This window comes from Notamacropus eugenii, chromosome 1 (assembly GCF_028372415.1).
Source record: "Notamacropus eugenii isolate mMacEug1 chromosome 1, mMacEug1.pri_v2, whole genome shotgun sequence".
Lineage (NCBI taxonomy): Eukaryota > Metazoa > Chordata > Mammalia > Diprotodontia > Macropodidae > Notamacropus > Notamacropus eugenii.
The window spans coordinates 187371643-187493538 of NC_092872.1; the positions used below are offsets into that span (position 1 = coordinate 187371643).

The 121896-nt window shown below is 39.9% G+C and overlaps 1 protein-coding gene and 1 long non-coding RNA gene across 9 annotated transcripts; one reads left to right on the forward strand and one right to left on the reverse strand.

The window, feature by feature from the left end:
- Positions 1-29972: 29972 nt before the first annotated feature.
- Positions 29973-93043, reverse strand: XPNPEP1 (X-prolyl aminopeptidase 1). 8 transcript variants are annotated; one of them, XM_072621837.1, is made up of 22 exons: positions 92922-93043; positions 90807-91004; positions 89396-89446; positions 84961-85085; positions 65336-65399; positions 63927-64031; positions 61660-61752; positions 60622-60765; positions 56590-56685; positions 54433-54514; positions 53758-53968; positions 45729-45818; positions 45209-45259; positions 43271-43329; positions 43010-43087; positions 40584-40655; positions 39259-39319; positions 37310-37379; positions 35069-35242; positions 34639-34715; positions 33662-33760; positions 29973-30521 (listed from the first exon to the last, which is right to left on the reverse strand). In XM_072621837.1, exons 4-22 carry the CDS (start codon positions 85075-85077, stop codon positions 30393-30395), a joined length of 1872 nt encoding a protein of 623 aa, XP_072477938.1. In that variant the 5' UTR covers positions 85078-85085; positions 89396-89446; positions 90807-91004; positions 92922-93043; the 3' UTR covers positions 29973-30392. The 8 variants fall into 8 exon arrangements, with proteins under 8 accessions (XP_072477938.1, XP_072477901.1, XP_072477909.1 ...); XM_072621800.1 differs by having other exon boundaries at positions 90779-91087; positions 92922-93040; XM_072621808.1 differs by having other exon boundaries at positions 90779-91004; positions 92922-93018.
- A 240-nt stretch (positions 93044-93283) lies between these two features.
- On the forward strand, positions 93284-101515 carry LOC140512627 (uncharacterized). Its single transcript, XR_011969858.1, has 3 exons — positions 93284-93778; positions 100647-100710; positions 101013-101515. It is a non-coding gene; the product is annotated as an uncharacterized lncRNA (long non-coding RNA).
- Positions 101516-121896: the final 20381 nt, after the last annotated feature.

Below are 121896 nucleotides of genomic sequence, written 5' to 3' on the forward strand. Positions count from 1 at the left end.
CAGATTGAATCCTGCCTCTGACACACACTGGATTTGTGTGTTCTTTGGGCAAGTCCCTATACCTCTCAGGGTCCACCAACAACCATCAGACTATAAATTGCAGAATATGTGTGTGTCAGTCTGCCCTGGTAGAAGAAATTTCATCATGGAAAGTTTCTCAGTAAAATACAAGTCTGTCCAAAAACAAAAACAGTTCCTACCCTCAAGAAGCTCTTTGGGGTGCATACCACAGGTTCACAAGTAATAGAACGTGCAGGCATAATGAATGAAAAAAGTCATTTGGGGAAAGAAGCACTAACAATGAGAGGATTCAGAAAAGGCATAGCCCACTTCAGCATCCTCCATTTAGCAGTCAAAGCAATCTTCCTAAAGGACAAGTCAGACCATGTGGCCCCACTATTCAATCAAATACAGTGACTCTCTGTGATTTCCAGGATCAAATGGGGTTTTACCTTGTTCAGCCTTTCAAAACCTGGACCCTTTGGATCTCTACAATCTTTTCACGCTTTACTCCCCTCCACACCACAACAGTGATGGTACTATTTATGTAGCACTTCAAGGTTTGCAAAGAGCTTTACAAATATCTCATTTGATCATCATATTGCTATCCCCATTTTACAGATGACAAAGCTGAGACAGGTAGAGATTAACTGACTTGCCCAGGATCACCCACCTGGTAAATGTCTGAGGCTGGTTTTGAGTTCACATCTTCCCAGCCCTTAGTCCACCACTCTGGTCATTATTTCTGCATGGCCTCGCTGGGATACAGTAATTTTGGCTTCCTTGATACTCCTAGAACAGGACTTTTCATCTCCTGACTCTGAGCATTTTCACTGACTGTCCCTCATGTCTGCAACTCTCCCCACACACACACACCCCCATCTCTACCACTTGGCTTCTTCCCTGGCTTCCTTTAAAGCTCAGATGAAGTCCCACCTTTTTTCAAGAAGCTTGTGTAAATCTTCATGCCTTCCATCTGAGATCATCTCCCATTGATCCTGTCTGTATCTATACTTAGCACCATGCCCAGCACACAATAGGTGCTTAATAAATGTTTGAATAGACTTGCTGGGGATGGCACCAGAGCTAAGCACTGAAGGGAGGTCAGGATTCCAAGAAAGAAAGAAATAGAATGAGGCCAGTTTGAAAGGAGTATAGAGTGTGTGGGGAAGGGTGGGGGGGAGGGAGGATTTAAGCGTGATGACTCTATTAAAAAGATACTCTAAAACAAATTATCTTCATCTTTTCTGTGTCATCAATCCCTTTGGCAGGTGAGTGAAATCTATGCCCATTTCTCAGAATAATGTATTAAAATGCACAAAATAAAAACATAGGATTATAAAGACAATTAATTGTATTGAAAAATAATTATCAAATATATTTATTTATACATGTCATATATAAAAAATATGTATATGTATTTGATATTTCACATATATTTTATACATTTATATACATTTCACACATTGTGTCTTGAATGTGTAAACACATAAGTATGTGTGTATATATATTTTATATATATTGGACACGTGTCATATAAGCACATAAATACATGTGTAAGTACATACACATATGTTTATCTGTTATATATACATGTATATATGTGTATGTGTCCCTCTCTCTACATATATATTTATATATAATAGATAGAGAGTGTATGTATGTGTCTCTGTGTGTGTGTGTGTATATATATATGTATATGTATATGTATATGTATATGTATATATATAAAACAAGGTCACAGCCCCTAGCTTAAGAATCCGTGGTTTAAAGCGATATTATGAAGAGTTTTAAATACAAAACAAGGGAGTTTATATTTTTTCTTAAAGGAAATAGAGAACAAATGAAACTTGAGGAACAGGGGTTGGCATGGCTAGACCTGTCTGCGGTTTGGCAGCTGTATGGATGATGGATTAGAGGGGGAGAGTGGGAAAACAGGGGCTTCAATTAGAAGGCTCATGTAATAACAGTTCCAGTGAGAGGTAATAAGGGCCTAAATCCAGATGGTAACCATAGGAAAGAAGGGAACAGATTAAGATATGTTGTGGAGGTGCTGATGTCAAGTCTTGACAACAAATTGGATGTAGAAGTTAAGGGAAAAGGAAGTGGTGAGAATGACCCCAGGCTTGCAAAGCTGGGTGACTAGAAAGGTAATTGAGTCCTCAACAAGAAACGGGAAGAAAAAAATAGGAGGAGGAATGAGTTCAGATTTGAACAATTTTGGTTTGAAATGCCATTGAGACATCTAGTGGATGCAGGCTTGGACTTTGCTCATAATAATCTTGAGAGCTAAGCAATTCAAAGTAGCATTGTGCCTATGATACAGATGAGGTGACAAAGACTCAGTGCTTAAGTGGCCAGGCTCATACAGTTGGCAAGGACCAAAGAAAGGATTCAAATCCAGGTCTTTTGATTCTATATCCAGTGCCTTTCCCATGACACCCTGCCAGCAAGCTCAAGCAAAGAAAATCAATGGTCTCCCAGTCTGCAAACACTACCCAACTCATCAATCAATCAACATTTATTGAGTGCCTACTTTGTGGTAGGCACAAAGTAAGAGATATAAAAAGAGGTAAAAGACAGCCCTTGCCTTCAAGGAACTTAACAGTATAATGGGAGAGGCAACATGCTAACAAATATATACAAAGCAAACTATGTTCAGGATAAATAAGACATAATTAACAGAAGGAAGGTGCTAGAATTAAGACGGGTTTGGGAATTACAGTATTAGTGATCCTAAAACACAAATTTCATCATGTGTAGTTGTTTTCCTGTTTAAATTTTTCCAGCTTTTTCCCCCTCCTACCATGGGTTCCCCAATGCCTATAGGATAAAATCCAAATTCAGCCTAGCATTAGATGCCTTCCATCATCAGACCCAGCTATATACTATCTAGCACTGCTTCCCAATGTTCTGTTCACTCTCTGCTCCAGTCAAATTACTCTCCTTACTATCATGCCACACCACATACATCATGCTCTTTCCCACCACTAAGCCTTTGTTCATGCTGATTCCCACCCTTTCTCTTTATCTATCCAATTCCAAACAATCCTTCAAGAGCTAGTTTAAGATCTGTGCATTCATCCTTTGTTGCTGAAGAAGACCATGACATCAGAGAAATAATGACATGACATACACTTGACTTTATTTGGAGTGAAGGAGGGCTGTGCAGGTCACCAGCCTCACTTCTTCTCCAGAGCCATCTGAATCCAGTGACCAGATATTCTTCAGGATGACTGGAGATGACCCAGGAGGAGGCAATTGGGGTAAGTGACTTGCCCAAGGTCACAAAGCTAGTGAGTGTCAAGTCTCTGAGATGAGATTTGAACTCAGGTCCTTCTGACTCCTGCACTGGTGTTCTATCCACTGCCCCCAAGGTTTAAGATCTACCTGTTCCATGAAGAACTTTCCCTGATTAATCTTGACCCAGAATACTTTTATTCTCTAAATTCTCACAAGTCTGTCTTGTATTCCCTCTCATTATCTCACCAATCTATATCTTATCTTCCCAAGAAACCAGGCTCTTAGCAAAAGTGACAACAAACCCCACTAGTACCTTCCTTTTTCTTCCCTATTTACTCTCCCTCAGCTTCCAGTCTCCTTGGCCCCCAATATTTGGCTATGATGGAAGGAAGAAAGCATTTGATATATTCTCAAAATCATGAGAGCCTCCAGAACTCTATCTTAGAGATCTCTGTCCCCTCTCCAACATAAGTCTTTTCACATTGTACTTTTGTACATTGATAATAATAATGACAACAGAATTCACTTGAAGATCTTAACCGGCTTATTTTGTTTCCCTGCCCTGGAATAATTGCATTTTTAAAGAGAATGATTTTCCTCTTTCTTTGATCTCTTTGGGGTATAGGCTCAGTATTGTATATTAAAATCATTTATAGCTTTCCCAAGCTGGAAAATATTATTCTAGTGGCAACAAACTGAAAATGAAGGGAGTACCCATGAACAAAGTGATATACAAAGGTAATAAAATACTGTCATCTCCTAAGAAATGACAAGAGGGAGGGCTTCAGAGAAACTGGAAAAAACTTGTATGAACTGATACAAATAAGGCAAACAGAACCAGGAGAACAATTTATATAATTAAACAACGTTCTAAGGACAAAGAACTTTGAAAGACTTAAGAACTCTGATAAATATAATGACCAACCATGATTCCAGATGATCCAGATCATGATACCACCTCCCGAAAGATGTGATGGACCCAAGATGAAGAATGAAACAGACATTTTAGGATATAGCCAACATGGAAATTTATTTTGCTTTCCTTTGAATATTTGCTATGAGCATTTTGATTTTCCCCCACCCCCACCCCCTAGGAGGTAAAGGGAGAGAAAATGGACCCTTCCTAATAGTTTTTCTTATATTTTTCTTTTAAAAACAAAATAAAGAGAATGCTTTAAAAGATAGGACAATGCTAAACCCAAAGGGATTAAGTTCAAATGAGTAAAAAAAATACTGTTATGAAGCACAGAGGCAAAGCTCTAAGTCTCTATGTTGCACAGAAGTTGCCAAACTTCGTTGGGAGAGGTAATTTCCTCATTCAATAATTCCCTATATTAAAGAAATCATAGGGCTGGTCCCTATCCCTAAAACCCAGCCTCTGTCCTCAAGGAATTCACATTTTGTTTACTCTAAAACTGAAATTGACGTAATGCTTTAAAGCCTGCTAACTGTTTGACTTTTATCTTGTATGATGATCCCAAGTACTCTGGCAGATGGATATCACAGGTATTATTATACATATTTTACAGAGAAGGAAAATGAGGCACAGGAAGGCTTAGTGATTTTCCCCACATTTACACTGTAAGAATCAGAAGTGGGATTTGAACTCAGATCTTCCTGACTCCAGGCTGCTATCATTCAGTCATTAGAACAAAGTCCTAATGGTAGAATTCCAGGCACCGTAATATCTAGAAAAGATATATTTGCATTTCCTCATGTCTCCTAAATCAGAATTGTCTTAGCAAAGACCTAAAAGGTCAGCCTTGATGTTTAACCAAATTATAATCTCCCCAAGGGACAGGAGTCATGTTTTCTCCTTCTTTAAATTCCCATATCACAACCAGGGATGGGAAAACCTTCAGCCTCAAGACCACATGTGGCCCTCTAGGTCCTCAAGTGTGGCCCCACCCCTGTAACCCCTGTCTGGGCCCATAGCAGATAATAAAAACTTCTTAACTGGAATGGGAATGGTACTGAACCTACATTTTCATTGATACAGGAGACTCTTTGGAGAAAACTCCTTTTGCCAAGGTAGATGACATCTACTTTGCAAATTAAAACCTTACAAGTCACTTGGGGTTTTTAGAAGTTAAGTAAAACTTGCCTAGTCACACAGCCATCACATGTCAGAGGTAATACTTGAACTCAAGTATTCCAGCCTCCAAGACTGCCTCTCCTTTTGGCTATGCTGCCTTTCTTGACTGGAAGACAATAATGAAGTTAAGCCCAAGAGAAATAGAGAATATGAGAAATCTGGAAAGACCTTTGTGGGGGAAAAAATGAAAAATCCAAGGAGTAGAACTCAAAGAAAGAAGAACATAGTTATCATCATATAGACAATAAACAGTGATTAAGTACCTACTGTGTGCCAGAGACTGTGCTAAGCCCTTAGGAATACAAATACCAAAAAAAAAAGTCAATTCTTGCCTTTGGCGCTTATACAAAGTAGTTCCAAGGTATTGCTGCCAGGTGAGAAATGAGAAATCTGAGCTAAGATCTCTCCTTAAATGGAGGTTTAGAGTTCATGGCCCCAGGAAAGCAGATGAGAATGAAGAGTGGTGAATTAGAGAGAATTTCTGAAATATTATGATATTTATTATAATTATATATATGTTATATATAATTATAATACTTAGTTCACTGAAATGAATTAATTTCAATGTAAATAATTGCTTAAGCCATTTGACAAGCTTGCACTGATGTTCAATTTTTTAATAAAATATTTTTAAAAGAAAAAAAGAAAATGAAAACTATACAAAAAGCCTGGAGGAGATACACTGCATATGCAGTTCTTAGCTCTGCCACAACTAGTCTTGTGACCTTTGGACAAGTCACTCCACTTTCCTGGACCTCATTTTCCTCACCTGTAAAATGAAGAGGTCACACAGCATGACCTCTGAGGTCTCTTCCAACTCTGAACCTGTAATCCTATTTTCATGCCAGTCCATCCATGAACAAAGTCACTGCCAAGCAGAAGGGCATGTTGTGCATTGATGTACTTAGAAAAATTGCACCAGATCTTTCAAATTGCTGGTAAACAGAGACCATCAAAGGGGAGGAGGAAACCAAGTCTGTGGCCCAGGGTAAAACACTTCTACCTTACCTAGCCCTCTGAGATAATACCAAAATCAGCATTTTCTTCTGCTGAAATCAAGCAACTTAAAGATCTCAGCTCTCATCCACATTTCTCAGTTAGGCCTCCAGAACAAGTTTGTCTCGCCTCCCCATTTTCTTTCCTCTCTCTCTCTCCCTCATAGACCTCACCCTGGGGATAAGCCTCTCCTCCCAGGATATAATTAGGTTTGCCATTAATTAGGCTAATTGACAGCAGGCATACCACTGCCTGATGCTAACAGCCCTTTCTTAAAATCAAGGTGTTTCTTTTTTATGAGTCTTTTTAACTTGCACAGAAGGAAATAAGACTCATGGGAAAAAATTAGAGGAATGGATGGGACAAGGATAGAGACTTGGGGGAGGGGGTAGCGGGTGAAGTTGGTATAAATAATATGTGAAAACAAAGAAAAAACATGTAAAGCAAAAACTAAGGAAGTTAGAAACTAATGAGCACTGAGCTAGAAGTCAGCAAACCAAGGTTCTAGTTCTCTGCCCTTAACTTAACTTGGTGACCTTGAGTAAGTCTCAACAGCGAGAACTATCCACTGCTGGACTTCCAGGTCACATGAGCGACAAAGTAAAAGATTAGACATTTCCTCTGATTCCTACAACCTCTCAAACCTCTCCAAAACAGAAATTATCTGCTAAGCATAGAGCAGTTTTAGCTGTCTTCATAATCTAGGATATAGCCAACATGGAAATTTATTTTGCTTTCCTTTGAATATTTGCTATGAGCATTTTGATTGTCCCCCACCCCCACCCCCTAGGAAGTAAAGGGAGAGAAAAATGAACTCTTCCTAATAGTTTTTCTTATATTTTTCTTTTAAAAAAAAATAAAGAGAATGCTTTAAAAGATGGGACAATGCTAAACCCAAAGGAATTAAGTTCAAATGAGTAAAAAAAATACTTTTATGAAGCACAGAGGCAAAGCTCTAAGTCTCTATGTTGCACAGAAGTTGCCAAACTTCATTGGGAGAGGTAATTTCCTCATCCAATAATTCCCTGTATTAAAGAAATCATAGGGCTCTAAGCTGTGGAAGTTTACTTGGACAGCATGACAGGCAGAAGCCTTTCTGAAATAAAAGCCTCCTAGAAGTCATAATCCTGTAGTACCAGTGCTGCAAAGCTTCGAATTGTTGGTGCCAGGACAGACAACCTCATAGCATCAGCACAATAGCTTCCTTTACTGAGTGACAAACCAGAGAACTGAGGAACAAAGTGAACAGGACAGACACCAGAGATGGACATGCTGAAGGAAAGAGCACAAAATCTAGCTGAGGTCAATTCTAATCACCCCAAAGGCACTTAGGGCAGAGACTAAAGCTGATGAATTGTGAATTGTCCAGCATGGGAAAAGGCTGAGACACTTTGAGACTCAGTCCCCCAGGCAATCAACATCAGAGGAAACAGAATTAGAAAATAAATATGAGAAATCAGGAGTCAAGGGGAGGAGACTAAAATTAACAAAATCTCAGGAAGAAGAAAACTCAAGATCTTGAACATAAACAGATAAATAAACAGAGAAAATATTAACAAAAGAAGGAAATATGACCTCCAGATCTAGTAAACAAGCTTAGGCATCTGTGAATAAACACTACAAAACAAAAGAAAGTAATCCAACACTAAACAAGACAAAGAACCCCGTGGAATGTGAGGAAGACATGGAATCACAACATGCTGTTTCTGAACAGTTTGAAAGAGAGGAAAATAATGAGAGTAGAACTTATGGCCTACAAAGTAAAAATAATGGGCAGAATAGAGAAACCTACAATGGCAAATCTCAGCAAAGAAATAAAAAAGAGAACGATAAGACTGTAAATATACAGAAGTGAAAGACAATCTAGAAGAAGAGAGGCAAAAAATAACATTAAAAAAAATACGCTTGCTGTATAAGCAAAACATATTTATCTGGAAGACAAATTATGGAGAGACAACAGTAGGATCATAAGTCTCTGAGAAGAACACAACAGGACAAAAAAAAAAACCCTTAACATCACAATGCAGGAAATACTAGAAGAAAATTTCTGTTCTCTTTTATTCTGTGCCTATAACTTCTGAACATAGAAAATGAAATACCAATTAAAAGAATTCAGAGATCACCTCCAGAAAAAAAGACTGCAAACTCCAAAACACATAAATGATTAAATTTAAGCATTCAGTTCAGAAGTGGATGGAACTCTGGACCTGGAGTCAGGAAGACCTGAGTTGAAACCTGGCCTCATACACTTGACTTACTAACTGTGTGACCTTGGGCAACTCACTTAACTCTGATTGCTCCCCCCAAAAAAATTTCAATTCAGAAACAACAAGATGTGCAAGCAATGAGGAGAAAGACCTTTAAAGACAAAAGAAATTTAATTTTTGCAAGACTATTTTGCAACAACTGAAAACATGGGAGGAAGGGACCTCAGGAAGTAGCATAGCATCCTGCAATTCTGAAGGCAAATCAAATCTTAATCATAAATGTAAAACTATGAATCTTCAATAATAAAAATGCATTTGAAACATTTTTAGAAAAAAAATCAAAACTGAAAAGACGATTTGCTTCTTGAATACCTCAAACCACAGAAATGAGGGAGGAGTTAATACTGCACTCCAGCAGCCAAGGACAGTGAGGGCAACGCAGTGACAGAAGACAGCCTAGTAAGAAACTTCTTTCTAAGACTACATGAAGTGAAGAGGCAGACCTAGGGCATTATGGGAAATCCTGGTGACACTGCCTGCAAGTGAATAAATGGATTTGTTTGCTTGTTTCTTTTATGAGACTACATGACAACATAGTAGGGTACACGAAAAGGGGATAAGGTAGAAAGGACCATGTGATGGGCTGAGGTCAAATCTAGGCTAGCAATGAAGGAAGACCCCTGTGGTCTCTGAAAGAGAAGAGCCTACAGGGAAGCAGGTGAGGGAGGGGGGAAAGATTAAAATAGGGAGAAAAGGGGGGAGACCTTGCTTTAGTGATAGGAGGGAATTGGACTGATAAATGTTCTTATGGGTGGAGAGAGATGGGGTGTGACCTGGGGGACTTGGTGCTTGAAAAGTTTACTTTTCCTACCTTGTTGTGGGTTGGAGGTAGTCGGAACTTCTGGAGGCAATTGGCACCTGGGAGAGAGGGAGAGATGGATTCAAGGAAAAGATTTTGAGTCAAATGGGGGAGAGAAAATAAGGAAAGGTATAGATCTACTGCATAATCAGGGACATTGTGAGAGAAGGGTCTTATCTTGCAACAGTGTCCTCTTTGAGACCAGCAGTAATGGACATTGTTCTGTGAGATACAAAGAAAAATGGAAATCCAGGGAGCAAATTCTATAAGGCAGTGGTCTAAATTACCTAGAATGGTCACCTCGGAAGTTTTGATTGCATGAGGAATACAGAAAAAAGAGAGAAGCCAGAAAATTATAGGAGTCATGAATCAAAGAATGAGAGTCTAGCCTAAGTAGAAAGAGAAAATGGATAATGAAGAAAATGAGAAAAATCCTTTATGGAAAGAGGCACAAAAAATGAAATTTAAAAAAACTAACAAGATTATTTGAAGGAGAGGTGAGGAAGGGGTAATCTATCTAAGAGAGAGAGAATTATGTAAACAGATAAAAGCAGAAGATAAAAACCTCTAGTAAACAAAACCCAAAAGGGAAAACGATAAGAAATGAAAGGACAGAATTAAGGAGAAGGGGAAGAAAGCCGAGAGGAAGGTGCCACGTTAAAAAAGATTAATGTAAAGTAACTGAATGAATGAAGTACTGTGTTTACACCAGAGAGGGGGAAATTCATAACTTGAAAAATATATTAGAATTGGAAGAAAATATGAAGCTAACTCATACTTTTAAATATGAATGTATTAAACAATAAAATAAAATGCAAAAGAACAACAGATTGGATAAGAAATCAAAACCCTACAAACTGTTGCTTGTAAGAAACACATTTAAAAGAACAGACATATACAAAATAAAGCTGAAAGGATGGGGGAAAGAAATTTACTATACATCAAGTGAATCCAAAACAGCAGAATTTGCTATCATACTCTCTAACAAAGTAAATACATTCAAAAAATGAAAAGGGATAAATAAGAAAACTATACATGCTGAAAGAAACCATGGGCAACAAACAAATATGAGTAATAAATGTATATGCTTCAAATACCTTGGAAACCAAATTCATAAAGGAATTATCTTGGCTACAAGAAGACAAAGACAGTAATATAATAGTGACAGGAGAGTTCAATGTCACTGTCGACTTTGGGTAAGTCTAACAAAAATAAACAAAAGGGAAAATAAGGAATTGAGCAAATTCCTAGAGAAACTAGAGTTAAAAGATTTATGGTATCTTCTAAGTGGAACAGCAAAAGAACATACATATCTCTCAACACTACATAGAACCTTTACAAAGACTGACTATATAGTGGAACACAGAGATATTTCAAACAAATATAAAAAATTAGAATTATACGTTCTTTACAGACTATAATACAATAGAGATAATCATTGGTTCAAGGACAGTGAACAAAAGATACAGACCCTAAACAATGAAATGCTAAATAACGAATGGGTCAAAGAACATATTATAGATACAATTAATTGCTGCATAAAGGAAAATTACAATGATGAAACAACATATAAAACTCCTAGGATGCAATCAAAACAGTCAGGGGAAAATCACATCCTTACAAACATACATTAACAGAATAGGAAAAGAGAGGATCAATGAACTCAATGTGCATTTAAAACAATTAGAAAACTAACAAACAAACTTAAAATAATCACAAAAGAGATGTTAAAAATTAGAGGGGAAATAGATAAATTGGAAACAAAAGCCCATAGAAATAATACATAAAATAAAACCTGGTTCTTTGAAAAGATTGTGATAAACCCTTAGCTAATCTGATTAAAAAGAAAAAAGTATAAAATCAAATCAATAAAATAGCAAATAATCAAAGTGAAATTACAGTAAAACCAGAAGAAATAAAGAACATTCAGAACCTACTGTGCACAGATATATGCTAACAAAACTGAGAACACAAAAGAAATAGAGAAATACCTTAAAAATATATGAAATACCCACATTATCAGAAGAACAAAGGAAGAGCTTAAATGAACCAATCTCAGAAAAGGAAATAAATTCAGCTGTAAAGGAACTACCAAAGGAAAAAAACTCTTGGCCCTGATGGATACACAAGAGAACTTTTAAAGAATAATTCATGCTTATGCTTTGCATATTATTCTCAAAAATTGCAAGGAAAAGCACCTCACCAGAATTTTTTCATGAGATAAATATAGTCCTAATAACTAAACCAAGGGAAGATAAAACACAGAAGAAAATTATAGGCAATATCATAATAAACATTGACTCAAAAATTTTAAACAAAATCCTACCAAACAAACTACGGCAATTTATCTAAGCAATTATTCATTATGAACAAGTGGGATTTATGCCAGGGATGCAAGGATGGTTCAACGTGAGGAAAACAATTAACATAATTCTATTAAACACTAAAATATCCAGAATTGTTATCGTCTGCAGAAAAAGCCTTTGGTAAAGTACAATATTCTTTAGGCTACACACACACACACACACACACACACACACACACACACACACACACACATGCACACGCACACGCACACGCACACTGCAAAGTGTAGGCATAGAGGGAACTTTTTTAAATATCATAAAAACCAAAGATCTAAAACCAAAGACAAGCATCATATGCAACGGGGTATGTTAGAATCTTTTTCAATAAATATAAAAGTAAAGAAAGAATGTCTACTCTCCCCACTATTATTTGATATGATTCTGGAAATGCTAGCAACAGTAACAAGATAAGAGAAAGAAATTAAAAGAATAAAGATAGGTAAAGAGGAAATAAAACTATTTCTATTTGCTGCTGTTATGATGATTTACTTGGAAAACCCTAGAGAATCAACAAAGGTATTCGAGAACCAATTTAGCTTCAGCAAAATTGCAGGCTACAAAACAACTCCTCAAAAATCAACATTTCTATATAATAACAACAAAATGCAAGAAGCAAAAATATAAAAGGAAATTTCATTCCAAATAACTACGAAGTATACAAAATATCTGGGACTGACCTATACCAAGTCTTGAGTAGATTCAATTACATTTGGATTAATTAAAAACAGGGACACTGGGAGAAATAAAGAAAAATAACCAGAAGAATATTCAATGTTTATAGCTGGGTCGTGCCAACATAATGAAAATTGACAATATTATCAAATTAATTTACACTTTAAATACTATGCCAATCAAATTACCAAGGAGATACTTTATAGAGCTTAATAAAACAATAACAAAATTCATTGGAAAAACAAAAGATGTAAAATAACAAAAGAAATGATGAAAAGAAGTAAGGATAAAGGGGGAATAGCACTTTCAGACCTCAAACTGTGTTATAAAGGAGCAATCATTAAAACCATCTGGTATTGGTTAAAGAATGGAATGGTACATCTATGAAACAGATGAGACAAGGGAGAACTAGAAACAGTAGAACTCAATACCCCAGTGTTTAATAAAATGGAAAACATAAATTACCTAGGAAAAACTCCTTATTTGATAAAAAATTGCTGGGGAAACTGAAAAGTAATATGGTAGTAATTAAGCTTAAACCAATACCTTTTACCATATTCCACATTACATTCTGAATGGATATCTGACCTTAATATTAAAGATTATACTTTAAAAAAAATTGAATAGAAATAGATCTTATACCTCTCATAGCTAAGCTAAACAAACAAGAGATAAAATCAATTACAAAAAATAAAATAAATAACTGATTACTTGAAACTGAAAAACTTCTATATGATAAATTTGATGCACCTAGGATAAGAAGGAAACGTTGCAGAAAGGGAAAAATCTTTATATCAAATTTCTCTGATAACGGCTTGATATCCAAGACAGATTACACAGATAGATAAACAGACAGACAGACAGGCAGATAGATAAATACACACACAAAAATATATATGATTACTAGTCATTCCCCAATAAAGAAGTGGTCAAAGGATGTGAAAATTTTCGAAAGAAAATTACAAAGTATTCACAAAGACATGAAAAAATGTTCCAAGTCATTAATAATAAGGGAAATACAAATCAAAACAACCCTGAGATTTTATCTCACACCCTATAAACTTGCAAAAATGACACAAAAAATAATTCTCAACAATAAAATTTGGAGGGGTTGTGGAAGGATAGGCACACAAATACATTGTTAGTGGAAATGTGAAATGGTACAGCCATTTTGGAAAGCAGTTTGGAATTATGTGAATAAAGTGTCCAAAATTTCCATATCCTTTGAGCCAGAGACTTTGTTACTGGGTTTATACTCCAAGAAGTCATCAAGAAGAAGAAGGTCCCCATGTACACCAAAATTTTTGTAGCAGCACTTTTGTTATAGCTAAGAATTGGAAAGAGTTAGAAACAATCAGTTAGGGAATGGCTAAACATTGTGGTACATGAACATAATGGAATATTACTGAGCTGCAAGAAATTACATGTGTGACAAATACAGAGAATCATGGAAAGATGTAAATGAGCTGATGCAGAGTGAAGTAAGCAGAACAAGGAAAATATTATGCATAGTAGCTACAGCAATGTAAGTGGAAAGAACAACTACACACCAACTACATATATATATAATATGTAAAGAGTAAGTATAACAAAAGTATAAAGATTAAGCAAGACTTAAATGAAGAGATATTCAAGGACACTGACTGCCCCCACCCTTCACTGACCCTTTCATGGAGTTGAGAAGTCCAGATGTGTCACACATGGTACCTGTTTTTCAGACTTTTTCAATACTGATCAGTTGTGGTGATTTTTTTCCTCACTAAAAACAATGCCATATATTACATGGAATAGTTCTCTGGGAGGGATAGGGGAGGAATATTTGAAATAACTGCAATGCTATAAGAAATAGAAGATAACAATAAAAATTTAAGAAAAAAAGAACTATCCCCTGGTGAAATGGATGTCTTGAAGGTTTGTGAGTTAGTTCTTACCCAATAGACTCTTAAAAGAAAAGAGGATAAACACTTGTTAGGGATTCTGGGCCAGGTAAAGAATTTGGAAAGCTTAAAAGAATCAGAATGTAATGGAAATACCATTGGATGTCAAGAGACTAGTGTTCTAGTACTAGCTACATTCCTAACTGGCTGTGTGACCTTGTGCAAATCCCCTTAAGGCTACACAATAATGGGACTGAACTTTATGCCTTCTGACTGATCCAATATTGCATGAATCTATAATAATAAAAATAATACTTTACAAAGTCATCCTTTCTTTATTGTTAAAGGTTCGTTGAAATAAAGATTTAAACACATTTTTAGTAACAAAATTATTCTAAGAAGCAAGGTACAACTGTAGATAAAGAGAGCTGGTTGAATATAACAATAATAACTTATGTGTATGTAAATCAAGGGTTCTTATCTGGGGTTCATGAACTTTTAAAAATATATATTTCAATATTATTGCTTTCCTTTGAAGTCATGTGCATTTTGTTTTATACATTTAAAAAACAATACTCTGAGAAGGGCTTTCTTGACTTCACCAACCTGCCAGAGAGGTCCATAATCCAGTAAAAGGTTAGATACCCCTGATGAAAAAGCAGATACAGAAGTAGATATAACTTCATGGTTTACAAAGTACTGTCCTTACAACTACCCCACAAATTGGGTAGCACAAGTATTATTCTATCTTTTTAAGGATAAGAAAAGTAGTGACTTAACCACATTCATACAACAAGAAACGGTCAAAACTAGGACTTCAACAAACCATTTGATTCCAAATCCAATGCTCTTTCTACCACAGCACATTAATTGCATGTGCCCTGCCCACTCCTACTCAGCAGCTAGGTGGCACAATGAGAAGCACCTGGAGTCATGAAAACCTGAGTTTGAGTTTGGCCTCAGACACTTAGAAGATGTGTGATCCTGGGGAAGTCACTTAACCTCTTCCTGCCTCAGTTTCCTTGTCTGCAAAATGGGGGTAAAATAGCACCTACCTCCCAGGGAGGTTGTGAGAATCCAAAGAGATAATATTTGTAAAATGCTTAGTACAGTACCTAGCACATAGTAGGTATTTAATAAATGCTTCTTCCCACTCTCCACCCTCCCCACTAACCCCTAACCTATAAGCTTTTTGAAAGCAGATACTATGTCCTCTTCCTTTTCATTTTCTTGCACTTAAAAAGACACCAGATAGATGCTTATCTGATGTAGTTTTCACTGGTCTAGTTTGAAGGAAATAGGATGGACCAGAAAGCCTATTAGTCAAGGGTTAAATGCATAGGATCATAGAGGAACATATAGTTAGAGCTGAAAGGCACATTAAAGGTCACTGAGTCCAACCCTCTCATTTGACAGATGAGGAAACTGAGGTATCACCAGGTTAAGTGACTTTCCCAAGGTCATATACTAAGTAAATATCAGAAGCAGAATTTCAACTCAGGTCTTCCTAACAAAATCTTCCCCTGTATCCATTATTCTACTTAATTCGTTGAAAGAGAAAGAATTAGAAGCATCTTAAAATTCCCCAGTAGAAGATTTGATTTGACATCATAGGGATATGACATATTTAAGCATGTCTGCTTGTGAGAACCTCTGTCCTGGAATTTTAATTTTTAACTGACGTGGAGTATCACATTTTAATTAGCAAACCTTATCTTCACAAGGCAAACAAGGAACATTTCTCCCAATAGATATAAATTTTCTCTCTTATCCCTGTGTCTTCCAATTCATACCCTACAGGATGAAGGAGTTGGGGAGGAGGAGCTTACTCTCCTTAGTACATGCCACTTGCTTCATGTTCTAAGAGCTCACCCTGGGAATTGTCCTTCAGAAAAAAAAATAGCATGTAATGCTTTAGAGTTTATAAATAAGTTTCCTTACAACCATGTGAAGTGGGTGTTATTCTCCCTCATTTATAGATGAAGAAACTGAAACTCTGAGATATAAAGAAACTCTAACTGTTGTAAACAAGCCTATCTGTGTGTCTGAAAGCCTCAAGCCTCTGCCCACTCCAATCTCTCCTCCATTCAGTCACTAAAGTGATTTTCCTAAACCATAAGTCTGACCATGTCACTTCCCTACTCAATTAATTCCAGTGACTCCCTATCCACTGAGACCTGCAGGACTAACTTCCAAGACTGAACACAAAATCCTCTAAGCTAGCCTACTCCTACCTTTCCTGTTTTCTTTCCACCTTACTCCTTGCCATGTGCTTACTCTTCGATCCAGTGACACCAGCCTCCTTGCTGTTCCACAGACAAAACACTCCATCTCTCCGCCCCAGGCATTTTCTCTGGCTCTCCCTCATCCCTGGAAAGCTCTCCCTCCTACTGACTTCTCCGGCTTCCCTTAATTTCCAGCCAAAAACCTGTCTTCTACAGGAAGTCTTTCCCAAACTTTCTTAATTCTAGTACCTTTCCTCTTTTAATTATTTCCTATTTATCCTATGTATATATACAGCTTGTTTGTATATGTTTGTTTGTTGTCTCCCCACTGAGATTGTAAGCTCCTTACAGGCAGGGATTGTCTTTTGCCTCTTTTGTATCCTCAGTGCTTGGCATAGTACCTGACATATAGCAGGTGCTTATTAAATGCTATTGACTGACTGACCAGATGCCTGGGAACTTTTCTTGTTCCCTGTCCTTGAAGCAAAGCTAGAGGAATCTCTAAGTTTGATACATTATTGTCAATGTATTGTCATTATATCAGGGCCAACAAATGGTGCCATAGCTCATCTAACCAAGTCCACACCCTCCCAGGACTGCCTCCAAGTTGTATTAAGAAGTTACCTGATTGCAATTTTCATCCATTGTGCTTGGTTTGGCCTCTGGGATCAAGCAGAAAAAATTAATCCATCTCTCTTCCCTGTTAGCCCTTTAAATAAGGGGGAAATTGGCTCAAATTATTCAGGCTAAACATTCTCAGTTTCTTCAACTAATTCTCATAAGAATGATGTTGGGTCCCCTCTCAATATTCGTCATGCTCTTCTGGGCACACTTAAGCTTATCAATGAAAGTGGTGTCCAGAAGTGAGCTCATATACTAGATGAGGTCTGACCAAAACAAAACCATCTGACCATCCCCTCTCTTCACAGTTCTTTCACCAGCTCACTAAGTTAAACATAATTATCCCTTCTACATCACAAGGGTTAGGGGCATGGCACCCCACAATCTGGAAAATCTATGTAAAGCTTTTTTTGACCCTCCCTTCATACCAGAGAAGAAGTTGGAATATTTGTATTTTTTTCTTTTCTGGGGTATTCAGAGTACTTTACTATAAAATTTGGGTTGATATCATATAATACTATGCATTTCTGAATTTGTAAACTTTCTTTGCCATCTGCTAACCTTCACATGTTGTCTGACTTGTGCAAAATTCCCCCAAAAAATCCCATTTAATTTCTTATGCTGACCCACGATATCTCAAAAACACAATGGGGAAAGTTGCAATATAGAGGGAATAACTGTAGTCACTTCCCCTTCCTCGGACTCAGTTTCCTCATGTGTAAAATAGAACAACTGAGTTAGATAATCTCTAAGGCCCTTTGCAAGTTCTAAAATTCTCTGGGATGTTGTAGCATGGATATTCTCTGGAGATCTTCTTAGAATCTACACATATTACCCTTACTACATTCTACTCTCCATTGTAGCTGTATGAGCTCACTATGTGTCTTATCTTCCACACTAGGTCACGGAGATGTAGCAAAACCAGGAATTGGGTTTCAAATATTGGCTCTGCCAATTACTACTTGGATGACTTTGGGAAAGTCATTTGCCTTCATTTAATCTGTTTTTCTCCTCTGTAAAATGAGAGTGTTAGATTTCAGGGGTTTTTAATATTTTTTTGTGTGTTGTGGATCCCTGTGGCTATGTGATGAAATCTCTGGATTCATTCTCAGAATAATAGTTTTAATTATAAAATACATAGGATTACAAAGGAAACTGATTATGTTAAAATACAATGATCAAAATATTTTTAGAAATGAATTCTCAAACCCCTTGAAATCTCTCCTAAACTCATTGGTAGTTGGTGGACCCTTGAATAAGAATTCCTAGACTAAATGTTTCCTAAGGTCCTTCCCAGTTCTACCTATGTGGTCATGTGGTCAAGGGCCATGTCTTGAGGTAAAGAAAGAAGTAAAGACTCATAAGGGGCTAAACTAGATAAATTCTAGAATCCCATGTGACCTAGCAAGCTTTATAACCCCAAATACCTCCTTTTCAGTGAGTACTGCATCTTCTAATCATCCCTAAGCTATTCCAGGGACTGAAAGTTCTAAGCTCCTTTTTAACTTCCTTAAAAGTAATACAAGGCTATTGTCAACACAGGAACAAACATTGCCATCTACTGACAAAAATTACCCATGCAGCCACAGTCAGGCAAATTGCATGAAACAATCCAGAGTCTTACTAAAAATTCACCTCTTGATTTGTATGGCAATGTCCTGCCTGCTATTTCCATGCACTTGAGCTGTGGAACCCCCAGGGAATTGGAGGATTCCTGAGGATCTCCCCCACATTCATCCTTCTCTTCAAAAGGCTTTTTCTCTTAGCACATCTACTTCTTACTAAAGCCAATAAAAAATTATGAATGGGAAGGAAAAAGGAAGGGAATAAAAAACTCAATTTTTTTTACAAAATAAAAACTTAAAAAATTTTTGTTTACATGTAATTGAGGAAAAAATAAAAATTAAATATTAAAAAAAGAAAATTATGAGTGATTCAGTAAAGAGACTAAATACAAAATAAACAAGCATTTGTTATCACGTGAGGAGCTCTTCAAATGCCTGGGTTGTCAGGCCACTTGGATTGTCCTGAGTCCACTGAAAACAGCTGCCCTTTCAGCCACTGGACAATGCAAAGAGAATCACAGAGAGGTGTAGAGGAAAGAACACTGGCCTAGAAGTTAGCTGTAGTCCCAGCTCTGCCAGTAACTAGCTATGGGACCTTGGACAAGTCATTGACATATCTGTGCCTCCATTTTTGTATCTATAAAACAGGACTACATACCACCTGCCTATCTCACATGGTAAAATGCTCACAATGCATTTTTAAAGCATAGATATAATGACTGTATCTAAACGTAAAGAGGCATTACAACTACATGTTCTATTACCCTTTTATCTCGTCTCTCTTGCCTGATCATCTCACCCAGGTCGTGACCTAGCCATCAGTTCTCTCTTCGAAGCATGAGACAATTCCCATACATTTCTCTCTTGCTTTAATTTCTCCGAGGAGGGTTAGAGCTAAGAATAGCACCCTGTTTCCACACTGCCCTATTCACATTACCCAGCACATAATGATTCATAGGAAAATAGAATAAAATCAGCTTTCAGATGAAAAGTGTAACCAGCCCCACCAGGCTCAGAACAAGAGGTTCCATGAGAACATTTCAAAAGAAAAGGGAGACAACTAAGTGAGAGAATTTGAACAATAGATTGCAAAAGGTATGAATGATACTGTAATGATGCTGATTTTGTGGCAAAACTCCCCAACTGTATACATTCAGATAAGTGTTATCCCTTCAAAGTAGTCCCCCCAAGGGGCTGTACACTTATTCCAAAGAGGCTGCCATTGCTTGCCTTAGAACACATTTGGTACTCCTCTTTGGGAACAGCCTTCAGAGCTGGCAGCACATCCTTTTGAACCCCCTCAGTGATAACCAGTCTTCACCTTGGAGAACAAATTGATTTTGTGGAAAGTGCCAAGTCTTTTGGGGGCACATCTGGTGAATGAGGGAAGAACAAGCTAAGTGATGCCATTTGAGTTAAAAAGAGACATGACTATCAAGTAATACATTTCTTGTGTTGCTCATCGGAAATCTAAGAATAATGATGACTGGTACCAGTTATCTGACTCTTTACAATGATCATGTCATGGTTTTAAATGCATTCTCCCATCCTATCCTCAAACAACCTTATTGATTATTGCAAGTGTTACTACTCCTTTGAAGAAAAGAAGAACCCTCAACTAAGAGATTAAATGGTCTCCCTAAAGTCCCAACTACTAAGTGACAAGGGCATGGAACTAGAAGCTAGGTCTTCTGAAGATACCAAATTCATGTTTTCTGGCACTAGAACTCAGGTCCAAATTCCAAACATGATTTGCACAACAGCTTCCCTGAAATGAGTTACTAGGAGCCCAATTTACTGCTTCTAGAGGCAAATACTGGGATGGATAACTTCTGATCTCTCTGTTTAATCATGTTTTATTATGTTAATGACCTTCCCAGAAAAGCAGAAATTTAAAAGTATTTATACATTGATGGGATTGGAATAAATGACAACAACGGTATTTTACGATTCTATCAGAAGACATCAGCTCTGATACTTAATATTTACAGTCCTCTGAGGTTAATATGTTAGTATCCTCACAATAACCTGTAAGGTAGGTGCTCTTATATTCCCATTTTATAAATGAGGAAACTGAGGCAAACAGAGATTATGTGATTTGTTCAGGGTCACAGAACTAGTTAAAGGCCTGAATTGGGTTGGAGACAAGATGGCAGAGACAAAGCAGGAACTTGCTTGAACTCTCCCTCAAACTCCTCCAAATACCTGTAAAAAATGACTCTAAACAAATTCTAGAGCAGCAGAACCCAAAAAATGACAGTGAAACAAATTTCCAGCCCAAGACAACCTAAAAGGTCAACAGGAAAGGTCTGTTGTACCAGGCTAAGAGAGGGGCACAGTCCAGTGCAAAATGCACCAGCACAGACTGGGCACCAGTGAACCCGGAGCAGGCCTCAGGGGACTGAATCACTGACAGCTGGGGAAGTTTTCAGACTTCTCAACCCACAAACACCAAAGACAACTTAGAAAGAAAGTAGGTAAGGTCTGCCCAACTTGGGTAAGAGAGAAGTAAAATCTAGCCCCAGGCCTGGGACAGCTGTTTCCAGAGTTCTCAGCCCAGCACAGTGAGGTGATCAAGTAGCTGATCAGAGAGGGATTGCAGGGATCTCTTTGTTGGCACTGAAGCAGGACTCTCTTGATTTGCCCAGGGTTGGATCTGGGTCACAGTCCTGAGTGGTGGTTCTAGGGCAAGGAGCATCATGGTGTGGCAGAGCTTGTGGCAGCACTGGATAAGGCATCCTCCTCACAGTTCCAAGGCAGAAAAGACTAGTTGTGATCATTCCAAGACCAGAGCACAGGCCAGGAGAGGAGTAAACAGTTCTTATTTGATCATACCACCTTGGAAGAAGTGAAAATTTATAGGTCCTTAGAAGTATCTCTGAAAACAGCTGCATAAAACCCCCAAAGTCTGGGACAGTTCACCCTCCACACTGGAAGCAGAGGCCTACCTTAACAAAGAGCTAAAAGGTCCAGTAATTGGCTATGAAAATGAGCAAACAGCAGGGGGAGAAACTCAGACCATAAAATCTTTCTTTGGAGACAAAGAAGATCAAAACATACAACCAGAAGAAGATAATAAAGCCTCCAAGAAAAATATGAATTGGGCTCAGGCCATGAAAGAACTCAAAAAGGATTTTGGAAATCAATTAAGAGAAGTAGAGAAAAAATTGAGGACAAAAATATGAGTGATGCAAGAAAATCATGAAAAACGAATGAACAGCTTGCTAAAGGAAACCCAAAAAAATACTGATGAAAAAAATAGGCTAACCCAAATGGCAAAAAAGGCCCACAAAGCCAATGAGGAAAAGAATGCTCTAAATGAAAAATGAACAGAAAAGGAAGTCCAAAAGCTTACAAAGAAAATAATTCCTTAAAAATTAGGATGGAACAAATGGAAGCTAATGAAACCAAGATACAATAAAACAAGACCAAAAGAATGTAAAAATAGAAGACAATGTGAAATATCTCATTGGAAAAACAACTGACCTGGAAAATCTAGAAGAGATTGTTTTAAAATTATTGGTCTACTTGAAAACAATGATGAAACAAGGAGCCTAGACATCATCTTCCAAGAAATTATCAAGGAAAACTGCCCTGATATTCTAGAACCAGAGGGTAAAATAGAAAGAGAAAGAATTCACCAATCACCTCCTGAAAGAGATCCCAAAAAGAAAACTCCTAGGAATATTGTAGCCAAATTCCAGAGCTACCAAGTCAAGGAGAAAATATTATAAGCAGCCAGAAAGAAACAATTCGAGTATTGCAGAAATATAATCAGGATAACACAGGATTTAGCAGCTTCTACACTAAGGGATCAAAGGGCTTGGAATATATATTCCAGATGTCAAAGGAGATAGGATTAAAACCAAGAATCACCTACTCAGCAAAACTGAGTATAATACCTCAGGGGAAAAAATAGAATTTTAATGAAATAGAGGACTTCCAAGCATTCTTGTTGAAAAGACCAGAGATGAATAGAAAATTTGACTTTCAAATACAAGAATCAAGAGAAGCATGAAAAGGTAAACAGGAAAGAAAAATCATAATGGGCTTATTAAAGTTGAAATGTTTACACTCCTACATGAAAAGATGATATTTGTAGCTCATGAGACCTTTCTCATTCAGTATTAGGATAGTTGGAGGGAGTAAATATATATAGAGGGCGCAAGGTGAGTTGAATATGAAGGGATAATATCTAAAAAATAAAATTAAGGGGGGGAGGGGAATGTACTAGGAAAGGGAGAAAGGGAGAGGTACAACAGGGTAAATTATCTCACATAAAAGAGGCAAAAAAAGCTTTTACGGTAGAGGGGAAGAAAGGGGAGGTGAAAGGAAATGAGTGAACCTTATTGTCATTGAATTTGGCTTAAGAAGGGAATAACATACACACTCTATTGGGTATGGAAATCTATGTTATCCTATAGGAAAGTAGGGAGGAAGGGGAAGAGAAAGGGAATGACAGAAGGGAACACAAATTGGGGGAGGGTGTAATCAGAAGCAAACCCTTTTGAGGAGGAACATGGTCAAAGGAGAGAATAAACTAAATGGGGGGATGGAAAAGGATAGAGGGAAATATACTTAATCTTATACAACATGACTATTATGGAAGTGCACGACTACGTACATATAACCTATATTGAATTGCTTGCCTTCTCAATGAGGATGGGTGGTGAGGGAGGAAAGGAAAGAATGTGTAACTCAAAGTTTTAAAAATGAATGTTAAAAATTGTTTTTATATGCAAATGGGAAATGAGATATACAGGCAATGGAGTATAGAAATCTATCTTGCCTTACAGTAGACTAGAAGAGAAAAGAATAAGAGAAGGGGGACAGTGATAGAAAGGAGAGCAGTTTGGGGGAAGGTGTAAGCAGAATGCATGCCATCTTGGGGTGGGGGAGGAGAGAGGTGGGGAGAAAATTTGGAACTCAAAGTCTTGTGGAAGTGAATGTTAAAAACTAAAAATAAATCAATTTTTAAAATTAATTAATTAATTTTTAAGATGAAGGCCTGAATTCAAATTTGAATTCATGTTTTCCTGGCACCAGGTCAGCATCCTAATCATTGCACAGCCTCTAGCTGCTTTATTTATTAAATGGATGTTCCTGGTTCAATCATCTTCACATCTCTGAGTTTTGGTTTATCTGTAAAGCAGGGATGATAATACTCACCTCACAGAGTCACTGTGAGGAAAGTACTCAAAGCTTTATTTAAGAGTGAATTATTACTTTTATCATTGTTATTACAATATTATCAATTCTAACATTCAGTGATTCTGTAAATCTACCATCCAGTGACAAATTTCCTCCACTTCTCTGAGAGAAGACGTGAAGGGCAGATAAAAAATCCATTTTCTCCAGTTCTATCCACTTTATGCTTCAGCAGCACGATTCAGAGTGATCTAAGGGAGGCAGAGAAGACAGCAACACCCAAACCAAATGCAAACTTGACTCTAGCTTGAAAACCCCTATAGAAAATATAAGACAAAAATATAGCCAATGGTTTTAATTGCAACATTCAAGCTCTTTCCCAGACGCCCCAGAACAGTTTATAGGCAGTTTAATTAAACACTAACCCAGTTCTCTGTCAGGATCCCCTGGAGGGAACCAGTTACAATTTTCTTCTAGTATGGCATGCGGAAGCCCAGACCCTGCAGATTTTGTTCTTACAACAGAGAACACAGCCTGATTGTGCAGCAAGGTCTCACAATGTTCCTTAATCCACCTAAAGAGGGGGAGATCACAGAGATGCTGAGCTCTGAGTCATGGGGTTAGAATTGATGAACCTCTGGAAGGGCCTTCCCAGCTGCATCCTTAACCTTGACTTTCCATGAGTTAGGCTTTTCCTCTCTGGCCTTTCATGTCTTCATCTAAGCTAGCCAATGCCAATAAATCTGGCACTGGAAAAAAAGCATTATCGTAAGATACTGGAGCTGAAAAATTTTCGGGTCCAAATCTCTCATTGAAAGATTTGCCCTCGATGATACTGGAAATAGCCAACATGGGCCTAGAACTCTGTTCTCCTGGGTCTGAGTTAGTACTCTTTCCAGGGTCATTTCAACCACTACTTCTCTTTGTTAGTGGAGAATTGACTAGCCTGTATCTGGGAGGTTTCCTGGAGTAACTATGGCACAACTCATTTAGAGATGTATCTATTAGACTGAGCTAGCTAGGAGGTACAATGGATAGAGTGCCAGGCCTGGAGTCAGGAAGACTGAAAGTCAGGAAGCCCGGCGGTCACAAAGGGTCAGACATGACTGAAAATGACTGAACAACAAAATCTATCCAACTCAATGTATTGTTAGAATTTATATCTATTAGAATAGATGTATCTAAAATGATGACCCCTCATGTTTGTTGCTGCTAGAAAGGTAACCTGGTATATTGGTAGAGGGAAGGCCTTGAGTCAAGAAGACCTAGGTTCAATATATATTTAATAATAATAGCAATCATTTACATGGCACTTATTATCTAATTCTATCTTCAGAACCCTGGGAGATGGGTGTTATTATTATTATCCCCATTTTAGAGATGCAGAAACTGAAACAAATAGGCGTTAAATGACTTGCTCAAGGCCACATAGCTAATAAGCGTCTGAGGTCAAATTTGATGACCAGGAAGATGAACTCCAGGCCAAGTTCTGTGCACTGTGCCACCTAGCTGACCTAACTCTAAGCTCAGTGTTTTACCCATTGCACTACCCACCTAATGTCTACTGGGTGTGTGATCTTGGTAAGTAACTTAACATTTCAGTGCCCCCAGGCAACTCTTGAAAACATCTTGAAAGATGATTAGGCAATCTTCATTGGTTGATGGATTTTACTCATTGGTAGGTCCTTTCAGCACAGGCAGATGGTGGAACAGGGGATAGAGCACTGCACCTGGAATCAGGGAGTCCTGAGCTCAAATCCAGCTTCACATATTTATTAGCAGCTAGCTATGTAACTCTGGGCAAGTCATTTAACTTCTGTTTGTCTTAATCCACTGGAGAAAGAAATGACAAAACACTCCAGTACCTTTGCCAAGAAAAATCCTTGGTCCATGGGGTCATAAAGAGTCAGACACACTAAACAACTGAATAACAAGGTGTCTATAACCAATGAATCACAGATCCATCTCCTTACTACCCATTTCCTCCGCTCCCCCCAAAAAAATCAAGCTGGTGAAATGATTGCAAATTTGTGACTCTGCTCTCGTATGGCATGGAGAGTGCCCTCACTTTGTGCCCAATAGGGGAATACTTACCCAAGGTACCTAGAATGGACAAACCCATATAAAGAAGCAATTTTCTTTTACCTCCTTGGTTATTTCCTAAATTCCAGCCTTGTTTTCCAGTTTAAAGCAGTTATGATTTTGTTTGTAAAACTCATGCTTTGTTTAAAAATAAAGTCAACCATATCATTAGAATTGTCAGTGAAAAGTATTTACCCTGGAATGCCTTACCCTTGGATCATTTACTAAATAAGTAACAGTGGTGGACTCTGTGTATTGTGTTCAAGCATGTATGCATAGATGTTTGACCATGTCACTTCTTTTGTAAAAAAGGTTTCAATTTTTCCCTGTTGCCTCTAGGGAAAATCCTTCACAATCTGACTCCAGTCAGGGCCGTGGGGAACCTTTGGCCTCAGGCCCAACATATGGCCTTCTAAGATCTCAGATGTATCTTTTTGAATGAGTCCAAGTTTAACAGAACAAATATTTTATTAAGGGGATTTGTTCCAGGAAGTTTGGATTCAGTCAAAGGACCATACTTGAGGATCTAGGGGACCACGTGTGACCCTGAGGCTGCAGGTTCCCCACCCCTGCCCCAGTCTATCTTTTTAGGAGTACTGCAAATTACAACACTCCATTCCTCAAACTGTTCTATTTATCTTTTCCCTAAGTTAGAACTTCATCTAACTCAACACCTTTACATCAGCTGCCCCTAGACTGAAAGGCATTCCCTCTTCACTTCCACCTTTCAGAATCCCTCTCTTCCGCCCAAGCTCAGTTCATGTCATTTCTTACAAGAAGGCTTTCCTAATAATCTCCATTGTTAGTACTCTCTTCATTTCCTCAAAACACCATGTAGCTACTGCTTCGTTTCATCCCTCATGTAGAATGTAAGCTCCTTGCAGTCAGGCAACACTTTTCATTTTTGCTTTGTATACCACAGAACCTAGCACACAGTGCTTTGCATGTAGTAGCTACTTACTAAATGCTGACTGGATAGAATGGGATATGACTGGCAATTGGAGGAAAGAAAGGACAGACTTCAACATGAGATGGGCATCTCCTCTTTCCGGTTCCACGTTGGCTTTTCCCCCAACATTCTGATACAGAATTTCTGCCTTTCTAGTTCAGGGGATACATGAAAGGTTAACTAGAATAAGAGGGACAATAAGACAAATGATAAGGGAGTTCCTAGAAGGAACTAATCAGGTAAGGCTGAAGGAGTCAAGGGTAGAGGCCTCATGGAGGAGGTGGGGACTTCTGCTGGGCACTGAAGGATGGGTGGTAACTGGATAACTGGACAAGGATAAGGGCTGAAATCTGAGATTTCTTTGGTACAGGGATCTCCCAGGTAAGGAAACAACCTCTCCCAACACAGGGCAAGATCTTCTTTGCTACAGAGACTTTAATTCCTTAGAGCATTGAGGGATTAAGTGAATTATCACCCAGCCAAAATGTCAGTCGTTGCTAGAACGCGTCTTCCTGGCTTCAAAGCCAATTCTCTATCCATTTGCCTTGAGCCAACTCTCTAAGCCCTACACCAGTTAATCCAGGGAGTGAGAGGATTGTGTCAAAGTATCAGGTCAGAAATGAGCTTGATGAGTTTAGGGACAGAGTGGAGCATTCTTGCTGGTATAGAAGGAATTTGTGGGATCAGATGGACTCAACCATATCCATGAGGATACAAATTGTTTTGGTTTGAAAAACAAAGCACTGTGCCCTATAACTGAAAATAACCAGGCATAAGAAATCCTTTTTAAGGGAACTCTATTAACATTCCCTTCACCCCCTCAGTCTTTGCCTCTTAAAGGTTTGCCATCACTTCTCTTAGGGTTTGGCACAGAGGAAGCATAGTAACCCCTTGAAGTGATCTAGTCAAGAACCCAACATTGACTGAGGGCCTACAATGTATAAAGTTATGTGCTCAGCCCTGGGGGTGGGGGTGGGGGGGAAGGTAAAGGTATCAGTGGTAAAGGGTATGTCAAATACAGATACTGGTCTCATGAATCATAATCCTTAAGATTTTATCTAAGAAACCGTCCATTTCATCCTGAATTTTTAACCCTACCATTTTCTAGAAATACAAATTCTACCCTAGGCTAAGCTAAAAAGAGAGAAAGAGAAATGGAGGGAGGGTGAGAAGGAAGGAAGGAAGGAAGGAAGGAAGGAAGGAAGGAAGGAAGGAAGGAAGGAAGGAAGGAAGGAAGGAAGGAAGGAAGGAAGGAAGGAAGGAAGGAAGGAAGGAAGGAAGGAAAGAAAAGAGCAGTGGCCCTGCAAGTCCTTCTTTAGCTATGCAGTGGCTCCCCTTTGTGGGATCAGGAAACTTAAGCTTAAGGAACATGAGAACCAAGATGACTCTCTTGGCTAGGGATTACAACCTAATTTTTAAAAGATTTTCATCCAGTAAGTAAAGCATCCAAATGCCAAATTATTGGGCTGACAGTCCCACTTTTCAAATCAACACCTGCTACAAATTCCAAATGAATGGGGAAAGCTGAGATGTGGTGAGCTCCTACTGGTGATGCAGTAATTACTGAGTGCATCCCTTCCTGTGGCCGCAGTTGTATTGATGTTAGAGGGGTGGGGGAGATGTTTTCCTTCAAAGACACAAATCTCATTGACTTTGATCACTATTATCTGATACTGGGCCTGAATTATCTCAGATGAATTCCATCTTTGGGGCACTTAAGGTGAGCACTCTATGTTGATCTCGCTTCTCCTTGGAATCTCCCTGACTTGTCAATGTAATTTCTTTGGATAGATAAATTGAGGCTAAGAAGCGAGGTCTCCTCCCTTTGGGCCAGGACCATTTACATCCGATGCCTTTCCTCTGACCAAATATTTTTTATCATTTTTATAAAACTGAGAAAGAACACCTCACATCAGCTACGTTTTTATCACCCAATCTTCCCTCTGAGCTCCTGCACATTACAATTTTATTCTTGTCCTCAATCTTTATGGGGCCAACTTGCCCAGTTTATTTCTCTTAGCCTGAAATGCCAAGCTGACATGGGCCTCTGGCAGGAGGCTCCCGAAAGACAGCAACACCTGAACACTTTTTGTTTTCTTGGCTTGATCCAATTAAATCAAACTTCACTCTCAAGGCTTCCTTGTGAAGTGACAGGTTTAATAGCCTGGTGGACAAATATTGGAGTTACCGTTACACTTGAGTTAGTCTGTTTAACTCAAAATCGACTGCATCTCACTACTCCCGGATCCTGAGAGAGGAAAAGTTGAAAAGGATCACAGGCAATTGCTTGAGTCTCCAAGGAAAGGCTAAGGTCTTGGGTGAAGGAACTTGGGGGGAGAGGGGGTGGAGACAGAAGAATAAGAGAATGAATTTACTTCTAACCATTCAAGCAGAAAATGGCTATGGGTCTGCAAAACCTGGACTTGAGAGAGCAATTTGGAAACAAGGCCATCTCACATTTGATCTTTGATGGATCAACAATTATAATGCTGCTATAAGACCTATATCCTTTTCCTTCTTGGACTGGTTTCAAACATAACCTAGGCTTGAGATGGCTTATATTTCTTCCATGCAACACAGGATGTCAAAGGGATTTGGTGATCTTTGGAAAAACAAGCCAGGCTGACTGTAGTTTGGGGGGCACTTAATCCAACTTAGGACCACGCCATCACGTAATCAATCATAGATCTGCTTTGTTGCCACTTCTCCTGGTAGCTTGGACCCACACTACTCCTGCTCCGTAAACGGGGAATAATCAATTGTGTCTTTTAACAGAGATTCCCCTTCAAACTCTCCAGCTGCCCCAAGAGCTAAATTCTTCTACGATTGCTTCAGTGAATAGTCAAGACACTGTGTCATCTAGCAGGGACAACACACTGAACAAATAAATAAATGAATGATGTTGGCCTGGCCATAGCTTTTCTCTATGGTGGCTTCCTATCCAAGCCCTTGCCACAGAAGCCTTCTTTGAAAGGCCATACCAGAAAATAGTTTGTGTGAATTGGTAAGCAAATGATACCATGGCAGAGAGGAGGAAGGGGAGAAGAGAACAGAAGACTAACATTAGTCACAGTTTTGCTATTTTTTATTCATTGATCATAAATATATCTTCATGAGCATTGCAGTTATCATGAAAAACATGCTAGCACCTGGAACCTGGAATCGGATCCTGTCAGAGCAGTGATTGTTTCACGGTGACCAGCCAGCGTGCAGGGGCTTCCTGCAGGCAACCCTGACCATGGCTTTGGTTTGAGGCACCTGTACTCACGGTGCAGCAGTTTCACTCTCGGCTTATTCTCGACAATTTCTTTCAAAAAAAAAAACAAGTGTTTTTTCCAAGGGGCTATCAAAGAAGATTTTCTGCTCTTCTTGGAGTTGGAGAAAAGGAAGCAGGGGGAGGGAGGGGGAAATCAAAAGGTGTCAGGAATGTGCCATATTTACTTCATTCCCAAAAGCAAATCCAAAAAAAAAAAAAAATCAAGTGGCGCTAGTGCCGTAAGGAAATTGGGTTTGTTTCTCTGATGAGCCACTCCAGGGCTTCCTGACGCTCCTGCTTCTGCAGTTCCTTCCCAATCACTTCCCTGCAGGTTTTATGATAATTGTTGAGCCAGTCACACTGCAAAAAAAAAGGACAAACAGAGTTATTCACTCCTATATCCAATGGACGTAACTGAGCATCTACTAGGGGCAAAGGCCATACTTTGGGCACAAGGGGTCAGAAGGGAGTCCCTAAGGAAAGATAAGCCCATCACAAAAGGAAGAAGCAAAAAGGGTTAGCAAAGTGGAGAAGGTAATAGATTCGGGCACCTGAAAACAGAAAGCTGAGGGCAATAATTCAGAGGAGCATAACAGCCTCCCCACATGGGACCTGCCTTCACCAAGCACATAATAACAATAATTGCTAACATTGTGTAGTGCTTTAAGGTTTAAAAAGTACATGTGTAATCACATACGATCCTCACAACAATCCAGTGAGATGGTGCTATTATTATTGGCACTATAAGCGGCATGTAAGTGGCACAGTGGACATAGCACTAAACCTGGAACCAAAAAGACCCGAGTTCAGATTCATCCTCAGATACTTGTTGTGATGTCTTGATTTGTGCATGAATTGGATTTAAGTGAAGCAGAGTTGCACAGAGTCATCAGCCTCACTCTCTCTTTCTGAGTCATCCAAGTCCAGGGGCAAGACAAAAGTCAAGAGAACAGGTGAAGAGCCAGGATGCAGCACATGACTTCAGGTGCCTTCAATATCTGACCAAGCTCTAAGAGCTCCACAGCGTCTGCTCCTGCCACCTTCATGGCCAGGTTCTCATCTGCCCATTCCACCAGGGGAAGCCTTCACAAGCTTGAGTAAACATCCCCCTAACTCACCAAAGAGTTTGAGGCTTGCCAGTTATCCTCAACCTGGTTTAGCCATCTGCCAAAATGGTTTCACCAGAGTGTGGCCAAGTCGAATGTTCTACCTTCTTGGAGAGACTTCAGACACTTTCCAGTTGTACGACAATGGACAACTTCACACTTGTATGCCTCAGTCTTCCCATTTGTAAAATGGGGATAAAAATAGTTCCCAACTCTCAGGGTGGTTTTGAAGATAAAATGAGATATTCTGAAGTGTTTTGTAAATCTCAAATCAGTATATAAATGCCAGCAATTATTCTTTCAGTTTTACAGATGAGAAAACTGAGGTTGAGACTAGTTAAATAACTTGCCGTGGGTAAACACAGCGAGTAAGTCTCTGAGGCAGGATTTAAGGGCCAACCTGCCTCTCCACACATACAGACAAGGAGAAGCTGGGTTTCCCCATCTAATGTGTGGAAACTAGCCTTCATCACTCTGCCCTCACAGGGCCATGAAATACTTGGAGAGAGGAGAGAGAAAGGAAAATCTGGTCATACTTGAGCAGCTGTGAGGTCTAATCCGTTCTGGGCTATCTCCCTCCGGAGCCTAGTAGTGTCATTTCCTTGCTCTGTGAGGATCCTCATCTCACCCCCATCCCAAGACACACCACAGAGCTGTTCGATGACATAATGTCCATTACCACCCTGGGGATGAGGATGGCAAGTTTGTGGCACAGACAGGAAAGGCTAGGTCCCCAAGTCACACTTTCTAAGATCACTCCCTTTTGTCCCCCCATATCCCAACAGAGCAAACGTGAAAAGGGTTCAAAGTCAGATAGTCTGATGGGAAGGACAGACAGAAAGTTAACTGCTATCAACAAAGGCCCCAGCACTGTTTTCTATGTGAGACTATATTTCATTCACACAGGAAAGATATTGGAACTGCTTTCTTCATCCTTTATTCCCCTCTTCAGCTAAATATCTTTGTCTTTCTCTCCAGGCTACATTCGAGACTTTCTCTACCATGTCCCAGAAACTCCTTCATCCTGGACATTCACTCCAGCCCTGGAATTCTCCCACTGGAAGGACGCTCTGCCCCTCTGCCTCCTCCTAGAACTTCCACTAAAGAGAGTGCCCAGGCCAGAAACATCTTCATTCCTCTCCAGACTGCACTCTTTACCATGCCCCTGAAATGAGACCGTTCACCCATCTTATCAACTTCTTTACTTGTCATCTTCCTCATAGGGTGTAAACTCTTCAAAGACAAGGACTTTCCTTCTTTCTACTTCTATGTGTATCCCTAGTACTTAGGACAACTCCTGGCACATTTAGAAAGCACTTAATAAATGCTTGTTGACTGACTGATCTCTAACCACAAAGGCCTAGATTAACCACAGTATAGTAGACTGCATTAAAAGTATGCATATATAAGCTTCTAGGCAAAGGCTCACCCTGATTTTGTGCCCTAGAGAAATCTTCCAGATATTAACTATTTGCCAAGACTTTTGACCACCACCTCTGCTTTCCCCTCTGGTATCTAAGATCTCTAGATTCTTGTCTTATATGCTCAGTTTTTTACCTCGAGTTTGTCATAACCTGCATAGTTCTTCATGTCCTGACTCCAGCTGGTTCAGCCCTCTGACTTTGCTCTGACCTTTCATTCCTACTTAACTCTTTTCAAGCTTCACCTGAGGACACAGACTCTGGATCTGTTGACTACTGTGACATCTGAGCCATCTGATCCTTCGAGCGTTGCTCCAGGTACTGGCATCTTGCCTAGTACGCTCATCCTGCTTGCCAGTCCCATGCTATGATGACAAGGTATTTTGATACTTCTGGGCTTGACAAGTGAGAATCATGTCCCAGAACAGGAATGTCAAATTTGTCACCATGTGGGTATACGCTCTGTACAAATACGAACACAACTACTAACAGCTTGTCTCCTCTTAAGCAGGAAAGTCTACCAGAGAGTCAGAAACACAATAAAAGTCCTCAGTACTCCATTTTCTCTGTGTTTCACAAACCACAGGCAGCCAGTCCAACATATGGGGAAACTAATGAAGCCATAATATTCATTTGCCAGTGGGCCAGCAGACAAAAGGGAATCAGGGGTCCCCTGGGGACCACAGAGGTCATCTGGTCAGACCATCTCATTTTACAGGGGAAAACTAAGCCTAAAGAAAAAAAGAGAGAGATTTCCCAAGGCCACACCATAGGTCTGCAATACAACTAGCAGGTCTTCCAATTCCCAGACACAAGTTCTTTTTTTCTACAATATTCTTTAAATTCTTGCCCCTGAATAACCTAAAATATTCAGATGTGAAAAATGAAGATTGACCCCCCTCAATTAAAAAAACGGGAAAACAGGAGAATGACAAAGTATCCCTACTGCAATTCCCAGTGCCCTTGACCTTACCTCTTTTTGTGTCAGCAAATCCACATCTATCATTTTGGTCTGTATCGGAACCAATGTCAAAGGATCAAAGGTCAAGCTTCCCCGGTTATTGAAGTTATACTGTGGGAAAAAGGAAGGAAGGAAACAAGAACTTTTAGTCCTTTAGACCAGAGTACCACTATCACGATGTACTTTGTGGGAAACAACACCATGAGAATGCCTCAGCAGGCTCAGTTCAGATTAGAAGTGACTCAAAAGGAATGTGAGTGAGGATAATAACAATAGCTGATATTTATTTAAGTTTCCAGGTTTGCAAAGCACTTTTCTATGTTTAATTTCATTTGATCCTCACAATGACCCAGTATAATTATTTTCCCCTTTTTACAGGTGAGGAAACAGAGGCTGAGAGAAGAGTTCGGTGGCTTGCCCAGGGTCACCCAGTCACAGTTGGTGAAGGTCTAATTTAGGATTGGAGACAAGGTCTTCCTAATTACAAGCAAAGCTTTTGAAGATGCTTGTTGACTGATCTCCATCCACAAAGCCCTAGACTGACTATAGTAAATATACAAATCTCTAGGGAAAGGGTCACCCTGGTTTTGTGCCCTGGAGAAATCTCAACTAGACAATCTGGCCAATATCTCTGGAGGTAGAGCACCTAGGTTCAACATCCTGCACCTAATGCTTACTAACTACCACTGGGTCTTTAGGCCAGTCACTTTACTTCCCTAGACTCAGTTTCCTCAGCTGTAAAATGGGGACTAAGGGGGCTCTCCGGCATCACTGGGTTCTAGATCTAAGATCCTATGTTCTTCTTTGGAAATGGATGTTCCAAAAGATGGCAAATTTGGGGGAAAATAGGAAGCTCAATTACTAAGATACTCCCAGTCCAAAACACACAAGAAAGCATGCCTTCTCTTCAGAGTTCTGACAGCATGCAAAGTTTTAGACTCTCAAGGGACCCGATGGGATGGATTAGGAGAGTTTACAAGTAAACTCACCTTGGTCTTTGTTGAAACTACTAGTACAACATTCTCAATCCGGATTCCAAAAGATCCATCTTCATAATATCCGGGTTCTGCAGAGATACAAGATAATCAGCTGGTACTGATCTGCACAATCAACAGTCTCTTCCAGGACCCCCCCACGTACAGAGTCTGTTCTAAGAATTCTGAGGTCCATTTGAGAAAACAGAAATCATAGTGCCATGCCTATGGTTCAGTCATCTCTTCTAATAGCTGAGAAAATTACTAGAGTTCACCACTATCATACTCCTTCCCCCATCCGCAGTTTCTTGAGCCAAGTATCAAACCAGGTCACTTTTAAACTGACCTCTGGAAAAGAATGGGGAACTGCCCTTCTCCCTGCACTGGCTCTGGAGTCAACCCACACACACACCATTAACATGGAGGGAAACCATACATTACTTACCATCAGTAACGATCATGCCAGCCTCCAGGGGCTCATCAGAGAAAGTTTTATAACTGATGCCGCAAGGACCTTCATGAACATTCAAGAAGGAGCCCACCCCGTGGCCTGTCCCATGCAGGTAATCCAGGCCAGAATCCCATAGGGCAGAACGAGCAAAAGAGTCAAGGAGATGGCCTGAGGAATCAGAAGGAATCCCTTTACTATAATAAGAGCATATTGTATAATAGTGTCATAATAAGTATAACAGCATAAACGCATAATAGCACGTCACCACTGAGAGGCAATGTGAGAGCAGAAAGAACATTAGGCTTGTTGCACAGAAATCTGGGGTCTACTCCTGATCTACTCCCTTACTAGCCGTATGACAGTCATGGACCATTCACTTTAACCTCTCTGAACCTCAGTTTCTTTATCTATCAAACAGAGAGAATGTCGTTGGTATAAACATGTCACTGAGTTTAAGGAAAGTGTTCTGTAAAGCTAAAAGTGCTATGTAAACTAAGGTTATCTGCAAATTATTGTTACAACATGGCACACTTTATACTATGTATAAAACACAGGCAGCAATATGATTTTGGAATCTAATCTCCCACCCTCCAAAGCCCTAACGCTCAGGTAAGAAAATGGCATCTCCACCTATTGAAACCCTGGCTGTCATTCAAGGTCTATCTCAACCTGCCTCGAAGCCATGCACCCCCTCCTCCATAAAACTTTTCCTGATCCCCCTATTTCAAAATGATCAGAACTTCCATAGCATTTTGTAGTTTTCTTGTTCTCCTTTATATTAAGTTGTCTATGTCCTTATATTCCCTTATTAGATTAGAAGCCCCATGTGTGTAGGTATGGTATCTTATTGATCTCCAAGTACAACTTAGTAGGGGCTTAATGAATGATTTACTTGAGAAACTGTAAAGGCAATGATGGTCCCAGAACAGATACTGAAGCATATACTTCCCTCCTTATATCACAAGGGTCAGGGGCCTACTATAATAATGGTGTTACACATTGCCTGGTATGCTCCCTGCATCAGATGTTATGCTTCTTTTTTTCCAATAAAAATATTTTCAGACATTTTTCTCTGCCATAAGGTAACTAAGGTTTGGGATAGGGGGCCGGGAGACAAGATTGAAAAAGGGAGAGGCCAGAAATGAATGTGATACTAAGACAAAATATCTCAATATAAAATGAATTTTTAAAAAAATATTAGCTGCAATGCGGCTAATATGGAAATGGTTCGCATGACTACCCATGTATAACCTACATCAAATTGTTTGCCTTCTCAAGGATGGGGGAAGTCAAAATCTTAAAAAAGAAATGTTAGAAATTTTTGCTTATGTGTAATAGAGAAAAATTTTAAAAAATGAAATGAAAAAATATTTGCTGAATTGAATAGTACTTTAAGTTGGTTGCAAAACAACAATAACTCATCGTGACAGTACTTAGCACTTAAGTACTTGCAAGTGCTTTCCTCTTCCCAAACCAGTGAACAAGGACTTTCATCCCCTCTTCAGATGAGAAAACTGAGGCTACCAGAAATCACAGTCATGAACAGTTCTCATTAAGCAAGATCATTCCTTTTACAGAGCTCTTACCTAATCCTCCCAACAAGGCAAGAAGCAGGTAGCATCAGTCAGTTAAGGATTTATTGAGCCCTATGTACCAGACATTGTTTTAAGTGCTGGATAATGATGCAACCACTATCCTCTCCTCAGATGAAGGAAATGGGGCCCATAAAGATTAAGTGACTTGCTAAGTACCCACAGCTATTCAGTGACAGTTAAGACCTGACCCCTTTGGGAATTGAGACTCAAAATCCAGCACTCTTTGAATAAGACCACTCTGCCTCCATACATCACACAAAGTACAGGCAAACAACCATATAAAATAATCACAAGACCATTTTGTTTTCTGATTTCTTTTTGCCCAAAGCACTAATTAACTCAGCCTGGTACAGTGGAAAGAGTAAGGACTCAGGAAGGTTAAGTGACTTGCCCAAGGCAACATGCAATGTTAGGGCCAGACTTGAACTTGGGTCCTCCAATTCCATGTTTACTGTATCTTCCAATTAAGAGAACTCTTAAAATACGGTCCTGACCAGTAAAAAAAAGCATCCCTCTCCATGTGAACTTAGAGAATCCAGTACATACTGGTTGTGAAAGACTGTTCATTGATTTGTCCCACAATCCCACAAGAAGAAAAAGCCTTCAATGTCCATGGCCAACAGCAGGTGCAATCACTTACCTTTGGTTCCAGTTGGAAAAATGGCAGCACTCACAGCTATGTGGCCCTTGAGGACATAGGTGAAGCATTCCTACAAAGTAGAAAGTGTCATGAGCATTGGGAGCTGAGAGCATTGGCTGTAAGCACAGATGAGGAAAAAGAGCAAGCTCCTTCTGGGTTTGGACACTTATGACATCATGCAGAAAACCACAAGAAAAAGGAAAAGGGGAGACCTAGGTCATTAAACTAATATCCCGAAATTCCTTTAAAAAACGAACTTATAAAAGCAATACTCCAGAAAGACAAGAGCAACACTTAACAGGTATATTATACTTTAATATTTTCACTTTAGTCTCACAACACCTGGGATAGGGAGGATAGGTATGATAAATATCATTCTATTAGATCAGTTTCAGCCCCTTTTCCAGCTGAGGAGAAATGATTTGCAACAGTTACCAAGTGGTAAAATTGAGACAAGAAACCAGCCTGTCTTTTAAAAAAATTTTAGTCATAGCTTTTAATAATTACTTCGTTTCTGAATATATCCTACTCTCCTCCCCTGCCCTACACCATCAACAGGGGTGAGGAATCTGGTCTCAAGGCCACGTGTGACTCTCTAGGTCTTTGGGTACAGCCTTCTGAGTCCAAGTTTTATAGAACAAAACCTTTTATTAAAGGGATTTGTTCTGTGAAATTTGGATTCAGTCAAAGGGCCGCCCCCAAGGACCTAGAGAATCACATGTCACCTCGAGACCATAGGTTTCCCACCTCTGAGTCCTAGACTTTGTAATAAAACAATAAGAGGCAGGAAAAAGCGGCCCAAACTATCAACCAAGTCTGGCAAGCACATGCAATATCCCACACTCATCAAGCCCCATCCACCTCTGCAAAGATGGAGGTGCATTTTCTCATCTTTTCCCTGGGGCCAAACTTGACTCCAAGTCTCCTTTTTAGTTCAGTGACCTTTGCACGGCCTCCAATGACTACTCACTTTAGAAAGCCACGCCAAGAGCTCAGTGCTAAAAGTGAGTTCTTTCCAGAATGCCAATGTTCAAAATGAAACAGGGAAAGGGTCTGGAGACAAGAGGAATCCGCTTAGGAAGTCAGCTCAGATGAAATAATACCTCTAAAGCATTTAACACAGTGCCTGGCATATAAGTAATTAATAAATGTTTCCCTTACTACCACCCCTCACTCTGTATTTTGTGAATCCAGGTACTGGAAGAATCCCACCCTGCCCATTTACCTTGGTCTAGGAAAGTACTCGCTTTTGTAAAGAACTATATACACTCTATCAGAAATACAACAGTGCCTGCCTACAAATTGTGAGATATGACCCAACCAGGTAAGATATAAATGAATTCCGGACCAAAGGAGTTTTTGAAACCAAACCTACATGGCCAAAAAGAGATAAGATGTGTTCCCCTCCTTTCTTTGCAGATAGAGTACTATAAATGTGAAATAGCACATATTCTGTCTTCTCTTTTTCTTTTTTAATCTTTGTTATGAGGGAAGGCTGGATGAGTGGGGGAGAAACATATTCAGAAATATATGCAATGTAAAAGCAAAATGAATCATAAAAATAAGATAAAATTTTACAAAGAAAAGTCATAAAACTTTAAGATTCAATTAAAAAAAAAATCAACCCTCAGGAGACAAGAGTCCAGACCCATTGGTTCTCGGTGATTCAATATGTCAAGACTACCAAGCAGAAACAAAGTAGAGTTTTTGTCACCTTGACCTTAAGAAAGAACTTTTAAAATCTCTGCAAATGTTCTGGGCTTTAATAATCAATCAAATAGCCTCATAAAGCTGGTAATCCTGACTCCATGGTAACAAGCTATTTCACTGACCTACATATAATTTTACTGATTTCCAGAATCTCTTTCATAAAAGTGATGATCCTTGTTAAAAAAAAAATCAGAAGAAGCTTTTCAAATTCTTTGTCACTATATCCAGGAAGGCCTTACCTTTTCATATGCCGATGGGGTCCCAAAGTGCATAGTCCGTGTCACATCCGTTGTTCCATCCCTTTCCAAAAGGAAGGACAAAAACAAGTTGAAAATCAATCCAAGCCTTTGTTGGAAAGGAAAAGGAAACACAAGCTATCTACAAATGTCCCCAAAGTGGGAATGTGCTCACGCAGCATCCTGAAACAAACCTCCTGGCCTAGGATAAATCAACTATTTGGTAGGAGATGCCACTAATGAGAGAGAAGTCTGTATCCTGTAGCAGGCAGAATGCAAATATCTCAGCTGGGACTGGTCAAGGTGAACAGGGATGGGAGGTTCAATGCCTCAACCTAAAACATGGAGGTATACATGAAGGAGAGACCCAGGGTGCTTGAAAGCACTGTCATTCAGAGAATAAAAAATCAGGGACAAAAGGGACTTGGAAGATATCATTTGGTCCAGTTCCACTCACTTTATAAATGAGAATAATTGAGACTCTGAGAGAAGAAAAATCATTTGCCCAAAGCCACACATCCAGTTAGCAGCAGTCCTAAGTTAAGAACCAAGGCCTCTTGTCCCTCTCCCCCATTCCACACACAGCCCTCATATATTGTAATAGATAAAATACATGCTTTATGTGCTGAAAGAACCCATTACCTATGCCATTACCTGTGCCAGCCCCACACCTTCAATCATAGGATATTATTACTAATAGCTAGTCTATTAATTCAACTGGAAAATTGTATTTTCTAAGTTAACGGGATAAAGGGATGGTTTCTTAATTAAGTTTTCCATTATCATCAACCCCTATTTCATTTGGGAATAAGGCATTAAACTGCTCTAGGGTGTGTCTCAAATCACCAGCAATTAGTCACACATACATATGCTCCTTAATTTATACATATACTCTCCCTCTCTCTCTCACATCCTCCCACATGAAAGCTGACTCAAATCTCAGCAAATTCTCTTCTAGGAGTCCAACATGAAGGTCAACTGTGAATATAACAGGTCACAAGAATGAACCCTTCAGAGGTTCTTGAGGGCTCCAAGTCAGCTGTAGCCCATTGTTTATGGGTTGGGTCAAAGAAATTTCAAGTAGTTCCTAGAAGCGTGGTTGTTTATGAACATCAAATAGCTTCTTGCCGATGACTAATATTTCTACCAAACTGCCCTCTGTGGGAATGGAAACACAACTATGACATTTCAAGGGAAAGGGATAAGTCACGGAAAGACTCCCATTGGGAAGAAATACACAATAGAGAAAGAGCTTTCATTTGGAGTTAGGTAACTGGGTTATAAATTCCCCTGGTGTTGACAGACTCAAATTTTCCAAGTTGACTTACTTGTACTGGGCTCCTGAGTCTATAAGGTATACTTCGTTCAGGGATAATGTTCTATTCGTCTCTGGGACTGGCCTAAGAGAGTAAATAAAAGTTAATTATTCCAGCTATTCTTATCCTATCAACTGGAGAATCAACACTTCTCCCCAACTAGCCTACAGCCATCCCAATGTGAGAGACTGTATTTAAACATCTTTGGATCACCCTCAGGGCCAGGTAAATTTCTGGGCAACATTCTATGTGCTCAAATATTTAGTGTTTGGAACTGAAATGTGTTGCGAGAGGTCCCAAAGTCGTATTCCATAAGTTGTACTTGCTTTTTGCCTTCACCATCAAGAAAGACAAAATTCTAGGTTTCTTGGAAAAATTCCATCTAGAAGTCACCCAACAATGCCCCTCCACATTATCCATATCTGGGTAGATAAAGATGGTTTCTGTTGAGTCCATCAGTAGAGAGACCCATTGTTCTTAGAGATCTTTATCTTCTCCTTAGTTCAGCATTATCACACACACACCCATGCTTAGTCCTCAACACTTAAGACATTTTTCTTTACAAGATCACGAGGCAAGCACTATTCATTTTTCCAGGTTTAAAAAGTGTGTGTGTGTGTGTGTGTGTGTGTGTGTGTGTGTGTGTGTGTGCGCGTGTTTTGTGTGTTTCTGCTGGTAAACAGTGGGATCATAGAACACATTTATAAAGTAGAACTGAGATATGAAAAAAAGTTATCAACATTCATGTTATTTCAATGTTCTTAGAAACGATGCAGAATTCTAAAGTCACTGTAATTGTCCATTACAATCAAACACAATTTTCAGGTCATGTCTGCTAGAAAAATTAACAATCTGAGTAGAACTCAGAAAAGAAACTGAGACGGTTTTTAGAAGTTGTTGTTTGGTTTTGTCTTGGTTTGTTTTGTTTTTTTGGGGGGAAGGGGGATAATTTAGTTCTTATGGCTCATATCCCCTAACCAGCATCCCAAAAAATATACTGATGCCTAAGTATGTAGTATATACACTGAGGAAATACAACAGACCTGAAAATTTCATTCTCTCAGATAATGAACGAACAACTAATGTAATATTACACCCTTCCATTGGGAGTTGGGGAAAATACCCAGCATACCTACTTGCAATCTACTGATTGCACTGACCTAGAGGCAGCTAGGTGGCTCAGTGGATAGAGTGCTAGGCCTAGAGTCAGGAATTCCTGAGTTCAAATCCAACCTCACTTACTAGCTATGTGACTCCAGGCAAGTCATTTAACCTGTGTTTGCCTTAATCCGCCAGAGAAGGAAATGGCAAACCACTCCAGCATCTTTGCCAAGAAAACCCATGGATCGTGTTGGTGTGCTACGGTCCACGGGATCATGAACAGTTGGACATAAATACACTGTCAGAGAGTCACTGGGTGACTTGGCTTTGCTTAATTAATGGTTTTTCATTACACAGGAAGGATCATTTCTGCAGCTAAGGTGGGTGAGGAGCAAGAGGAAGGAATAAGCATTTATTAAGCACCTACTACGTACCAGAAACTTCCTAAGCTCTTTTACAAATATGACCTCCTAATAATGAGGAATGTTTATATAATCATTAATGAATGAAATTAATTAATGATTATATACTATGATAACATAATAATACTATCACAATTATGGGATGGCTATCCAGATGTGGCTTTGATATAAAACAAAAGACATAAAAACCAAAAAAAGAAAGAGAATGGCCTGGGACTGACTGGCCAATTAGAAGCCTGTAGCTGAGGCCCCTATTTCTAAGATGGCCTTTTCTTCCTCAGACCTTGGAACAGTTTATCCTAGTCTAATTTGTATTATCATTACTTGCATATGCATCTTATCAGCCTCAATTCAACAGTAAGTTCCTAAACAGAAGGAATTGTTTCTTACTCATTTCCACATCCCTCCCAGTGCCTAAGTGCTAGGACTTAGGTAGGTACTTAATAAATGACTGCTAAACTGAACTAATAAAAGTGTATTAAATTAAATCAAATTTGAACCCAGGAGATCCTTTGAAATTAGTGTGCTGACATATCATCCTTTCAGGGAAACAGAGGCTCAGGGAAATAAAGTGAATTACCCAAAGTCACAGAGGTAGGGTCAGAGATGGGTTTTGAATCCAAGTCCTCTCATCCCAGGGGACTCCAGAGCCCTTCCCATGCTACTATTTATACCCATGGACTACAAGACATAGACTAAAAGGTCACAGATTTACCAGCCATCACAAGAGCCTTCCCTCCCCCCTAAATGGGATGGGTGCAAGGAAGGAATAATGTATTTCCCCTAATCTAACATGCTGGATGGAAATCTAGCATGGGTGCTAACAGCCTCTCACAAAGTAACTTTTCTCCCCTGATCAGACTCCGCTATGGAAGCAGCACCAAGGCCACTGGCAGGCTCCTCCATATCCCTTACGAGTAGTGAATGATGGCGCCGTTAGGTCCGGTACTGGAAATCGTTGGGAAGCTGAGGTCCACAAAGTCAGCCTGCTGCCTGAAACAGAAGAATTCTGTCACTCTCAGCTGGGGCTACCCCGACACCTAAATGCCCCTCAGGGACTGACTGCTACTAGCCCACCTCATAGCTTCTGTCCCACACACAGCCTCACAGCCTCTCAGTCTGCCTACCCCAGAAGCCAACAGATCAGAAGATCCAAAAAACACTGGAATTTCTCACCTACGAAATTCCTCTGCCTTGTCTGCTGCTGAGATCTCTGTCACAGTGCCTTTGGGAACCTGACAAGGAAGCAGAAAGTAAATCATCTGGAAAATTAAAACTTAATTTAATTACCTTGCACATGTAGGAAGAGGGGCAAGCTAAAGGCTTAATTCATTCTAAAGTCTCAGACTGCAGACAGATACAGTTCTAAAAGATACAGCATATGCCCTCTTCAGTTCAATGTGTGCATGATTTTTAAAGCACCTAATTTCAGTAAATTGCTTGAACTGAAATATATCTACAGTATGATGGAAAAAAGCTCTGGACTGGGAGCCAGGACACCTGGACTCTAATTCTGATTCAGCGCAAACCAGCTAGAGATCACGAGTAAATCATTCCTCAAGCTCTGTTGGTCTGTTTCATCCATAAAATGTAGGGATTAGACTACCATTAAGTCCCAAGTGGGGAGAACAATGAATCCCCTGAAATGACTGCATGTTTCTGAATTTCCTTATTCAAAGTTATAATTATGTAAAATATGATAATTGGTTCCAGCCCAATGGAAATATGCAGCATAAATAATGCAGTCAGTTCAGAAGCCTAGCTGTAAATCAGGGGTTAACTAATTTTTGTGTCCTGGGCCCATTTGGGAGTCTGGTAAAGCCCCTAAGCCCCTTCTCAGAATAATGTGGTTAAATGTATTTTTAAAAAACACATAGGTTCACAAAGGAAATCAATTTATGTCAAAATACTTATCCAAGAAAACTTTTTAAACAAGTTCAAGAACCTCAGGTCAAGAACTCTTAGAATTAAATCACTAGGATTCTATCCACACCTGTTACAATTTTAATTTTCACGAAGGCATTTTTCTGAAGAATAAATAACACTAAACACTTCCAGTAAAGTCCTATCCTCGTCACGTAGGATGGTGACCCTGGGTTCTAAGTTACAGTCATTAGAACACAAGCTCTTATAGCCCTACCAACATGCAAAGGTTTCCAGCATGGACTCAATGACAAACTAGCATCTACAAATGAGCCCAGCTAAATATGGAAGTGTTCATCATGATGAAAGTTGATGATTCTGGTCATGATAACTCATGAAACAGTCCGCTAAGGAACAGAAAGCATATTCACACCAATAAAATCTCAGCTCCTGAAAGGATCCAAGCATATTCCTATGGGGCTTTATGGTTTTCAAAGCACTTCCATGTATACTGTTTCATTTAATTTTCTAAACAGTCTTGCATGAGGTAGGGCAGGGATTACAATGTACAGAACACAGTTGGAGAAAGAAGCTCAGAGGGTTCCTGGGGCTTGTCCAAAGTCCTAGAACTAGTGAATGGGCAGAGCCAGACAGTCAGTAAGCACTGAATAAGGGTTTACTTGGTGCCAGGCACTATGCTAAGTGCTGGAGTTACAAAGAAAGGCAAAAACACAGTCCCTGTTCTCGAGGCACTCCCAAGCTAACTTCCAGGACTCAAATTCAAGTTTTCTTGCTCCAGATTCAGGGCTCTTTCAACTAGCACCTGCAATCTTAACTACTAAAAGTACAGCCAGATTTTAAAGCAGACTGTAAACAAAAATGGTAACAAGTCAACCTCCTGGGCTTCATTTTGAAAAATACAAGGAAGGAAGGATTCTACAAGGGTGAACACAATGGAATTGTGAGCGCTCCAAGACAAGTCCTTCCCAAGGAAAAATAACTGGTGAAGATAATATTTTCACCCCTTACCTCTTCTCTGAAACCCCTTAATAAAATATTCAAAGTGGAAGCAACTTTTTTTTGTAAAATCCCCTCACCAGGACCAATCCTAGAAAGTACAACCAACCAGTAGGGTTCTGCCCTGAAATCAAACCCGTGGTTTAGAAAGCAGGAAGAGAATTACAGATTCACAGATATTAAATACAGATTCACCATGGGCTCAAGATATGTTACAAAAAAAAAAAAACTAACCTCTTTCTCCAGCCAGTTAAAGAGCTCACAGAGGGCAACAGCATCTTTGATCTATACAAGGAATGATAAAAACAGAGGCATAATCGATGCTGAGAATTTGAAACAGAAAGAGAAGAAAGGGGAAATGCCAACTTTCCGTAAGGCATCCTGGGCAACTAATGGACCACAAAGGAAGCACCCGCCTCTGAAAACGTCTCAGCAGCACCACAAAACTTGTTCCTGAAGAGGAGGGAAGCAACAATAGTTTTATAGGAATGATATAATCAGTAAAGAACTCCTAAGACCCCAAGTCTCCTCTGCTTCCTAGCCATCTCTGCAATAAACAAGGCAAATAGAAAAAATAAATCATTTCAGACACTGGACCAAGACGGAGCATGATGATAATGGAACAGCAGGAAAGCCACAGACTCCCTAAAGAGACCGTGCTGACATAGGGCTCAAGGTCACTACAGAGACTGCTAAACTTAAGGGGGGGAACCTCCCTTGTGGGTCTAGAGACACATCCTAAACCTTTACTCACATGGGCTCTCCTCATGCCTTCTGACTCTGTGGAATTCTTCACAGCCTTCGAGATGCATATTGGGGTATATGGCATGCAGCAGCGGTGTTCCTACAGCAGAAGGCAACATTGGGTTAGAACCCATCAGGGTCATCTCTCTACTAACTGACAGAAAGGACATAAACAATGACCTCTGGGGAGCACAGTCATACACTGAACAACCACTTTGGTGAAGAATTTCTTGTTAAGGGCTGTAATTCTGGCCCTTTATAACTACAAAAGGCTATTACTCTAACACCAATAGGAGACACTAGTCTTTTGTTCATAACACAACACAGTGACTAGTCTTTTGTTCATATTACAAAAACAAAGTAAAATAAAATGAGACATCAAAAAGGAAGGCTGGGCCCCATTAAGGATGCTGTGGAAGCAATTCCTGTGCTGCGTAAGAGGTTGAAGTAAGAGGTTCCTTCTAATTCTAATTCTGACAAATACTCTTAACAAGGAAAACCAGAAAAAGAGGAAGCATGGTGGAGAGCCTTCAGAAAAAGATAAATGGTACAATAAATGGATGTGATTTTTTTCATCATAGTATACCATAGAAGAAACAATGCGGCATAATGAGTATAGGGATGGTCTTAAAGCTAGGAAGAACTAGGATCAAATCCTTCCTCTGACTTTTGGCTGTATGATACTGAGTGAAGGACTTAATCTTTCAATATTCAAAGTAATTCTCTAAGAGTGGAACTTGCAATAAGTTGATGAACTGCACTAGGAGAAGGTGCTTCATCATCCAGAAGTTCCTGACACTAAAGACATCATAGGTAAAGTCCCTAACTCTATCCCTAATGTACTGCAGAGCAAACAGGGAGAAACCATGAGAAATTTAATAAAAAAAATTCTAGGCCTAGCATAGGGGTATGGGAAGGTTACAGGGAGAGACTTCAATTTTCCAAACATCTGTTGGATGGTACTCTTTCTCTGCCAAAAGCTGCAATAACAATTTCTCAACCAGATATAATGAAAATTCCATCCTTCAAAAGGTGGAGGATCCAAGAAGGGGGAATTTGATTATAAGTCTGATTTATAAAGGAAAGAGCTGGTTGCTGGGATGCAAATGATAGGAACGTGAGGATTCATAAACTGTAGAGTTTATGATAAAAGATGAAAAAGAAATGTTACCTGAAGAGACCCATGCAAATACATAAAACACTCACCAACCAACTTCACTTTTCAAAAGATATATATGGAAGATAAAAGGAAAGTGGGCAATGGAATGGATATAAAAGTGTGGCCCAATCCCATGCTCACAGAAGGGACAGGTACTCTGCTGCAGGGGAGATGGGACAATGATAATGGATAATGGAAAGAGAGAGAAGGTAGAACTCCTTAATTTTTATTTGGCTTCTGTTTTCTCCATCAAGGAGAATGACCTTTGGATGGGACATAAAAGAGCAAAAATAGACAATAGGAAGTTGATAACAGGATAAAAAATAAGGAAACAACTAATTGCTCTTAATGAATCAGGTCATGTGAACCAAATGGAATATATCTCTGAGTTCAGGGCAGAGGTAGGCGGGTAGGGATGGGAGGGATTGATGTATGTCTTTGTTGAACCACAGAAAGTAACAGATGAACAGTTATAGAAAATAAAAAAGGTACTATAGGCCTAGAATATGGTTTTGATTTTCCAAAAAGAAAAGAGAACAGAATCTGCAAATCCAAAATGAATGAGCTTGATTGCAATTCCTGAGAAAATTCTAGGATATATTATTAAAGAAATGACTAGCCTCTGTGTGGGAACAAATAATTCTCAAAGGAAGACTTTCAAACTGAGAGAACTGAGGGGATTAGGACAGCAAGCAGTTAATTGTGGGAATTGAGTGAACCACAGTGACTCCAACTTGTGACTCAATTTTGGAGCTAGTTCCCTTTATATTCAATTATGGGTCTAGTCCAAAATTTGTCTTGTGAGAACACTTTTATTTTACTTGAATTTAGCCTTACGTGGTTGGTTGGAAAACGGACCACCTCTACCTGCTGTCAGATCCAAAGACTGATGAAAGGAGTTTTCTCACAAATGTACATCTCAAACAACCTGTATGTCTTATCTGAAAACTGATCCCATATTGATCAATCAGTTATTGTTTCCATGTTCCTTTGACTGTTCACAGACACTTGGGAGGAATGGGATACCTCCTTTTCTGATTTCAAGGAATTATGCCTATTCATTCACCTCCCCTCAGTTTAGAAAGTCCCCAACATTTCCTCCAAATAAAAATCAGATTACATAGTCTTGTATCCTAGTTAATTGTTTTCTTTTAATTAATTGGTCTTATTTGATTGTTTTTAATGTATAACAATTTATCTCCCCCTGCATTTGGGGTCCAGCCCTAAGCAATTTGCTAGGCAATCACCATGCATTGCTTAATAACTCAATATGTTCAGCAGATCAAACTTTTGTTTCCTCAGTCATTTTATCTTTCACCCACCACAACTTTGCTGCTGTTCAGTCATTTCAGTCATGTCCAACTATTCATGACCCTATTTGGGATTTTCTTGGCAAAGATACTAGAGTGCTTTGCCATTCCTTCTCCAGTTCATTTTACAGATGAGGAAACCAAGACAAAGAGGGTTAAGTGATCCGTCCGAGGTCACACAGATGGTAAGCATCTGAGGTCAGATTTTAACTCAGGTCTTCCTGACTCCAGGCTCAACCCTCTATCCACTGTGCCACCTAGTTGCCCCCAAACTACTGGAAATCCTATTAAAGACTGCTTCAGATCACTCAGAATAAAAGAAATACATATAAAAATGACTCTGAAGTTTCATTTCATACCCAGCAAATTGCAGAGATGAGAGAAGATGGAAATAATCAACACTGAAATGGCTGTGAGATAACCTGCATATTAATATTGTGAACTGGTTCAACCCCTCCAGAATGCAAATTAAAATTATGCTATAAAAATTTACTAAGATAGCCAAAACCTTTAACCGAGAAGGCAGGGCACAAAGAAGAGCCTTCTATGCAACAAAATATTCCCTGCAGCAGCAGAAGCAGTGTGAGTGTGTGTGTGAGTGTGTGTGTGTGTGAGTGAGAGTGAGAGTGAGTGAGTGAGTGTGTGTGCGTGCGTGCGTGTGTGTGTGTGTGTGTGTAAACAAAGACCTGGCAGCCAACTCCCTAAGTGTCCATTAACTGGGGAATGGTTAAATACATAGTAATATATGAATGTAACAGAATATTACTGCACCACAAGAAATTGTGAATATTAAGAATTTTTAAAAATATGGAAAGACACATGAACGGACACTGAAGCGCATAAGAAGAACCAGTAAAATAATATGCACAAACAAAACAACAATGTAAATTTAAAGGACAAAGTAAAACTAGATACTGTATCATTATAATAATCAAGCTCGTCCCTGGATAAAGGTTGGGAACATGTAGTTTTCCTTTTCCCTTTTTTTAGGAAAGGTAAAGGACTATTCAGTATGGAATACTGCATATATTGTCAGCCATCATCAATGTGTAGTTTAGTTTTTCCAAACAGTTTTTCCTTTGTTTTTAAATCTTTGTTTAAAAAGGGATGACTTCGTGGAGCTGGGGGAGAGGAAGAGGCATATATTCAGAAATGAATATTATGTCACAAAATGCATGTGTATTTACCTATATACACATATGCATATATATGTATATGCAAATATGTATGTGGACGTGTATGTAATTGTGTGTGTATTGATATGGTATGATATGGTATGATAAGGAAGCAGTAACTACAAAGAGCCACCACGGCTCCATCAAGAACAAGTCATGTCAGACTAATGCTGTTTCCTTTTTTTGGCCAAGCGATTAAACTGGTACGCCAGTTTAATGTGTAACGTAGGTTATCTATGTTTTAGCAAAGCATTTAAAGAAATATCTCAGGCTATTATTATGGAAAAGACAGAAGAATGTGGGCTGCATGACCATACAATCAAATGGATTCCAAACTCATTGAATAGCCAAGCTCAAAGAAGAATCAGTGATAGTTCGATGTCACATTGAAAAGGGGTATCCAGTAAAGTGGACCAGAGAGCTGTCCTTGGGCCTGAGTTGTTTAACATTTCTATCACAGAGTTGAAAATACAGATAGTATTCTTCTCAAATCTTCCAATGAAGCAAATCTAGGAGGGGTAGCTAAAACACAGAATGACAGTGAGGATCTAAAAAAGTCTTAACAGGCTACAAAATTGGGCTAAACTTCATAACATAAAATTTAATGGGGATGAGTGGAAGCTTAAATTTGGACTTAAGAAATCATTATCAGAAGAAAGAAGGAGAGGGAAGCGTTAAGCCAGACAGCAATTCATCTGAAAAAATCTAGTCTTAGTGGACTAATTCAATATGATTTAATAGAGTGATATGGTAGTAAAAAAAAAAAAAGGAATGTGTTCTTGGGCTATATTGAGAGGCATAACTTCTAGGAAAAAGGACAAAAAGGAGGTGATAGTCCCTCTGGACCCTGGACCCTGCATGTCTGGACCCCTGGGTTCACTGGGTACCCTGTTTTAAAGACCCGAGCTTTGAAAAGCTAGAAAGCACCCAGAGAAGCACAACCAGAATGGCGCAAGGGCCCATGGTCTATGAAATAATCAGAGAAGGAACTGGGGATGTTAGCCTTGAGAAAAGGAATCTAAGGGGGAATATAACTGCCTTCAAGTCTTAAAAAGCTGGCATGTGGAAAAGGAAGTCGTTTTGTTCTACTTGGTCCCAGAATGCAAACTAGAGAGTGGATGGGAATTAGAAAAAGGCAAGTTTAAGCTTGAAGTTAACAGAGAAAACCTTTCAAACCACCAGAGCTATCTGAAGGCAAAGCAGGCTTTCTCAGAAGAGAGTTAATTCCATCTCAGTGGAGGTATTTAATTAAAGCCTAGATGAACCCTTAGTGAATATGTAATAATACGGATTCCTCTGATAAATGGTTTGAACTAGATGACTAATAAGGTCACTTCCAGTTCTGAAAATCTCTGATTCAATCTCTCCTTAATCAATCTATTAACAGGCATGAAAGTACCTATTATGCTCCAGGTACTGTGCTAGGAGTTGGGAACATGACTGCAAGAAAATGAAATCATCTTCACCTTCAAGGAGCTTACATTTCATTAGGGGTAGAGAGAGGGGATACTACTTACCCTAAAGCCAGCATTGTGCTAGATTTCTGGTTGCTAACAGTTTATGGAGGCATCCATGAGGATCAGTTCAATGAAAGATCACATCTGATACTTATTTCCCTACCAACGTGAGTCTTTTTATCAATGCACTGAACAGAATGCTCTCCCTGGTCTCAGGAACTGAGTGCTGGTGGGGACTTGCCAGCAAGGCCTCCTATTACTTTCCCTTTCTTTCCCAGGAATGCCAATATAATTGGTGAACCACATTGGATATTGATTATTGAGAACAGACCCTAATAATTTTGGGAAAATTCAAAAATTAGGGGCAAAGAAGAGCCCTACGTGCCTCAAAATATTCAAAGACTTCAGGGACTGCAAAAGTCACCTAGCCCCACACTCTCACTTTGAGGGCTTGCCCAAAGGAAAAATAAACAAATTAATAAAACAAAATAAATTTAGAAATAAAAATAAAGCAAGAACCAGATCTCTCCAATGCCAGTTCATTATACTTTCTACCCAAACTATTATACTTCTTTTTATCATCCAAAATGCTCCTTAAGCCTGAAAGAATTATCTCTCTCATACCCCCTTTGCATGTCACCACCACCCCTTACCCAAGCAGGACAAGGAATACCTCTGTTTAAAAAAAACCAAAAACTTTAACTTACAATATCCAATTGGAATCATTATGCTTTTTTATTTTCACCAAAAGGAAATTAGCTTCAGAAAAAGAGTTCTAACATAATAGAGCAAATAAGATATTTAGTTGGTACAGCAGGTGTCACTATTTCAACAGGAAAAATATTCTAATGGTCACAAAAGGGATCAAAAGTACAAGACATTTCACAACAAAGAACCCTTTTTTTCTTAAGGAAAAAACCTCACAGGTTTAAGCAATAAAGTGCTTTCCCAAGGTTCCTCCTTCCACGACCACAGAGCTTCACTATCCCATGATTTCTCATTCCTCTCCAAACCCCAGCCCTGGGTTACTTTCCTTTCACCTTCTCCACTTGTTTCTATGCTGCTAAACACTCTTAGAGGAAAGCCCCTAATCGCTGCAAATTCATGTTTTTCCAGTCTCATCTGGACCCTCATTGCTACATTCCTATCACACTTTCCTGATCAACTCTCTTTCTTGAATGAACTCCATTGAATACAGTGACTGTTCTAAACCTCTTCTCAAGACAAGCAAAGGCTCTGGCCTCAAACTTCACTGAAAGGGGAAAAAAAGGTCATCCTTCATTTACTCCTTCTCCTCCCCATCCTCCATTACAAATCAACTCATGTGTCATTCCACACACCCTCCCCTTGCTCCAGTCTCAGAGGATGAGGTAATTCTTCTCCTTCCACTATCAATCTCTCCATGATCTTTATCCCTTGATTCAGTCTTTAACCTTTCTTCACCCACTAATGCCTTTCCTTGTGCTTTCAACCATGTCCAATTTTTCCCATCCTTAAAAAACTGATTTGACCCCACCATCCTCCTCAAAGTGTTGTCTGATATCTTTCCTCTCTTTCACAGTCAATGTCCTAGAAAAAAAAAACCTCAACATTTTGTACCTCTGCTTTCTCTCCTCCCACTCAGTTCTCACCCCTTTGAAATCTGGCTTCCTCCTTCTCAAAGTCTCCAATATCTCTTTATTTATCAATCCAAATGGCTTTTTCTAGTTTTTATTCTTTTAGACCTCTCCAAAATTTGATAGTGTTGATCTCTCCCTCTGTCTATCTTCTTTGGGATGTTTGTGATACTGAGCTGTGGTTTTCTTCCTACCTCCCTCATCTTCCCAATCTCCTTTGCAGGATCAACATCCAAATCTCACCCCGTCCCCTATGGGTAGGTATTCTCCAGGGATCTACCATGGGCTCCCTCCTTTTCCCTTTCAGTGCTTTCTCTCAGTGACCTATCAAGAGTCAACGATTATCTCTATGCAGATCACTCTGCTAAATGGTTTTTCATTCATTCATTTCCTCCATTCAGCCCTCTTCTCTCTCCAGAGGTCCTTCATTAACAACTGCCTGCTAGACAACAACTCCTAGTTGTCACCTAGGCATCTCAAACTTATTGTGTCCAAAATGAAATTCATTATCTTTTCCTCTAAACTCATTCCTCTTCCTAACTTCTCTATTTCTATCTTTCCATTCCTTCCAGTCACCTAAGTTTGCAAAGTTGGAGTTGTCCACAAATCTTTTTATTCTCTCTCCTCTACATCCAACTAGTTGCCAGGTCTTTCCTAGATTTCTCTCTCCCATCTTCTTCTCTTTACTTTTACTATAATGACCATCCTACAGACCTTCATCGCTTTTCACCTAGACTATTGCAATGCCTTTCTAGTTGGTAGAGCTAATATTGCAATATCTCTTCTAGTTGAGGGTCCACTAAATGGGCCTCGACCTGGGGTCCAGAATTCACTCATCGCTCCCTTAGCCCACAAATAACATAAAGCCTATGCTGATTCCTCAGTCTTCTCCACAGCTCAATCACTCAGATACCAAGGGCCTGGCACACCCCTCCTCTAGACCCAGGTCCTTTTCAAAAGAAAATATATGCTTGCAAATGAATCCTTTACTCTATTATCTTTGCAGGGTTTGTGGTATTTCCCCATCCCTAGATAGAAATTCTTGCTGGGGGGAGGGAGAGAGCAGGAGAGGGGGTCTGTCATATGTCCCAGCTTCCAGGCTCTTCCTCCCCTTTCTCCTTTGAGTCTAATTTATTTCTAGAGAAATTGGGCAAAACCAGCATTCTGATCTGACAATAGTTTCCAAAGAAACTGATGACTGGACAGCAGAGGGAAAGAGACAATGGGGCTCAGTTCCAATAAGAACTACTGGGGGTCAGGAACCTAAGCACAGTGGCACAACTTGAGGAATGAATAAAGGACTGGGAGCAAATAACACCCACCTTGGGAATGGCCTCGCTTACAGCATAGCTGGCTTTGTCACTGATCCACACCTTGTCCTTTGGGGAGAGGCCAGTGCAGATGGCCTTGAGCTCAGTCAAAATGGATTTGTAAGGAACCACCTGGACTTTAAACTCATCTGCCAGGCTGGAATTGAACAGTAGATGCTCCTTCACATCCGGTGCTTTGGTCCGGTCTCCATCAATAAAGAGCCTGAAGAGCAAGGATGCCAGGAGACAGAAGGAGAGAGACACAGGGAAGGAAAGAGAGGAAGAAAACAGAACGACCATGAGCCAACAAAGAGCACGGCCAGAGAACCTATCAGCCCCACAGAGAGTATAACATACCACTACTTGTACACTTATTATTATTCATGGTTTAGGGGACTTTCTCTTCCTACTGGAGAAAAGCCACAGATGATTTTATACAGTCTGGGGCAGCAGAAGGAAGATATTTCAAACAGGCAGCAACTCAGAGTCCAGTGGTGCTGGCAGGGAGAGAGTGAAGCAGAGAGAGCTCCATGGGGGAGAAGAGCTTTGCCCATTTTACCTGGCCATGTTTAGCATGTCCCTAGACAGTGTTTATACAATCTAGGACTAAGGCAAGCAGGGAGGCAGGAAGGGCAGGCCCAAGAGAAAAACAGGAAAGAAAAGTGAGTAGCTACGTGTTGCATTCACCTGATTGTGTCTGTTCCTATGATCGCATAGGAAAAAAATACTGGATTGTGCTCCACATCAGAACCCCGGAGATTGAACAGCCCTGGAAAATAAAACAGAGGGGCCCCCATTACCTAGTGAGCATGAAATATGAAACCAGTGCCAGGACTGGGAAGAGAAAAGGACTCGGGGAATGGCAGCCAAAGTCCACAGAAAAATAAACGCACAGGTCAAGAACTGCCTACATTCCATGTTGAGCCATTGTGACTCATTGGGGCTTTTTTTACCACACGATGGCGCCCAAACTGTGTCTCCAGCCAGAAGGTTCACAGGTTCCAGGGGAAAGAGGGATAGAGCCTTGGAAGGGAAATCCAGCCAAATGCCTGACAAAGACAGCTAGAATGACTAACTCCCTTGCCTTGCTCTGCTCAGCAGTACCCTCACCCCCAGCTCCTTTCCTCAGGCTCACAACAGCAAGCTGAAGAAGAAACTCCCTCCCCCCATAGGGTAGGGTGGGAGTTTTCTCCCACCAATGGAAGAGTGAAGTCGTCAGAAGAGAGGCTCCTGCTCGTTCAATGAGGTCATAAACAACCTCCAAGGAAAACAAGAAAACAAAGCTAAACACAAACGAAGCCAAGTACAGGCCTTCCTGTAAGTTTCAATGAGTCCCAATTAGAAGTACATACCTGAAAACAGCGAGCTATTGTAGGATATGAATGAAACCAGAACTGAGAAGTGCCACCCAGAATTCTGACATGACACTGACCCCTGGCAAGAGCCTGCCCATCCCGCCCTGCCTTTACCTATCCAGGCAGGCCATTTCTTAGCCTCAGTTTCCCACTTTGTAAAATGAAGGGCATGAAAGAGATGCTGTCCAAGTCCCTTCACACTTCAGATGCCTATAAAATGAGGTTCAGTTCAGTCACTTTTCAGTTGTGTCTGACTCTTCCTGATCCCATCTGGAGTTTTCTTGGTAAATATACTGGAGTGGTTTGCCATTTCCTTCTCTGGCTCATTTTATAGATGAGGAAACTGAGGCAAGCACAGTTAACTGACTTGCTCAGGGTCTCTCAGCTATTAAGTGTCCGAGCCCAGATTTGAACTCAGGAAAATGAGTTCAAAAAATCCTACTCCAGGCCCAGCACTCTATTTACTATGCCATCTAGCTGAGGAGTCTAGGATAAATGGCATTTGCAGTATCTTCCAGCTCTCATATAAAACCATGATCCTGTGGTAAGCTCACTTCACACTTTAGATCCATCTCAGAGAATTAAGGAATTCAACAGTTAGAAGAGATCCTGCAGCCATACATGAATTGGAACAGCTATAACATACCCAACAAACAGTCATCTAGACTTTACATGAAGACCTCCGACGAGAAGAAACCTAGTATCCAGCCCATTCTGCTTGGAGATGGCTCTGATTATTAGAAGTTTGTTTTGATTTTTTTCTGACACTATGCCTGAATTTAGTTCTTTACAACTTCCATCTATTACTCTAAGAGTACTGTTACAAAGCTAACAATTTTGCATGAATTTCTTAACTGCAGAAGATGGAAAGCAGGCATACGTGTTTCAGAGATGGGGGGCAGGGAGGGGAAGGCAGACTTTCTCTTAAGATTAAGATAAAAAGTAAGCTACTCTTCTACTTAACAGAGAGCCAAGGAGAAAGTAAATGGGTCTTATGAGATCCCTTCAAATCATAATCTTGTTTTGGTAAACACAGACTCCAGAATCAGGTACAGACAACTTCAGGGATGAAAACTGACAAATTCCTATTACAGCTTATAGATATAGCCAGAAGTCTCTGTTTCTTGTGGGAGAAATAAATGCCTGTAACACTGGAGAGGAATGGTTTGGACAGAGAATGATTTAGAATACTTAAGCCATATTTTCCATTTTTGGATCTAGTGAACAATGACCAATAGCGGGTAGCTATCACTCACCTGGTTCTTCTTAGCCTCTGAATGGTAATATTAATCCTCCACAAGCTAAATTCCCTCAGGTCTCTCCCACCATGCAATCTTAATAGCCATCTCCTGTATCCGTTTGGTACTGTAATTGAACCATTCTTCATTCCACAGCGTCTCAGTAAGTAAAATGATGTGAGCAAAGAGATTCCAGGGAACCTACAATAAGCTCAAGTAACACACCCAAACAGTGAAATCAGAGTACTCACATGCAATTTCATCCAGGGCGGTGACCACAAACCACACCACTTTTCTCTCTGCCATTTTCACTCGAAGGTCAGCAACCTTGTCCTTCCAGGCTACACCTAAAATATACAAAAGCCCTAAACTTAAGGTCCATTCTTCTAGGAAATCCTCTCATGGCAGAAGTGCTACCATAGTCTAATATAATGTACTAGACTTTAAACTCCAGGGGGCAGAAAAAGTGCAATATCAAATCTTCCACAATTCCACCAGCATCCAACAAAATTTCAATTTTGGAGAAAAGGGAGCTTTTTTTTAGCCCAAGAAAACAGGAAAGATGAGTTCTACTCATCCCTGTCCTTTTCCATTACCCAGTGGCTGTACAAACAGACAGATCAGGTAAGTTTTACGATACTCTGTTTTCCAGTTATTTTCAAGGGAAACTGACAGCATTGCAGCAAAGGACCTTAGGGAGCTTTCTCTCCTGACAAAGCTTTTTCTAGTGGTTGGTAAAAGAGACAATTCTTTGCCTCATTTCTTACCTAGCCTTAATCACAGATAAACTGAGACCCGGGAAAGACCTTAACTTAAAAAAGCCAACATCTTCTACTGCATCCAGGGCCATCCCCAGTCGTCCTGATCTATATTTGGACCCAGATAACTCCTGAGGAGTGAAGCTGGTGACTGTGCACAGCCTTGCCTCACTTAAATCCAATTCACTTGAAAGTCATGACAAAAATCTTCCTGATATCATGGTCTTCTTCAAGGACAAAAGACAAATAATAACAAATGATACTCAGTTACATTCCTCTATAAAATGGAGGTAATGCCTGAAAGTCTTGAAGGCCAGATGACAAACTGAGTTCCTATCTAGCTGTAACAATCTCTAGGATTTCCATTAAGACTGATACTAATGAAAACACACTGCAGGCCTCTCGAGCTGATGTCACTGGGGAGGGGAGTCAGGTACTAGAGGCATGGTAGAACTAGAGTTAGGAGACATGACTTTAGATCTGGAGCCTTACTGTACAGCCATGGGCAAATCACTTAAAATATCTAAGCCTTAAAAATGGGAGGTTTCATATATAACTATAGTGAGGCAGGAGCATGATACTAAGGAAAGAATAAGATCTCTTTCATCAGAAGGCCTGAGTTCATATCTCAGCTCTAACACTTCTATGTATGTGGCCTTACATAAGTTAGTTAACCTCCCTATGTCTCAGTTTCCTCATCTATAAAATAAGAAGACTGGACAGAATTCCTCTGAAGTCCTTCCTACCTCTAGAACTATGAGATCCTACAATCTCCCCATTAGATTGTGAGCTTCCCCTATAATTCTCCCCATTATATTATAAGTCCCTCAAGGACAGGGACTATTTTTTGCCTTTTGTTACATCCCCAGCACTAAGTACAGTGTCTGACACAGACTAAGTGATTAGTAAATACTTATTAACTATGAAGCCAAAGCAGGAATGATATACTCAGAGAGAGGAGAAGGGTAGAGTTATTGTTGTCTGCCCTTCATTTTCAAAGAGGACCAATTACATCATGAGGTGATGTCCTGACTTCAATGTGAGTAAGATTAAAGTGAGGCAGGATAGCACAAAGTCATCAGCCTCACTCTCTCTTCCACAATCATCAAAGTCCGACAGCAGGACCAAAGTCAGGATGATTGATGATGGCCAAGGATGCAGTGGATGACCTTGGTGTCTTCAATGTGTAACCAAGCTCTAAGTCCTCCACGGTGCCTGCTTCAGTCACTTCCATGACCATTGGAACAAATTGTTCTCATTCTCAAATTGCCCATTTCACCATGCCTGACATAGCCTTCACGTGCTTGGCAAAGACATTCCCCTAACTCATCAACAGGTTTGAGTGCTGTCATTTACCTTCAACCTGGTTTAACCCATCTGTCAGGGTGTGGTCACTGGGCATGCTACAGCTTCTTGGAGTCAGTATGACATACACACCAGTTACGATCTTCCAAGGGATCACAGAAGCACTGATTTCATATTAAAAGAGTTCTCAGAGATCACATAATCCAAATATCTCATTGAGGAAACTGAGGTCTCTGAGATAAATTGAAAACCTCTGGGGATGAGAACCAATGACATAATGAAACTTATACTTTACGTGGAAGATGATTGGAGAGGAGAGAGAAGTGATACAGAAAGCCCAACTAGGAGACTACCACAATAGGACCTAAACTAGGCACTGACATCTAAGAAAAGAAAATGGAAGCAAAAAATGTAGAGAGGTAGGAACCAGAAGATTCAACTGATTAGGGGTGGTATGATGGGGAATCAGAAGTTGAAAATGACTCTGAAATTAAGAACATGAGTGACTATAAGAAGAGTGGTGTCTCCAGGAAATAAGGAAGTCTGGAAGGAGGGAAGAGTTCAAAGGAGAAGGATAATGAATCCACTTTTGGACATAGTGTATTAAGTTTGAGATGTCTACAGGATATCCAGTTATAAATGTCTAATAAGGAGTTAGAGATGTAATACTGAATCTCAGGAAAGACTAAGGCTGCACATATATAGATCTAGTAATTATCTACCTAAAGTGAAATTAGACCCCTTGGGGGTTGATGAGATGACTAAGAGAGAACAAAAGTCCAAAGCCTAGGGATACACTCCTGCATAAAAGGCATGACGTGGATGAAGAACCAACAACGAGACTGAGGAGTGGACACACTGGTTAGGAAGAGAGCCAAGAGGAGAGAATATCCAGGAAGACAGAATGGTCAACGGTGTCAAAGGCTGGAGAGAAGTCAAGAAGGTTGAGGACTGAAAGAAGGTCATCAGATTTGGCAGTTAGGAGATAGCTGGCTTTAGAAGAGAGTAGTTTAAGATAAGTGATGAGTTTGGAAGTCAGACTACATGGGGTAGAAGTGACATAGGGCAATACTTTGAGGAGGAAGTTGGTGAGTAACCACAGTTAATAATTCCTGGTAAACTGCTCTGTTAAAATTATATCTGTTCCTATTAGGCAGGTGCACAGTCGGATATTACAAGTATCTGTACCTCTCAAAAGGACTAGCTGCACTCTCCAGAAGCGCCCTCTCCAATGCAGTAAGTTTCCTACCAAGCCTTCAACACTGAGATTTGGGGCATTTGTCAGTTCTGGAAGGAAAGTCAACTCCCAGCATCTGTCACTACTTGTCAATAAGTTTGGTGTTTTCCAGTAGGGCAGGCATTTGGGAAACAAAATTCACTACTACCCACCTTTCCCTCCTCTAAACCACTGTTGGGAGTCAAGGCTCCAGAAAATAATCAAAACATTCACAGAGAAAATGTCAACCTAACCCTGTGTCACTGGGCTTGTACACCAAGTACCTAATGACCCTCCAAGGGTATAGAGCAGAAGAAGAAACTGGGGGTTCTACTATCTTGACAAAATGAGGATGGAATGCTTTTTAAGACACTAGCCAGGAGACTGGTCTTCCATACTATCTTCCCAAGACCCCTTCTGGGCAGTGTGCCTAAATTCCACAATCTACCCCACCTCCCTTTACATTTCATAGCTAAAATTCCCTTCCCTATAGCTTGAGTTTCACTCCCTTGGGGCTAGCTGATTCACAAGCTTTACCTACAAATTCTTCACTCACTATCTACTACCAACACTAACTGGTTGTGAGAGCTACCCTTCCTCCTTCTCCCCCTCTACCCCCAACACAAAGTCTCCAGCTCACAATCTAAAATTTGAAAGGAGAAAAATAGTAAGGAAGCAAATACCACTTTAAGAGGGACAGGAAAAACTCTCAGCTCTGCTCCCAAGAGTAAATAAACTAGAGGGGCAACAGCTAGCAACTCAGAACTAAAGAACATTGCTTTCAGAACAACAAGGAAGAAAAGGGCTATTCAAAAGAGTTTTGTAAGAATAAACCAAGCCTCATTAAGCGGCATTACAAGCTGAATGGAACCATTACTTTAATCAAATGCCACATCATGCCAGGAGAGAGGAAAATCTCATGACAACTCAAAGTTGATTCTAGGGACTTTAATAAAGACGATGGGAAAGTGGAAAATGTGAAGCAGGAAAATCCAAGCACTAACCTGTATAATCCAGGCCCAGGGTTAGGAGAGGTTTGCAAGGGCGCTGGGGACGATCTGTCCAGATCTTGTCAACAAGATTCTCTTTGACAGGGACGAGATGGTGACCTGCACCTCTCAGGACCTTAGCCATCTTCTTCCACTGATCTAGGAAAATCAACAGTACAGTCATGAAAACACATCAGAACAGAGGTAAACTGAATCCTCTTCCCAAAGTTCTTTCTCCACTCTTTCTCTAAAACCAGAAACATGGGGGAGAAGGAACTAACCACATTACCTCGGATGGACCCCCTCCCTTTCCTCCATCATAAAATTGTCTTATTGCATGATATTGGCAAAAGATCACAATATAGAGAAATCATAAGAACCAAGTTGTTATCTTTTAACTTTCTTTTTTAATTATTATTTCCTTGTTTTCAGTGTTCTACAATCACTTCCATATATCTTAGATCTTTTTTCTTCTCCCTCCCCTCCTTCCCCCCTACCTCCCCACCCCCTCCCTGAGGCGGCATACAGTTTCACATAGGTTCTACACATACATTCCTATTAAATACATTTTTACCTTAGTCATGTTGCATAGAAGATTTAAAATGAATGGGAGAAATCAGAAAAACAAAACAAAACATAATACAAAAGAAAATGGTCTGCTTCATTCTGCGATCGAATTCCATAGTTCTACCTCTGGATTTTGCCTTAAGAGAATTTGGGGAATTCTTTAAGTCTTTGCATTGCAATGAAGTACTAATCTACCAGAAAAATTCTTCACACACTGTGGTTGTTGCTGTGTACAAAGTTCTCCTGGAAGAACCAGGTTTTTGACATGAGTCGTCCTCTCCAGACCTCAGATTTCTCAACTGTGAAATGAGGTAAATGATCAGCTAATCTCTAAGATCCCCTTCAGCTTCAGAATTCCTTAATTCTTCTGAATCACAAACCTACCACCCATCAAGGCACATTTGTCATACTGTAACGTCTCATACGACAGTCAAGATTCTAACAGGCACTTTGTTACCAAGACTAGCACAAATCATATTCACTAACCTGATGGAATGATCAAAGGATCCACACCAACCTTAGATCCTTCCGGAAGTACACTCACCAACCAGTCCTCCTGAGTTGGTGTGTCCTTCAGACCTGGAAGAACAGGCAAAAACAATTCACAATTGGGCGAAGTCAGTCCCGTCACCTAAAAAGAAACTAAATGCTGGTGATCCTATGGCAGGGTCTTAATTAATCACTCTCCTCACTAAAAATGATTAGAATGCTTTAGGAAATTTGAACCTCATTAAGTCAAGGAAGATGATGAGATGGCTTTGAAAGAAATGAATTAGAAATATATGGAGCATAAGAGAATTCCGCCAAATGACAAATCTTATCCCTATACCATCTCCCTGGCAAATACTAACCTTATTCTAAGGGAAATCCTTAGGAAGATGGACAAATAGTATCATCCCTATAACCTCAGAAATCCTAAGTTATCTACTCCTATTGACAGAAGGTAAGAAAGATGAGCACCTATTAGGAACCAGGACCCATTCACCATACTATTTCACAAACAATGAGAACTTCCAAGTGGCAACAAACGAGGATTGTTACTTAAGGAATTCTAGACAGAATGAGGCTGAAGGTAACCTCTGGAGGGCTACGCTTTATACCTTAAAGGCATCATACAAGGCTCTGAATAGCAAAGTCATTTTAATAGCCAGGAATACTGTAGAGGCCACCACAGATTTTTCTAATAAACAAAGTAACTTGAGCCCAAGTGGGACCCTTAACAACTTACTAAGATTCATATCTCTCTTGAAAAATGGCAAAAGACTGTTTCTAAGGAATGGGTTATAAGAAACAGAATCAAAGTTGTTAAAAAAAAAAAAAAAGCCAGCATCCTCAATGTTAACACCTTAGTCTGTTGCTTTATTCTTTGCTCTCCACCTCCCCTCCCCACTCTTTTTAAACCACCAAGCCACTAATTAGTCAAGTTTCATTTTGGGTCTTAAATTCACAAGGAAAAGTCATGTGATTTCCAGAAATAGAGGGCAAGAAGTTTCTCTTTGGGCAAACTCCAGGGGGAACTCACATTGATTGGCTGCTCAAATCCAATCTATATGGCTCTACCCCCAGATAAATCAAGTGAATGCTGGCAGAAGCCCAGGTGTCGTTGTCCAGTCACTGAATTCCCCAGACTTTTCTCCCCAGGATGTTTTGCGTAAGAATTTACTTTCCCTATTATTCTCCTCTATGGAACAAGAAATGTCAAGCATTTTTGGCCTCTTACTTTCCCCATCTTTTCCTAATTTCTATTCTGAACATCACCTATCCTTTAGGCAAAAAGGGACCTCTTTTTCCACTCCTATGTTCTCACCGGCAAGAGTACTTATAACTCCACATAGGAAATCCTTCAAATCCTACCCTGATTTGCCCTCAGTGACATCCTATGGGCTTTGAATTCATTACTCCATACAAGGTAGGGAAACAGCATACAAAACCTCTGCTTCTGATATTCCATGATCCTCCTAGATCTCAAGCACTTGATAGATTCCAGAAGACTGAACCTGGGCCTATACATCTACCAGGAGACCACGTACCCACTCAAGTCCTCGATAAGTAGATGAAAGATGACTATTTGACAAGAAAACCCTCCCTACCACCCTTCCTTGGGGGATCCCACATCACTACTTCACAATGAGGAAAAACTATCATGAAACTACTAGTACATTCACTGAGCATTCGACATTTTCTAATCTTCATCCCCAAATATTCAATACTTTCTAGCCTTCATACTATTGTTAATAACATTATCCATTCTCAGATTCCATCCCCACCCTTATCTCTTACATTTAATCTTTTCCACTTATCCTTTAAGACTATTCTGAAATTCTACCTCAAACATGAAGCCTTCCTGATTGCTTCCAGCTAAAAGTGATGTCTCCTACCCCTGATCATACAGAGTATTTTATTTTGTATTTCTCTGCACTTTCCAGATCACTGTTACATCAGGCATGCTTTAGTTCCCTTAAGAACACAATGAGGGCAAAGAACCTCTCTGTGTATCTCACAGGTGCCCTAGCATGGCACCCTGAACACAGTGATGAAAAAAAGTGGTGAGCATTTAAAAAAGCTAATATAACCAGAGGTCAAGATACAAAAAAGAGTCTGCTGTCACCCTGAGAATGAGCACTAGGAAGGATTTCTCAGTGCCTGTGACCCTGCCTAATAAAGCTCCTTCTTCGGCTGTCCCACGGACAGCAAAGCAATATTCCACTTGCCTCCTGCTAGGTCTAGGCAAGCATCAGGCAGCCCCTACCCACCCATCTTCATGAGGGTCCAATTGTTGTCCATCTGCTTGGCAGCTTGAAGAAAGTAGCGTCCATCAGTCCACATGGCTGCGTGCTGCTCTGTGATGATGGCTGTACCTATGGCAGAGGTGAGGGAGAAGCAAAAAGAAGAGAAACATTTTTTTATAAAATCATTCACCAACAAAACACAGCCATGATGAGCTTCCCAGTCACTACAGAGAGGGTAAAATTTTGTGACAAAAAGGAAAATCCATTTCTTGAAAATATCCACAGCTGCCATTATTCTGTCTGGCTCAGAGATGATCCTGGAGCTGAAACTTACTTAACACCAGGGCTATGTTACATAAAAATAAAATTAAACAGCACCATGAGGTCATTGAGATTGGCACTAGGGCCAAACACTCAAAGGAGACGACTTACAGAAAAGAACTCATTACTCAAAATCAGCCAAGACCTTTGGAAGTGCTAAGGAAAATAAAAATCTCAAAAACCCCAAATGAGATTGGATTGAAATTCCTGAGGCTTCTGTTCTTTCTAAACATCAAAGACACTACTGGTCCACTCTGACACATAACAGAAACCAATTCATTTCTTCTACCACATACTTGTCCTAAGGGGTCTCTCAGCTCCCTAATTTTTAATCTCCCACTGAAATCCCCCTATCCAACCTGCCCCAGAGAAGTATCAGACCAATCCTACTGAGGGTAGGGGGAAATCACATTCATTAATATGGAGGGGCACCCTGAACTTGTTATACCAACATGCAGTATCCTTTCCCACTACTGCCCCCAGCCTGCACTGGATGTAACAGGCTTGAAGCCATCCACAGAGTATCAGACACAACTGATAAATATGAGCAAACCAGTGAAGGCCTCTGGAAAGAAAACAATGAGCTAATCAGTGAGGGAAAGGGTCTTCAGTCCTGGATGTCTAAATCACCGGCTTGCAATTTTAACTATTTGGAGGGGTCCACAACCCAAACACAAAAAGGCAAGCACATACACGTGCATGTGTGCACATGCGCACACACACACACACATACACACACACACAAAACTGATAAGTGAGGGCAAAGCCCAGAAAGGACCTGCCATAAAGTCTTTTTCTTTGTGCCCCAAAGGGCCAACAAGCATCCATCTACTTGGGAGTCCCATACAGAAGAGTTAACAGGACTGCTCTGTGAGCAAAAGGGTAAGGAGGAAAACAGGCGCAGAGCTTAGGGGGCACAGCGAAACTCAGGACCCAATGCTAAACAACAGGAACAAAGCAGGGAATGTCCGGTGTGCATTTTATTTTGGATTATATACCACACATGCACACACATATACACATACACACACACCCTGACACCTAGTCCAATTACTGTCAGGAAGAGGAAGAAACATACGTGCATACACAGATGGAAGTTTGTGATAACTTACCAGCTGAGCCATCAAATCCAGATACAAAAGCACGCCTGCAGTCACAGGGGGCAATATACTCACTCTGGAAATAAAAGAGGCCACTCATTAGAGAACACAGCCACCCCATGGGCAGTATATAACAAAAAATCAATGTAATCTTTACTGGACATCATCTATAAGCTCCACAATGCCAGAGACCATGGAGGATGCCCCTCCCCTTTACAAAAAAAGTGTGTGTGTGTGTGTGTGTGTGTGTGTGTGTGTGTGTGTGTGTGTGTGTGTGTCTGTGTAAAAGGTCCATTGAAGCAGACTACAATCTACTTGAGGAGATAAACATAGCAAAGGGAATACCAGACAATACAGGTGTGCCCCACTTAGGTTGCCCTAAGCAACAAAAAAATACCAGGACCTGGATGCCATGACAATGGCCTAGATATAATACTTCCTTTGGTCTAAAGATACAAACCTAATAGCCAGTAGAAAATGCCAGTCACCACCTGAGTCCCACTGCCATTAACTTCCCTGGAATACAGTTTCCTTAATCTGTGTACATAAGTATAAACACTTAAGTTTTTGGAATTTTCAACCCTTTGTAATATCGTTTCACCTAAAATCTATTTTCTCAGAAGTGAAGTATGCTAACAAAATCGCTGGTTTTTATATAGCACTTTGTGTTTCATAAAGACCTTTATACTGTAACATGTATTTCGAAATAGGTTTATGCGGTAATACAGGTTATCTATTAATCTCATTTTATAAGTGGAAAAAGTGAGACAGAGACGTCAAGACGTGCCCAACATCACATAGAAGGAAGGAAGGATTTATTAATGGTGGGCACTGCACTAAGTGCTTTACAAATATTATCTCATTTAATCCTCACAATCCTCAGAGGTAAGTGTTAATATTTTAATATTTTACATTTGGGGATCTGAGTCAGACAGTAGTTTAGTGAGCTTTAGAATTCAAATTCAGATCTTGGTACACCACAACTGCTCCAACTGAGAGCTAAATAGCCTTATGACCTAAGTCTCTATCTCATTCCTTAGGAAGGACCAATTAAATCAAGAGAGAACAGATGAAGTACCGGTGCTTCCTCATTGTATTGCGATCCATATTCATCCTTTGCTTCCTAATGTCATTTAAATGTCATATTTCCAAACTTTTAACACTTAGCTTCAATGATTCTTTAATGTAAGTCTTTTCATAAAGGTTTGCAAGTTTCTGCTCTTGACCTCAAAGTAGCCCTACCAATTTCCCTCACAGATTCTGATTTTGCCCCAAAGTAAATGATTCTACAGAATTTTTTAATAGTATTTTTTTCTAATTCCATGTAAAGACAACTTTAAATATTCATTTTCATAAAAATTATTTCCATCATTTGTCATACTGTAAAAGAAAAAAACACTTTGCAAAAAAAAAAATTTACAGTTGTAAAGGGAAAAAAACACAAAAATTAAAGTAAAAATAGTATGATTCAATCTGCATTCAGAATCCATCAGTTTTTTCTCTGGATGTGGATAGTATTTTCCATTATGAGTCCTTTGGAATTGCCTTCGATCACTGTATTGCTGAGAACTAAGTCAACCATAGCTGATCATGGCACAATGTTGCGCTGCTGTGTACAGTGTTGTCCTGGTTCTACTCACTTCATTTTGCTTCAATTCATTTAAGTTTTACCAGGTTTTTCTAAAACTCTGCTTGCTCATCATTTCTTATAGCACAATAGTATTCCATTACATTTATATACCACAACTTGTTCAGCCATTCCCCAGTTGATGGGCATCCCCTCAATTTCTAATTCTTTGCTACCACAAAGAAAGCTGCTACAAACACTTTTGTGCATGTAGGTCCTTTTCCCTTTTTTTATGATCTCTTTGGGATATAGACCTAGTAGTGGTATTGTTGGCTCAAAGGGTATAAACAGTTTGATTGCCCTTTAGGCATAGTTCCAAATTGCTCTCCAGAATGGTTGCATCAATTCACAACTCTACCAACAGTGCATCAGTATCCCAATTTTCCCATATCCTTTCCAACATTTCTCATTTTCCTTTTCTGTTATATTAGCCAATTTGATATGAGGCAGCACCTCAGAGTTGTTTTAATTTGCATTTCTCTAATAGTGATTTAATAGTGATTAATAGTGATAGGACTAGAAGTAGCTTTGATTTCTTCATCTGAAAACTGTCGTTTATGTTCTTTGAACATTATCGATTGAGAAATGTCTGGTACTCTCATGACTCAGTTCTCTATATATTTGAGAAATGAGGCCTTTATCAACGATATTTGATATAAAAATTATTTCCCAGCTTTTTGCTCCCATTCTAATCTTAGCTGCATTGGTTTTGTTTATACAAAACCTTTTTTATTTAATATAATCAAAATTATCCAAACTGTATCTTGTGATGTTCTCTATCTCTTGTTTGGTCATAAAGTCTTCCATGGATCTAATAGGAAAACTATTCCTTTATCTCCCGATTTGATTATGGTATCACCCTTTATGTCTAAATCATGTACCCATTTTTACTTCATCTTGGTATGTAGTGTAAGAAGCTGTTCTATACCTAGCTTCCACCATACTATATTCCAGTTTTCCCAGGAATTTTTGTCAAATAGTGAGTTCCATCCCAGAGACTAAGGTCTTTGGGCTTATCAAACACTAGATTACTATGGTCATTTACCATTGTGTCCTGTGTACCTAATCTATTCCACTGATCCATCACACTGTTTCTTATCCAGTACCAGATTGTTTTGATAATTACCATTTTATAATTTAGTTTGAGATCTGGTATGGCTAGGACACCTTCCTTTGCATTTTTCGTTAATTCCCTTTATATTCTTGACCTTTTGTTCTTCCATATGAATTTTATTATTTTTTCTAGTTCTATAAAAAAAATTTTGGTAGTTTGATATGGCACTGAATAAGTAAATTAATGTATATAGAACTGCCATTTTTATTATATTGGATCAGCCTACCCCAGAACAACAGATATTTTTCCAAATGTTTAGATCTGACTTTATTTGCGTGAAAAGTGTTTTGTAATTTTGTTTATGTAGTCCCTGGGTTTGTCTTGGCAAGTAGACTCCCAAGTATTTTGTACTGTCTACAGTTATTTTAAATGGAATTTCTCTATCTCTTGCTGCTGGATTTTATGGGTAATGTAAAGAAATACTGGTGATTCACACAAGTTTATTTTATATCCCGCAATTCTGCTAAAGTTGTTAGCTATTTTAAGTAGTTTTTTAGTTGATTCTCTAAGTGTACCATCATATCTGCAAAGAGTGATAGTTTTGTATCCTCACTGCCAATTCTAATTTCTTCAACTTCAAAGTTAACATTTCTAGTGCAATACTGAATAAGAGTGGTGATAATGGGCATCCTTGTTTCACCCCTGATCTTATAATGAAGAAGGTTTCTAATTTATCCCCACTACAAATAATGCTTGCTGATGGCTTTAGATAGATGCTACTTATAATTTTAAGGAAAGCTTCATTTATTCCTATGCTCTTTAGTGTTTTTAATAGGAATGGGCTGTATTTTGTCAGAAGCCTTTTCTAGATCTATTGAGATAATCATATAGTTTCTGCAGTTTTGTTATTGATATGGTCAATTATGCTGATAGTTTTCCTAATATCAAACCAGTCCTGGTATAAATCCCACCTGATCATAGTGTAGGATCCTAGTAATATATTGCAGTGATCTACTTGCTAATGTTTTATTTAAAATTTTTCCATCAAAATTCATCAGGAAAATTGGTCTACAGTTTTCTTCTCTGCTTTGGCTCTTCCTGGTTTAGGTATCGGCACCATTTGTGTCATAAAAGGAATAAAATCCTTCACCTATTTTCCCAAATACTTTATATAGCGGTGGAAGTAATTCTTTTTAAATATCTGATAGAATTCACTTGTAAATCCATCTGACCCTGGGGAACTTTTTTTAGGGAGTTCATTGCTAGCTTGTCCAATTTCTATTTCTAAAATGGGATTAAGTATTCTATTTCTTCTTCTGTTAATATGGGCAATTTATATTTTTGCAAATATGCATCCATTTCACTTAGATTAGCAGATTTACCAGCATACAATTGGACAAAATAGCCTCCAATTTCCTCCTCATTGATGGTGAATTCGCCATTTTCATTTTTGATACTGGTAATTTGGTTTTCTTCTTTCTTTTTTTAAATCAAATTAATCAATAACTTATCTATTCAATTTTTTTTCATAAAACCAGTTCTTAGGGGGGCGGAGCCAAGATGGCGGAGTAGAAAGACGCACATACACATAGCTCCGAACCCACAACCCATAGAACGGCTAGAGGGGACCAACCCACGGTGAATTCTGCAACCAGAGGCCACGGAATATTGGAGCGAGGGAGATTTCTGTTCCGGAGAGACCTGCAAACCTCTCGCAGGGGGTCCTTCGCACTGCGGACTGAGCGCGGGGACTGGGAGGTAAGGGCAGCCCTGCAGCAGCCGCGACACCATGAGGAAAAGATCCCAGCGGGCTACGGGGACGGGATCTCCAGCGGCCACGCGGGTCCTTCCACCCACAGAGGGACCTGCAAACCTCTCGCAAAAGGTCCGTCGCGCTGCAGACGCGGAGCCCAGCCCAGACCTGCGGCGGCCGCGGCTCCGAGAGGTACAGATCCGAGCAGGCTTCAGGGACGGGATCTCCAGCGGCGGCACAAGCCCCTCCACCCACAGGTGACGGGGGTCGGTGAGAGAGTCTCTTTGGCGGGTCGAGAGGGGAGTGGGGTGCCCCCATAACTCAGGCCCCCCCGGGAGATAGAAGCTGAGAGGTGGCTGCAGATAGGGGCTCCCCAAGCGGGCGGGAGCCTGGATCCATTGTGGAAGGTCTGTACATAAACCCCCTGAGGGAACTGAGCCTGAGAGGCGGCCCTGCCCCGACCTGACCATCTGAACTTAATTCTCACACTGAATAGCAGCCCTGCCCCCGCCAAAAGCCCTAAGGCGGGAAGCAGCATTTGAATCTCAGTCCCCAAACGCTGGCTGGGAGGATCAGGAGGTGAGGTGGGTGTGAGGAGAATATTCAGAGGTCAAGCCACTGGCTGGGGAGAATGCCCAGAAAAGGGAAAAGAAATAAAACTATTGAAGGGTACTTTCTCGGAGAAAAGACACTTCCTCCCTTCCTTTCTGATGAGGAAGAACAATGCTTACCATCAGGCAAAGACACAGAAATCAAGGATTCTGTGCCCCAGCCCACCCAATGGGCTCAGGCCATGGAAGAGCTCAAAAAGAATTTTGAAAATCAAGTTAAAGAGGTGGAGGAAAAACTGGGAAGAGAAATGAGAGGGATGAAAGAGAAGCATGAAAAGCAGATCAGCTCCCTGCTAAAGGAGAACCAAAAAAATGTTGAAGAAATTAACACCTTGAAAACTAGCCTAAATCAATTGGCAAAAGAGGTTCAAAAGGCCAATGAGGAGAAGAATGCTTTCAAAAGCAGAATTAGCCAAATGGAAAAGGAGATTCAAAAGCTCACTGAAGAAAATAGATCTTTCAAAACTGGAATGGCACAGATGGATGCTAAGGACTTTATGAGAAAGACAGATATCACAGAACATAGCGAGAAGATTGGAAAAATGGAAAATAATGTGAAATATCTTATTGGAAAAACAACTGACCTGGAAAATAGAATCAGGAGAGACAACGTAAAAATTCTGGGACTACCTGAAAACCATGATCAAAAGAAGAGCCTAGACATCATCTTCCATGAAATTATCAAGGAAAACTGCCCTGAGATTCTAGAACCAGAGGGCAAAATAAATATTCAAGGAATCCACAGATCACCGCATGAAAGAGATCCAAAAAGAGAAACTCCTAGGAACATTGTGGCCAAATTCCAGAATTCCCAGGTGAAAGAGAAAATATTGCAAGCAGCTAGAAAGAAACAATTCAAGTATTATGGAAATACAATCAGGATAACACAAGATCTAGCAGCTTCTACATTAAGGGATCGAAGGGCATGGAATAGGATATTCCAGAAGTCAAAGGAACTAGGACTAAAACCAAGAATCACCTACCCAGCAAAACTGAGTATAATACTTCAGGGGAAAAATTGGTCTTTCAATGAAATTGAGGACTTTCAAGCATTCTTGATGAAAAGACCAGAGCTGAAAAGAAAATTTGACTTTCAAACACAAGAATGAAGAGAAGCATGAAAAGGTGAACAGCAAAGAGAAGTCATAAAGGACTTACTAAAGGTGAACTGTTTACATTCCTACATGGAAAGACAATATTTGTAACTCTTGAAACTTTTCAGTATCTGGGTACTGGGTGGGATTACACACGCACACATGCGCACACACACACACACACATAGAGACAGAGTGCACAGAGTGAATTGAAGACGATGGGATCATATCTTAAAAAAATGAAATCAAGCAGTGAGAGAGAAATATATTGGGAGGAGAAAGGGAGAAATGGAATAGGGCAAATTATCTCTCATAAAAGAGACAAGCAAAAGACTTATTAGTGGAGGGATAAAGAGGGGAGGCGAGAGAAAAACATGAGGTCTACTCTCATCACATTCCACTAAAGGAAAGAACAAAATGCACACTCATTTTGATAGGAAAATCTATCTCACAATACAGGAGAGTGGGGGACAAGGGCACAAGCAGGGTGGGGGGGAGGATGGAGGGGAGGGCATGGGGAGGAGAATGCAATCCGAGGTCGACACTCATGGGGAGGGAAAGGATCAAAAGAGAATAGAAGTAATGGGGGACAGGATAGGATGGAGGGAAATATAGTTAGTCCTATACAACACAACTAGTATGGAAATGATTTGCAAAACTACACAGATTTGGCCTATATTGAATTGCTTGTCCTCCAAAGGGAAGGGGTGGAGAGGGAGGGAGCTAAAGAAGTTGGAATTCAAAGTGTTAGGATCAACTGTAATGTTCTTACCACTAGGAAATAAGAAATACAGGTTAAGGGGTAAAGAAAGCTATCTGGCCCTACAGGACAAAAGAGAAGATGGAGACAAGGGCAGAGAGGGAGGATAGAAGAGAGAGCAGATTGGTCACAGGGGCAATTAGAATGCTTGGGTTTGGGGGGGCGAGGGGACAAAAGGGGAGAAAATTTGTAACCCAAAACTGTGAAAATAAATGTTAAAAGTTAAATTAAAAAAAAAACAGTTCTTAGTTTTATTTATTAGTTCAATGGTTTACTTTTGATTTTATTAATCTCTCCAATGATTTTCAGGATTTCCAATGTTTAATTTGTTCTTTTTCTAGTTGTTTTTTAGTTGCAAATGTTGTTTTTGTTGCTGCTGTTTCAATTCATCTAACATTTATTATGCTCCTACTATGTGCAAGGTCTTATGCTAGAGACTACAAACAAGTTATTTCCCCAAAGAGGCTTCAAAACATCATCTTTTTCAAAACAAGTGAAGCAGTCTATACATACAAAGACTGCCCCCCACCCCATTCTCTCTTGCCTTAATCCTTTTCTCTCTGGGTGCCTCGGCAGACTAGTGGGGAGAAGGGATTTGGAGTTTTGAAAGAATATGTGAGCTCAGAAGTAGAATAAGCAAAGAAAATGACTGTTTACAGAAAAAAAAAATGTCTTGACAGACTCTCAGTTTGCATGCATTTTCACTGGTCATCTCCCTCATGACTGGAATGCTCTTTCTCTTCATCTCTGCCTCCTGGCTTCCTTGTCTTCCTTGAAGACTCAGCTAAAATCCAACCTTCTACAGGAAATCTTTCCCAATCCCTATTAATTCTAGTGCCTCTGTTGATCATTTCCATTTTTTTCCAGTGTATAGCTTATTTGTACACAGTTCCTTATATATATTTGACTGTGAGCTCCTTGAGAACTGGAATTATCTCAGCTTCAATGCCCAGCCCATAGCACTATGTGGAATATAATAGACCCTAATGAATGTTTGCTGATTAACTGACAAGCTACATCTCCTCCCTCAAAAGAGCCTCCCACATAGAAGGCTGTTTCTCACTTTGCTTGCTACAGGAGAAGATGATTGTTAAGTATGAGCCCTTCTAAGTGCACTAGAGTCAAAGAAAAGCCCCCAGAAAGTGAAGATTCCCACAAATCTTCTCTTCAGGACTCAGCTGTCTCTCTACTCCCCTTCCCGCAAATGTTCACTTTGTTTTGGTTTGGTTTTTGCTAATGGGCTGTTCTCAACTGCCTAAAGTTGCATCAATTAGAAATACTTGTGGGTTAACAAGTCTACTCTTTTAAAAACACAGATGCCTTCTTCCTCCACAACACTTACCAGACCATTAAGAAAACCATATGAACGAGCTAAACAATAGGATCATAGAAATGGAAGGAACCTCAGAGACAATCTAGTCCATGCACTTTTATCCCAGAGTCTGTAATGAGATTACAGTTGGTCCATGAACCAAAGAAAGGGAAGGGAAAGAAGGAAATGAGCATTTTTATAGTGCCTACTACATACCCTGGCACTGTGCTAAGTGCTTTAGAATATTATCTCATCGGATGGGGGAGGGGGATTATATATTTAATCCAATGTATTCAATAAATTGGATTCAACAGAATTAGTTTCTTTTTCTTTCTTTTTTTGGCATTTAAAAACATTGTGAGAAAGGGTCCATAGGCTTCACCAGCCTGTCAAAAGGTTTCACTGACACAAAAAAGGTTAAGAAGCCCTGATCTATCATGGCTTCCTCATTTTACAAATAAAGGAACAGTCTGAGAGAGTTTTAAGTGACTTGCCCAAGACTACTGGGATGTCACTGTTTCTGTGAAAAACTACTCTCAAAGTTCCAAACAACTTTAAAAGAGGCTTTTGAAATATAATGTCATTATGACAACGTTGTGAATTTGGAGTTGATGTTCTACATTAAGACCTTCTGACATAAGAGCTGGAATTGAGTCCTGAGACTCCTGACTTCAAACCTGGAGCCCTCTCCACTGGCCCCCCCCCCCTCCAAATCTCAAACTGTAGAAGCAGGGAGAGAATGACAGGTGTTATCTACAGAGTGGGATCCTTAAAATACTTTGCAATAGGTCAGGTTGAGAGAAATACATTCCAACAGGGGACTTACGGCAACATCAAGGCACTAAAAGGTAGGAAAGATCTGGAAAGTGAAGTGGGAGAAGGCCATCGACAAATGGCCTGGGAATAATGCATCAATTTCAAAACATTGCTGGCATGAGATGACCCAGAGTCCCCCCAAACTTCTCTTATTCCTCCCTCCCACTGTACATGGCCTCCTAGGACTCTTAGCATTATAGCTCTGCCAACATACCCAACCACATAGATTTTTGTTGCTGTTTTATGAACTTAACCATCATGGGTAACATTGTTTGTATGAGAAACTAGTCTTAAATTTCAACAGCTTTGAAAGAGGTTTTTGGAATACAACTTATCAGTAAATGACAGAAAGTTTGCATTGCATGGTTGTGTTTGGATTTGGTCTATTTTAAAACCATCTGACACAAAAACAGATTCCCCCAATGTTTTGTTGTTATCCCCAAAAGACTTTTTGCTTTTCAAGCAATTAAAGAGGAGAAGCAACCTGATGAGAGCCAAGACATCTTCCCCTCAGCATTGTGGGTCCCTTAAAAATACCTCCTCTCCACAAAGCAATCCTGAGTGAAAATGAAGGGGGTCTGCCCAAGTCTCCAGTCACGAGGCAAGATAAATGCTGCTCCAGAGGGAGTAGGAATTAGAAGTGTGTGGATATGTGCTTGGCCTTAGATCCAAGCAAGGTCTGAAGCAAGGATATGCAGGCATGACCTCAGTGCGTGGTGGGACAATGAGATCCCACCTACTCAGTTTGGCTATCATTCTATGATTCCCACTTCTTCACTAACAGTACAAGAAGACACAGGAAAATGTGTAAGCTAAATCTACCCAGCACTTAGAAGGTTAGAGACGCTCAGTTAGCATTACCACCCAAGAATCTGTTTTTGTTTCACGATCCCGCACACAGTCCAGTGAAGTGTATGGACCCCTTCTCATACTAATGTTTATTGATGAACATGACATACAGGCCTATGCCTGTAATCCTGGGGACAGGGAAAACTGGTGGATTATTTGAATTTGAACATTCTGAGCTACAATAGGACTAAAGATGATACTGGCAGTCTGCACCAAATCCACACTGAACTGGTGATTCCTCTAGAAGCAAAGGGCCACTAGACTAAGAAGGGGTGAACCGGATAAGAAAAAAGAAGGTTCAAACTTCCTTACCCATCAGTGTTGGGATAAGTGGCCACAGTTCCTCCAGCCTAGGCAATATAGGGAGACTCACAGTTCTGCTTGTTGCAATACATTTATAATTGAAGGAAATACTAACTTTCAGTTAGAGGTTAATGAAAATAAAACATGTATCTTTTTTCCCCATCCATGTTCATAGACTCCCTGAAATCTATCCACAGAAATTCATCAGGGTCTGTGGAATCCCTGGTCTCCTAAGAAAGCAAAAGTGACTCCATGAATAGGTATGTCCTTTCCCTCTACTCCCTTCCACATTAGACCAACATCAAAAATCTTGGTTCATGGTCCAGTTTAAGTCTTTCACCTCTCCCACCAGTCCTCTCCCTAATGTTCTATCCCAAACTATTCTACCTCCTCTGGGATCCTAAAGCTCTTATAGTCTGAAGCACATATTCTTTTCTCCCTGTAAAATAAAAGTTCTCTAAGGGCAGAAATGTTTTGCTTTTCTTCAGCCTTTCTATCTCCAGTGCCTTATGTATAGTAAGTGCTTAATAAATTTTTGTTTAAAGGTTTAAAATTTCAGCACTTACCATAAGCTGACCTGAAGAAATAAAATCTAACAGCTCCATGTGAAGGCATTGGATGAAAGGATGCTGAAGATTCTCAGAAGCTGTAAGATTCCATAATCCAATGTGTGTTTATTCCTAAGCCATGACTAAACTTCAAGCTCATTGGCAATGGGGTTAAAGCTTATACTTCATAAAATCATTATCAACAAGCACTGAAGCAGTGTGACAAAATGGATGAGGAGGAACTAGGAGTTCAGGATTCTAGGCCTGGACTCTGCCACTCACAAAGTTGTGTGACAGAATAAATCATTTTTCCATTCTTAGCTTTGGCTTTCTCATTAGTAAGACGATGTGATTGGGCTACACTATTGATTCTCAAACTTCTTGGCCTCAGGACCTCTTTAGAGTCTTAAAAGGCATCGAGGACCCCTCCTCCCCAAAGAGCTTTTGTTTATGTGGGTTATATCTACCAATATTTAGTGTATTAGAAATTAAAACATCTTAGGATTATTACAAAAAGCTTTTCCCTCATAGACTCCCTAAAAAAGTCTTGGAGATTCCCCCTCACGGGGTGCTTGGATTACATTTTGAGAACTGCTGGGCTAGATAATCTCTAGGATATCTTCCAGCTCGAAAACTCGATGATTTTGTGAGTAAATGCTATGAGTATGTGCCCACTGTAATAAAAAGAGGAGTGTGGCATAGTCATGCTCACAGAGCTTACAATCTAAGAAGAGGTCAAGACACAAACTTATGAAGCATTAACAACACAAGGCAGAGTGTGTGTGTGTGTGTGTGTGTGTGTGTGTGAATTGTCCTTCATTCTTGAAGAGGGCCATGACATCAGGAAGATGATGCCATGCCTTGCAAACAAACTGGATTTCAGTGAGGGAGGGCTGTGCAAAGTTGCCAGTCTCACTCTCTCCTCCAGAACCACCTGGGTCCAGCAGATATATATCAGGACGACCAGAGATGGCCCAGCTAAGTGCCAAATGAGAGGCAGACAGTTAAATGCCATAAGAATTCAGAAGGGAGAGGTTACTTCCAATTTGGCTAGCAGATGTACAGAACTCAAATCTATTCAATTCAACAGGCATTTATTTATTAAATACTTACAAAGTAACAGGGATCATGCTAAGTACTGAGTATACAAAAAAAGGAGTTAAACAATCCTGCCCTTAAAGACCTTATGTTCTATTGAATGCTAATAAGACTTGAATTGAACTTTGAGAAGGAGCTTACCCCTTACAGGTAATAAATAGCAGAGTACCAAGCACATTTACTGTATACCAAGGCACTGACTGACTGATTAACGTGCAAAAAATTTGTAGGGGGCAGGAAGCGAGAGAGGAAAAACAAGCCAGGTGAGAGGGAAGGGCACAAAGAAAGACAGGAAGGTGCGTGGGATTCTTAGGCAATGGCTAAGCAGTCAGTCCACTCTGGTTGGAGCATAAAGCATGTGAAGAGGATTAGTAGAAGATAAGGCTTAAAATGTAAGATTACAGAACACAGGGCTGCAAGGGCCTTAAAGTAGCAGGCAGAATTCAAAACCCAGGTCCTCTGACTCCAAACCCAAAGCTTTTGCTACTCTGCCAAGATGGAAGCTTCTTTTAAACTGATGCCAGACTGTAAAGGGGCATAAATGCCAGGCCAGGGAGTGTGCAGAGGATAGAGAGAAGTGTGGGATAAGAATGGTGCATTAGCAAGATTCCTCTGGCAAGGCCAGGAAGGTGGGAGCACGGAAAGACAAGAAACAAACAGACTGGTTAGAATACTGCATTGGTCTGGACGAGAGATAATAAGGTCCTGAACTAGGCAAGTATTAATGGGATTAACACACCTGCAGACACTCAATGAAGACTTTCTGAATGACGAGATGACTCTACATCTGGGCTACCACTGGTCTGTGATTCCAACTGCAAACATACACAGACTTCGGCTTCTTTTCTACTATTATTTTGACTAGATTAAAGTGACTGCGGTGCTTCTACTACAGAGTCTGAGTAATAATGGCAGCCCCAAAAAGCAGCCCGTCAAAAGCAACGCAGCCCCAGGACTGCTCAAGACTGGGATCCTGGAAAACTTTGGTTCTGGTTTTCTTTCCTTTTCTGGGAGGAAAAAATTTAAAAAAAAAAAAAAAACCATCATTGATGGCCAAAAAGCACTGCTTTTCAGAACTACTGCAGATGGAGCAAGACCCTGAGGGCTGTACTTGGTTCAAAACACCAAGAGGAGTCTCCTTAGGGCAGGGAAATGGTATGCCTTGCAGGATAGTAATACCAAGGTCTTGGCCTTAAGCACTCCCATCCCAAGTGAGGAGGTCCCCTAAGCACGATAGCTAGTGCTAAATAGGATGCAAAAGTGATAGAAAGGGTGGCTCCTGGCCTAAGGAGCTGCCCCCACTCCTCAAGTCATTAACACCACAGCCACATGAAGATCGTCATTCAGTTACAGAGTCAACCCAAGCCAGACCACCAGGGTGCCATACCCAGGTATAATTAGGCAGTCACATTAATCATTTGTGGAAAGACTCTAGGCAGGGAAGGGTGTGTGGGTGTTTTATTTGTGTTACAGAAAATGCACAAAGGACAGAATTCAAGATTGCTTCTCCCCCTTACGTTCCCCCTAAGGAAAATTTCCATCAGCCAAGAGGCTGTCCAGGAAAACAGGCAAAAGCTACTTTCACTGCCTTAGTCTCCTTCCAGGAAAAGTTAGTCTAACAGCTCAGAGGGCCAATGATTCCCCCAAAAAACATTGCCACAGGCTTCCTCATGTAAGGGAGGTTCCCTTTCATGAGCGGGCTACAATCAAGGCTTCATGCACAGTTTCAGAAAGCCAAGCTAGAACAAGAGGAACAATTGTCTAGAAGGTTTTTTAAAAGAACAGTGCATCAACAAGGCAGGAGTGACAACTTCAGTTGAATCCGGATAAGAAAAGACTATGACAAATGTAACAGCTGCCACAGTTGAGCCAACGTCCCTCCTCACACCCTCTACCTAGAGAATACACATTTAGGAATGGTGCCAAAAGCACCCGATATTTTAAATGGAAGCTCAAAGGAGTCAGTTTTCCATCTCTACCACACTCCATCCCTACTATAAAACACCTCTTCAAACACTATCTCCAAATATAAAGTTGGAGGTAAAGGGGGGAAAGTGGCTATTGGCTGGCAGCAATCATCATCCGTCCTCTTTTTGGGAAAATTTAAGCCCCACCAAAACAGATAAGAGAGAACAATGAAAACCAGCTTTCATGACTGCAAAAGAAATTGGCCCCAGAACAGCACCCAAGCCCATCAAATATCAAGATGACCTTGGCTTTGGTACGAGAACATCCCCTGCTAGTAAATACACAGACTGGATTCAACATGAGACAAAAGAAAACTGTACAAGGAACCTCCACCTCATCTACATCCAGAAATCTTCAACTGTTATTCAAGGAAAACTCCCAGACATATCTTCCCATGTGATTAACTGGAATTATGATTTCTGTTTGAAACCTTGCAGAAAAATGACTTGTTTCCAAAGAAAGCAGAGTCAATCCCAAGCCACTAACAAGGATCTCAGGGATAATATCAAGTTACTAAGTCAAAAGATATCATAGATTCAAGGTGCCAGTGGATAACAGCAGAAACTTGGGCTGATCATCAGGAGAATCAGATTGAGACCCACCATTCAGCCCACTGACACAGCTATACTCAATACAGCCCAAAGGTGAACAAATAGAAAGTGAAAAATACCATCAGCAGCTATTTAATAAATAAGCCAGTGACACAGGACACAAAATCTAAGCCTCAGGAACAAGGACTTCAACAGTCAGAAGGAGAACCAAAAGACAACCAGACTTGATCACAAAAGGATATCACTGTGTGACCACAAATCATTAACCTCTATTTGTCTTGGTTTCCTCAACATCTTTACTTGGATCCACAGCACTTAGCACTTAATAAAAGGTTTTTCATTTACTTATTCATTTACCTATAAAACAAAAGGGTTACATTAAAGCAGTAACATCAAACAGGAGGCCACCAATCCATACATAAGGATCCCTGCAAGCCACATACTGACTTGGGTTTAAAATGTAATGCTATCTATGCTTTGTTGTATTTTTTTGTTGAATACATTTCAATTATATGTTGATCTGGTTCAGGTCCACTTGGGAGTACTGTAGGCCACATACAGCCCAAAGGCCAAGTGTTTAACACTTTTGGAATAGATAAGGTCACTTAGAGTTCTAAATTTATGATCACATGGAATGAAGACAGAGTATAAGCTCTCTTCCCTCACCCCCTTCACCAGCCCTCAGTTCATGACGATCAAACACTAACAGTGTTGGTAACAGTCCTCCTCTTTCAATTCAATTCAGTTCCAAAGTCAGATCCACCTTATGCATAGATCAAATCAACCAGCACTCCTTCCTTAGAAACTTTCAGTTTCCCTTACCAAATTAAATCCACACTCCTTAGTCTGACATGCAAGATCTTCCACAGTCTGACCCCATCCACTTGGCAGTGGGACTTCATGCGCTTCAATTAAGGGTTAGAATAGATTAAAGGGGTATTTAACACAGCACCTAGAACATGGTAGGTACTTGATAAATGTTTGTTAAATCAATTAGTGTCTCCTTTTGATTCCATCTTGAGTCTACGACAGATTTCTAGTCTTATATCCCATCCCACCCCACACTTGACACTCCTGCCAAAGTCAAAAACTGACTGGTTCCCTGAAATAGTCTCTGTGCATTTTCCTCCCTTGATAATTTTAAATCATGCCTTCTACTTTTGGCTAGAATGTACACAAACTGAGAGAATAACTTCAAGATCACCTCAACCATAACACCCACCAGAATACTTCCCCAAACTGATATTTCTTCCTCCATATACCTTCTATTGTTCTTTCTCTGTGCCATTCCCAGGTCCTCTATCCCATTTTCCTCTTGGAGTTACCCATTTATCTTATCTCATCCACTCCCTTCATCACCACCACCACCAGTAGACTGTAAGTACTTGGAAGGATGGATCACTTCTTCTTCATTTTTACATTTATATCTGCCTTGACATGTGAGGAAAATAATTATTTAATGGCTATTGAATCTGAAAGTCTAAACTGTTAGATCCTGAAAGTATTTCTTCCACCTTCAGCTTACCACATGGTGTAGAAAAACCCAAGATACCAGTGTCTCCTTTCCCAAATGAAGGGATTCAAAGTTTGCCCTTTTTAAGTCACTCTTCAAAAGGAAAGTCTATATGGCATCCAATCCAAATCCACTATGGTCATACGGCATCCAATCCAAAGGGAAACTGCAGTGGAGAGCCACACTCATACTAAGGAATTTCAAAGCATCACAGAATCTCAGAGTTGGAACAAAACTCCATGACCACCAGTCCAACTTATATCTGAAAAAGAATCCCTCTATGGCATATTTAGGAATCAGCCACTCACTATGAGGTACCACCTCACTTCTGTCAGAAATGACAAATGCTGGAAGGGATGAGGGATAAATACAGTGTACCACTCTGGAGAACAATTTGGAACTACACTCATGTAATGTTAATGGGATAATAAGATCTTTCCCACTCATTAATAAGCCTCACCGTGGAGCCCATTGGGGGAGGGACTTGTCTGAGGAGGAGCTTGTGTAGGAGGAGGCTTGCTAGTAGGAAGATTTCCACACTTTTTGGTACTAAGTTGATTAGGCACTGAGTCATGAGGGTTGTGATGCCTTCTGACTCTGAAAAGTGTATATATACTCTGAGTTGGTATTTTGCTTTGGGGGTTTGCTTATGAGAAGAGCCATTTGATTTTCTGATTGAGACTCTGAGTAGCCTTATGTTCAGATTCCTCCACCACCACTCCAACTGCTCAGATGTAAAAGCTCTCTCAATCCAGCGGTGTATATAAAATGTATAGCAATATCGCTTTGATTCACGCAGTCAGAGCCCTTTCTGTTGGTCTTTATGCTAATTTCTCCGCTTGTATTTTCTCTGACATTCAGGGTGTTACCTTTCCCCTAAACTAGTGAACGTAATTAAAGAAGACTGCTGACCTCTTAAAAGTTGCTTTCCTTTAAGAAAAGCAGATCCAAGAACCTGTGCTAGTAGATCATCCTGAGTATGCCAGGGTACTTGCTGTTACAACCCAAAGGGCTATAAAACTGTGCATATCGTTTGACCCAGCAATGTCGCTACTAGGTTTGTATCCCAAAAAGATCAAAGAAAAAGGAAATCTACTTAGATAGACAAAGTGTTTATAACTGCTCTTTCTGTGGTGACAATGTATTGGAAATTGAAAGGTTGCTCACTAATGAAGGAATGGCTGAACAAGTGGTGGCACATGATTGTGACAGAGCACTAACTAATGTGCTGTAAGAAATGATGAGAGGGGTGGATTCAGAAAAACATGGCAAGACCTATATGAACTGATGTAAAGTGAAGCAAGAAGAACCAGGAGATCATTGTGCACAGGAACAACAATGCTGTAATGATACTCAACTGTGAAAAACTTGGCTGCTCTGATCAATACAATGATCCAAGACAATGCCAAAGGATTCATGATGAAAAAATGCTATCTGCCTCCAGAGAGAAAACTGATGATCCAAGTGCAAATTGAAGTATAATTTTCTCATTTTATTTTTCTTGCCTTTTTTAAAAATATGACTAATATGGAAATATGTTTTGCATTATTTCACAAGTCTAATTGATACCATATTACTTGTCTTCTCAGTGGGTGGGGGAGGGGTGAATAGGAGGGAGAGTACTTGGAACTCAAAATTTAAAAAGAAAAGAATGTTAAAAAAAAATTTTTTTTTTAAGAAATAGCCATCCAGCCTTTGCTTGAAGACCTCCAATGATGGCTAACCATTACTTCCAAAGTCAGCCCATTCCACTTTGGGATATATTTTGGGAATATTTTATTACTTTTTTTTTTTACAAGGGGGAGGGAGCCCCCTTTGAAGACATCAGTGTTTCAATTACACCCCCAGGCTAGTAAGTTATATTTTATTGGTCCTATAACTATTTCTGGGGCCCCATTAATTAAAAATGCTAACTAGAGCAGTACTAACATTAAGGACTTAAGGCTGGCATTCAAGATTCTCTAAAATATGGTTTCAATCTACAATTCTACTCATGTCTATTATTCCTCTTCACATGTATCATATACTACAGTCAAATTAAATGATTTCCACCTCTTCCTGAAATTGTCCCATGCTGTTCAAACTTGGTGCATTTGCTCACACCATTCTCTCAGCCTGGAATGCCCTTCCCACACATCTGTCTTGTCCCATCCAACCTTTGAGGACCATTTCAAACACAACTTCCCCGAGTCTCTCCTGAGCCCCTCATAAAAAGCATTCATACCTCTGTGATGCCCTTCTCCCATGCGCCCGATGCTACAGAAATCTGTATTATTTGCTACACCTCCCCCTACCACATTGTATGCTCACTGAGGGCTTGAACCATCTTTATCTATCTTTATATTCACTTATCCCCTACAGCAGGCAGACATTCTATGATGTCTTACTATGTCTCAGAGTCATGTTTGCTGAATTAAGGTGGCTAAAATTAAAGCAGATATGCTGTTTTGTAACCACATTAGTCCTTTCATAGGTCTGTGTTCACAATTTCCCCATAGGGACCACATTCCTCCTCAAAGGCAGAAGCTGGGCCTCTTCTGTCTTTACATTGTGACCTCTCACCACAAAGCAAATTCTAGGAAGCTGCCCAAGACTAGCTAACTATGAGGTGTGATTTCAGGGTCAAAAAGAAAAAACACATCTCCCCTCCTCCTGAAGTCTGAACATACATGGTTAGTAATTACAAAATTAGAGAAAAGACTTAAGTACCTCCAAGGATAGAGGAGAAGAGACAACGCCTGAAATTCACATTCAGATAGACGTGAAAGAGTAATGAGAGCCCAGATACCTATAAGGGAACCTAGTATTATTAACTAATAGCAGGGCTTTCCCTGTGAACAAGTCAATTCAATTCATCTCAATAAATTTCACTAATTTTACAGTGACTATCTTAGTCTGATTCAAGACAATAGGAACAAGAAGGTTAGCATGGTGATGTGCAATTATGTTGGCGTCAGCAAACCACAAGTTCAAATTTCCACATTTACACTTATATCAACAGCAAGTCACGTAACCTTCATGGAGCCTCAGTTTCCCTATATCTAAAATGGGGATAATATTTATACTACCAACCTCATAATGACATTGCGAAATGACTTTAAAACTTTAAGGTGTTGCATAAATGTATTTCATTACTTATTATCTACTATTTTCAAGGAACTGAGTGAAGTGCTGGAGATATAACAAGGAAGACAAAACACTTTCTACCCTCAAAGAACTTACATCTTACTGGAAAATGAATGACAGGTATAGGGCACAGACTCCCTTAAGGGAGGGAAAGAGTACCAAATTTGAGTATTTGGGGATCCCGAACTCTTGCCAAATCTCACAATTTTGCCCAGAGTCATGTTGAATCAGCCAACAATGTAATTTCATCTATGCACGAATCAGAATTAGACCCAGGTCTGTATGCAAAGCAAAGTTAAGACCCAGGGTTTCAGCTCTCAAGGAACTCACAATCTAGCTAGAGATACCAGAGGCACACATATTAAAAATAATAACAACAACCGATAACACAAAGTAATATGCAAATGCCACTTAACAAAAGGGTGCCACTGGTCAAAAAGAAAACCAAACGGACTTTCACGTATTTATTGGGCATAAACTGTGATACAGGGTACTATGCCGAGTACCAAGTAACCACAACTGTATTAGGTATATAGAAGAAACTCTGGCAGAGCTGACAACTGGAGGACCCACATCCCATTATATAGGCTGAAATAAAGCAAAAAAATGGTAAAAGGAAAGGAGTTCTGCCATTAGCCAAATTCCACCCTGTACCTGGTGAGCATCACCCGATGGGATTATGTAAGCTTGGATTGGTTCAGTCACATACTCAGTGTTCTTCATGGCCTGTCTCAACTGCCGCAGCAATTCAGAAGTCACCTTTGGAACCATTCTGTTGTCTAGAAGAACATAAGACAGGACACATTTCAAAACCACACTGTCCCATGACATTCATGACTAGTTCTGAATAAGCCCTAACTAACATCACAAACTCAGCCCTTTCTCTACCTATATATTCATACATATCTTACCATGTATCCTTCCTCATGTGCCCTCCCCTCTTGGACATACCAACTATGAATAGGACTTAGAATCTCCTCAACCAGTCAGAAAGACATCTCACAGGTAATACATAAGAAGAAAAGTTTAATCTGTAATATTCATTTTAATGCTGTCCAACTGTAAACTACTCCTTTAGACTGAAGAGTCAGAAGACCTGGGTTCTGCTCCCAACTGCCACTAACTAGCTGTGTGACCCTGGGCAAGTTATCTTACCTTCTCTGGACCTTAACTTTCCTCATTACTGAAATGAGGTTATCAAACTAGATGAACTGTATAAAAGGTAGTTACATTTAACCCTGATGTGCATTAAAGAGGGTCAGCTAAGAATGGAGAAATTCTAAATGGGACACTTCATTCAACAAATATTTATTGGGCACCTCCTATGTACAGGTCACTGAACTAAGCACTAGAGTAGAAACAAATTTATATAAGATATGATCCCTGACCTAAGGAGCTTCCAGGGGTTAGCCACAAAAAACAGCGATATGAAACGGGTGATAAGGAATGAGAGACAAACGATGTACTATATAAGCTCAGTGGAAGAAAAGATTGGCTAAGGACAGGATCAAAAAAAGCTACATAGAGGTAATAATAGAGCTAGGCCTTAAAGACCGGTATGATTTAAATAGAGATTAGGGAGTGGGGGAGGGGCAGCATTCCATGGGAAGGAAACTGTGTGAGCAAAAGCCCCTCTCCCCTTCTGGACACTCTCTCCTGTCTGGGTTGTCCCAACACTGTTCTCATCTATATGTCACCCACTGACAGCGGAAATGTTCCAAGGCTCTGCCGTGAGTCCCATTCTCTTCTCTCTCTCTACAATGGTTTCATCAGCTGCCATGGGTTTATCATCTCTAAGCAGATAATTCTTGGCTCTACAACTCTCTAGTATCTCTCCCAAACTCAAGACATTTCATAAACTGCCCAATGGACATTTCAAACCAAAGTCTCATGGGAATTTAAATCTAACTAGTCTGAAACAGAGCTCATTTACTTTACCCTCACAACCCACCCTATTTCTGTTGAGAGGACCCATCCTTTTAGGATCCCAAGTTAACTATCTCAATATCATTCTCAGCTGCTCACTTTCCTTCACCTCACATTCAATCAAACCAGATGAACTGTATAAAAGATAGATCGTGTCATTTCCACCCCCCAAACTATTCTTGCATCTGTCTTCTCTCTATGCACACAGTCACCACTCTTTCAGGCCCTTATCTCTCACCTGGACTATTACAGTAGCTTTAATTAGTGTCCCTGCCTCAAATCTCTTCCCCACTAGAAGTCATCCTCCAACATATTTGCCAAAATGATTTTCCTCCTTCACTCAAACTCCAGTGCTTCCCTTTTACATCTTGGAAGAAACATGAACTTCTTGAGCATTTTAAAGCCCTTTATTCCTTTCTCTCCTAGCTACACTCCTGACTCTCCATCCAGATTTTGTCTTCAGTGCCCCAGAAACTTCTCCTCCCCGGAGGCCCACTCCAGTTCTGGAGGTTACACATGAATTACACCAGGCCCTTGCAGCTCCTCTGATTGACTAGTTCCTCTTAGAACTTCCATTTTAAGGCATCCAGGGTCATCTCCAGTCATCTTGATCCATGTCGTGCCATTAGACCCAGATGGCTCTGGAGAAGAGAGTGAGGGTGGTGACTCTGCACAGCCCTCCCTCACTTAAATCCAGTTCTCTTGCAAATCACAGCCTCACCTTCCTGATGTCATGGTCCTCTTCAAAAACAAGGGACCATTTTAAGGAGGATGCTCAGACTATCCCTCATGCCTTCTTCATGTCTCTCCAGGTTGACTTCTTAATTCTCCCTCCCATCCCCAATTTCCTTTTATGTGTTCATCTCCCCACATTAGAAAAGTAAGCTCCCAGAGGGCAAGGACCATCTTTCTTTCTGCTTGTATTTGTATATCTAGGGCTTAGCACAAAGTTGAAAACACTGTAAGAGCCACGGGCAGCTAAGTGCTGCAGTAGAGTACTGGGCTTACAGACAGGAAGACCTGAGTTTAAATACAACTTCAGGCACTTACTAGGTGTATGATCCTGGACAAGTCAATTACCCTGCTTGTCTCAGTTTTCCTCATCTGTAAAATGGGCATAATAAAAGCACCTACCTCCCAGGGTTGCTGTGAAGATCAAATGAGATAATAACTGTAAAGTGCTTGGCACAGTGCCCAGCACACAGTAAAAACTACATAAATGTTAGCTATCACTATTATCACATAAATGCATGATGACTTGGCTCTTCACTGTCTGGTTCCGGACTACTTTTCCAGCCTTAACACTCCCCTTCATGCATTTAGCGTTAAGCTGTCCTTGCAGTTCCTCATACACAGCACTCCATTTTCCATTTCAGTGCCTTTACATTAATCATCTTCCATACCCAAAATGCATTTCATCTTCATCTCTATCTGAAATCCGTCAAGATTCAGCTCATGCACTGCCATATATATCAGAGGTTCTTAATTTCTTTTGTGTCATGAGCCCCTTTTGGCGATCTAGTAAAGCCTAGGGACCACTTCTCAGAATAAAGTTTATTTGTTCAATTCATAATGGAAAGAAATGTTAAATTTCAGTTAGAGGTAAGTGACAAGAAAGATGCCAATTTTTCCCCAAACAAATTCATGAACCACCCAACATCATCTGGTATCTAGTCTGTATATACTTGGATGTTGTTCTGCCATTTCCATCACATCTGACCCTTTGTGATCCCATTTGGGGTTTTCTTGGCAAAAATACTGGAGTAGTTTGCCATTTCCTTCTCCAACTAATTTTATAGATGAGGAAACTGAGGTAAACAGGGTTAAGGGACTTGACCAGGGACACATCGCTAGTAAGTGTCTGTGGCCAGATCTGAACTCAGGAAGATTAGACTTCTTGACTTCACACCTAACACTCTATCTGCTGTAACACCTAGCTGTCCATATACTTCCCCAAGAGAATATAAACTAAACTACACAAGGATAAGGACCGTCTCTTTAGTCTCTATGTTTCTGCATTCCCAAGGCTTAACACGGTGGTAATATACAGAAGGGATTAATAAATCCCACATTAAATGATTGAAAGATTAGGGACAAGGAAAAGAAAACTCACAGTGTGTTCAGGAACACAAAGTAGTCTAATTTGGTTTCAGTGTATCCAACAAATAAGGGAGGAGCAGAGATAAAGGCAGGATGGAGCCTACCAGTCTTGGATACTGTTTCCGAGGCCAAGGCCGAGTACCTTTGTACGGTTAGGCCAGAAGGAAAGAAAGGAGGCTTCTGGTTACATAGAAGAGTGACTCACCCTCATCTCTTTCACTCTGGTCATTTCCAAAATTAGCTAAAAATTACCCTCTGTCTGCCCAAGAAAAGATACCATCAGAAAATCAGAACTCTGTATCTAAGACCTTTTCAGAGCAAAAAGAATAAAGTAGAGGCAGACTCCTACATGAAGGAAAAGAGTGATGTTCCTATAAGGGAACCTACCCTTGCTAAGCATCTGCCCATATTCTCAATGAGATTTCGTTATTCTTAAGAGATGAGACAAATGTGCATAAGGTTGGTGGAGGACAAACCCAGTACCAAAAAGCCAAGTTCAAAATGTAACATGGGGACTCAGTTAACCATTTAGGGCATGCCATAAAAGAAAAGGACCTCTTCAAAAATTACATTACATCTCTCAACTTTGCTTGTAAATGGGATTCCCTAACTTTTCCATCTCACCTCAGTTGTATATTTTACTGCAAGAGAACCAGCTGGAGTTTGTCCTTGGAGCAGCAGAAAGGATGGCAGGTTAGCCAGACCCTAAGGGCTGGAAACTCTTTCAGATCCACAGGAGACAAGTGAATCAACAGCAACCTCTCCTGCACCACTTTAATAACTTAAAAAAAAAAAGTAGCAGCGGGTTCCCCTTCCCCTCCCCAACAATGGGAGGCAAAAATTACAGGAATGAGAATAAAATTGTGAGAACCTGGCCAAGTCATTTTATTTCTGTGACATCAGTTTCCAACTCTATAAAATGAAGAAGTTGGAACAGTTGAGTCACAAGGGTCCTTTCCTTTCCTAACAATCTATCTCACCATTCTCTGCTATCTAAGTTTTGCATTTATTTGTTTTTTGAGGCAGTGAAGACCCAAGTTCAAACCCAGCCTCAAATACTTACTAGCAGTGCGACTCTGGGCAAGTTAACCTCTGCTTGTCTCAGTTTCCTCACCTGTAAAATGGAGATACCTCTCAGAGCTGTTGTGAAGATCAAATAACATAATATTTATAAACTGTTTAACACAATTCCAGAACACAGGAGTAGGCACTTAAATGCTCATTTCCTGCCTCCTATACTTCATTATATACATTCACATCTCTCCCCACAACATGAAAATTGCACTAGATGTATTTAAGTTTGGGGTTTTTTTAAGGAAACAAATGAGGGTTGTAATTGCAGTCCTAAGTCTCCTAAGGTTCCTTTCTGCTCAAAAACTCCCTAAATACTAAATCCTTGTGAGTTGTCAAGGAATAATGTTCTGTTAAACCAAAGAAGACACAATGGACCGTTATGGCATGTGAGAAAAACACTGCTTTGGACAGGATTGAAATTCAATCATGCGCACTTACCACAAAGCTGGGATCCTGGAGTCAGTCAAGACCCTCGAATTATAACAAGGCTCTGACACTAAAATGCTGTCACAAAGTCCAAGCACTTTTTACTCATAAGGAGCTTCTCAGGTCATCATATGTAACAAATGTACTCTTAATTTAAATTCAAGTTCAACAAATCTGCTTATCTGGTTTTCCTATCAGTAGTAAATTAAAATAATATAAAGGCTGTTAAAAGCAGTGTTTGTGACAACAGAAGTAACAGTTCATAGCCTAACAGTGAAGGAAGAGACAAAAAAATTTATAAACATAAACATAAGATTTCCTAAAGGATGGAAATCTGGGACCATTTAGTTTAGGGGCAAATAGCCCCAAGACATTTTAAAAGATACTGAAGGTAGCCCCTCAAAAAGGTGTCTAGAGAAAGTCTTCAAGGAACAATAAGATTGTTACCTTTTTTATTTTTTAGGAAGTCCAAAATGCTAAATACCACCACCACCTCACACATAAACACAAACCACAGAATATTTCTATGGAATGTACAGAAGACGCATTGCCAACTTCACAGTTCTAAAATGATCATTGGATTCTGGTATTCTAAAGCAATCAAAACAGCACAGTCTGAAGTCCACTAGTTTTCCTTCATTATTTTGTTCTCTTTTTTTTTAATCAGACAACTTCCAAAGTTCCTAAGTCTCCTTTGGAATATAGGATACAATTACCTATTTCACCATCTTCTATATCTCTACATCTATTTCACCCCACCCCACCACCCATCCCAAAAAGTGTTAACCCCGGGCAATTATCCATGGAGTCAATAGCCAACGTTTTTAATTCCCTGGATTCGTGTAGGCTATCAAGAGCAATTCTCTTTTCCACGGTCCTTCTTTATCAATATAACCCAGAAACCTTGGGAAGAGGTCCACACCATATTTACATTTAGAATGATTACCTGATTTTCCTTGGATATCTTGGATTACCTTGGATGCCTTAGATTCAACTGCCCTTATTCCTCTCTGCAGAAAGGTCTGAAGACTTCTGTCCAGGAAAGAGAAATGGTAGACTTGGCAGACTTTGACCCACAGTAAGCAAGGCAAACTTTAGTCGGTGTCAGCACCAGTCTAAACTGGAGACAGTCTTCTCTTGAGTCAGGAAAAATTCCTCCTTCGGTTATCAATCTATGATTGGATAAATGGATCCCAGAGATCAGATTTGAAGAAAATTGCTCTAGAGATTGATTACAAGTCTCTTCACATGGCAACTAAACGTAAGAGAAAAATGACTTCACATTAATGCAGTTTGAAGTTTTACCATGTTAACAGTCACACAGTCCTGGAGCTGGTAAGAAGCTCATCTAGTCCAGCCCTCTTATTGAACCTGCAGTCCACAATGGTTAAGTGACTTACCTAATGTAACACAGTACTGAGTGACAAAGCGGAAACTAGGATCAATTGTCTACATTCCTTTCCACAGTTACCATACTGCTTTTCCAATACCTGGAAAATTCAATGCCTATATGGTTGTGTATCATAATAGAAGTCTCATGAGAAAAAAAAAACTCATCTGTTATGCTAAACTGGATGAATCACCAAATACACAAAATTCATTGTCTTTGCATAATAACAATTATAAACCTTTCTTTTTAATTTTAATTTTACTTTTTTTTTGCTACCACAGGTAAGGACCTGGGTTAAAATCAGCTTCCTGCTTATGCTGATCACTTTTCTCTGGGCCTGTTTCATCTGTAAAATAAAAGGATTAGATTCTCCATCTCCAAAGTCCCTTCTTTGTCTCAGTCAAAATCCCTTTGACCTCTTTCTTATAAACAATCCACAGGCCACCACATAGAATTGCCACAACAGCCTTCAAGTATCCTAGCTGGTTCAACCAACCTCACTATTCAGGAAGCAGATTAACCCATCTCTGAATTATGCAGGCCTTTAGCTTTAGGAGTTGTTATTCAATCCTGTACTCTTTTCATTGTGCCTTAAACAGCTCTAATCTTAAAAAAAAACAAAAAAATTTCCGCTTGAGGAGACTGGAACACTTTACCCGTACAAAGTTAGAGGATTATTATCTGTGTTAACCGATAACACCATCCACCACCAACCCATAGAAGACTGAGCTGAACTAAGGCCAAAGAGCCCCCACAGTATCCTCCTACTTCAGAGGAAATTATTGGTCAGAATTTGAAAATCCCTTCCTGTTTCTAAAAGCCTTGAAAGGACTCATGGAACTATGCAAAGAGCATTAAATTGGGAATCAAAAGACCAGGATTCTAATCTGAAGTCTACTAGGAGTCACTCATCACTCACTTCATCATCCTAGGCCTCAATTTCCCCATCTGTAAAATGAAAGGGTTGGGCATCTGACTTTCCAAGTCCCTAAGAGTGCTAACATTCTCTGCTTCACTTATAAAGCTATTGCAGGCTAATTTTCAGGCAGGTGTTTTTATTGCCTGGGTTTGAACTACTGGAGTAGGAAGAGCACTGGATAGTAGTGGATGCTCTGTCACTGTGTGTGACCCTGGGCAAGTCATTTCACCAATGCGAGTTTCAATTCCCCCCTCTGTAAAGTGACGGGGTTAGACCAGATGATTTCTAAGGTTCCTCCCAGCTCTAAGATTCTGTTCCCATACATTTCATTCACCGGCAGGATTAGCACTCCCCGGGAAGAGGGCAGGGAGGTGCCCCTATAAAACCATTATATATGTGTGTAACTATACATACAGTCTCCCTACAGTCCCCCTAGTCCTCACCCCCACTCCTACCTAACCTGCACCAAAGCAGGTGGGGCACCTTCCACTCCCCACTGGCCAGGGAGGGCTGGCCCAAGGCTAGCCTGTCCTGCTACCCCAGTTCGGCCCTGGATCTGAGCGCTCGGAGCCCGCTCCTGGGAGCCTGGCCGTTCGGAGCGTCAGGAGGCCTCCCTGCATGCTTGCAGGCGGCACAAGGCCGGAGGTGCGAGTTGCATGCGCTGCACTTCCAGCCCTGTCCTCTCCCGGGCCCCGACCCCGCCGCACCGCCACCCCCGATGCCCCTGTGTGGCCCGGGCTGGGGGACTCCGGATTCCGCAGCGCCTCTGGCTCGGCTCACCTCTCCACTTGCCCCGGCCGGCTTTCCGGAGGAGGCGGCCATGCAGCAGTGACGTGCCCCGGCCCACGTCAGGGAAGCGCAGACCAGCTGATCGTGCCTGGGCCAGGGGAAGGAACGCGGGGACGGAGCGAACCCGGGCCACGCCCCCTCTGTGACGTCACGCCACCTTAGCCTGTGGCGGTCCCCCGCCTTAGCCCCGCAGTTGTCCCGCAAAGGGCTTGACCCCGGGACTTAAGAGAGCTGGCCTTGAGCTGGACCCCGGAGTCGGCCTGAGCATCTGCGGGCTTGTCCGCAGTGTGACAGGGTCCTAACCCCTTATTATAAAGAAGGCGGAGAAAGAACCTTCTTAGATGCTGAGTGCGTGTCCTCCTTCCCGCGCAGGAATCCAGAAAAAAGCGAAAGAAGGGACCAGGGGAGGGGGCTATTCCTTCTCACGTACCTCCTGTTTGCCAAGGAGACGTTTTCCTGGGCTGGAGGAGAGGCCAGGGCAAAGACGGACTGGGGGAACGGCAGGCATCTAAAGGAGGGCCACGGAAAAGGGGGCAGTGGCTAGGGCTGAGAGACCCCAGGACAGGGTGGTTAGACCCCCACGCCGGGCATAAAGGTGCTGGAATGTGTTTCTAATAGAGTTGGCCCTCGGCAGGGCGGTGAGGACTTTCCAAGGCTGCCTAGTTTAACCGGGTGATTGAGTCCCTGGTCTTCCCTTCCCCCGGGGGAAGGGCCTGTTCTAGAAGCGCTGGGGACATTGGAGCCCCAGTCCTAACTGTAACTCGCATTTATACTTTTCGGTTCACTTTCCGTGTATACATCTCGTAGCTTTAGCCAGAACTCTGGCGACAAAGCGTTCTCCCACACAGGTAAGGGAGGCAGCTTTTTTTTTCTTTTAGCAAAGAAACTCATTTATCCAAGTCGAGGCAAAACAGAAATCAGATGAGGTATGCGTATCAGGATATATGTACAGCGGACAATAAGTATTCTTATCTCCATTTTACAGATACGAAAAATAAGACTCAAAAAAAAACAAAAGGTAGAGTGATGCGCCCAAGGTTACACAGCAAGTAAGTGACCAAGCTGAGATTTAGAAGTCAAATTTCTACAACATCCCTTTAAAGTCTGTTTACTTTGGGACACTGAAGTGAAGAGTTATTCTGAGCCCCATGGGAAATACCAGAGTTCCAATCTTTCCTCACCAAATTAATAAAGACTTTGGAGCTAAAGAAAGTAGAATTTGCACCCTCCCCACTCCATCCCCCCCCCAAAAAATCTTAAGTGTTCAGCATCTGTGAATCTGTGACTGGGTGTCCAGTCTGGGAAAGGCAGTCTTGAAATGTCTTCCAGATACGTCATAGAATGTTAAGCCTGGAAGGGACTGTGGAGTCCATCTCATCCAACTTTACAGATGAGAAACTGAGACCGAGAGAGACAAAGGAAAAGAGCTAACTGTTCTAATATTTCATCACAACACAGTCCATCCTAAGAGGAAGGTGTGAGTGGATTTTGAAGAGGCAAACATACCATTGCAAGTCATGTTACTCATGAGTAGATGAACCAACCAAGTCTTATTTCATATTTCCACCCTCCCGGCTTCATCCAAACTGTTTTCCATACATGACATCCCATCTCCAGTTTCTGTGACTTTATATGCAAGTAGTCCAGGCCTGGAGTGTACTTCCTCCTAACTCAATCTTATAGAATTCCTATACTTTCCTGACTCAACTCCCACCCAGTTATCTGTATCCTATCTTTCTTGAAATTACCTTGTATACACTTTGTATTGGCTTACTTCTGTGCCCAGTAGAAGGAAAATTCCTTGAGTGCAAGGACTGTTTCATCTTTGTCTTCATATCCCCAATTTGTAGAAGAGTTGTACATAGTAAGCACTCAATGCTTACTGAACTGAATATTTGATGAGGAAGACACACGATATACACATAGATACACGTCCATGGACACACAAACACATATATGCATACATACACACACAAAAATGAACGTTTCCTAAACCTAGTTTCAGTTCCCCCCTAAGATTACATTTACATTGTGATGCTTTTACAACAATTTTTACCCCAGCTGTTGTACTTTCTCTTGACCTCAGCCACACACAGAATGGTCATATATGCTAACCTATAATTATTGTATCTCCACAGCCCACATCTGTGACATTCCTATCTTTGATCACATGTTCCTGCCCTTTCATCTCTGCCTCAGCTTTACTCTTCTTAAACCTATTTCTTCATCATGACTTTTAGTCGTTCTAGCCCTTGCCTCTTCAAGTCCATCATCTCTACTCTGACTTCACAGGATCACAAGATCATAACTTTTAGAGTTGGAAGGGATCTTAAGGGTCATCGGGTATAACCAGTTCATATTACAGACAAGGAATGCATAGAAAGGCTAAATCATTTGCCCAGGGTCATGCAGTTACTAAGTGTCCAAAGCAGAATTTGAGCACAGATCTTCCTGACTCAAAGTCCAGTGCCCTCTCCATACAGCTTAATTGAAATGTTAACCTGCTAGTTAACCTGTTCAACTCAATTTCTTGTCTCCTCCTCATGCTTTGCAAAATCTCAGCCCAGAATTGTCTGCAGGACCCACCCTCTCTGCTTTTACTCACCTAAAGCTGTTTGCCATTGGAGGAAATATCAACTGGTCTACAATAGACTTATGTTATGTAATCTCACCTAAACTCTTATTGCTGCCTGGCAAACCTTTTATTCTTCCCTAATCACATTCAGTGGCTGTCCCAAACTTTCTGTTCTCTGCTTTAACCTCTTATGCCAGCTTCTTTCCTTTCGATTCAGCAGAGGGTTGTCTTTGATGTAACCGAAAAAAGAAATGATTCATTGTCATCTGCTCCCCCTTCTACTCTTCAACAGCTCTCTTCATCATCTTCATTCTCTCGTCTTTTGCTTTAAGACTCCTCACTATGCCCAGTGCTATTCCCTAGGCCCTTATTCCCATCACTGCCTGTCTTCTCCAGGAGCTTATCCCTCTTTTTTTGGTAATTGTCAGTAAGGTGGATTTAAGTGTGTGTAAAGTGGATTTTTGTTATTGTTTCTTAGAGTTCAGTTTTTTGGGATCCATAGTCATAACAATCTTTTGTTCCCGGGTATTAGATATGAGTCCTCATGATTATAGATCAAAATATCTCCACCATATTTGTGCAGCATTATATACTGATAAATAATATAAACATTTGTGCTGAAGTTGTAAACATCGACTGTGACTTAGCAGTGAGCTATGGGGATGAGGTGATGTAGACTTGTGAGGCTGTTGGTGGTGATGTGCCTTCTTTGTCTGATATCCTATAAAGTAGGTGGGCACTGGTCAGTGAACGGGGAATCTTTAGGGTTGAATGCACAAGCTGGAATGCTGGGGATCAGTCCCCACCAAGGCTTAGGGGGAATCTGTGTTTGCCCCCATTGAGGCTTGAGGGGATTTAGGGGAATGCACAAGCTATGCCTGTCTCAATTGATACCACTGAGATGTAGGGGTAGCTGCTCCTCCCTTCTCACCGCCCCGGTGAGCAGAGTGATTAGGGAATGCCATAGGAGCTGGTGCTCCCATTGTCAGCAATCCTCTTCTGAGAAACTAGACTAGAATAAAGGAAGATTGTTAACCCCTTCGAAGCTGTCTTAGTGTCTTTCCTGTCTGACCAGATCAAGAATGAACCTGTGCTAGCAGCTTTCCTGTGTGTTGTGTATGTCTTATAGTAATCTTCAGTCTCTCTCTATTTGCCCCTTCCCTGTCACCTATACATGTAGCTCTGCCTTATAAGTATCAGAACTATATAAACATGTTAAGGGTTTCCCCATTCCCCCTCCCAAAAACAAAAAAAGGCAACTCATTTTTTTAAAACTTCAGCTATTTCATATCTCTAATCCCTTTCACAGCCAAACTCCTAAGCAGGAGCTGTGTGTGTTTTTTTAAATTCAATTTTATTTTCAATTCTGAATCTCTCATCCCCCTTCCCTACTTATTGAGAAGGCAAGAAAAACACTTATTAATGTGCATATATGTAGTCACAGAAAACAAATTCCCACATTAACTCTGTCCAAAAATAATGAGAAAGAAAGAAAAGAAAATATACTGCAATTTGTACTCTGAGTCTATCAGCTCTGTCTGGAGGTGGATAGCATGTTTCATCATGAAGTCCTTTGAATTTGTGACGGGTCATTGTGGTGATCAGAGTCTTTCAAAGTTGATTTTCTTTACAATATTGCTGTCTGTGTACATTGTTCTGCTGGTTCTGCTCACTTCACTTTGCATTAGTTCATACTAATCTTCCCAATTTTTCTGAAACCATCCCCTTCATCATTTCTTACAGGACAATAGTATTCCATCCCATTCATATGCCATAACTTGTTCAGTCATACCCCAACTGATGGGCATGCCCTCAGTTTCCATTTCTTTGGTCTCTTTAGGGTATAGACCAAGGAGTAGTATTACTAGGTAAAAGGATATATACACAGTTTAATAGCCTTGACCATATAGTTCCAAATTGCTTCATTAGGGGAGAAACTCGAAGAACCTGTATTTCTTACATGTGACATTTATTGACCTTTGAACTTCATTAAAATCAATGTTTCACTTTCATCATCCCTCTCTCAACCACCCCCAAATGTCTATCATTCTCCTAAAATTGAGTAATGGACTAGTTAATATGTTTGCTTTTATTGTACCTGTTTTCCCACAGCCCCATTCTGCATTTGTCATTTTCCTTTCTCTTTAATCATCTTAGCCAATTAATAGGTGTAATGTGACAATTCAGAGCTGATTTAATTTGCGTTTCTCTAATTATTAGTGATGTAGAGCATTTTTCCTGTGGCTTATTGATAGCTTAGATTTCCTCCTCTGAAAACTGCCAGGCAGGTGTTCTTAACCTAGGGTCCGTGAACTTGCTTTTAAAAATATTTTGATAACTATATTTCAACACTATTGGTATCCATAATCTATATGTTTTATGCATTTAAAAACATTATTCTGAGAAACATAAGCTTCATTAGAAGCTTTTTTGATGTGTCATGGATCCCTATATGACACATCAAAAACAAGTTAAGAACCCCTATGCTGCTGGGGCTGGAGGGAATACCATTACATTCTCAGTCTCCACTTTATCACCTGCCACTCACTTTTCACCTTGGAATTTGACTTCCAGTACTACCACTCAGCTGAAATTTATCTCCCAGATCACCAGTGATATAGTCATTGTAAATTTGATTGCACTGTCTCAATCTTCTTCGTTTTTAACCTCTTTTTATCATTTCACACTGTTGATTGTCGCCACATCCTATGTACTCCCTCTCCTCCCATGAATTTTCTTACACTACCTCTCTTGATTTTCATCTTACATGTCTGCATTATCATCTGTTTTATTCCTGAAAACACTGAGTTGTCCCTCAAAGCTCTCTTCTGGACCTTCTCTCTATACTCCTCTCTAGATGATCTCGCTAGCTCTCAAGGATTCAATAATCATCTCCATGCTGATTATTTCCAAATCTACATATCTAGTGTCAGTCTCTTTAGTGAATTCCAAGCCCAAGTCACCAGCTGCCTGATAGACACTTGCATATCCCCAGGCATCTTAAAGTCATCAGACCCCAAGCAAAACATAATTACTGTTCCCCAAACTCTTCCTTCTTCCTGACTTGTCAGTTTTGCTCAAAGGCACCACACCATGCTTCCAGTAACCCAATTTCCTCACTGATGTCACTGTTGACTCTTCACTCCCTCCCTCACCCATATCCAATCACTTGCTAAATCTTGTTCATCCTTCCTCCACATTTCTTCCATCCTCTCCTCTCCATTCACAACTACCACTCCAGCACAGGGTCTCAGCATAGAATCAAAGATGAAAAGGACCAAAAGATCATAGAGCCAGAAGGAACCCACATTTTACAAATGAGCAAACTGAGGTTTATAGAGGTGTGAAGTATTGCAATAACTTCCTAGTTCATCTCCATGCTACTCCCCTCCTCTCCAATTTATCCTACACACAGCTGCCAAAAGAATCTTCCTAAAGCAAGGTTGGTCTTACTACATCATGGTCAAAAATCATCAGTGACTCCCTATTGCTTCCAGGCTAAAAAGAAAAAGAAGATACATATGGAAAGCCCTCCACAATTTGGTTCCAGTTCATCTTTCCAAATTTATATTGTGTTATTTTTCTTTGTCTACTCAACATGAAAATTTAGAGCTGGAAAGGACCTGAGGGACCAATGAGGCCAAACCCTTCATTTTACAGATGGATTTAAACACAGATCTTGACAAGTCCAACACTCTAGCCACCTCACTGACAACTACATTCTAGTCAAACTGACCAACTAGCTGTTCAATGAACTCAGCATTTCATCCCCCATACTTCGAACACATTTTCTTCTGTCCTCTTCTTAACCAAGACTTCCTCCAAGACTCAGCACAGATGCACCTCAGAATGAAAGTTTTTCTTTATGTTCCCCTCCCCCACAACTGTCCTCAAACTATCATCTATGTCACTATCTCTGTACATATTGTATGACTCAGTATATTCAACGGAAAGTCCTTGAGGGCAAGAGTGTTCCTTTGTCTTGAAATCCCTAGTACCTAGCCTAGTTCCTTACTGAAGTGCTTAATACATGCTTATTGAAATTAAGGTATACAAATGTAACAATATTACTGTGCCATTAGAAGTCACAAAATAAGGAATTCAAGGAAAGATGGGAAGACTTCTATGAACTAATGCAGGGCAAAGAAGATTCGAGAGGTCAGAGTTTACAATAATGGAAATAATACTAAAAGTAAAAAAACTACTGAATTGTTAAGAATAATCTTGGTCCTGCAAAACCAATATGAAAACATATTCCTCCTCTCCAAAGAAAGGTAGAAACTATGGCTACGGAATACAGTGTGAGGTATATTCACTATGTCAGTTGGCTTTAATTAAATGCTTTTCTTAATTACAGAATTACAGAATTACATTGGAGTGAGAGGATCAAAATTTAACTAACCTTAGAATAAAATGGAAATAAAGTTAATGCAAATTGAATTGAAACCTATCAGATACAAAGTACAGGTATTATTTTCATATTTCAGGAATCTGTGATTAATCAGTGTGAATACAACCTCCACTAGGCATATAACATTCCATCTGTACCTTAGCAGACTTTGGTCAAGAGTTGCTATGTGTGAAAAAATGTGTCACCTGAAAGCCTTGAGGCTGACCAAACTTTATCACTACCAGCCTCTGACTATTTTGTAAAAGTTCCAAAACTCCCCTCCAGAGATTCCCAAGCTTTCTCTATCTACTTTTACTTGTTGTGCAAAACAACTTACCTTGTAAAAACTGTGAGATCCCCTAACCCATCCAATCTGCAACCTGGCCCCATTCTCTCTGCCTAAGCCCCTACCCCATGCAGCTTGGCCATTCCTTCTGCCTTAATACCCCATATAAATCCTGTTCCCAGCCTCTTCCTTGGGGACCCCCAGCACTTGTTGTGTGACCCTGCTCTACAACTCACTTACTGTGATTAAAGGCCTCCATTTTTCTATATTGGCTATTTTCTTTTGAATTCAGGTTGACATTGGCATATAATAATGGATTATATATGTATGGTGTGTTTTGCTACTCTCCAAGCCCCCCATAGAATACGTGCTCCTTCATTTTTATCTTTGTATTTTCATCACCTGACACATAGTTTATTTTAATAAATGCTTATTGCATAATTAGTTGTCTTATTTCATCCTCAGAACAACTCTAAAAAGTAGATAGAGCAGCTGGTTTTTACCAATGAAGAAACGAAGTCCCAGAAAGGTGAGTTATTTGTTTGTACTTGTCTAGATAAAGCTGGAAACCTAGAGCCAGGAACTACAGCTCTAATCATTTCTTTGTCATGCATTACTTCAATAAAAACAAAGACATAGCTTCTGTCATTCCTCTGATAATAACTGGCAACGTGACTGATCATTTGGTGAGGACTGTTAAGTCCTCTACGATGAATTCACCCCCCACGCACATATACAACAATAGGGCTTAAGAAGTCAGAAACCATTGTCCCAGAGCACGTATTTTTACAGCTACGAAAGTTATTAATTTCCTTTTCTAACTCTTTTCAGGCCTCTCAATGTGTCTAGTGTGTGATGATGATCACCGATAGAAGAGAGACCCCAGCAATGACATTCTCCCTTACAGGCTTGATGCTCTCCTGGCAAAATTCCTGTGGATGCTTTTTTTGAAATATTAACTAAAGGATGGGCTTGTTAAGTTACACCCAAGGAAGGAACGAGAGAAGAGAAGCCAACTTTCAGGACTGTAGGCTCTGCCAAAAATATGTCCCATGAATTAAGGAGGAGGAGAAGGCATTTGGCAAAGTCAGTGAGGGTCTGACTCAAACTTTGTGTTCAGTGAAAACTGAACTCGGACCTCTTTATGTCTGAGTTCCATTTACTCTTGGCAAAGTCAGGTTTTCTGGTTCAAATAAAAGATGAAGAGGCCCAGAAGATTTCTTGGACATCAACTCCTTCTTGTGCAACAGGATATTGATGAGCTAAGTGTAAATGAATAAAAAACATACAGCGTCTGAAAACACAGAAATTTCCATGCTTCAATTTTTTAAAACTTTTTTTATCAATGTTGGGCTCCATCTCTATTTATAAGATCATAGTTCCTCCACATTTGAGTGAATGATCTTTAGTGCTGACCTCATGGTCAGCCTTACAATGACAGGCCTGTTCCTACTTAGCTAGCTGAGTCCTTACATGACAGACACAAGTCTATCAGAAGGCCCATACTCGAAGCCGTTCAAGTTTGGTAAGACGTGATAAAGTTTCAGCTCAGCCACCATAGGCTTCAAGGTCATCTCTGTAGTCTGATAAAACATTAGGTTGAGACTTCAGTGGAGACATGTTTCAATGTTAAGAGGGAAAGGTTTGATTAAGGGACTCCCTGAAAGATCAAGTGTTTTTACAATACTTTCCCCGAAAAGGGTTTCAGGGTATCAAGGAATATTACATTGGTTTTTATAAGGGACTAAAATTCCCATACTCTTTGACCCAGAGATCCCACTGATAGGTATCTACCTCAAGGAAGTTAAAAAAAAAAAAAATGAAAGGTCCCACATGCATCAAAATATTTATTGTAGTAGTTTTGGTGGTAACAAAGAACTAGAAACAAAATAGATGCCTATCAATTAAGGGATGGCCAAACCAATTACGGCTCATTAATATACAGGAATATTACTATTACTAAGAAATTATGATTATGAAGAATGCAGAAGAGCTTAGAAAGATTGATGCAAAGTGGAGTAAATGAAATCAGGAAAATAATATACATGAAGATTATAACAATGTCAGTGGAAAGAAGCAGAAGAAACTGAACACTATATAATTATGATGAGTAAACTTGACCTCAGAGAAAAGATGGGAAAACGTACTTCCCTTCCTTCATTGCAGAGGTGAGGCATTATGGGTTTGAATACAGTGTAGATTTCAGACTCAGTCAAGGTGTTGGTCAATTTTGTTGAACTGATTTGTTCTCTTTTTAAAAATCATTATTATTAGAGGTGGCTTTTTGAGTAGTGAAAGAAGTAAGTATAAATTTGGAAATGAAAATTATATAAGAAATTTTTAATGATCAGAATTTTTTTTAAAAAAGTAAAGTATTGGGGTGTGGGAAAGGGACTATAGTAGAAAGAGGATTGGAGAGGAAGTGAGAGAGTGGGATTCTGGCCCCAACTTGGTCATTAGTAGTTCTATAAGCATAGACAAATAATTTTCCTTCATATGTCATCAGTTTCCTCACCTATTAAAAAAAAAAGGATGTATTAAGTGATTTCTGAGGTCAGATATCCTGGTGTTCTGTGATTCTAAGCAATGAATTTTTTTCAGATATCACATGCTAAGCATACCAACAAATTTGTCAGAAGTCTCACAATTCCTGTTGTATTATATGTCCTTTGACTTCAAAACTAAAATGACATAAGGAAGAATGCCAAAAAGTTAGGATATGCATTCTCTTCCTTGATCTTGTTACAAAATGTTTTTGTTTGGACTTTCCCTGCCTTTAACTCCTCCTAATTGTAAATAGACAAGAACTAGTTTAAGTTCAATGATGTGATTCAAAACCCAAGAAAGAAATTTAACAAACATTTTACAGTGCCTGCTACTTATAAAAGTACCATATAAATATTATTGGGATAATTTCTAGCATATTTGAAGTTTACTTTGTTTCACAATTTGTTATTGCATAATGTAATGCAATCATCTTCTTTGGCTGCTAAGGTAATTTAAAATAAGGTTGCTGTTGTTTTGATGTAACTGACTATTGATTTTTTTGTTTTCATTAGCATGTCAACCAAGGCTCTACACAAAGCCCTACTCCAGTGCCTCACTGTGGTACCGAGGTGACTCTGGGTTTTTAAAAGCTATGCTTCCAGAGGTCAGTCTTCAGCAGATCCTACCATCCTGAAAAGGCTGATTTCCAAGAACCAGCCTGGTCAAGAACAAAAACATTTATCTCCTGTAGCTCAGCCACTTGGTGATATATTCTTTGGACGTTAAAAGTGAAGAAAAAAATACAAAAATGGCCCTCAATCCAATGAATCACTATCCTATTTCTGAAGTAATGGTGAAGACTGGGAGAAAATAAGGCAGAGGGTAGAAAGAATCACAGTTTTTATTTTTTTAGTTAATTCATTTGTTTTCAGTTTTCTACAATCCCTTCCATAAGTCTTAGATTTTCTCCCCCTCCTTTCCCCCTCCCTCCCCAAAATGGCATGCAGTATTATATGGACTCTACACATATTTTCACATTTTATTAGCCACATTTTCACATTAGCCATGTTGTATAGAAGAATCAAAACGAATGAGAGAAACCATGAGAAAAAAAACAAAACAAAACATAACAGAAGAGAAAATATTCTGCTTCATTCTGCATTCTGATTTCAAAGTTGTTTCTATGGATGTGGATGGCATTTTGCCTCAAGAGTCCTTTAGGAGTGTTTTAGATCCTTGCATTGCTGTGAAGTGCTAGGCCTACCAGAAATAGTCCTCACACACTGTGGCTGATACTGTGTACAATGGTATCCTGGTTCTGCTCCTTTCACTCAGCATCAGTTCATATAAGTCTCTCCAGCCTCTCTGAAGTCCTCCTATTCATCATTTCTTATAGCACCATAATATTCTACTACATTCATATACCACAGCCATTCCCCAATTGATGGGCATCCCCTCAATTTCCAGTTCTTTGCCACCATGAAGAGAGCTGCTATAAATATTTTTGTACATTTGGGACATTTTCCCATTTTTATGATCTCTTTGGGATACAATCCTAGAAGTGATATTGCTGGATCAAACAGTATGCACGCTTTTGTAGCCCTTTGGGCATAGTTCCAAATTGCCCTCTAGAATGGCTGGATCAGCTCACAGCTCCACCAACAATGCCTTAGTGTTCCAACTCTCCCACATCTTTTCCAACATTTGTTGTCTTCCTGTTTTGTCATGTTGGCCAATCTGATAGGTGTGATGTGGTACCTCAGAGTTGTTTTGATTTGCATCTCTCTAATCAGTGATTTAGAGCATTTTTTCATATGACTATAGATAGCTTTAATTTCTTCCTCTGAAAACAGCCTGTTCATATCCTTTGACCATTTATCAATTGGGGAAAGAATCACAGTTTTTAGAAGGCCATTAACATAGCTGTTATAAACATTAACATAGTTGCTGCTACCCTAAATGTGAAATCCTTGTTCAATGGCCAACAGTGGACATGCAATCAGAAGAATTATCAAGCTCAACACTCTATGAACAAAAACAGAAAACAGAAGTCAAATGGTTCGCAAGATGTCCCTGGTTTCATAGAGTACCCAGAGACAATCAAAAATATAACTTCATGGGACATTTGGTCATCAAGGAGATTTTAGACTTATGGTTAAGAGGGACCTTAAAGACCATTTTAAAGATGAGAAAATGAGGCAAATGGAGTTTAAGTAATTGCATGAATAAATGGATGGGGGGGGGGAACTATTATTAAGTGCTTACAGTGTGGAAAGACTTGAGGATGCAAATACAAAAGTATAATGATGTAATTGACTAAGCCAAACAATTAAATTACCCTAACCCACCAAAAATAAAGGATAAAATACTAAAGTTGCTTCTTTAACCAAATGAGAATGTGTCTTGATTGAGTTAAATCAATCAAAAGTATTCCAGTTAAGGGTGAAAAAGGCCTTAATTAATTTAAATACCTATGATGAGCTATTGGATGAAGTGAAAGTGAAGTTGCCCACAAAGAGGGTTTAGATTGTCTGAGAAAACTTTGACACACCCTAGGGTTCGGGTCTAAATTTTCAAGCCAGATTGGGTTCCTGTGAAAGAAACACTTGGAGATGAGGAGAAATGCCTCAACTTTAACCTAAGCCTAGGTCTTCTCTCTCCCCCTTCTTGGCATAAGAAGGACCTTGCACACTTCAGAGGCCCAGAGGACTTCCCATCTTCCCATAAATGTCATAACAAAATCCAAAGAACAGCTGGCAGCAATAGTTAAATAAAAGGCCAAAGATAGACTGCACACAGCTTCACAGCTTCACAAGGATTTCAGGAAAAAGCTCTACTGTGCCTAAAAGGAACTTCTTGAGCAAACCACAAATGAAGAAAAAGATGAACTAGAAGCTGTGAGTTACCCCTCTGCCAAATGTGCTCTGTAAGCTTGAACCTTTCAATCAACTGTATCTGACTCTTCATAACCTCTAGACCCTAGAGCAGTTTGCCATTTCCTTCTCCAGCTCATTTTACAGATGAGGAAACTAAGGCAAACAGGGTTAAGTGACTTGCCCAGGGTCACAGAGCTAGTAAGTATCTGGTGGCAGATTTGAACTCTGGAAGAGGAGTCTTTCTGACTCCAGACCTAGCACTCTATTCAGTGCACCATTTAACTGCCCCAAGCTTGAGTCTAGTTTCCCCTTAATTCTGTATGTACTTGTGGGAGAGTGTTTTACAGACTTATGGGAGACATGCTTTAGAACAATCACTTTTATTCTTAGTAAATATTCCTTTCTAAAAGCTAATTAAATCTTACCAATTATTTAATAATTGACTCATGATCCCAGTGGGAAGCATCCCAGAGAGGGCTTTATAATATCAGAAACACAACTCTGAACCCTCAGGGCTACCCCTAGGGATCTGAGGCAACGAAGTAACTGAGCTCTGGGAAGTAGACTCATCGCTATAAATTGGGATAGTGACCTCAGAACATGTGCTACAAAAGCAAGACCAGCCCTGTTCCCAAGAAGAGGAGGACACAATGTATTGGGAGGTTTCTAGTGCAAGTAATGTGAAACATCCCTGTGGGTCGCTAAAGCATCTCCCTAATGGTCACACGCAGAATTTGAACCCAAGTTCTCTGATTCCAAACCCTCTAATCTTTCCTCTGTTCATGATAAATAATAGCAAAAAAAGACTAACATGAAAGTAATTGTGGTTTAAACACCAACATCTTCTGCAGAGGATGAAGCAATAGAAAACTCCTGTAATGACCTCAGTAAGACCCTCCAACTTGAATCAAAATTACTGCTACTCAGGACAAAGGTAATAGGCAAGGTGGGTAGAAAATAAAAATCCAAGAGTTAAGAATGAGTAAAGTCAAAGACCAAATTCCTCCTGACTATACAACATGAAAATTGACAAAATTTATATGTTTTATTAAGCACCTACTCTGTATCAGGCTGGGCAACTAGGTGGTGAAGTGGATAGAGCACCAGGCCTAGAGTAAGGAAGACTCATCTCCCTGAGTACTAGCTCTATGACACTAGAAAAGTCACTTAACCTGTTTGCCTCAGTTTTCTCATCTGTAAAATGAGCTAAAGAAGGAAATGACAAATCACTCCAGTATCTTTGCCAAGAAAATCCCAAATGGGGTCAATAATGAGTAAGACTCAACAGAAATGAGTGAACAACAACAGCAGTCTGGTTTGTTTATACAAATTATTTTCAAAAAAATGGGAAATGGGTGGATGAAAGGATGCAACTCTATTAGGAGGCGCATCTGTTTTTCATAGGGTAGGCTAGTCTTTGAAAGGGGAACACAGGCCATTTGGCTTTCTTGCTGCCTGAGATATAAAAAGCCCAGGTGCTGGACATTTTAGTGGAAAACTGTCCTGTGGGATGACTTTTCAGCTGCATGCAGAAGTGAATGCAAGTAATCTTTTTATCTAAACTAGAAACTTAAAAAAAAAACCTAAATAATTAATTATATTTTTTATCCTTTGTTACCAGTATAGTTGTTTTTATCATATTTCATGGTCCATGAGTATGTCATTGTATTCTAACCCCAAGCCTGAATAATTAGACTAGCCTGCACAAAGCCTAACCCAGAATATCAACAATGATTAAAAAACAGTTTCATACAGAAGTTTAATTTAAATTGATTGTCATGAAGAAGATTTCAGCCAGCAAATATTTTCCTTACCAAATAGAAAGAAATGACAGCCAGCAGCAAAACCAGATTAGCATGTAAACTCTTAGAGAATTATGGTAGAAGATTGTGAGCAGAATCAAAGCAGGCAAAGAATTAGTGAAAAGAAAAGAAGGCTTGGTGTGAGACCCAAATAAGAATAGTCAACCCAAGGGTATGGAACTTATTGACAGAACTGGAAAGTGAATGACAAACAGATGGAAGACTGAAAAGATCTGCAAAGATTTTATAACAAACCCTTCTCACCCCAAAGGACAATGCAGCCACTGTATTTTAACTCTAAAATCACTGTCCTGTGTGTGCTTCTAGAACAGAAGTTCTTCATCTTTTTGTGTGTCATCATAGACTCCTTTAGCAGTCTGGTAAAATAGGTGAATCTTTTCTCGTTATTTTTTATGTAACTGAAGGAAATGCTAAAGTTCAGTCAAAAGTTAGTGAAAATAAAGATGCAGTTTTTCCCATCCAGGGTCAATCATCAAGTTAAATCTCTCTGCAGACCCCCTCAAATCTAACCATAGACTGTCCCAGGTGAAGAACCCCTGTTCTAGAATAATAGAAACGGAATACAAGAAAGCAAAGATTAGAGATAGTAAGAAAGTAAAGAAAGAGATAGACTGGAGTAACTATATTCAGAGCATGTTGTGCTGGTGGTGCCTCAAATGTAAGGACATTGAGGGACCAATTCTTAAGGAATCTGAAGTAGGAGAAAGTGCTAATGGCATGAAAAAAATTCAGACTTTATTATTATTTATTTTTATTTTATTTATTATTCCCAAAGAGAAGGAGAAGACAACTGAGAAAACGTTAGTAACTCTTATAGCAAATGCCGATTGCAGAAAGTTTATGAGAATATATATACAACAAAGTCATGCTTGATGAGAATAATAAAAGGGAAGAGATAAACATTCTGTAAACATTTTTCTGTAGTGAACTACATATTAAACAATTTACCATAACACAAATGACTGAAAAGAGAAGGAAATAACAACATTCAGTAGTGTTTATTGCCCGTTGACTATTTAACATTTATCTGCTAGAGCAAAAATCTTCCTTAAAAGCTTTCTTGCATCAAATGTCTCCCATGTATACATCAAAATTATATAAGATTCCTTGAAAGATAAAACAACAGATCCAACCTTGACTGACCACCCTCTGATTGTTCGTTATCAAGTGAGTCATAAAATAAGATGTTTGCTAAAGGTGTTACCCACCAGCATAGAGGTGATCAAATTCAGAGTACAAGTTGGGGGATTTCCTAGAGATGGTGATGTTCAGTTACTAAGGTACTGAAATTGCAGTTCATTCAAAGGGCAATGGAGAAGGGCCCAGTGTATATTAGTAAGCTGTAACACATTACTAGTCTTTACAAGGAAGTGGGTTAAAAGTGAAGTGTTAAACACATGGCTTACAACACTCCTAAGCATGGCCCCAAGTAGACTAAAATACAACAAAAATTTTAAAAATACAATAAAACATAGATAATGTTAATATGTATATTTTAAAAAGTCAATATGCAGCCTGCAGAAATCCTTATGGTTGGTTTAGTGGTCACCATTTCTATTAATGCCCCTGGTGATGAAAGAAATATATGAGTGAAAAAGCATACATTTGAGCATCTACCCCACCCCCAATCAAATATAGAAGGTCGAGACATTTAGCTAAACAATCAACCACACCCATTCCAACTTCCAAACTGAATCAAGGTGTAAACCAGGCACAAACGAATGCTTGATCAATTTGAGAAGAGTGAAATATTTTATTTATTGAATGGAATCAGATAATATCACATAAAAAGTGTATCTGAATTGTTTGAAAGAAATACACACATCTCTCATTATATACGTAGATACACATATACACATGTATACACACACACACACAAATGAAAGGTTTCAAGGAGGAAGTTAGGCAAGCTTCAGAGCAACTTGAGGAGGCAAATCACAGTATTAGAGAGCAGTGAGGGGGAAGAGGAAGTGAGCCTTGAAAAGGAATTATATTTTCCCAATTTGCCTTGTGAACTTTGAAAGGTCATAAGGTTTGGGCTTTCTATTAGCATTCATAGCAACGTGCACTGAGCAGCAGTGACTGATGTCAGTGTTTGTAAAAGAAACTGAGTGACAAAATGAGGATAAATTAGATATAATTGTGAATGGCAGTTTTAGAACAAGGTCACCAAATTTTGGAGCCTAGCAGATAGATATCTACATTTAAAGGGAACTTTCTGAGGAGTCCACAAAGGAAAAAAGGGCTTCAAATAAAGAGCTGTGAGTTTATTCTTTGGTCATGTGGTCTTAAGTTTGAGTCTAGTCTTCCAGAGACATTGTGTGTGAAAGGATAGAACATGTCCCAGACATCTGAGGAGCTGTTTCTGTAACAACTGTTTTTGTTATGCCCACCTAGTCAATATCTCTTTCTAGAAGCAGAATGACTGCTTAAGAATTAATAGGAAGCACACTATACGGGAGCTCTTGAGCTACAATACCAGGGAAGGAAAAAACAACCCTTCAGGGTTAACACTAGAGCTCTGAGGAGTGTACCAATTGACCACCCTCTAGGATACCATTCTGCCAGTGAGAGTAGTAATTAATGAAGCATCCCAAATAGGGAGCTACTAGAGATTGGCTAGTTATGTGGTCATGATAGAGAATTTGTGGAAAGCCCATGTGCTCCATTGGTAACATTGCAATGTTGAGAGAAAGTGAAGAATTACCTTAATATGTTGGGTGGACCTACTTATGAAAGGATATTAATTGGTCTATCTCCCAGAATGGACAGGCTTGAATAAATGGGTTGCAATTATTCTCATTGGAGAGAAAATATACATCCATGAGGTTATAGAACTGTTTGAATTAAAGCAAAAAAAATGTGTTATTAAGGGGAAAAAAAGGCACTGTTCTAAGTACCCAGTTCTTCCTTGATACACGTTTTAACACACCTTATAAGGAGATTATCAGGATAGAAATTTAACTTAGTAGTTGCCCTATGAACAGAATATCAAAGCAGCATCCAAAACCTGGCCTCGCGACCATTGTCTCTACTAATTTTAACCTAATGTTTTCTACAGTACTTTCAGGAGTGCTCGATTACTTGTCATCTTGTGTTAAGCCAAAAATAGTGACTTTATCAGAAATTTTTACTTGAGAAGTTTAGGGGGAACTCTCAAGGTTCACACCAAGGTATTAAATACATATTGTCTCTTTTTCTATTTTGCCAAATCTGGTAGCAACTGTCTTGGGATGAATTCATTTGATATCCGACTGACCCATAAAGGCTTCTCAGCAATTTGCCAAATGCCTCAGTTTCTCCAAGATATCTCATCCTTGACATAATTCAACTGGAATCAAGCTGAGTCTCGTGATAGCACCACAATCTGCTTACAAACTAGTGCCAGGACACTGCTCTTGGCAGCATGTGGGGTGTCTATGTTCACTAGCTAGACGCACAGCCTCAGGACGATCACCATTGGATCATCCCATTTCCCACCCTAAATTTACCCACTAGAGAAGATTCTTCTGCAAAATGAAGTTGTGAAAGGTCAATCAATTCCTTATCAACCTACTGTCCCCCTCTTGCTTCTCTTTTCCTTTTTAATGCTCCTCTTTTTTTCTATGCCTTTTTTCTTCATTATCTTCCAAATGCTCTATTTCTGCTCTATGTTTTCCATTTTCTCTAAGCTCAGAACCCAATAGGGAGAAATTCTTAAAGGTTTCTCTTGTTAAACATTTTGCGAGTTTTTTTTTTTCATTAGAAAAAATAAAACTTTAATCAGCATTTTTCTCTTTATTCACTTAGTTCAATGGATCTGTGGTCTTGTGAATCAGTGCCCAGATTTCAGTCCATCTACTTTTTCAGTCTTTGCAGTTCTCGTCTTTGTTATGACATAAATCTTCCATAGAGGGTTGACTTGACACCCTAGAGTCCTTCCCTGTAGGGCTTTTAACAAAACAGTACGTATTCAAGCTGTCCAGATGTTATCTCTCCTTCTTGCTTCAGGTCCAACCCACCTCCTTTTCTGATCATGTATACGACAATGGAAAATAATCTATATATTCAAATTATGTTGACTTCTGCTCATGACTATTTCATAAAAATACAAATGAGATGATGTCATTCAATCACTTTAATCTAAACCATAGATTCATGGAATTTTTTAACTAATACATCAGTTGGAATCCAGGCTTAAAGTGGGTTGAAAGATGAGGGAAATCAGAAATAGATGGTTTGATAAATGGTGAAGGAATGATTTTTAAAAAAGAGGCTTAGGGATCCTCTAGTCCAATCTCCTCATTTTAATTAATGAGAAATCAAGGCTTAGCTAGAGGACTTGTTGAAGGTCATATAGATAATTAGAGGCCAAACTAATCTAAGTCTTTCAATCTGTGGCATACTAAGGTATATTTACTAGACTCATTTAATAATCTACACTCATTCCAAAATCTAATTCTGTCCCCCATGATGCTGATTTTTAACAAAATTTCAGTAGGGCAAACCTTACTATACATTCACAGGGTGACATGGAGAATCTACATGATTTTTAGGCAATTTCAGTGGAAACAATCCCATTATTTTTTAAGATACCCAAATGAATGAATACCAAACAACCACTTCATTTTGTCAATGAAGAAATCAACATGTCCTATTTTTGCCTTCACTTTCTCACCAAGAGAAAATAGGGAAAGATGCCTTAGGATTGGTAATTGAAATCAGACCTCTGTTGCCTGTGAGAGTTTATCAGAGTGACAGCTGATCACAGCAGGAAAGTTACTGAACATTAAGGGGAAAGGGGAAAGCAAACAACACTTGTGGGGAGATGTGGGGCCTCTCCTCTGACAGCTCAGGAAACAAATAGCAGAGACAGCGAAGTCCCTAAAGATTTCAGAAAGAAGATTTAAAAAAAAAAAAAAAAGACAACATATGGCCCTGGAGCACTGAGATTTCCAGAACTGAAAGGTCAGGTCCAGGGGACAGCAATGCTAGCCAGAGAGTTTAACTCTCCTTCACAGGTGCCCCAACTATCTTTTTATGTTTCTCTAGAAAGTTAGGTCAGAAAGCTCCAGCTGGCTCTTTGCATGGTACAGTCCATTTTGCTAGCCAATTTATTTTTTTCATTTTGGGGGGAGGGGAGCAGCACTCAATATATTTATTGATGTATTCACTTTTTTTATTTTTTTGACTTTTTTGCCTCAAGAGCTTTCAATATGTATTTTCATTTTTATTGAAAAAATATGTTTAAACACATCGTACAGATCCAAATATACTCCACACTTAATCCCCCCACAATGTTAAAAAAAAAACTTTCCAAGTCACAAAAAATGGTACAAATGGTTGTGATTAATTGGACATGAAACCTTGTTTTCCAGTGGAATCTAAGCTCCTAGAGGGGAGAGACAATTTTCTATTTTGACTTCCTACCTCCAGCACCTAATCCAGTAAGCCTTACACGTAGCTGCTGCTTCATACATATTTGCTGGATTGGATTAGACTCCCCTTTGTTGGAAGAAACAATGGGTGTATACTTTACAAGTTAGTAACAATTTGTTCATTTCTTTCATTGCCATTTAAAGTCATAACAATTTTGTTGGTAACCTTTAAGGCAGAACGACACTCTGAATTTACACAGATTGTATTAATTTGGGAGGCCTCTCAAACATCATTTTCTTTTGGCTCATTTTTCTCCCACCCCAATATTTCCCTTGGGAACATCAGAATTGCAGCTAGGACTCCTCAAAAAAAAAAAAAGCTAAAAAATTAGCTTCTATGCAAACATGCAAACAAATGAATTATATAGTACAGATTATTCCACCTCACATAAAATGTAAATGACTCTCATCCAAAGCCATAAAGAGTCAGATCAACTCTCCTCTAATCAATAGACATTGTTTTGGAGAATTTGTCTCAAATCTCAATTCCTACAATTCTCAGCAGATATTCAGGCTAATAATATATTGAATATAAGACAGAATCTATGTACCTCCCCCCAAGAAAAACACAAAGACTCACACAAAGACCTATTAACAATCAAGACAATTCCCATTCCCTTTTTAGTGAACGTCAGCTCCCCAAGGACTTAAAAGTCTTCTAGATTTACAACACTACCCTACCCCCTATGTTACTCCAGCTCCCTCTCCCCATAAAGGGGAAAGGACTCATAGTTTGTTATGATCCACTACTTCAAATAACCCCCACCTTCCGGTAGGGCAGCTAGGTGATGCAGTGGATAAAGCACCAGTGTAGGAGTCAGGAGGACCTGAGTTCAAATCTCACCTCAGACACTTGACACTCATTAGCTGTGTGACCTTGGGCAAGTCACTTACCCCAACTGCCTCATGCTGGGTCTGGTCACTGGATTCAGATGGCTCTGGAGGAGAAGTGAGGCTGGTGACCTGCACAGCTCTCCCTCACTCAAAACAACATCAAGTGCAAGTCATATTATCATTTCTCTGATGGTGTGGTCCTTTTTGGCCACGAAGGACGAACACACACACACATCTTCCTTGGGTACCTATGTAGTCCTTCTTTCTTATATTCTTACCCTTGGGTTGAGGTCTCTCTTCCTACCACCACCCTCAACCCTTAAAAAAGGGGAGGGAAATCACTTAGGGCCAACAGAGAGCCAACTGTCTTCCAAACCCTGTGTTTTCCAAATAACTCAGCACTAGTAAAGAAGAAGGTCCAGATTTGTTCCTCTATATCATGGCCCTGTCCCCTGTGACTCCTCAACTCCATACCTGCTTGGTATGGAGGAGATACCATGGATATCTCCATGGGTCCAGGATGGCTGGACAAGGGATTCTTCCCCACTTCACCACTGCTCTGCTTCTTCAGCTGTCATCTCAGAAGTCATATGATTCCTTATAGGAAATGGAGTCTGAATCTCCATAGCCCCTTTCCTCTCTGCATCTCTTGTCTCTGATTTTCTGCCTCTGATCTCACTTTAAAGGTCATGTATAAGGGTTTATCCAGCTCAGGTGTGAACTAGTCATGATTCAATTAATGACCCATAACAAATAAGGTAGCTTATATCTATCATTTCCCTCTTCCTACATATTCGCATGTTATTGTTCCAGTTAGACTATAAATTTCTCTGGAACAAAGATGGTCTTACTTTTGTATTTATATCTCCAGTGCCTAGTATGGAGCCTGACATGATGGAGAAAATTGTGGTCAATTGTTCCAGCACTGCAGAGAGGTGTTTTTTGTTTTTTAAGCAGTTGAGAAATGACCATTAGATTTAGAAACTAAGAGATAAGTGGTAATCTTGGAGAGCAGCTTCAGGCAGATGGTGGCAGTGGTACCTTTGGAAGCCAAATTGCAAGGGTTGACAAACAATTTTTATTCAGTTGTGAGTTCCTTGAGGTCAGGAACCATTTTTTGCCTTCTCTGTATTCCTACTGTTTACAAGTGACTATACTTAGTCAATGATTAATAAATACTTGTCGACTTCTGGGAGGGAAAGTAGAGGCAAAGTATAGATGGCTTTTTTTAGGCATGTGGCTTTGAGAGGAAACAACCTTGTAAGAAGATAGCTTGAGAAAATAGCAAGATCAAGTGAAAGGTTTTAAGAAAGTAAAATCCCTAGGCATGTTTGTAGGCTGGAGTAGACAAAAAGTGGCCAAAGATAAGAGAAAGGAAGGAATGTGGAAGGGACTAACTCTCAAAGGAAAGGGGAAGAGATAGGATAAAGAACACTATAAAGCAGTGAGGCTCTGAGAGCAGAGCAAAGAAAAGAGAATGTGATAATATTTTAAAGGGATTTAGAATTAGAAGTAGGGAAAAGGTGTGAACAATGGATGACCTCTTTTTTCTTGGTTAAACATGAGATAAAGTACTAGATTAAAAGAGAGATGGCAGATGGTGCTGATGCACAAATTTAGAACAGCCTCTGGAGGAAGCTGGATAGTGTGTTCACTGGAGAAGACCAAAAGATTGGGGATTACTTTCTATTTACTCCAGGGGTTCTTAACCTCTTTTATGCCATGGAACTCATTGGTGGTTATGGACCCCTTCTCAGAATTATATTTTTATATGAATTATATTTTTAAATAACTGAGTAAGGAGCAGAACCAGGAGAACTTTATGCACAGCAACAACCACAGTGTGTGAGAGTTTTTTCTGGTAGACTTAGATTTTAGTAATAACACAAGAACTTCTTACCAAAAAAAAAAAAAATCCCAATGGAGGATCTCAAGGCAAAATGCCTGTCACACTCAGAGAGAGAAATATGGAAGTCACTCACATATTGTAGCAGATCATGTTTGTGTATGTGTATGTGTTTGTGTATCATGTTCTGATTTGTTATACGATTTCTTTCATTTATCTTAGTCTGACTACATAGCATGACTATAGTGAAAATATACTCAATAGGAAAGTATATGTAGAATCTATACAGAATTGTATGCAGTCGTGGGGAGGGAGGGGGGAGTGGGGGGTAGGTGGGGGGGATAAAATCACAATTGTATGGCAGTGATTGTTAAACATTACAAAATAAAAAAAAATAACTGAGTAAAATGATAATTTTCAGTTAGAGATTAGTGAAACAACATGACTAAAGTAGAAATATGTTTAATATGATCATACATATAGCCTATGTCAAATTGCATGCTGTTTTGGGGAGGGAGGTTTAGAGGGAAAGAGGAAAATTTAGAACTCAAAGTCTTATAAAAGCAAATGATAAAAACTAAAAATAAATAAATAAATATTTTTAAAAAAGAGATTAGTGAAAATAAACAGTTTTTTTCCCCATCCAAGTTCACAGAACCCCTGAAATCTGTGCATGGGCCCCAGGTTTAATCTGTATACTCCTGCAAACCCCTAATCTAATCTGTATATATCTTGTAGGCATCTAGTTTTTTGTGTGTTGTCTCCTCATTAGAAGTAAGTTCCTTGAGGAAAGAAATTGGTTGTTATTTTTTGGTTTTGTTTTGGCTTTTTGCCTTTCTTTGTATCCCCAGCAGTTAGCACAGTGCCTGGCACACAGTGAGTGATTAATTCCGTGCTTGTTGATTGAAAGGTGATACCAGACAGCACAAATCTGTAAGCAATCTATAAGTTATTTCCTCCAGCTAGCTACATTCAACAACACACAAATAACTGAGTAACTGAGAATAAATAGAAGGAGAGAAGGTATATAGTGGAGGTAATACAGGATGGGGTTTGGAAAGGGATAAGTGATGACAGGGCGAGAGGACAGAAAATTCTAGGATAGATGACAATGTCAAAATGAATAAGCTAACTTTAGGGTTAAAATTATAAAGACAGAAAGTGAAGGCAGAACAGGGATGATTGTAATGAGAGAGAAGGCATCAGTGCTCTGCTTTCAAGTCACAACAAGGGTGAAAAATATGTTTAAGAGGTGTGAATCAGGAGGAAAACTGGAAGGAAAAGAGGTCATTGTCAGATAGATGAATTCACTATTCTGGATCATGGAGGTTAAACATTTCTAGGTGATGGTTAGATTAAGGTTGTGACTGTTCATTTTGGGAACTGAGGTTGAGTGAAACCTACAGATCACAACTTTTCATAGAACACAAAAATATAGGACTAAAAAAAGATGTTAATAGTCACCTGTCTTCTCTAGGCTCCTTTCAGTTCTCATACTCTATGATTATATGAATCTGGTTCAATGACCAGAGATGTCACATAAAGGAAGCCATTGCTTAATAACCATATTCAGATTTACCCACAAGGTAGGACTCAATGTTGGATCATAAATTCATCTTTTCTGATGTTTTTGGCTCCTCACTTAATATTGAAAGATTAAAAGACCCCTGGGTAAGGACCAAGTGTAGGAGGGGAATGATTTATATCCTTCCTCTCAACACTGAAGTCACCAAGTGTGTGAGGGAAAGTGGCATCCCTTTCAGACTAGAGTCCAGCGCAGCTGTGAAAACACAGGATCCCCACTGCCTTACTAGGGGTTCACAGAAAAGAGACCAGCATTCAAAATGAGACTTGTCCATGTGGTCACATGATCAAGTCATCACCAGTCATTTTTTTCATTTCATCAGAATCAGTCAAACTTGAAAAGTGCAGTTAGAACATAATCATGAAACGCAGTTATTTTTAAATCACATAAGAGAGAAAGGTTTCCTGCATATAGTACTCCCAAGGAAATAATGGCGTTTTCGACTGGACCAACAGTGAGGTATTAACGGTGCATGTCAATTCAGTGTCTACAGCCTACACTGCTCCCCATACACCATAGATAGCTTCTCTCGAGATGTGTAGATGCTGATTTTACTCATCAGGACATATAGAAGCTAAGGGATGCTCATCTGCCCAAGCAGCTACAGCATGATAAATCCGAAGAGTGTGCCAAGGGCAAGGGCCTAAAAAAAGCATTTAACAGAAACTTATCAATGATTTGCTAAATATATGATACATAAAATGGTGTATTAGGTACCAGGGGAAATATGAAAGAGTTTAAGACATGATCCTTGCCCTCAAGAAGTCTATAGTCCAGTTAAGAAGACAGAAAATATGCATTTGGGAAACTAAGCAACACTCCCAGGCAAATAACTGCGCGTTGGTAATAGTATTTGAGAATAGGAAGGGAATTTAAAAGATCACCTAATCCAACTGTTCTCAAACTTTTTGGTTTCAAGATCCCTTCACTCTCCTAGAAATTATTGAAGACCCTCAAAAGCTTTTGTTTATATGGATTGTATAAGTAACATCTTAGTACTGTGAAAATAGTGTTGATTTCACAGACCCCCTTAAAGGATTTTGGGGACCTCAAGGGATCCAAAAACCACACTTTGAGAACCCTGATCTAATCCAACCTTCTTACTTTACAAATGAGGAAACTGAGGCCCAGAAAATTAAGGTAGTAAGTAAAAGGGTTGAGATTCCAACCCAGGAGAGAGAGGCTGATAGTGATCAGAGAAGGCTTGTGTAGGAGGTGCCTCCTGAGCTGGGCCAAGGAAGAAACCTTGTAAAGATACTCTAAAAAGCAATTCCAAGGATACAATATGGCTGTGGCCTTCTGGGACAATAGCAGCAGGCAGAATGGCATGACCAGCATTGGCAAGTCAGGTTAGATGGGCTGAAGATTGAGGACATGGGTGGGAGGAACGACAAGGGAGAGCTAAGAAATCTTGTGAGAGAAGGTCTAAGCAAAGAAGAAAAGCCCTGTTCTCTCCCTAAATCAGTAAACAATCAGTGAACAAGCCAGCAGGTCACTTTCCATGGGCATATAAACAAAAGAGTGGTTAATCCAGCATCCTTTCTTATTCTTTACTTACTTTCCATTTACACACACACACACACACACACACACACACACACGTCTCATGCTAATAACACCTGAAGCAACATTTTCAAATACTAAGGACAATAAAGAACCTACATCTGCAGGGTGATGAGATGACTCATCTGGCTTTCTTGGGATCATAAACATAAGTCCTGTGGTCCAGCCTCTTTCCCACAAAAGGAGAAGCAGCATGAGTAAGTCTCTAACCCAAGCAATCAGGAAAGCAATCAGGAGCCCCATTTCTCCCTTTATTTGACTTTGTTTTTTATCTGAGAGTTCAGATGGGATGGTAATAGAGGCCATAATCTAACCTTATCTCCTCCTCTTCCCCAATGGGAATCATTTAAAGACAATTTGATGAGTCCAGTCTCTGCACCTTTACCCAAGTTGTTCACCACACCTGGAATGCCTTTTCATTCCTCCCTACCTATCCAGATCCTACCATTTCAAGAAGCCTCAGTGCAAATTCCATCTCCTCCATGAAGCCTTCCCTTCATACTCCAAGCAACACTGATCTCTGACCTTCTCAATGAAAAATTATACTTCTCATTTTACTGAGAGATAGCATAGTATAGTAGCTAGCGTGTTGGACTTGGAAAATCTAGGTTTAAATTCTGGGCAAGTCACTTAAGTTCTCTGACCTTTCTTTTTCACATCTCTACCACTCTCTGCCTTGACCATTAATTAGTGAGAAGCAGGTAGCCACCATCCACTCTACTACTTCTATATTCCCGGGAATAAAGGGCTTCTCCCTAAGATCCTCTCCTCTCCCTTTCTCAGATAATTTATTTAATTCTGCAGTGATCCCTAGGGCAGATCTGAGCTGACTGAGGAAGATGAATACCTCAAATATGTCACACGCATCTATAATCAAATCTCACACAGGTACTCCACCAACCCCTGCCTAGACAGATCAGTAGGTAGGACAAGGGACTTATTTACAATCCTGCTGTCTTCTGCAGCTCAGAGACTGATAGTCAAATCAACTTTGTCATTGCTGCTGTGAAGGAAAAGACTATCATTCCACTTAGAATCACTGTAATTCTGAGTCATAGGCTGTCGAAGGTCAGCAGAGGCCACTCTCTTATAACCATCCATCATAGCTCCATTACTGTTGAGTGAATAAATAAACATTTATTAGTGGGTTACTATGTGCCAGGCACAGAGCTAAGTCTGGGGATATCAAAAGAAACAAAACAAAACAAAGCAAAGCACAGTCCCTGTCCTCAAGTAGTGCACAATCTAATGAAGGTAGGTGCATATTAGATACTTACACAATGGACTGGAGGCAGTTTTAGAGAAGAAGGTACTAATGGCTGAAGGGATCAGGATAGGCCTCCTAAAATAGGATTTAAAGTAAATCTTGAGTCATGGAAATGAATGATTCTCAGATCTCTATATCAAAAACTAATCACCATTTATTTTAGAGCTTTGACCTTGCTTATTAAATATCTTGAACTGGATTTTCCATACACATCTCTAACTTATTCCATAGTGGCTGGTTGTTGTCCTTTATTCTCAAAGAGGACCAAAATGGTATCACCATGATAAAGTGAAGTTTCAATGTGTATGACTGTGGCTGATCAGACCAATATGAGCTTGGAATGTTCCACCACAGCTTGAGCACAAATAGTCCACATGAACATTTGGGATGGTTACTCCAAATTTGTGAATCCTACATTTACTTTGTGCTGTCTCAATTCTGCTTTGCTCATAGAGCACAGCACCGTTTCTGATGTGGGCATGTCATGCTGAGCAGTCCTGTGCCAGTGTCTCCCATCTTGCACAATCAAATCCAAAGTTCTTGAGAGAGACCTTGAGAGTATCCTTGTATCGCTCCTTCTGACCACCATGTGATCTCCTGCCCCATGTGAGTTCACCATAAAATTGTCTTTTAGGCAAGCACACATTTTGCATTCAAACAATGTGGCCAGTCCATTGGAGTTGCATTCTCTGAAGCCGAGTTTGAATGCTTGGCAGTTTAGTTCAAGCAAGGACCTCAGTGTCTGGTACCTTATCCTGCCCGGTGATCTTCAGAATCTTCCTATAATATAGCCCTATTATATTGAGATTTAAATAAGAAGTAGACTATAATGTCTTCCATAGCAGGGACTATGTTTTCTACTTCTTCTTTGTCATTTTCAATCCTGTCTGACTCTCTATGACCCCATCTGGGGTTTTCTTTGAAAAGATGCCTGAGTGATTTGCCATTTCCTTCTCCAGCTCATTTTACAAATGAGGAAACCGAGCCAAACAGAATTAAGCAATTTGCCCAGGGTCACACAGATAGTAAGTATCTGAGGCCAAATTTTACTCCCTTTTTCCTGATTCTGAGCTCAGTGCTCTATCCAACTGAACTATCTAGCTGCCCACAGACCTTACGTAGAACAGAGCTAGGCGCAGACTAGATACTCAATAAGGGCTTGTGGAGTCCTTAATAAAGTGGCTAGGGCCAACTTAGAATAGAAACCTAAGTTTTAACCTTTCTGGGCTTCATTTTCACCATTTGTAAAATGAAGGAATTGGGCTCAAAGGCCACCAAGACAGAAAGGGGCAGAGGTCCTATAGGAATATGATCCCATGACCTTATAAGGACACACAGTGATCAGTGTTGGAAGGTTTACTGTAAAGCCTTTGTAGCTGAGATGAGGTTGCTGAGAGGTGAGCAGAAAACATGGAGTCCAGTTAATAGTGTAAATCACTTTTAGGTGTATAATTTATCTCTTTAGGACCCACAAGGCCAACCACTTGAAATCCTACCCCCACCAAGTGCTTTAGATCCTCCAAGGCATCTTAGATTTCCTGGGGTTGTTTTCTTGCCTTGAAACAGTGTTAGAGCTCCAGAAAGCACCCAGCATCTGAGAAAAGGAAAGGGAGCTGTTTCAACACTGCGAATCGGCTGATAGTTTCAAGTGCTGAATTGGAACCTCAGCTGCAGCTTTCCAGGATGCTAATTCTCCTACTCCCTCTCCAGGCCATGACTCACAGAGAAGCCTTGGGCACATAGATCCTGGTTCCATTTCAGCAAACACCCATCATGGGGAATTGCTTCTCTGCACTGTTATGCACCTGAGGGCTGATATGATTCTTGCAATACACAGTCTGTCACAAGTTATCATTATACCCTAGCAGCCAGTCTAGTGTTTTTTCCATGGTTCCCTATCTTTAGTCTTGGAAGCTAAAGGACATGAGTGCACAAAAATATGCACAGTACAATCTCTCTCTAGGTCTAGCCTTTTGGGTGATAGTGAAAGAGACACAGTGGGGGAGGGAGGGAGGAA

Excerpts from the sequence above, each read along its gene's own strand:
- XPNPEP1 (XM_072621837.1), bottom strand. The coding sequence starts at position 85,077 with ATGGTTCCAAAGGTGACTTCTGAATTGCTGCGGCAGTTGAGACAGGCC. Across the intron at positions 60,766-61,659 it reads TCCTTTGATCATTCCATCAG|ATCAGTGGAAGAAGATGGCT; the intron begins GTTAGTGAATAT and ends TGATTTTCCTAG. Across the intron at positions 45,260-45,728 it reads AAGGCATGAGGAGAGCCCAT|ATCAAAGATGCTGTTGCCCT; the intron begins GTGAGTAAAGGT and ends TTCCTTGTATAG.